Consider the following 136,527-nt stretch of genomic DNA (forward strand, 5'->3'; position numbering starts at 1 on the left):
AAAACCCTTTCCATTGTAAACATTGTGACAAGAGTTTCAGTTACTCAGGTCACCTGAAGACACACCAGCTTACCCACACTGGAGAAAAACCTTTCCACTGTAAACATTGTGACAAGAGTTTCAATCGGTCAGCTGACCTGAAGAGACACCAGCGTATCCACACTGGAGAAAAACCTTTCCACTGTAAACATTGTAACAAGAGTTTCAATCAGTCAGCTTCTCTGAAGAGACACCAGCATGTCCACAGTAGAGAAAAAACTTTCCATTGTAAACAATGTAACAAAAGTTTCAGTTTTTTAAGTCATCTACAGGGACATCATCGTATCCACACGGGAGAAAAACCTTTCCACTGTAAACAAAGTGACAAGAGTTTCAATCAGTCAGCTGCCCTGAAAAAACACCAGCATGTCCACACTGGAGAAAAACCTTTCCACTTTACACAATGTAACAAAAGTTTCAGTGTTTTAAGTCATCTAAAGGGACACCAACGTATCCATACTGGAGAAAAACCTTTTCAGTGTAATCATTGTGAGAAGAGTTTCAATCAGTCAGCTGACCTGAACAGACATCAGCGTATCCACACTGGAGAAAGACCTTTCCACTGTAAACAATGCGACAAGAGTTTCAATCAGTCAGCTTCCCTGAAGAGACACCAGCGTGTCCACAGTAGAGAAAAACCTTTCCATTGTAAACATTGTGACAAGAGTTTCGGTCGTTTCAGTTATCTAAAAGGACACCAACATATCCACACTGGAGAAAAACCTTTCCACTGTAAACAATGTGACAAGAGTTTCAATCAGTCAGCTGACCTGAATAGACACCAGCATATCCACAGTAGAGAAAAACCTTTCCATTGTAAACATTGCGAAAAGAGTTTCAATCAGTCAGCTGCCCTGAAGAAACACCAGCATGTCCACACTGGAGAAAAACCTTTCCACTTTACACAATGTGCTTTAAGTCATATAAAGGGACACCATCGTATCCACACTGGAGAAAAAACGTTCCAGTGTAATCATTGTGACAAGACTTTCAATCAGTCAGCTGACCTGAGCAGACATCAGCGTATCCACACTGGAGAAAAACCTTTCCACTGTAAACATTGCGACAAGAGCTTCAATCAGTCAGCTGTCCTGAAGAGACACCAGCGAATCCACACTGGAACAAAACCTTTCCACTGTAAACATTGTGACAAGAGTTTCAGTCGTTTCAATTATCTAAAGGGACACCAACATATCCACACTGGAGAAAAACCTTTCCACTGTAAACAATGTGACAAGAGTTTCAATCAGTCAGCTGACCTGAATAGACACCAGCGTATTCATACTGGCGAAAAACCTTTCCACTGTAAACATTGTGACAAGAGTTTCAATCAGTCAGCTGCCCTGAAGAGACACCAGCGTATCCATACTGGAGAAAACCCTTTGCACTGTAAACTAGAGCTGGACGATTAATCAGATTTCGATTCCGATATGAGCACTCCACGATCACTGAAATACAAAATCAAAGAATTAGAAGTGTTGTGGACTTTCTTTTAAGGTCAAAATCAACCATAGCTCCTATTTAACTCCCCAACATTAGAGGGGGCACAATAGCAATCCATACTTCCCTCCCTAGTTCCCACTCACACAAACACTTACATGAAACCGGCACTTGCGCATGCAGTCCAGTGGCGTCCCCAGGAATAAAATTTAGGGCAGGCGAGATTTTTTTTTTGCAACCCCCCGACCGCCTGTCCTGCCTCTACAGTGGGTACGCCACTGATGCAGTCTCAATGTTTGTAAACAAATTATTGGTTTAATATTGAAGTGATGAATGGCTTCTCTCTCCTTTTTGGAGGAAATTGTAACCCACCTGATGTATTTTATGTTTACTAAAGAGTAAGGAGAGACAGGGACAACTCTGTTACTGAATAAACACTACTATAGCAATGAATACTTTCAGAATATGCTGTAGAGGTTTAACTGTAACAAAACCTTTTTGTTTAGTAGCACCTTAAAAGGAGACGTACAACACAAAATGTTGACTATCGTCACCTTGCTAAACTTGGCCTAAGACATTTTTTGAGGAAAATGTTATTTTTGCCTAAGTCAGCTCCTCATGGCCACCTCTGGTAAAATCGCCCATCTCCTAATTGAAAAGGATCATGCTGTTCACTCCCCTTTTAGTATAATGGCCTAACTCCCTAGTGTGACTTAGGCCAAAATAGGCATTTTTTTTGCCTAAGTCACATGGTTTTGTGACTTAAGCCAAATTATTTACTGATTTAGGCCATTTAATAAAAAAATTTTTGGCCTAAGTCAGATTTAATCCTATTTAAACCTATTTAAATCTCTTATGTTACATAACTGACATACAGTGTTATTTCTATTTAAATAGTCATAATTTGTTATAAACATTTTGGGTGAAATGATTAAAAAATATCATATAGTTTTGTTTTGGATCAGTTTTTTATTTTTCCTGAAAAACTTAAAAAATGACATAGGCCATTAGTTAATCAAGGCGATGCTATATTATTTTTTAAAGTTTATTCTGTCCAGCTTTGTCGGGGACTTTGACAGAGGACTCGTTGTACCCATCTGGCTGTGTCTCATTTTGTGCCCATATATGGAGATCTCTTTATCTGTCAGTCCTTGTCCTTTTTATGTCCATATATGGAGATCCATGATGTCGTCAGTATATGCTCATATATGGGCATGCCCCCTTTTGTGCCCATATGCAGCTGACTCATGGTTTGTTTATGGTTATGTTGTCATAGTGACGTGGCAGACTGTCCATGGTTTGTTTATGTTGTCATAGTGACGTGGACGTGTTTTTTTATGTTGTCATAGTGATGTGGCCATGGTTTGTTTATGGCTGAGTCAGAATGACGTCAGAGGTCCGTCGGTCCAACTGGCCGGTCCCTTGAGCCAATTATCTCATTCACTGCCAATGACGTGTTTGACGTGTTTTTTTCCAACGCCCACACCGCCAATTATGTGTTTGACGTGTTTTGGTGTTTTCAGTGTTCTTAGACGCTAGATGGCACTCTTCGCTAACCTATGAGTCACCATTTGACTCCCAGTGAAGCAGCAAATCATGTGATCGCAAAAAAACCAGCCACATTCACTTCCATTCTAATGGATTTGGAAGAATGCCCTTTTCTCTGCTTTGAGTGCTTTCTGTTGCTTTTTGGCGAAAACAACCTACAGTACATTCAACTGCCAATAACTATTGAACGGATGATTGCGACATCCCCTATAATAAAGAATAATTTTTGAAATGTTTTTATTTAGTTTTTGATTAAAAAAAAAACGTTTTTGGCAGGCAATAGCGTAATTCTCAAAAACGTTTATAAACGTTTTTGGCAGTGATCGATGGATGGATCTTTGTGAAAATAAATGTCTGTTTTTTCAAAGGTTAGTGAAAACGCGATGTGTTGGAGTTTGGAAGCACTCGTTTTCAATAACGCAACGTCCTGCTGCCTCCTACATTATGTGCACCGTGATTTCCAACGAGCGCTTCCAAACCCCAACACTTAGAAAACGTATCACCTGCACGGAATTTCTTGACAGAAAGTAGCTCATACAGTAGCATGTGTTTGGTGGATTTTTATGAAACAAAAACTTGTTGCAGATAGAAAGTGGATAATTCAAGCTTTCCGTACAGCTGCAATGTTGATGAGTTTAACGTTGTTTAATACAATCAGATAGGACTTTTCTGTTTGGATGTATGGGCTGTCAAGGGTTGGTATTGCAACTCTAGATTCCAGATATTAAAAATAGGATCTGAGAGTTGCTTGCAGCTACCCTCATACCTGACTAACTAATTCTCCAAAGTGAGTGACACCCACAGCCACACTACTAGAGGGAGCGGCAACGATCTGTTACCACCCATCTATAGAACAAACATGGGAAATTTCTCATTCTACTACTCTGCCACCAAATGTGGAATGCCCTGACACCATTCATTAAAAAATGTGAATCACTGGTTTATTTCAAAACTAGCCTGAAACAGGAGACCACAAGGGGAGGTAAATGCAATTTCCCATAGAAAGGAGGTGTCATTCACTGCCGACGTTTGTCCCTTTTCTCCTTTGTACTTATATTGTTTTGTATTTGTTGATGACTTGTATTGTGGTATTGTGTTATTGTTTATGCTATGTTGATTAATTGAATACACAATGGAAACAAGTCACCAGGACTTTTTTGTGTTATCCTTTTAGCCTTAATGTGTGACTGTACCTTGTGCTGTTTACATTTCTGACTATTAAAGTATTGAACCAATCAATCTATACTGTACTGTTACTGTAAACATGGTACGTATATATACAATGGACAGTACCCGAGACCAACAGTGGGGGGCAGCAATACACCAACTGGCGTCTAGAAAAAGTGGTCAGAAGAAGAACATACCCACAATGCATGCAGTGAAAAGTAAAACATGTGTTGTGTGTTGACTGTTGACTGACTGTTATGCCCTATTTTTGAGTGGTGCTAGCCACTCCAAGGAGTGACTTTGTCCTGGTGTGTGTCTGTGTGTCTGTGTGTCCGTCCGTCCGTCCGTATGAGCCTCAACAGCTGCGGCTGATTGCAACACAAAGATGCAACCAGTTACACTAATTATACACACACACGCACACGCACACACACACACACACACACACTTACACACAACACACACTTTTGAGTAAAAATACTTAAAATGAGTAAAAATACTTAAAATGAGTAAAAATACTTAAATATTAGTAAAGACATTTTAAAGTTCCTAAACTGAGTAAAAAATACTTAAAATGAGTAAAAATACTTAAAATGAGTAAAAAATACTTAAAAGATGTTAAAATGAGTAAAAACACGTAAAAATCAGTAAAAACATTTTAAAGTACTTAAAATGAGTAAAAATACTTTGAAGTCATCAAAGTCTGTAAAAAGTAACTAACGAAATGAACTAATGAAAGGCACCACTCTCTTCACATTGGGTGTGATTTTTAACTATGGTTATGCCTTGTCCTTTCAATGCATTTCAATCAAGGATGTTAGTTAGGTGAAAGTAACACAAAAGTAATGCAAATACTTAGCAAATAAATTACAATGTAACTGATTACTTTTCATTATATATGTATGTAATATTACATTTTAAATTAAGTTCCCCAACACTGCCAGGTATTATCATTGTGATACTATTTGAACATACCTCTACTATAGACAAACAAAGTGAGCGTCGTCCACACATTGTGATACATATAAATTGGGACACTTTATTGAAGTAAAAGGGTGTACACGTCTGAAATGAGGAATGAACTACAACAGGCTTGTTTACTGTACTGGGAGAAAAAGAAAATCAACTATTCATCAGATGCCAAGATATTTCTCTCTAGACATTTTATATTGCTGGCTACCATTTTAGATATAGGCTACTACTGTGTGGTAAAGTTAAGAGAAAGTGGTTTAAAAATAAATCAGGCTTTGGAGGTGTGATAATTCAATAAAGTAATTCAACTTAATAATTCAATTAAGTAATCAAGCAGCTTACAGTAGCTTAATACACAAAAAGCACAAGTAAATGGTGTCACTAACACAAGTGATACACACAAGCCTTTTTGACTGACATTTCAGACCAGTACCAATACGAAAATCCGGTACACAATGTTCAATAGTACCAATGGAGGAGGGAATACCGGCCAAACTTAATTTAGATTACAGCCTACTGTAGATTCATTTGAATTTAATATTTTTATTGACAGATAAAAGTTGACAGAAGAGGAAAACAATCATGTGTTTGTGTTAACAATGTGTTAACATTCAATAACCACAGATTACAAACAATGTAAATATTGGGAGATAGGGAACACACCATTAGAGTGAGTATTTGGACCTGGTAGTTTGATTTTGCCCATGTGAGTGTCCATCTAGCCTGTACGACATTAACTGCATCAGAATGAAAAGGGGATGAAATCATTAATAGTGCATTATAACGTGTAGAATGTTTCCTATTCACAACTGGTACAATGATACTGCAAAATGAAAACCAGTAAAGATATATGGAGGTAGAATCAGGAAGAATAGGATGACAAACATAGCTACATACTGTACTGTACTGTACACCTAGCTGCACCTGTTGCTGCAGTAGACTGGGCAATCGAAAAAACAAGGATGAGGCATGAAATTATCAGCAGCAATAAACATAATGCCACTGATTTGCAAACAATAACATAAGAAAAAATAAGCACAAAAAGGAATGGCACTGGTGTGCAAAGGATGACAAAGAAATGCAAGAAAAGGAATGGCACTGATGTTCAAACAATAACAAAGAAATGCAAAAAAAAGGAATGGCACTCATGTGCAAACAGTGACAAATAAATGCAAAAAGGGAATGGCACTGGTGTGCATACAGTAACAGCGTGCCTTAATTAGTGGTTTGTAGAGTGGTTCCAAAAACAAATCAGGGCAATCACTCCACCATAGGCATGTTATTATTGGCTCATGTAGTATTCGCTGCATTTCACGTTGAAACTCATTCAGTTAGCAAAGTGTTCAATAAAACATAGCAGATGTCACTCACGGAATATTTATAGAATGGATGGAGATCAATCTAAAGTACTATTAAAACCAGAATAAGTATAAAAAAATAAATCAAGAGGAAATAGGAGCATCTCACAGTAATAAAACAAAAACAATGGCTTTGTAGATGATCTTTTTTCACTTGACTAGAGTTTTACCATCAATCACGTCTTACAACATTAAGACATCTAAGTTAAGGATGGAATGGGGGATATAACTTGTTTCACATTGGTAAATATTGGAGTGGGGTGCTGAACAAGTGCACTGAGTAATACAGGTAAGTACCAAAATAAAGGAAACGCCCAAATCAAATGTGTAAAACTCTCATGGGACATTACCATAATATTCTTTCTGTATTTGGTATACACTGTACATGGCTTGAAGACATCAATGCCATCGGCAGATGTACAGTGTGCTTCACCATACAGGAAGTTATCCACGTTCTGCTGATGTGCATTGCATCCCTCCTTAACCATTGAGTTTAATTTGTTTTGGTAATCACCTGTAATATCAAAGAAAGCTCAACTCTGCTATGTTCTTCTTTTTTTTTAGGGGAGATATATAGGATGCAATGTGGCATTAGGACGAGGAAGGGGCTCAGGCCTTCAGGACTGAGTCGTACACCTGGTAGACATACTGGGACACCTCAGGGGCCCGGCACTTCAATGACAACTACAGAGAGAGAGAGAGAGAGAGATCAGAAGGTGTGAGAATCCGAAAACTTCTTTTTACATCCAAGGTATTTATATTTGTATTATTATGTTAGAAGAGCCCAACTGTGTGCAATCAAATTTTATCTAGCACGCAATAGTTATTTGGGTAAACAATTTCTATAAAACCCTTGTTTAAATTACATTATAAATATGTTAAAACACTATGATGTAGTTATAAGCACTCACTCATAAATATTCATAATGCTTTATAACAATAATCATAACAATAACAATAATCATATGAAGCATTTTATAAAACTTCAAAATTGCTGGATCATAGTGTAGTATAATTATGAGTTGTAATCATAATAATTTGATAATACATGATAATCACACTATAAGTGGTCAATGGAGTGCTTAAAGTAAACTAATGACTTCAATCAATTTTTGTGTTTTCTTTCACACATTTAATGCTATTTTTTAACTTTACTTAAAGTACACAATGAACACTTAGAGTAACTTATAATCACACTATAATGCATTATAACAGTGATTATAATGCATTACTAAAATGTACCACAACTCTATAATTACTTAAAAACACTATGATTATGGCCAAAAGAAAGAATATAAATTAGCACACTTTCATAATGCTACTAATAGTAATAATTAAATATCTTTCAAAATAAAGAGAAAGTGCAATAAATAAAGCAATAGACACAATCAAAGCATCAAGTAATTGAAAGGTCTAAAAATGGGTTTCGTGAAGTGAGCAACTTTGATGATGGAAAGTGGACACTAAATGATAAACTGACAAACGACCATCACCTAGTGTCCCTTGGCATTGTAAGTTATATATTGTCTGTCCCCTTCCCAGAAATGACAGCTGTTGAGAAGATGTCAGCACCCAAACAAAGGTGGATCCCTTACCGTGTAGTTGGGATTGCCGGGCTGAATTCGGAGCTCAGCCAAGATCCAGATGCCATTGGTGAGTTTGAGGGACTGGTAGAGCATGTCCTGTCCCTCCACGTTCCTCTTGGCAATAGTGTAGATATTGTTGCTCTGCAGCTTCCCCGACACAGTATCTACAAGACCAGAGTCAACGATTCAATACTGGCACTCATTAAGAATCCTTCTGCTCCTGGTTATGTACCTTTATTGACTCACAGAGACTAAAGCCTGATTTATACTTATAAATAGCAGATCTGCAAGCTCACAACGTTGTCGAGGGGTGACGCACTGTGAGCTGGTAGATCTGCTATTTTCGGTGCACAACGCGCAACCAAGTATAAATGAGGCGGACTGTCACCTTGCCTCAATAATGACAACCACACTTTACCTAACCAGCATGCTAGAAAAGAGCAGCTCAGCGGAATGTGAAAAAAAGCTTGTTAAAATAAATGTATTAAGCGTTCAGTTTTTTCTATGGCTGCTGGCTTGCAATGTGATTAAAAAAATTAGAAAAATAAAAAGGAAAGGATCATTGGGGAAACTCCGCAATACATTCGTCAAACACTTTTACATTCACTTTAGTGTATGCACTGGATACAACTTGTCTGCTCCCCCATTTCATTCAATCCATAATCTACTCTGACAAAGTCTTCATTGTTAGAACGTGGTAACATAGGTTTAATTCAAATACATACACTAGCTGGTTAAAGCACACACATCCACACCTAAGTTTCCCAGTACAACCCTACTGGAGCAGTTGGGGTTTAGGTGCCTTGCTTCAAAGGTGGGTACTGATGAAGGGTTGAGTGTTACTCATTCACTCATGTGAAAGTATGGAGATAATGCTTATTACTGTGTATATGCTATGGAGAATATATATACCATAAATTGTACTGTGTTGATTTAAATCGGAAGAGTGTACAACTGGTAACGTTTAAAATTCCATGAGTTAAATTAATACTCAGGTTTTTACAGTGTATGTGAGACTGACACTATTTGGGGACTAGTCTGACTCAAATGACTGGTCTAGTGGGATTACATCACTGTTCTAGTGGGATTTGAGACACAGCACTGGTCTAATGGGATTTCAACCACACATGCTACAACTACCAGAAAACCTGACTGTGGACTGTGGAGCCATTGTTGTTCTGTGGTTATGTGCTATAGCAAGACTTCTAAGAGCTGCAGCCATTGCGTTGCCATCCACTCAGTTGTTAGGATAAACACTAGCAGGATTATGAGAAGCTTCTGAAAGGAGGGGGTTTGAGGGCTCCTTCAGGCAGAGGAGAAGTGAAAGGTCACCAAGACATGCATGTGGATGGAGAGAGAACAGAAGACAAACTAAATCAAGATGGTTTCTGACTACAGGGATCCCTGATTGTCCATCATTGTTAAGCATCTCTGCAACAAAAACAACTGGCAACACTATAAGAACTATTGTTTGTTCAAACAATTGTTAATTAAAATGCTAATAAAACAAGTATGTACTACAAAGTAATTAGGACAGCAAGTAGACATTCTATCTAAATTCTATATACAAGGTTATTGCTTATGCCCCGCACTCATTAGATATTTCCTATACAGACTATCTGAGAGACATACCTGCATTTAGATGACACTCCTTAATCTGGTACTGCAGCTCATTTTCGTTGGGGATGTCCTTCCAGGTGGCTAGGAACACCTGGCGCTCTGTAAAGGAAAGGGACAACAAAATGAGAGCAATGAATGAGGCAGAAGGCAAAACCATTTCCCCTCAGTAATAACAATAGTAACTATGTATTTAGAGTTAGGTTTAATATAGACTTCAGAGTGGTTAAGAAGGGTCCGGATTGAGGATTCTTGGTTGTGTTCTAGCTAATTCCATTAAAATGCCAGTTTTATAAATAAAAATAAAAAAATAAATAAAAGATTAGCAGATTAATAAAATGTTAAAGTGAATTTTTAAACAAACAGGTACACAACAGTGCTTTTAATTCAAAGGGAATATGGACCCTTCGGTTTGGCACAAATGTTATGGTGAGGATGACTTCATTCTTAATGCATGATCAAAATAAATATGTGTCACTGAAAACTTGACGTACCCATTTTTCCATCTTCTACAAAGAATATATTGAGAGGAATAAGCCCACTGAAGTAGAAGACATCTATGTTGTTCTTCACTGCCACCTGTAGATGTGGTAAACAAAACCATTATATGAAATTGACATTTATAACATTAGGCCAACTATGATGGCTTTGTTTTAAATGCACACCAATATTTTGACGTTACTTACATTCATAATGCACATACAGTACACAAACTGCACAATGGCGACAGCTTTTGTTCGATGTGACACAGTGTCATTGCATTGCATTGAATTGTTTGTTCTAAGGTGAGTGCATGCTACTTAGTTTAACAATGTGTTGACATTCATTAAATCTTTTCTGTTTCATAATTTTTTACCTTTCATGTCCTGTTAGCTGCTACACCTCTCTGATTGGCGTGTCAAAGACTCAACTCATTGGAAATTGTATCTTTTGCCCATTATACGAATAACATAAAATATACAATTACCAACCTGACCCTATTTCATAGAAATGATGTTCTGCGTGTGAATTGATAAACTAAGTGTATGTGGCAGGCCAGTGCTGGTGTCATACCTGAAGATTATTGAGAGGGTCCATCTTCATGACAGGACCGATGGTGTTGAGAGGAAGGGAGAGCTCAATGCTCTGACTGGGCATCAGTGGAGTGTGGACGGGCAGAGGGCTAGTAGGTATCATCCCAAAACTAGACACAAAAAGCAACCACAAAATCAATCAGAGATGGGCTTTCAATCTGCAACTATTGTCGGAGTTTGGAGTAGTCAAATTATATTCATGCTTATGCAAGAGGGGTGTTGGTTTTGTGTTATATTCCTGTGTGTGTCAGTAAGAGTAGTGTCACACACCGAAAATAGTTGATCTACAAGCTCACAACCCTTCAGGATGGGGTGTGACTCTTGTGAGCTTGTAGATCAGCTATTTTTGCTATTTGTCGACATATAAATGACTGAAGAGGTTAACTACACTACATGATGATGGAAAATGCCATTTCAGTTAGTCCCCAAAAATTGTTTGTTTTACATCTACTGTATATTACTGATACTTTATGCACACAAACCTATTCTTGTTGAACTGGACAGCGAAGTCGGTCATATGTTGCAGTGCCTTATTGGTAAAGGTCATGTCCATATACATGTGGCCTTGGCGGCGAGAGAAGGTTCCAGAGATTTCTAGCCCCTTGGCTTTCACTGCCGGCAGCCACACCTAGTAAAACAGACCAAAGAAATACTCATGAAAATCTATCTAGTGTCATATGACAACAGGGATTCTGATTGGATCGTGAACTTGCAAACGTACAACCACACTTTGCTTGCTTAACCACATGAACCCTAGTGTCCCTATACTGGGCATGACATAATAGGTGAACATTCGGCAAAAACTGTTGTGAGCTTGTAGATGGGCTATTTTTGGCAAAGAGATTTGATGTAGAGGGGGAAAACAGGAGGAGGCCAAGTAAAGACCCCAGGGGCACACCGGTCAAGGAAGTATCAGTGTTCAGTGATTAAACACTTTTACACGTTAGTTTACATTAAAACCCCTTCATAGTCAGCCATTTTACATTACTAGATGTGAGGGCTGGGTAGTAAAGACTCTTATTGCACCATTTCCATGCAGACAGGACAGTGTAGAGAAAAAAGAAATGAAGGGCAGAGAGACCCTAACCAAAGCAAAATAATTGATGTCCCCAGCCGACATTGCAAAATACATGGCTGACGCGCTATCCAACCAGCTAGCAACACACCCCTGCATTTATGTTGTAAAAAATCATGTGACTGTATCATAGCTGTGTGAACTCACAGATTTGGGTGCAGCGTAGCCTCCAGTGGTGATGGCCATGCCTGTGGAAAGCTCAAACAGATCGTTGAGACCGCTGCTGCTGGCTGCTGCTGCAGGTGCTGGCGTGGGAGAGGGTGCAAATGTGTTGGGGACAGACGAGGGGATAAAGTTCTGTCCCACCTGAATCAACAGACAACACACACCAAATGTCAGCATCACAAAGTTACCTTCAATGTGCTTGACTGGCACACCGGAGATTTCAAGCTACTGAGAGGATCTGAAAGAAATTGGATCATTCAAGTTAAAAGAATCTGCATTGTTGACAAGCGTCTGGTGAGCTACTGTGCATTTAAAATTTGACTACTTTCACTGATCAGCCCAAGCACCAATCCCATACTGACATTAATAACTTCCCTGTCAGGTCCCCACACCCCAATCAAATGCCATGGAAGGCCAAAAGGTGAGGCATGCGTGACTAGAGTGACACTACATTAGGTCATTCAGCTCCCTAGGGTGGCTGTCTTTGGTGGGTTAAGTTCAAGGCTAGAAACTAAAAGCATGCAGCATGCAGATAGGCGAGCAGGCGGCTTAACGAAAGGGCTCAACTTACTGCTGGACTTCCCCCAACACCTCCGCCCAGGTCTCCCCCGAGCTACAGGAGAGAGTGAGAAGAGAGGCGCCCATAGCCAGTGTCCAAAACAAAAAGACAGGACAGATGGATAACAGAGACAGACAGACAGACAGGGAGACGTACTTAGCAACAGCAAACCACCATTAGGAGGGACCCTCACCTCATGGGAAAACATCACCTCCACATATTGTTAAGACATGAGGATAAGAGTACAAATCTGTTCAAGCTGTTCCATCAGTTTGGAGAAACCAAAACCTGAATGTTAAAGGTGGAAATGGAAGATAATCAAAATATATTAGTACTGCGGTGTGAGTGAGCTAGTTGTCAAATGATAGAAGTTTGTGAACTGTCAAGAGTCAATAACTCTTTGTATTAAGATTATTTGTTGTTATTTATTAAAGAAATCCTAATAGAAACCAGATTTAAAATGTTAACCTTCTGCATTGTTATATCTACTGAATATACTGTAGCCCACCTGCGTACCCTAATCTAATCCTCCCCTAGAGAACCTTCCTGTGGTAACGTGTCGTTCATGCATGGGAGCTGTACATTTTTTTGTCTGGCTCCTTCCTTGTTGTGGTGTATAAGCCGTAGGCGGGTATCAATCATGTCTGCAATCACAAACTACCACAATTTTACTGTGCTTTTTGAAAACACCTCTGAGATCAGGTGATGTAAATCACATGGCAAATAGTTTCACACCTATCATTTGGAGTAGATACAGTACATTTGCACTGTGTCACAGCTCAGTGTGCACACCAGAATCGACTTGAGTTCTGATTTACAGGGTATAAATCCCATAGCCTGTGCTATGATTGGTTAGTGTGCAACCTCTTGACAAATCCACAGCTGGTTGCAGATCATCTAGAATTAATGTGCTCGTTATATTCTTGAGTATACAAAATACCAACAAGACTTGATTTTAAAAAATGCAGTAGAGTGATTTATTTTTATTCTTAATGCTCTTATGAAACTTAGCTTATCTTGGATTTATTTTACTGAATTTAAACTGACAAGTGAGTTGCAAAACCTTTTTTTGTTTTGTTGTGTATTTGTTTTGTATCTAATACTGGTTGCATGGTTGATGAAACACTTGTGAACCACCTGATGTATGCAGATGACCTGGTGGTCCTCAGTCCCAGTAGTGCTGGTTTACAGCAGCTCCTTGACATAATTATGTTCTAAGTATGGTGTGCAACATGACAAAAAATACAATGCCAGCGTGTGTTCCCGGGACTCACCAAACTGTCGAGGCCTCCTCCCAGAAGGTCCACGGCACCCATCTGCATGGAGGATACCTGGGGGACGTTGACTGGAGGTCCCAGGTCCAAGTTGAGCAAGTCTCCCAGGAGGTCACCCTGGCTGGGGATGACGCTTGGTTGTTCCATAGTAGGAGCGGATGGCCCTCCACTCACGGGACTCTCGCCTGTGTTGTCGATCCCATCTCTACTTAGGGATGGGTGATATGGAAGTGCGATGATAATATTGTATTGTGACAAATAATTTTCTTTTACATTTTTCACACATTTTCCAAAATAGCCGATCTATAATCTCACAACATGTCACAATTTGCTATCTAAAATCCCAGTCTCATATAATGATATCGATATAATATCAACATATTGCCCTGTCCTATTTCTTCTTCTGCAGATCTCAGTAATGCTGGAGTCAAATTCAAGGCTTTTGGAATACGTCAGGTTTTCTTTTTTCTTTTGGGGGGGGGGGGGGGATTAATGGGAATTTTGGATCCTGTTTGCCACTTACAAAAGAAAAAAAGGAGGAGCACACTTTCTGATCATGGTGGATGAACCCTAACCATTAGAGGGCCCCTACGATGTAGCCTCTAGCACCCCCATTCAGGCATGAACGGGCCTGATTGGTCAAAATGCGACTTCATGCGGACTGGGTTACTTTTCGTCAAAGCTAAGAGGCACTCATGTCATGCACACACACGGAAACACTGACATCCATGTTGGTAGTGCATAGTTTATATATAATCAAGCAGTAAATATTAGTGTTGGACGCTGTTATAGTCAAACCTTTCCTTCCTCTATTGCATTTGGCTGTAACGTGGTTGGACCTAGAATCCCTCAGCTGTGCGACATAATTACAACACACTTTAGTAGTCTATTAGTACAGCAGAAAACACAGAATCCTTGTCAGATTCTAACCCAGTGCATCCCAGATAGATCCATGCCTGGTAACGTTACACACACACACACACACACACACACACACACACACACCCCCGGTTGAGCCAAGGCACCCAAGACCTGAAAGCAACGTGCAAAATACCCTATGGCAACTGGAGGGGCTGTTTGACTCGTAACAGACCCCCCAGGTTATGGGCTCACTTGCGGAGTGCGCACACTGACACACATGCACACAGGCTGCTGGGTTAATACAAAAATCCATATTTTATTTCACTGTGCAACCATGTCATCCTAACTACCGATCTTAATAGCACAACACACAACTCGTAGTTCGCTACTCACCTGGGATTCCTGTTGTAAAACTTTTTTTGCTTTTAAAATGCAAAGAAAAGAAAACTGTAAATACGTCAAGAAAGCGACAGGGTGGATTCTCTGTGCTTCTGTCTGTGTGGAGCAGATTATTTTGCCCCAAATCGCTTATTTTATTAAAATCGTTTTTCTTTTTATAATCTATTAACTCGATTAGTTCGATTAACTACTGCGCCCATAACTGGCATGAAAACATTAAGCTTTTCAAAGTAGACTAGTGACCTGCTGTGCTGGCCCTGGATGGGGAGGTGCTTGCGGTGGATGCCGTGGCTGCCTTCCACAAAGGCGTTGGGGGGCTTGTGGTAGACAGAGGCCAGTGAGCCGATGTGGCAGATGAGCTCGTCCAGCAGCGTGGGCTCGATCAGGTCCGTCTCTTCCGAGATGAGGGGCTTCTCAGACAGCACCACCTCCTTGGCCGTCACCGGGTCGGTAGACAGCAGGCGCCAATAGATGTAGCCCCTGTCGCGCAGGTCAGGGTTGTCGGAGTCCTGCAGAGAAGACAAGCGCAGGCGTGCCAAAGGAGATGTTTATATTTTTATCATTCAGTTTATGACAGTGCAATCTATGAACATTTAATTGTGACAAATATGTGCGCTGGCCATCGAATTTCAATGCACTTATAGTGCCACTAATATAAAAGTGAATTGACAGCCCTGACAGGACTTCCTAGGAATGACTGATGACCTGTCAAAGTGGCTGGCGGAGTAGACAAGCTTACCAGCAATAGTCGGCATTTCCCTACCTGTTTGTAGGTGCATGTGTATTATGAGCGTGTGTGTGAGTGTGAGTGTGTGTGTGTGTCTGTGTCACCTGAGTGGCAAGGCTGAGGACCTGCTGCACCAGTTCCTGGGTTTCAGACGGCTTCTTGAGGAACAGTTTGACGATGGCAGTGAGAAGTGTGAGCTGGACCTGAAAGTCACAAAGACCCATTCGCAACATACAGAAGTTAATTGTCATTCACAGTATAAACAGTAGTCAATTTGACCAAATTCAATAGAGTATGATTCAACTGAACCAGGTTGACATGACTTCTTTGGTTACACGGAGCAGCTCCACATCCATGGGTCTCACCTGGGTGCTCTCATCATGGAAACCCTCCAGGAAGCTCTCCAGCAGCTCGTCGGCATTGTCGATCCTCTCGGCGTACTCGCCCACGATCCATATCATGGCGGCGCGAGCGTCTGGCTCGTCCAGGGAGTCCAGGTTCTCACACAGCGTGGCGATGATGCTCTCGTATCTGAGCAAAGACAAGAGGTGGTCAGAGTCAGACGGCCCTAATGCCCGCTTAGTGTTAACCCATCATTGCCAATTCTACAAATGCCTTCTAAAGTAGTAGTAGACAATCAGTAGTTGTCACACTTTCAAGATTTTTCAAAAATGTTCAAAAATAGCAGATGTACAAGCTCACAGTGCGGCACGAAGTGACGTGCTGTGAGCTTGTATATCTGCTATTTTTGAATAGTCAACGCAAAACTCTGAAATGACACAGATGCTTTCCCGGTTTTAATGGGTTTTAATGTGTTGCATTCTTGCACATCCCACGTTCCTAAGAAATTGTTCAAGTCTATAATATAATCAAATAGGATATCAAGGTGTGTCGGGCAGCTGGTCCACTTACTTGTTGGGGTACTTGCGGAAGATGTCCCTGATGACCACGATAGCCTCCTGGACCACATAGTTGACCTTGGTCTGGATCAGGTCCAGCAGGGTGCTCACACAGCGCTCAGCTGATTGCTGGGTTGGGTGAAAGACAAGTTAGAATGAAAATAAACTATCTTGTGTACCTTCATTTTAAAAAGGTACACATATTAACTGTTACTTTTTAGCACGATTATTAGTAATGTATTAGTTCTATATTTGTCATAATTAAAGCAGCACTATGTAACTTTCCTCTACTATCCCGGATTTGAACCCGGTTTCCTGCGCAAGTGCTGACATTTTTACCATTGAGCTAATAGAGCCGGCCTGCTTGCCCGGAAGATAAATTGAATCTTGACCATCAGCTCAAAATTTGTGTCAGATCCTGTGTCTAGGTGAGACATGACCATTGACACGATCTAAACGTCTCAATAGCAGAGCAGAGAGACAAAATACAACCACCCCAATTGTTATATTGTATTAACATACACTACCATACAGATTGTAACTTTTTCTTAATGAATAAAATGTAATTGTGTGTGTCCAACTGTCCATAGTGAGGCTTTAAGAATGTCATTATTTACACAAGAATAATGACTACCACGTACTAAAACTCAATTAATGGTCTTTATAACTGTGTAGCTAGACACAGAATTATAGGTAATAATACCCCAAATCTACAAAGTCATTTTACTCAAAACATTCTAAACTAATTTATTTACAGCACATTTCATACACAAAGGCAACTCAAAATCCTTTCCATAAGGCATAAAAAGGCATTCACAGAGAAATAAAAGTATAAAAACAATCAAATAAATAAATATAATAGCATACAATTAATCAAAGCATAATTGTACAGTAGTACTCGTTTTACTATTCTTACTCGGACAAGTTGCACACTATGAGCAATAAACTTATCTTATTCAGGAGTATTGTACTGTCTAGGTTCTTTCTCCCACCTAATATTGACGTGCTTTACTAGCATTAACAGTTTCCTATTCCAAAGTTGGAGGCCGTTCAAACTACGTGATCGTAATAAAACACTTATTTACTAAAATAGGGCTGTACAGATCCACTTTAAATGAATGTTCTTTTTTAAATGTGCTAAACCGTTAAATCTGATACAAAATGTTGCTAATCAAGGAATGCTGCACACACTTCATTTGATCTCCTTGTATTACAAATTATTTAAGTAGGTAATTAACGGAAACACAAACGGAATAGCTGATGAACAAAAATGATGTTATTGTGAGGACGGAGGCAAAAAACTGAAAGGAAAAAGCTGCATTTTCTGTGTATGTATATAATGATGTCCAGCTTCCTGTTATATCCTACATTGTCAGACTGTACTAAATGCAAGGTACTTCTTAAGTGATTTATACTCGGTTGTGTCGCACAACTAAATATGACTGATATTTAGGTAACTAAATATTACCTCCACTTTGATGGCACAGCGCCCGATGGCTCTGACTGCCTTGCGCACAAAGTCCACATCAACTTCTGTGGCATACTCCTTCAGTTCAGCAAGCACCTGGAGGATGGAGAGCACAGCAATGAGCATTGAAGCTACAAATTATATGTCCTTTGTCTCCCTCTCCTGATGGAGAGAAGTAATTGCAACGATGACCGATCTACAATATACAAGATATCGTTGCTGTATATTCTATTCTAACTTTTTCTGTTTTGTTGGTAAATTAACACCCTTCTCATCATACTACAGCGTCACACAAAAGTGACTTAACCCTTAAATTAATCCATTAAGACCGGGAACGCATCTGTGTCATTTTAAGAATGTGCTCATAGAGTGACACCGAGTGCCGCGCTATGAGCTTGTAGATCTGCTATTTTTTAATAAGAAATCGAGAAAAGGTGTGCAAATCTTTGAATATATATATACATTTTTAACTCAAATCTTTGCTTCTGGGGGGGTCCCTGGAACAAAACAATTTGAGATGGGGGGGTCCACTCCGCGGACAAATACATATAATTTTGAATAGCCCAAAGTATATAATAATGGCTATAGCTAAAAAACAAAAATGACACAGTATGCTTTCCCGGATTGAATGGGTTAAATAAGCACTAGAAGCACAATGGTACCTGGGCTATGTTGGCCTGTGAGGCCAGGCGGATCATAATATCCAGCTTCTCCAGTTTGACATAGATGGGATCGTTGTACTTGACGAAGAACACCTTGATCTCCTGCTTTAGGATCTCAGGCCTAGGAGAAACAATAGGACAATGATGTTGATAAATAAATAAAATAAAAATAAAACCTTGCTTCTCCATTATTCAATAACAAGTCAGTTATTGGTTCTATATATTGGTTTCGATATACTTTCGCTTAAGTTAATTGCCTAATGTGTTAATTGCCTTACCTTTTCTGGACGATGAGGTTGATGTTCCTCAGGGCCACATACTGGACCTCTGGCTCTCCAGAGAGCAGGGTGACCAGCGGTGGGGACAGCTTCTTCAGCAGGGTGTTGTAGTAGTCAGAGTCTTTGGGCAGCAGCTCCAGGAACTTCATCAGCACCTTGACCGCAGACAGCACCACCGCCGAGTTGGCGTGAGACAACCGAGGGGTCACGCGCTCACAGATGCTTTTTGAGGACGCGGAGGAACAAAGGAAATCATTACAATCCAATGTAAGTATCCCTCTCCATAACAGCATTCTCTATTATTAAATGACAGGTTCTTTGACACAAGAGCTGTGTTTAAGAGTTGCCTTAACCCAGAGGGACTTCGGCGGAGGAAATTCTGAATTCTGCAATATACTCAAACTCTGCATCAGCGAGTACACAAAAATTGATGATTCATGCTCAGACATGAAGTGATATTGGTGCACCCTAAAATGGTGTATCACTGATGTGGCATACCTTGGTAGTTACACATCCTCAATCAATTGATCAATTCAATTGCAATGAGGGGATAACAGTGGATGCTTTGGTACCATCGTTAGAGTTACTCCAGTGGTGGTGATCAACAACAATAAATAAAATACTTCACAGAGGACATCAGTCCCTGCCTTTGTCTTGTAGTGTGACTTCTACATCCCTGGTCATAGTACAGGTATGATGAGGAGAAACTATCATTTGCATGGTCAATTTAATCTAAATATTACCTTTGAGCCTCTCTTTCATCCTTAGGGTTGTAGTTGGACAGGCAGTCCAGGATGAAGATCTGGCCCCACTCCGTGCACTCATTGAGGGCTGTCAACAACTTGTTGATATTCTGGGGATTCAGGTCCAGGAGGTTGCTGTTCGGGTGGGACTCACTGATCTCGGACAGTGCTGCCACAGCATTGGCTACAACCTAGAGGATGGAAGTATGCACCAAGTCAGTCAAATCCTCAGGGTTTATTTAATTGTTTAGGGGATAAAAAGCAAATGCAGTCAAATACAGTAAGTGCCCTCCATTCTGAGTGTGTTCAGTTGGCGTACAGCTTGACTAGAAATCTGGACAGACAAACACACAGACAGATGAACAGACCCACTTATAGACATCCTAGTACCTATGTAAAAGAAGTAGTGTGCCTATCCAAGCCTAAATCAGGTACAGGTGCAGGACCAAAACAAACTACAAATAGCCAAGAAAAAAAAAAAAACTGGAACGACTAAATTAAGCTTCCATAAATGCGCTGTTATGGCCAGAACAGTCTACACAAGTGAGCCTGACGAATATCGTTCTGGTCCTTACATTGCATCATCCTTGTACATACGTACCATGGGGTTGGAGTCAGCAATGAGGTCTCTTAAAGAGTCCAGGAAGCCCTGGTCTTCCACCATCTGGGCATTGATGTCATGGAGTTTGGCCACGCACACAGCTGCTGTCTTCCTCACATACGGGTCCTCGTCCTTCAGACATTTCCTCAGAGGTTCACAGAGGTACTCTGTGATCTTATCCACCCGGATGCAACCCATGGTGCGCACGGCCAGAGCACGGATCAGGGGGTTGGGGTCCTCGCAGTCCTGCGTATTGGCAGAGAGGACAATGGTTAGACAAATTAATTCACTTTCTGGGTGGCTATGGGAGCCACTCAGGGGTAGAATGGCCGGTAGTGATGTGCGGGTCGGGTTTTTTCATGACCCGCCCCGCCCCAACCCGCCACGGAACCCAACCCGCCTCAACCCGCCCAGCGAACCCATATATAAATCTATGGCTCAACCCGCCCCGCGACCCGCGGAGGGAATATATATATATATATTATATAGCGCTCTTTTAAGTACCCAAAGTCGCTTTAAATGTCTACAGTAGCACAACATTGTCATGGGCTAAATAAACAAGCATGTTGTTCAAAATATGTTTTTTGATTTTTTTTTTGCGTGTGAGAGCGGCTGACCCGCTCACCCGCAGCCCGCATAATTGCCTCTGAAATCCTGACTCGACCACCCGCGCCGCGGGTTGACCCACGGGTTACGGGTCGGCCCGCTCATCACTAGTGGCCGGGTAAAGTGAACCAGTTCGATCCCGGGCTCCCCCAGAGTTAGTGTCGAAGTGTCCTTGAGCAAGACACTGAACCCATAATTTCTCCCGATGAGCAGTGAATGTGTGTGAATGGGTGGATGTAATGCACAATCTATGTAAAGCGCTTTGGATAAAAGCGCTATATAAATGCACCATTTACCATTTACCATAGTGTTATTCTAATTACCATCTTGCATATAGACACATTTCACAAGTTAAAACTCAAACAATTGCAAGGCTCAACAAACAGTCAGACAGTGTGGGGTCTTGCCTTGACAAAGCTGTTGACTGCCATGATGGCCATATCAGGCTGGCTCTTGGCGTAGTTCATTAAGTAAAGATAGACCAGCTTCTTCAACTCCAGGTTGTCAGTCTGCATGCAGTTCACCACATCTGGAAACAAGGAGCTGAGGGCAGAGGATGACGTCTCTGTCAAAAATCACCTTCAAGACATTTCATTAAAAAATTATGTCACACTAAAATATCCTCACTAGGAAGACACTGAGAAATAGAAAATGGGTGAATGTGTGAGCCTGAAGTGTTTCGTACAGTACCTGACATCCTTGCCCACGGTCATGGCAGCAATGACCTTCTTCACTGCCTCCTTCCTTTTCTCCTTCTTCTCATTGTTCAGTTCTGCCTTCAGCTCAAAGATCTCCCCTGGAGGAGGAACCCCATGTAAGTACAGTATAAATAGTACCAGTAGTATATAGGCTACTAAGCAATATAAAGTAAAATCGTGTTTATCTGACCCAATCAGGAAAGGGGCATGCAAATAAAACCTCTTGTGAAATCAAGTAGGAGTGCAACAATTAATAACATTATTAAAATTATATTTTTTATAAAATACATTTTGGTGGAAACCTTGTTTACCCCCCAAAAGTTCAAAAGTTGCAAATCTACAAGCTCACACGATCGGCAAGTCGGAAGCTTGTAAATCAGCTATGACACTATGTACAACAAAGTATACAATAGGGCTTAAGGTGTTGATCTGACTCATCAATTTAGTCAATTATAAAGAAAAAATCTATTAGAATGTTTTTGCGTCGATTCATTCATATTAAAAAAAAAATCGTTGTGCTTCAAGTTTATTTGATTAATCAAAAAAGTAATCAACAGAATAATAGCTAATAAAATAATCTATTCAAATTGTCTATTTCTGCAAAGATTACAGGAATAAAACTGGACTATAAATATCACGGACAATAAGTCTAAAGTCCAAAGTTCTATAGTAGCAAAATGAAAAAGTTCATCTATCAAACAGATAACAATCTGATAAAGAAATGAAGATCCAATACTGTAGAAGTATTGTCTCTATCCCTACAAATAAAATATAGCAAATAAATTTACTTTAACAAGCATTCATCCTTTTCAGTTCCCATGTAAACCACAGTGTGTATGTAAAATAAAACACAAATGGCCATAAAGTTTCCAATGTGAATTTGCTTCACATTTGTCAACTTCTTTGGCTTGTGCAGGTGGAAGATGTAATCAATCATTGACAATGTGTTGAACCACTGAGAATGTGACTTTTATTCTTTGTTTTAATATCCTTCACGATCACCTGATCCCTGCACAGGAGACATGTTACACAGCTCCTCCTCCGTTTACTTTAAAACCAAAATATCTCAGAAATCAGGCCATGGGATGCCTTGTACCATCTAAGGAAAATGTGTAAAATTACATGCTCTGCAGCACAGTACAACACCGTACTATAAATGCCTGTTGTGCACCTGAAGTGCACACACAGATTCACACAGTGAGTCACAATAATATTAGGCTACAGGCTTTTTTCAAGCTATTCCCCTGCAACTAAGTGAGAAATGGTTTCTGCCCCATCTTTTAAATACAAAATATGGTTGCTTAGGGTGGAAAACGTGTATGCCCAAAACAGTTAACTTTTATGAGAAAAAATTATTGCCAGAAGCTTAACCCATTGATACCTGGAACGCATCTGTGTAACTTTAGATGTTTTTGGCTATTCAAAAATAGCAGATATACAAGCTCATAGCGCGGCACCGAGTGCCGCGCTATGAGCTTGTATATCTGCTATTTTTGAAAAATCGTGATATTTTTTTTTTGATTTTTTTTTCAAAAAACTGTTAGGATTTTGATTTTTTTAAAGAATCGCCTCAGGTCTTAATGGGTTAATGCATTTTATTGGTTAACCACTTTCAACATAACATCCCGCTTTGGCGTGAAATTATGTAATTCAAGCCATAAGTGGTTCTCTCATTATCACTTGAGAGAACCACTTAGGTGTGTTCTGACTAGCCATGGCACTGACTAACAAGTTGCGTGCCAAAAATGGCAGCTCTACAAGCTCACGACGCTGTGACATGTTGTGAGCTGTAATTTGGATATTTTCGGTGTGTGACACTGGTGCACAACCAAGTATAATTCACCCATAATATTTTACTGGGTTAGCATGCCACCATTCTGTCCATCTGTCCTCAGTGCTCACCTTTTTTGTTTGTCGTGAAGTATTTGGAGTCAGTCATGACTGTGGACCTTCAAATCTGTTAAATAGAAATGTACATAATTAATACAGTATGAAAGACAAACCCTGTGCATTTAATAGAAGAACTGAAATTAAACAATGTAATGGACCATGTATATAAAACTGATGATCTTCAACAGACTCAGTGTGGACTAACATGCACAGCATCCAAAACAAAGCAAATCCCAATATAGGGCTCCCTGAAGTCTAATATAGCATGAAACCTATCCATTTGGTCATTCAATATCATGCAGTAAATTTGGTGCATATACAAAATAGAAGCTGGAAGTCGCCCTGTTGAGATCACTGTTAGCTTATGTTACAATACTAAAAATGTATGATTTGACAGGCCATGCTCAGGCAAACACCACCACACCAATCACAATTAAATACAAGTTGACCAATTTTCACTAATATTTAAACTCTGGACCATTCACACGAAATGCCATGGTGGAAGATTTACCAGATTAACAAACAAGTTACAAATGTCGACCAAGGGTGTTATGTGGCGTTACTGGATTAATAACTTGTAATGCTATAACTATGCAATCATTATGACATTGTAATTGGTCCAAAGGACAATATATAACAGAGGTGGGCAACCATGTGTTTTTGATTTACTGGTACTGTAGATCAAGAGACAAATTTAAAGAATCCAGACAAAGACATCCATTCATTTCTTTGATAACACTTTTCTCTGCAGAGTGCAGTCAGTCAAACGTTATCGTTAATGTTAAATGATTGACTTATTCTATGTTTTATATTCTAATATTTTGAGTATAGCTAGCAGCAGCCTATACAAACTTAAAAGTGGAGGTTATATTTTCACTGTCGACTTGGCTGGTACAGAAGATCCCTGCAGCTTTGGAATAGATCATATGCATATAGGTTAGCCCTAGAATGTCTGTGATCTTACATACATTTCATGTATTCCAAATACACAGTCATAGATCACCCTCGCCGATGCGCTGTGTAGTGACGATCTGCGCGGCCGTAAAAGTGCTCTAAACTCCATCTGTACTCACCCAATAATTAATTCCTAAGACTTGGAGTCATATATTGTCCTCTAGTTTCATATCCATTTGAAAGTTCTGCCAGAAAAAGTGTGTTTAGTCAAATATCTCCACTTTTCCACGAGCTGCACACTGACGACTTTCTGTACGGGCGAGGGGCACGACTTGAGTGAAGGACCGAATTTACCCAAACATCCTCTTGTCATCACAAACGTCATAACAAATTGACACAGGGAAACACAAACGAATGGGGCACACAATTGACAGGTGCTTATGATTGGTGCGGGGTAATGAATCACTCCATCTGCCAATTGTGTGTCCCACACATTTGTGCGCCCTAAAGGAAGTTTACATATATTCAGTCCTGCACTCATTCCAGGCCCCTCGCCCGTACAGAAAGTCGTCCGTGTGCAGCTCGTGGAAAAGTGGAGATATTTGACTAAACACACGTTTTCTGGCAGAACTTTCAAATGGATATGAAACTAGAGGACAATATATGACTCCAAGTCTTAGGAATTAATTATTGGGTGAGTACAGACGGAGTTTAGAGCACTTTTACGGCCGCGCAGATCGCGACTACACAGCGCGTCGGCGAGGGTGATCTATGACTGTGTATTTGGAATACATGAAATGTATGTAAGATCACAGACATTCTAGGGCTAGCATATAGGTATGCAGCTAAGAGTGCCAAGGCTTTAGGACCTAATGCCAATAAGCATGGGACTGATTGTCTGTGGGGAATTTATTACATTTAGATTAGATTGTTGTTGTTATTTGAGGCAGTTTATTATGATTATTACAATAATTGTTATTCAGAGATAAGCCACGGCTAATATTATACACACATACCAGACATGCCAACCACAGAAAGCGTATACACCCAAGGAATCAATTCAGAGTTCCATACTGTGTTACCAATCCTTTAAACACCCCCAAAACAGATCCATTATAGCCAACAAACCAAAGCCCATTTTCCATGCCTGCTGACAGAGACTCCATTTCTACATGCACATTGCTTCTCTTGACATAAAGCAAAAGGGTAGCCTACATTTCATTCAAATTATTCAAATTCTAATATGATTAAATCAAACCTGCACTATCAGGTACAGCTTTCTGTTTACTTCCATTACTGTTTTTCTATTATGAAAGGTTTGACATTGTGCCCGGGATGAATAACCGACAAGTGAAGCGTACATGGTCTAATAAATTACTGGAAACCTTAACATAATGCTGTGTTATTATTCTCCCCAAAGGAATGTGTCCATCAACTACCACATTATACCCCAAATCACTGCTGTGTAAAGACTATATTGTAACCCACTTCTGACACCAATATAACGTTTCGCGCACCGAGCTGGGATCAAACCCCAATCTCCAGCTCGGCAGACCCGGCAGGTAACAGGCAACGCCAAGAGAGCTAGCTCCCATGAAGGAGCAAGTTACGGCCGGGTCTTTAGCGGGGTCGCTCGCTACACTATGATCTTAGCCTTAAGGATCAAGAGACTATCATAGTTGTGTTTTATCGAGTCTGACTTTTACTTTCGCATCATGCACATGTCAGAATCGATCAAATACAACTATGATAATCTTGATCCAAGGCTAATCTGATCTAACATAGCCTTAATGGTGGTACTTAGACAATAATTGTACAATGAAGTAGGATAGTAACTGATTTCAACAATTCCCCTGCCCTGATGCAGTCATTTATCCAAGCACTCCATCGCTTGGCAAGCGACGCGGATGTTAGCTGACGCTAGCCTGCGGTAAAAGGCGCCGGGTGGCGGTGCATTGACTGAACGGGAGAAGTTACTAACATGTTAAATAAAGACGACACACTGACTCAGTCATTGTGGCAACGACACCAATGTTATCCAGCGTTTATCAGCGGATCGTGCTCAGTGTCCTTGCCTTGCGGGATAAATGTCACCGTATCGTATGATGCTTGGCTGTCTGTCAAGCAGCGGCCTCCTCCTGCCTTCAGATGCTGCTTGTTGGTTAACATTAGCCTGTCAGCTAGCACAGCAGAACGGCCATTCATGTTAACTGTGAATGGGCGGTGGTACATACTCACATTGTTTATAGTCTCAACGACGCTAAACTGCCGCAGAAGGTGCCGGGAGTGTGCCTTGTTGGTCGACTGGTTTTCTGGGGGGAAATGTTGGTTATTTCTTGGACTTGGTTTTTGCCGCAAAAGGAGAACTGTAGAAAGATGGAGAACGGGAGAATTCCAAGGTCTACGATGATGGTGCGTTCGTGTAATCCTCGTAAATTCTGAATTACTTCCTAGTTTCGACACCGTGTGTGTGTGTGTGTGTGTATTATTTTACGTACTTGTATGCTATATTTGGTGTCATTTGGTGTATAGAAATTGCCAATTTCAACTAGTTGAGGTGCTCTTAAAGGAGTTTGATTGATTGATGTACTTTTATTTAGTAAGACATGAGAATCACAGTACATGGAAGTACAAATTCACAATGCAAGGTCTACTAAACTGGAAGACTCATTATGCACGCAGCTTGTTTAAGATGAGAACCCCATGCATGAGTAGTTCACACAAATTCATGGAGATTCTTTTGTTTCTTTGTGCATTCCTGAGCCAATACTTTGATGACCGGCCCGGGTCATCGGTCAATGGGAGACTCAGTAGCGGAGACTGTGCCAGTCATCAAATTATTGATTTAGGAATGCGACTACAACAAAAAAATCTTCATGAATTCAAGGCTTCATGTGGGGTGTTTTTTCGGGATGAACTACTCCTTTAAACACACAGGCAGTAGGTTAATGTTATCTAGCTAGCTACATACCCAACAGTTGTGATAATGGACTTTAAGTTATGAACTTGCATTTTACTGCACAATTCCTAACGTGATTAAGTCACAGGAGTTGGGTTGAATAATGATCACTTACTGACATCTGTTCTGGAATGTCGAACTCCTTGCAGTTTCTGATTTACCAGGGGACCTAAACGCACCATGCATTGAGAGAGGCAAGGGCCTGCCCTGCTAACTTGTTTTGATTGGGTGAGTCTGTGTGGTGACTTTTGCTGCTGCCATGGATGTGGGCATGGATGTGGTTACCCACCTCTGCCATGGATGTAATATATTTACATATACCTCCTCTACTGGGCCCTCTCATGAAGTCCTGTTAAAATAGTTGTCGTTATTATTTTAAAGAACAAGAGTTGGAGAGTGCAGAGTCATCACTTATGGGTTCCTATAGGCTACAAAAGGCTTGGGGAGGGGCTCGCCTGGAAAGAGCTTTACCATATAAATTATAAGGCTATAGTCCCAGGTTCAAATCTGACCCCAGGCTCTTTGCTACATGTCACACCCTCTCCATCTTTACTTTATACTACTAATAACAATAACAATAACAACAACAATAATAATAATAATAATGTTTTGGTCATATCCCAGACTGACTTTGAACAGAAGTATTTAATACCTTTTCATATATGTGTAACTAAACTATAGACCCTAAGGCATTGACTGCATTGTTTGGAGTACCCCCGCAGGAAACACCAATATCGATTAACCAAGCTGAAGCTATAGCATTCTCTACTTTACTTGCCAGACGCCTGATACTATTTAGTTGGAAAAAAGCAACGCCACCATCTCACAAACGCTGGGTGGAGGATGTTATGTCACATTTTAAACTTAAACAGCTTAAGGGTCTATAGAACAATTTTGGTTTGAGTGTCAAGAAACCAGATTGAAATGTGTTTTTTATTTTGTCCATTTCCCAAAATGGCAACAATCTAGTCTACTTGTAGGTCAGATTTCCAAAAATCTTAACCCTGAAGGCAAATAGTGTCCTGGCTGTATGTCCAGCTCAAAAATGGTGTGCCTCAAAATGGACCATTTAAAGATGGCGGCCACCACTGTGCTGAAATAAATTAAAAACATATCCTTTTGACTAAAGTTAGAAACTTGATAGAATTTTGATTCTTTAGGTTAGGTTACAACAACAGCTTTCCCTGTTGTTGCTGTTTTCCACCCATGCCTATAGACACCCAGTAGACATTGTCGGTTCTTACAGTTCTGCACTGATCTCTGAAATGTATCCTGAACTTCTCCAAATTTTTGAGCAATCTAACTCCCTGTTAAAATGCACCAGAATACAGGAAATTACATCTACTGTGTTCAAATGTTTCTGGGGGAGGACCCCCAAATCCCCTGCTAAACTTGTCCCACCCACATTCATTTTTCCGTACAACTTTATGTCTGTGTATCTGAACCTTGTCTTTACTAATTTAAATCCCCTTTTTACACTTATATAGTTTTTTTCTCAGAAGAAATTTGGTTTCTAAAGCGACTTTGAGTATCTAGAAAAGCTCTTTAGAAATTACATGTAGTATTATCATTATTTCTGTTATCTGTGATAAAAGGGTTGTGTATGTGGGGTCACACACCTTGAGTAGAAACGCACCCAGCAACGGACGGTGCGGCTTCAGCAAAGACACCTCCATGCTGATCCAGTAGCCTACCATCTCAGCCTCCTGCTCTAGGCCTCACATGTCCTATAACTGTGGCAGGATATGTGGTTCCAGAATCTGGCTTCATACAGTTCATAGTCATCTACAGTGGCATCGTCGCCAGCAAAGATACAAAGATAACCACTGTCATCTTCGACAACGATGGACTACCAAGGAGAGGAGAGTGTGTGTTTGTGTGTGTGTGTGTGTGTGTGTGTGTGTGTGTGTGTGTGTGTGTGTGTGTGTGTGTGTGTGTGTGTGTGTGTGTGTGTGTGTGTGTGTGTGTGTGTGAGAGAGAGAGTGAGAGTGTGTGGGGTATGCTGGCAGGTGCACCCCCCTGTGGGTACCCTCATTATGATTTACATTTGTGTAAAATGTCAAAGTACACCTGAAACCACGAGTCACATGCTAGTTGACACTCATAATTGCTGAACATGACATTGTCCACATTCTCTAGCTGGTTGTGGCCTGTTCAAGGCAGGGCAACTCCTACTCTACTGCAACACATTGCCACTATTACTAGAAGACTGTGATGCAGTACTACTGGACAGCTCCTACAGGTAGGAGTGATTTTGTGTATTTAATTGTATCGATCAGTATTTAGGCCTAGTAGCCTAATGTGTAACTCAAAGTGCTTCACAACAACTTGTTATTGTTGCATTATGCACAAGGCTTGCCCCTCCCCCACATCCCGGTATCTGTACATAAGTCTTACTACATGCTCACACATATATTGTTTAGATGTATCATATTGTTTGTGTGTGCTTACATTTTTTTAGGGGTTTGTCTGATGAGAAAATAAATAAATAAAGATTGATTGATATATTTTAGAGAAGTGGTTGATCATTGGTTGATGTAGGCTAATGTTTCACATCGTCACCTTCATTAGTGAAAGTCAATATTCACCTGAGAGCAATGAATCAATTCAAGAAATTGATGAATCAATAAAGTCTAATATAAATGTATAGAAAATATGCTTGGTTCAACCATTTTGCATGTCATGACTTGCATACAAATAACTAACACCCAGATGTTTTTGGGATAAGACTAGGCCTATTCAACAGTGAAGTAACAGTTACATTTTGATCAACAACATGACATCAATTATTAGCAAATGATCATGTAGGCTAGATTAACAGCAGATAATTGTCCATAATCAGTTGCATGAACGTACCAAAGAATTTGCAATTTGTTCAAAATAATGGGAAATTGCTTATGATGCACATGTGACTAGACAATACATTGACACTGAGGGAGAGTTGGTATCCCTGTAGCCTATCCTGAATGGACAATGTTTTGGGCTTCTCTTTCCATGTATTGTAATTAACTCTAACAGCGACATTCTTCATAAAGAATGTGGGTAGATTGACTGTATTTCTTTCAGGGAGCCAAATAGTACAGCGGATAAAAGCAATATTTTGGGAGAATCGTTCACTTGGTGATACAAGCGTGAAACTTGGTACAGATCATCTTTAGAGGTCATTTATCGATTTTTTTAATCGAGCCACTTGAAAATCAAAGATGGCGGCCATTTTTCAAGATGGCCGACATCTTAGTGGGCAGTTAAGTGATATGATGGTTTATTTGGTGATACAAGCATGAAAATTGGCATGAGCAGTCTCTGTGGGTCACTTGACAATAGGCCACCCACAGCTACTTGAAATTTCAAGATGGCGGCCATTTTTCAAGATGGCCAACACTTTAGTGGAGCAATTAAGTTATATAATGGTTTATTTGGTGATACAAGCATGAACATTGGCATGAGCAGTCTCTGTGGGTCACTTGACAATAGGCCACCCACAGCTACTTGAAATGTCAAGATGGCGGCCATTTTTCAAGATGGCCAACACTTTAGTGGAGCAATTAAGTTATATAATGGTTTATTTGGTGATACAAGCATGAGCAGTCTCTAAGGGTTGCTTGACAAGAAAACACTCCCAGCCACTTTACATTTCTATTTTCAAGATGGCCGCCCCCTGGATCCTCAAAAGATACATTTTCTCATAGAAATTTATGTTTTCTTTTCTTTAAGGACGATTATACGATTATTATTATTATGCTAAAGAACAACTTTTAACACATCACAATATATTGTGTTGATTTGTTGATCATAGATAGATTAGATAAGAGTGAATATCTGCACTACCAGGGCACACTGGTGATATATCACTGCTGTTAAACTCAGAGTGGGGTTCAATGTCAGCTAATTGAAAGTTGGTATCCCAAATGCTGTCTAATTTACCCCAAAACAGTTAGATAGCCGCACCTGAATTGACAGGTTGTGCCAGCACGGGAGAGCCGAGCCAAGGTTAATGGGGTTTTAGTTAACCGGATGGTGTACAGATCGCTCAGGATTTAAATGGCATTGGATGAACGATCGAACTAAGTGTAGGGTTAAGGCACGAACTTAGTTGTATCCCATACATCAAAGTGCTTGGTAAAAGGTGGTAAAAGGATAAACCCTCGGCCTCTGCCTATGCTGCAGACATGGCAGAAGCCATCATAACAGTTGTGAAAACTAACTGGGACAGATGTTTAATTTGTCAGCAGGTCACCAAGGAAAAACTCATTCAGCCGAGTTTATTCAACAGAGAGCACGATCGTACTGGTTATGATACCATTGCAAGAAATGTTGAGCTGGAAAGGGCCCAAAAGAGAGCATCTACATCTGCTGAAGACACTGAAGATACCAAAGATATCCATGTCAAGAGGCCAAGAAGATCTAATGTATGACCGGTCCAGCGATGTCACAACTGTGAACGAGGCCAGGCTTGATCTCTTTGCCAGAAAGCAAAGACAATATGACTTGATCCCACCAACTCAAGCAGCACTCAAAGAGCATGCCAAACATGCTTCTTATGAGGCTGGATACGTGTGGGGACAGGCATTGAAGCGACATCCACAAATGCCGAGCCCATCTGACTGGGGATGGGTGGAACAGGACGAGAAGTGGAAAGTCTTCTGGACTCCACTTCCACCTATTGCGGAGAGTTGTTGGGAGTTGACCAAATGTGGGTGCTCCAAGGCATGTACTGGAAGGTGTAACTGCTTCAGATATGGACTCAGTTTCACATGCCTATGTAGTTGCCCCTGCTAGAACCTATTTGCATGTTTCTTTTGCCAGAGTTATTCCCTGTTGTCCTCTGTGTTTTCAAGTGGAGGCCTATGGCTCGGCTTCCCCTCGTCACATCGACGCATCATGTTTTACTTTTTATCTAGTCTATTACTGTGTAATTTTCAGTTGTTACTTTGTAACATTGCTTCCACTGCCTTCCACTGCCATATCTAACAGTGAAGCACATTTTCAGTTTAGTTCCTTAGTATCGTTTGTCATGGTTCCGTGGCTATTGCCATTCAGTATTAGCCATTACTCATAATTTTGGAGCACTGTCCGTTCAGCACCACAACTGTGCTTATCAGCACCACAACTGTGCTAATTTATTCATCTTATTTTTTGTTTCCCCACCCCTTAGTATTTATTTGACACATGTAATGGCTGTTATATATATATATATATATATATATATATATATATATATATATATATATATATATATATCCTCCCTTGTGACTGTTACCTTGTCGTGGTAAGGGAGCTTGTTTAGGCCTACCTCAGTGAACCCTGAGAGCTATGCCGGTGGGAGGCAACTCCTGACAGGTCTTACCAAACTGGACAGGTCGTGGGCGAGGAGTCAGACAAAACACAGTCAAACAACCTCTCTTGACAGAGCTTTTTGAGGAACCCAATACATTTCTATGAGAAAAGGTATCATTTAAAGATTGACATCTTGAAATTTCAAGTGGCTGTGGGCGGTTTCTTGTCAAATGACCTTTTGAGACGGCTCATGGCAATTTTCATGCTTGTATCACCAACTAAATGATTTCTTAAGCTTAACTAGTCCACTAAGGTGGTGGCCATCTTGAAAAATGGCCGCCATCTTGACATTTCAAGTAGCTGTGGGTGGCTTATTGTCAAGTGACCCACAGAGACTGCTCATGCCAATTTTCATGCTTGTATCACCAAATGAACCATTATATAACTTAAATGCTCCACTAAAGTGTTGGCCATCTTGAAAAATGGCCGCCATCTTGAAATTTCAAGTAGCTGTGGGTGGCCTATTGTCAAGTGACCCACAGAGACTGCTCATGCCAATTTTCATGCTTGTATCACCAAATAAACCATCATATCACTTAACTGCCCACTAAGGTATCGGCCATCTTGAAAAATGGCCGCCATCTTGGATTTTTGAGTGGCTCGATTAAAAAAGTCAAAGAGTTGACCTAAAGGAATGTTCATGCCAATTTTCACGCTTGTATCACAAAGTGAACGATTGTTCCTACTATCCGCTCTACTAAAACAGAAGAACTAGTAGTGAACTAGTGAGAGTATACAATCCAGCAGATGGTGCTAATGCAACACGTATGGATGGCAACCATATAAAGCTTAACTTATGCTCCGTCGCACGACGGTGTCGCGAGCCGATAACAGCAAACCTACAAGCTCACAGCGCATCGTATCCACCACGCGCTGTGAGCTTGTAGCTTCGCACCCAGCTCGACACGACCCCGTTGTGCGACGAAGTATACATCGATCGCAGCCCACCCGCCATAGAAAAACTCAACCGAAGAATAAAAACTAGAAGAATAAGCAGTGTTGCCATGTCCGCTTATTATAAGCGACTTTGGGCTTATTTTTCTATTAAGTTGTTTGTAAATATTGGTAGTTGCGCTGGTTGCGGTTTTTTGGGCCTGTTTCTAAAGTGCAGTTGCTTATTTGGGCTTGTTTCATTATTATTAATTAACCACTAGCATTTAAACACCTTACGACATCCAACAAAAGGTAAAAATAAGTTAATATTAATAAAACCAGTGGTTCTCAAATGTTCATGTCAAGGACCCCCAAATATGTATTTGTCCCCTAACCCCATCTGAAAATGTTGTGCCAGCTGGGGAGCCCCCCGTACCAGATTTGTGCTGCTAGAATGTTTCAAAACCCAAATATTCCACTTCCACATTTTATTTCAAGTGTTTTTTCCTGAAAATAGCTGATCTATCCAGGGCTTTTCCTCCGAGGTGGAAAGACTGGTGACGCGAGGTTAATCCAGGGCTTGTTTTCCTAGACCTGTTTGCTTATTTCTCTCACACAATCTGGCAACAGTGCGCATAAGGCGGAAGTTGACGAACACAAACATTGCAGTCGTGTTCTTGCGTGGCTTTGGCTTCTCCCGGTCTGTGCCTTTAATTCAATCATTTTATTTGTATGCAAACCAACGGGTGTTTTTCAGCAGTCAAGGTAAGAATAATATGTAGCATGTGAATAATAGACTTACTAACATCGTGACACTCAAACCTCAGACGAATCAATTCCATCACAGTGTTAATTAGTTTATTAAGTGAGAGCAGCTGGACGTCTTATTTATGTCACTTGTTTGAGTGCGAATGACGCTATACTTACCGGTGATGATTTTGGGGACAAATTACGTTACAGAAATTGCTTTTATGCTAATGGTAGCCTTATAACTCAACCGGCTCTCGATAAATGAATTCATGTATTGACGCGGTAATAATGACGAGCTGTCGGGGAAACGCCAGCGAGTAGGTATCGGTGTTGCGCCGAATTTGGTGACCCTATTTCATTCCTGTGACGCCAGAGGGCGCCGCTGCTGGTAATGAATATTGGCTCATTCGATGTTGCAGAAATGTTTCAGCGGTGGAAAAAGTATCCAACTGTTTTACTTAAGCAAAAGTATCAATATTGTGATATAGAAATACTGTTTTATAAGTAAAAGTCCGAAAGAAAACATACCTCAAAATGTACTTAAGTTAATACTTAGTAAGTGAGTACTTAGTTACTTAACGCCACTGTGTAGAATGTATTTTGCGGGATGTGAGGCCTGGAGAAAATACCGCATATATGGTTGCGCAAATCTCCAACACACCCCACTCATTGTCAGGGGGTGATTTTTCCTTTGTGGCCCTTTTTGAATACGTTAATTTGATTAAATTGCAAAACTGTGAACTCTGGAGTCACAGAATTCGATAGGGTCCACAAACCGGTGTAACAACTGTATTTCGTCGTGCTGCGGGACTTACCAAAAACTACTCTCATTTATTTCTGTTAGTAAGATGACTCTTCTACCGACTAGAAGCCTGTTAGTCCTAATGACTTGGTGGCGAGCTAAATTTATACCGACCAGCGTTAGCAGTAATGCAGACCGGCAGTTTTCACTTCCATATGTATTCCTGTCTAGTAGTCTCTCTATTAGGCTAATGCAGTCTATGATGGCATGAGCAATTGGCTGAGCTCTGGCTTCTATGTTGGTTTTAATAGTCACACGATATGTAGCCTGATTGATGCTTTGACATAGCCCCTACGGAACCTCTCCCTCCGCTAAGTAGCTCCGAGATGAGGTCCCTCTTTAATTCCTGCCGGCTGCGGTTGACATTTTCGCACATTTTCCAGTTTTACATGTTTCTTACCCCCTTTCTGCACATCGTATCCAAAAAGCAAAGCAATTGCGCCACTCTCTCAGATGTTTTAAGTTCTAGCGGAACATAACAGCTTCCAACGTGTTGAAGAAAGTATTTAATTTGCCTCGGTTTTCATCCGGTTACATGTTTTTAAGACATTGCGCAAGAGTTGCGCCCGTTGAGATAACATTACTGATTACCCTACTGGTCAAATGTTGAATTGCATCTTCTAATGCAAAATATTATGGAACCGGATGAAAACCGAGGCAAATTAAATACTTTCTTCAACACGTTGGAAGCTGTTATGTTCCGCTAGAACTTAAAACATCTGAGAGAGTGGCGCAATTGCTTTGCTTTTTGGATACGATGTGCAGAAAGGGGTAAGAAACATGTAAAACTGGAAAATGTCAACCGCAGCCGGCAGGAATTAAAGAGGGACCTCATCTCGGAGCTACTTAGCGGAGGGAGAGGTTCCGTAGGGGCTAGCTTTGACACTGCTGCTGTCCCACGAACCTGGAACTATGTCAGAAATGTCAATCAGATTTTATCATTGTATTTTATTATGGGATACGATTATATTTTAAATTTATAAAATGTAAAGTAAAGTAAATTTAACAATAATGAACACTGCGATAAAAGCTTTGTTATACAGTAACATCGGTGGGGTGACATTTTTTAAGAATCTTTGAAAATAAGCAGCAGATCTGCAAGCTCTCTACAAACTTGTATATGAGGTTAAAGTGGTTAAATTATTGTTATGCTATATTGACTCATTTTGTTGGGGATCCCCTGGAACTCCCTCAAGGACCCACTTTGAGAACCACTGACTTGTGGTACAAAACAGTTACTGAATCTCCTCTCATCCCTACCCAATCATGCCCACTAGTCCATGTCCAGTGAGCTAAACCTGCCCATGGGCTCACCGCCTCCCGGAGGCTCAGAGAGGATGCAGGACGGAGGCGGGATGGACTACCGGGATTGGGTCCGTCGTAGCTACTTGGAGCTGGTCAGCTCCAACCACCACTCTGTCCAGGCCCTGTCCTGGAGGAAGCTCTACCTGAGCAGAGCCAAGCTGAAGGCCTCCAGCAGGACGTCGGCTCTCCTTTCTGGATTTGCAATGGTGGGTCGCACATTATGTCACTGTGTGGGTGGCCTTCAACGTTAGACCTAGGAAGATTTGGGGCATCGTGACTGCAGAAATCAAATGTTCAAAGTTCAACGTGGTCTTTATTGTTACATCTTGTGTACAGGTACATAAGACTCTTAAGAGTAAAACATTTTTGTTTGTCTTCTTCAGACATTCAGCATAATTGATGAGAGTAATTAAAGAAAACAATAAGGCAGTAGGCAAATAATAATAAGGGATTAAAATATATTAACATGTATACAACATGCTGAGGTGGGCAGAGGGAGCAACATGTAAATTACTGTATAAACAGTGACAGCAATGGCTGAGACAGCTAAGCTACACACGTTTTCACTCAAGAATGAAATGAAGTATGCTCTAAAGCCCTATAGGATGGGATTCATCCTGAGTAGGTTGTGTAATTGGAATTACCTTTACTCAAGTTATTGTAATCACACTAGAATCTGCCATGCCAGTAATCTTTCTTTGACTGGAAAGTAAAAATTCCAGACTGAATTACCTATTGATCTTTGGAAACTCACTGTTTTTACACAATGTATATGCTACACTGTTTTTGTTCTGCTTCATTGTCTATTTTACTCTGTTAATCATTGGCTACTCCGCTCAATATGTAATATTCAGGTGTGTGCACACAGTCAGACCATCCCTTTTTTGTTTAGTGCTTTTTATTTCTTGTGTGGTATGCTTTTTCTGTGTATTATGTTTGTTAATATGTTGTATTATTGTGTTGGCACCTTGTTCCATAATATCCCCTTCTTAAAATAGTGGCCTATGTAATTTTAAGTTTTTCAGAAAACTGAACCAAAACAAACTATGATATTTCTTAATCATTTCACCCAAAACGTTTATAACAATATATGACTATTGACATACAAATAACACAGTCTGTCAGTTATGTGACCTAAGAGGATTAAATTACTTAAGCCAATTTGTGTTTTTATTTAGGCAATTGTAAACCTGACTTAGGCAATTATTTTTGGCCTAAGTCACAAGACAATGTGAGTGTCATGAAGAGCTGGTTTAGGCAAAAACACAAATTTCCTAAAACAAATTATGAAAGCCATTATTTTAAGTAGGTGACGATAAGAAACATCAGACGTATAAGCCATTCACAGCCATGTAAAAAGTATCCAGCAGCATGCCATGCCGTTTGTTTGAAGTCAAGATCTGCCCTCAACCCACGTCATGTTACGAGGATAGGTTTATTAGGTCATAACGTTTTAGTCATGGCAAAGTCAGGAAATGTGACATTGGATCATGGGATACACTCTGGCGTGTAGATATTTGGAGGTAATGTTGTGGCCATTATTGTGCCCACGAGTTGGCCTTTCAGCATCTTAAGACAAGACACTTGAGTGCTGTGTAAACTCGAGTAAACACATGAGTAATGCTCTGTTTACTCTCATGCTGTGTTCATGCTGTCTCGTAAACACAGCGCTCACCAGCAGGACCAGTGCTCTGCACCTGGCAAGGCTTGAAATTAAATGTTTTTCTTGGTAGCACTGATATTCCCAACTCAAAAAGTTAAAGAGAATTGTTAGCACTGATGCTCCCAACTCTGAAAGTTAGGAGCACCAGCAAAACTTAAGAATCACCCACCAAAATGTAAGGAGCACCAACAATATGATTTTGAAAAATATATATTATTATTGATTGATAAAAGATGATGAAAGTAGGGCTGGATAGTGTGTGAAATGACAGAGGGCTTGTAATTTGAAATGACTGATGAAGGCTGTGGCCACACACTTGGCCGAGGCTGTAACTGTTCATGCACTGTAAATGACTTCTAAAGTCATAAGTGACGACCCTTGCTGACTTACTGTTGTGCACAGATTCATTTTAAAAGACAATGATGGCCAATGGGGAAACTCCAGCACCGACCAATGGTTTAACTTCATCAGTGAGTCAGTCAGACTGACAGTCATGTCAGTTGGCAACATTTTCATTTATAGGACTGGGCCCACTGTTGTGGTCCAGCCAAAATTAAATTACAGGATCTCATTGGAATAGGGTTTGTTAGATTAAATGCATCTGAAATTTAGAGAAACATAACAGCAGTGAGTAATGTTTATTATTCCTGGGAATAATGCAATTGCTTGTTGAACTTGAAACCATGTTTTGCTTGGAGGACATTAGTGAGAAACGAACTGGACCCTAGCAGGAAAATCCGTTCCCTCACTCCCAGAATGATATAAATAGCATAATAGTCCTTGGCAGGAAATAAATGTTGACATAAATGCTCTAACAGTATGCCTCCCACGACTCTTTACTGTGGTTGTCTAGTTTCGTGTGGCAGAGGCAGACACCGGCTGAAACAATATTGTGTGCATAGTAGAACTCCTGACCGTAAACTAAATTCCAGATATAGGGGATGTTTTTACACTCTTGAGTTAAATGAACACTCGTGCTGTTCAAAGGGGTGTCGGAAAAAATCGATACGAATCGCGATTCTACTGTTGGACGATTCAGAATCGATTCTCATTTTAAAAAAATCGATTTTCAAAAAAAGAAAACAATTTTGATGTCTTGGATTTACCTTTGTGTGTTTACATTATTATCAGTTGATAAAACCTTTACAATTATAAAAGCTACATACATGTACTCTGTTCTCATGCCAGCAGATTGGAGTAGATCCTGAAATCCTGTTTTGAATCAAGAATCGTTTTGAATCGAGAATCGTTTTGAATTGAAAATCGTTTGAATCGAAACAAATCGCTTTTGAATCGAGAATTGTTTGTTTTGAAAAAATCGATAAAAATCGGAATCGTGACCCCAAGAATCGGAATCGAATCGATTCGTGAGATAGCAGACGATTCACAGCCCTGTCAGCAGCCACAGTGCTGATGTTGGTTGGTCTGATGTCTTGTTCCAGGTGGCCATGGTGGAGGTCCAGCTGGAGATGGACTACAACTATCCACGTTATCTCCTCATCGCCTTCAGCGTGTGCACCACTGTGCTGGTGGCCGTGCACCTCTTTGCCCTGCTGATCAGCACCTGCATCCTGCCCAACGTGGAGGCCGTCAGCAACATCCACAACCTCAACTCGGTCAGCGAGTCCCCCCACGAGCGCATGCACCACTACATCGAGCTGGCCTGGGGCTTCTCCACTTGCCTGGGAATCCTGCTGTTCCTGGCCGAGGTGGTGCTCCTCTGCTGGATCAAGTTCCTTCCTGTGGACTCGGGCAAGCTGCCAAGGCCGACCAGCATACCGCAGCACACCGGCTGGCAGGCGGCACTGGCCTCCACCATCATCATGGTGCCGGTAGGTGTGATCTTTGTGGTGTTCACCATCCACTTCTACCGCTCGCTGGTACGCCACAAGACAGATCGCCATCACCAGGAGATTGAGGAGCTGCACAAGATCAAAGTGCAGCTGGATGGTCAGGAGAGAGGCCTGCAGGTCGTCTGAGGCCACTGACCAACTGGTTTTGTATCCCATGTTTATCAAGCCATCTCTCCTTTTTTTTTAGATCAGTTCCTGTCATTGTTAATGCCTTCCTTGGACTCTCAAGCAGAGCGCTCCGGGGCTCGTCATGTTACAGTCAAGAGGCTCAATAAGCTGGAATTGACTAATTTATTGAGGTCAGAATGTATGATTCTTTGGACTGTATTTTATGTCATTTAGGCTTAGTATTAATGTTGGTTAATTGATGTTATCCTAGATGGATAGTTTAAAAAGGATAATGGCAGGTTTTTCCAGGTGTGCATTTTGCATTGAGGAAGTGGTGAAGGCCTGAGCGAGACTGTTAAAACCACACTGTCTGGGCTTGGCCCACCTCATGTCTTCATGACGAGCCAAAATGTGCTTATGGTTTGTGAGCTTGCCAGACTCTTTAAGTTTACGCAATCAGTGAGGAGCACTTTATCCTTGTTTTTTGTTTTGAGAGAGGGGGCGCGAGAGTTGAAGAGCGAGAGAAGAAAAAAAAATCTGTAGCATTTTTATACTCATCCCACAGGAGCCTTAAACTATTTTTATTTATAATGTTTGCCTTCTTGAAACAGTTTGTATCAAATACTGTGCTTGTGTCTCTGTTGGGGGACTCGAGTATATTTTCAAAGGCCGTGCTCTTACTGTGTACACAGTATATTCAAGTTTGTGCCAGTGGTTTAACAAGTCATTACAGGTCCAGATCATATGCAGCTGCCATACAAGGTGTCTTTCAGTTTGTTAGGGTTTTAGTTTTTTGTCATTTTCACAGCATGAGGTTGATTGTCCATTCTTTATGATACATATAGAAGATGGCCTATTCGGGGATTCATTGTGCCCTTGTTGCTGCACTAGTGACTCCTACTGGGTCGCCTGTTCAGCAGGTAGGGGAGATGGCACAACAAACGTCTGAGCAGGTGAAGAGAAGCAGCTTGTGTCTCCATAGGTATCTTCAGCCACCCAGGACAACACAGGCACTGGCAGACAGCGACATGAGGGAGGGGGGGGGGGGGGGGTGTAAGTGCAATGGCTAAATTAGGAAGAAAATGGTAAATCTGTGATAAACTGTTACCTTTGCACTTTGAACATTTTGGACAGCTGCATGGTCACAACTTAAAATAAAAGAGAACATTTACTCCATATTTATCCTTAGTGTGCAGAGCAAAAATATCTGTCTTCTGTGTCTTGTTCAAATACAGTACATAGGAACTCAAAAGCTCACCAACTAGAGAGGACCTTCCTCTTTTTATCTCACAGAAACTACAGGTAATGGATAAATATTCAGATTTTTTTTTTTACAGTGAAATTTGGTAGCAAAAACAATTGAATGGACATTATGCATGAATATCTTGCAATGTTTTGACCTCATCCAATTGGAAACAATAAAATAGGTCAGGTGACCCAATCAAGGCCATCAAAGGAAAGCATTGTACAGCCAGTATAGCTGAAAAGTGGTGCTATTGAGATACCTTTATTGATCCTACGAGGGAAATTCAGTTGTTATGGCAGTACAACAGTATGAAACACAGGACATATACAGAAAAAATAGATAAAAACAGGTAGTAAAGAACATGGATTAGGAATAAAGTACCAAAAAACTAAGGAGATTTAGCATCCTTGCTTCGCACTCCACACTTGGACCTGGGATTTGCATTTCGTATGAGCTACTAACAGATATAAATGTATGTAAGTGTACATAAACAATCTATTCCCGTAGTGTGGTTATATGAACAGTCAATCCACAGTATGCTATGAGACCATACATAGCATTGTATAGGCCTATGTGTATATATAATAATCAGTTTATATTTCAGCAGATAACTTTGAAAAGTGATTATTCCCTCATCAGCAGAAAGGAAAAAAACAATTGTAATTGCAGGAATATATCTTAGTTTTCACTCTAAAACCACTGCCAAAATGTCTCATTTAAAATGTCCCCTTTAGCCATTAACCAGGATATATGCCCGTTTGCCATTACCAGTGAGACTTTATTCCAAAACAACTCAACTTTTTTTGCAAGCTTCCAGTTTTCTCTGTTTTCTCAGTTTTCTTCATGCCGGAACCATATTGGCCAATGTTTATGCTCTGTAGTCACTGAAAAGTGATTTCAATATTCCGATAGCATGTTGACTTAAAGCCTTATTCTAAATGTTTACTGTGACATTGTTTGTTACATAAAGATACTGTAGCTGGCCAGCTGCTTGGTCAAAAAACTATCGGAGTGAAAAGAACTAGGGTTTGAATATGCAGTCACTTATGGCACAGTTGAATTGGAACTTCTTACAGTACAATAACCCCCTGCTACTCTAGGTTTTGGTTAGCAACATAACATTTTCAGTTGCAATTGTGTGTGAAGCTTTTTTCTAGTTGCTAGCCACCATGTTATAAAAGCAATAATGCATGAGGCCATGGTATATTATGACTTGGGATGTTAATATTAACTGACAATAATAATGTTGACCGGTTACTATCAGTTGAATAGTATTATGGATCAGGACGTTGACAAATGTAAATTTGGACTAAGGCAAATGTGTCAGCACGATGACACTCAACATGGCAGATCTTGTACATTGTGATGGCAAACCTCTCCAGCATTGTTAGGAAATTCATTTTTCCTACTGGTCAGAATGGTGATGGTTTCCAAAATTCAACTACATTTAGCAACATTTCACTATACTGGGTTCTTGTAGCAGTTTCATGACCACAAAGGCAGTTCTGGTGGGTGTTTGAGTGAGTCAGATATTTGTTCATTCTAAATAGTACATTCTAACCACTTTAAATCCTATATACTTTGTTGTACGTCAAATAGCGAAAATAGGCAATCTACAAGCTCGCAACATGATGCGTTGTGAGATTGTAGTTTTTTCTCGCAGAATCTTCACCTATTTTCACCAAATAGTCGTCTATTATGACATGCCCAGAATAGGGACGCTAGGGTTCATGTGGTATTCTTATTGGTTAATGTTTAATGACCCTTGACAAAGGTTCTATTATCGGTCATATTTGTTATTTTGTTTTCAATATTAGCATCTCTATTGTGTTACTGTACCATGGTTACTGATGTTTAACACCTAGACACGATATACCACAGCTTTTCATGTATTATTGGTGTTGTAATGGAATAAGCGTTCCAAAATGCGAAATCCAACTTCATCAGTCCACTGTTCACCTTTGAAATCTCCCAAGTTTTGTGTCCTTAAGAGTAGGCCTAAATATTCAACTGACCTGAACTGAAAGAAATATAAGAACATGTCATAACATTCCAAACACGATTAATGACCAAAGTGTTGTCCAGTTCCTTCCTCTTGGATTTCAGAAAAGACAAAAGTGCACTTGTTTAGTTCTGCTATAAGTGTTGGATTTGTTACCATAAAATATCTTGTATAATGTGTAATACATAGGTCAAAACTATATTAACATGAAAACCACATCCTGTAAACAACTGTATTCTGCCACATCCTGTAAGCAACTGTATTCTGCCAAAGGAAATGAAACCAATTATAAAAATTAAAGTTTACTGAACCTTGAAACTGCTGTTCATTGGATAGCCTGTACATCAATGGTCTGTATGCCACTCACAGATTGACCTACAACTTTTTTAAATATCCCACCTTGTGATCATTTTGTGCTCAACATTAATCAAAGCTGATGCATGCTTTTACAACTTAATTATATTAAATCCATTTCCTCTTCTGTCCTTTTTACCGTCTTTTCACTCCACCTTGTCTTATTTTGAGGATTTTAACTTTGAAGGATGACTTCACCCATTTCCAACCCATCCTCATATAATTGGTCCTCACTAATCTCATTATAAAATGACACCATTTCTGTGTACTCGTTCTGTGTCGCAGAGGAGGGCTGTGGACAGTTCAGTAACCCGCCTACCAGTGACATGATAGATGGGGAATCCAAAGCCATTAGAAACTGCAGGCTTTCTATTCCTGCCATTGTTCTCATGTTAATAAAAAAACATTTTAAAAATGTAATCTTATTTGAAACAACCTGCCTAACGACGTCACTGGTAGGCAGGTTTCTGAACTGTCCTCAGCCCTCTGAGACAGACATAGTCGGAAAAAAATGGTACCATACAGTGTTAGCATGAGCATTAGTGAGGACCATTATATTAAGTTGAAAACGGGTGAAGTCGTCAACTTTTGCAATGGTGGCCCTATTGCCACCAACTCTCCCAACTGGTGGCACAAGTGTAGCATTCTTTCAGGCACATATATATAATATATATGAGTCATGACTGATACAGAAAAGTAGGCATGATAGAGTAAGAATAGACAGAAAACATGCTGTTCTAACAAGCACATGACATGAGTATGTACTTCAGTGACATCCTGTATTGGGCCTTATGTTGATAAAGGATACACATGGTGTCAGAAACATGCTTTCATAGCTTACCCACTTATTTTATACTTTGTTGTACGATGGTGTCCTGCGGTGATAATAGCAACTTATCTACAAGCTCACAACGCATTATGCGTTGCTAATTTTGAAAATGTGATTGTTAATGCCTATAACGACATGCCTAAAACGGGGACGCCAGTTTGAAAGTGATCTAAGAGTGATTAAGTACTGTATTAGTTATGTTTACGTTCAGATACTGGGCTGTGGGTCAAGCCTTGTGCATGTTCCAACAACCACTTTACCAGTGTCCCTTTGGTCTCCTTGACTGTGAAATCCATTTTGTGGGAACAACCAGGCAGGCTTCTTCCCAACTGCAACCTTTTGTAGGAGAAGAGCACATCTGTGCAGTCAAGTGGTTACTCTTTTGTCATCCTTCACCACACCAGAGCCCTTACAGAAGATTCAACACTGGGACAAAAGCACCAGAATTCAAAAGGCTTTTCTGTATCTGTATCCTGCGTGGGTGTATGTATGAGTTCTTGTAGAGGGTGGGGCGAGGGGTCATAATGCTATGGATGGATGGGGTTTATGATGTTATTTTATTTTATTTGTGGGCAGGAGCATATAAAAAAAGATTGTAATTTGTATGTTTGTATATATTTAATTTTGTGTTTGTTTGTTTTCCTTTAACGTGAAGCACACACACTTAATGTGTGTGAAATGTGATATTTACTGTAATTGATTTTACTTAAAAATCCAAGTTCAGACTGGTCCATTGGCGTGCCTTGATACAGAGATTCTTGTTCTCAGCCACACTTTGAACATGGGTGTGGTTCGCCTTCCCTTGCATGGAATCCTCCTCTCATCAACACTGCTCCTCAGGAATCACCTGCAGCCATTCGTCTCATTTTGTATGTGTGAATGACTATCCACTGCCTATGCCTGCTATTTAGTTTTATCCAGAAATGTTATGGATTCCCTGTGGGAAAGCGGCTATAATGAAGCCATGGTGTCACTTTCCACAGTTTGTCTGGATTCTTCTCCTCAGGCCTTGTCAGATTGTTTACAAAGTGTTATGTGACCAATGGAGCTTAGAACCGGCTGTGTGACCTGCTGTCGATTGTGTGTCAGCAGACACATTTTAATCTGCCTAAAATGCTCTTTCTCCTAAGGATAGCCTAAAGAGCATCCTGTGTACAGAATACATAATTCCGCTCTTTGTATTTGACATTCTGAAATGCAAGAGAAGTGTAAGTTAAACTGGGAATTATTGGCTTATGACATTGTACAAACTCCCCCTCCTTTGAGGGCACGTTCATGATTAAAAGACTGTTAAGAGGTGCATCCATCAGAATGCCCATGAGCTAGATGCAAATACACTCAAATGTCATTGCACTCACTGGCATTTCCCTCCTTTTATCAGTGAGTGATCGTGTTAAACAAGACTAGACAAGCCTAGTTCAGCACGACCGTGCAACAATGTCTGTCGAAAATGGAAACCATCCCTCTTTTTATGTGATCTAATCTCTGTTCTGTTCTGTTCTGTTCTGTCCTGTTCTATTGGCAGGACTGGTGAACTGGAAATGTAGTCATTCTTTTGAAAATGAATCAAAACATCTAGATGTGAATAAGATTATCTTGCCATGAAGAACCTAATTAACCTGGCTTCTCCGTTGGCGCAATTACCTAGACATCATCTTGCAGTAAAATGTTATCTATATATGAATATCTTATCTGGATAGTTTACTTGCACTTGCAGTTTTCCTGATACGGATCACATAAATGCAAGGTGTAAATGGGGTCATAGATGTATGTAGGCAACAGTAAGAAAAGGCAACTAACTAAAACATTTCCTGAAACCATTGGAAAAACTAATCACAAAATAGGACCAAGTGAGCACATTCCATAGCCCTGTCTCTATTTTGTCTGTTGTAAGTGCGGGATACTTTCTGTGCTATTACTTGATATGAAATGCCAAAACATTACACAGGCTGTGGTATAATGAAGATGCATACCTATTCATGTTGTTTGTCTGGGAAGCATAACAAGGAAATGAGAAACCAGCACATCGCAGGTTGCTTGCACTCTGCATGAGCACACAATATGTTGTTGTTCCTACGTGTGTTTCAACAATGGGGAGTCAGTCAGACAATTATAAACATCTTCTAGGCCGGCTCCAGGGTCAGGCAGAAATTAGCTCTGTAGGAGGGTTATTAAAGGGGGTTGCTCAAGGCAAGGCAAGGGTACCATTTAATCACTGAGAGAATGGAGAGCATCACTCCTTTTAATTTGTTATTTATTCATTATTCAAAGTTTATTTTTGGGCGGTGTAGCCGCCCCTATAAGTGGGGTTGGAACACCTCATTAGTACACATTTGCTATACTGTGATTGGCTCATTAGTACACCCCTAGCTGTACTGTGATTGGCTGACTCTATTGGCTGACTATTCAGCACTGTGATTGGCTAGCGAGACACATGATGACATTAATAACCGATAAATAGGACTATGCACTTCAAAAAAACATTTTTTTTTAAGTGAGCTTCCATCACTGTGATGACCACTGTGATGACCACACCGCCCACTTCACACTGGGTGTGATTTTTGGGCGGTGAAACCGCCCCTATAAGTGAGGTTTGGAAATTTGTACAATTATCCTGCGCTGTGATTGGCCAATCACAATCTATTCAGGACTGTGATTGGCCAGTGTCACATGACACATGTGCATAGCCCTATATAAGAAACCATAACTTAAAAAACCCCCATTAAATTGGTTTTTTTAAAGTTATGGTTTCGTCCATCATAAAGATTGTTTCAATAAATGTATTTATCTTTTGTACATGATTGGTTGACTCCATTCAGTATTGTGATTAGCTAGCAAGACACCGCCCACTTCACACAGGGTGTGATTTTTTACTTTTATTAGACTTTATTTGACAGGTACAATGGAGAGAGACAGACAGAGTAGGGGAGTGATGTGAACCAAGGGACTATGTTACTATACTGTATCTGTTATTTTATTTCTATTGTTCTTTAAATTATGCACCTTATGTAGGCCATACCAGGTATATCATGAACTATGTCTGCTGCTATTTTAACTGCCTCACTTCCAATGCCATTGTTTTCCTTTTAACCATATGTATTTATTACTATTTATTCTACTCATATTAGGAATATTTGAGACTTAAATTCTGACCTGTTTTCTGTTTGCTGTTCATGTCTATTTCCCCCCTTTCCTGAAACTGCAAATGATGGGAGCTTGTACAATTAAGAATTTCACCCACTTTTCTTTTTCTTATTTTTTTTACACCTGTGATATATGACAATATAAGTTATATAAGTTCAAGTTGAGTTGAGTGAAATAACATGGTTTGATTTACTAGGAAGCCATTGGATTCCTCTAATTTCAGTGTGACTGGAAAATTTGTGGGAAAGAATGGGTAAGGGAGGCCAAGGTCTCTCAACAGATCTTGGGAGCAGCTGTGGGAGGGGAGCCCAAAGTTCAATTTTCACGTTGGGCAACAAGTGTCAAACAATAGCGTGGGGGGAGGCAATAAAACAACAACCCCGGCCAAGCAGGACCACTGCCTCTTGATGAACTGTAGGAATTTGGTCTCTCGTACAGGAGAGACCTGGTTTCGAAATTAGGGTAGGACACATTTCAGATTTAATGTATAGCACAGAATTATACCGGACCTGCTCAAATTTGCCTTTTATATTGCAATTTCTAGTAATTGAGTATTCAAAGGAAGGCATTTCAGTCATAAGTTGAACATATTCAGTGAGTTGTGGTGTGTTGGTGTGCTTCCATGCACAATACAAGTCTTGCTTTGTATTGCTTCAATAATGAAAACTGTGCTTTGGTGACACCCTGTGGTAAAAGTGTTTTATCAGACATAAGTGAGGAGAGTGCGTGTGCGTGTGCGTGTGCGTGTGTGAATTTTTTTAAGACTAAAACCATTTTTTTTTTACACGCATGAAGTATTAACTAGGCCAGTGGTTCCAAAACTGGACCCCCAGGGGGGTCCCCAAATTATTTTGGGGGGTCCCCAGATTATTAGCTTAATGTGCAACATTGTTTTCTCACTCAACAGTAAAGAAACCAACATACAGTATAAGTTTACAGGGTATCTACATTTCTAAAGTTACAATTTAATGACTTTTAAGACCTTTCTAATACTAAATTGTCAATATTAGGTAAGAAAGAGGCAAACATTGTGAAAATAGTGCTTGTCAGGGCAGGGGATCCCCAGTTCAAATATGATTATTTTGGGGGGGTCACGACCTGAAAAGTTTGGGAACCCTTGAACTTGGCTACAAGTTACATTTCAGTGTGTATACTGTGGACTTGTAGCAGAGGATAGGTGATATTATCCCATACACCGGACAGACAACTTGGGCAATGGACTTTCATCATAGTAGATTTAGTATCGGGTTATCATAGTTAAAAGAAATAACGTTCTTCCGCCTCTGTGTTCCACTCATTGCCTCGCACACATATCCCATAACTTGGAAGGAGAGATTGGCAATTAGCAAAAATAGCATAGTTTAAGTTGACCGATATTCAGGAATTGAGTTCCACACGCACACACACACAAGTGAAAACATCATCTCTGCCCTGCCAGAAATAATTACTGTTCCGAGGTCCAAATGCATTTGTGTTTGTATGCCAGCAGAGGGCAGTGCACACCCAGCGCTCCATGAGTTGAGTCTATTATGGTTGTCATGATACAAATGTCTCACAACAAAACCTTATAAGAAAAACACACACACATTGATAATCATTATACACAGTAAACATAAATGAAGTTGCAGCTAAGACGTCAGTCCCCAGCTTTCTGCGGCCTTTATTTACAGTTCATATGATACACCATAGCCATTATATACTCACAGGAAAGATTCCATAGCTTCAAATGGTGCACCCCCCCTTGAATTCTATACAGCTTTATGAAATTATTACAAGCCTTAAACTTTTAAAGTCAGTGGCCATCATGTTACAACTTTGACTCTAGTCTAACGAGAAACTGAAAATTAGTAACACACACAACCTCTTAAAAGCAAAGATGAAAAACTGAAACATAAGCAGTATGTCATTCGTGCCATACCAAATTTCATGGCACTCCTTGAAAAAAAGTTAATGAGGTCCAGAAAGAGGCATTTAGACAAAAGTACATGAAGATCTTTTGGTTGGGGAATGTACAACAAAATGGAGAGGAGTGTTGATGGTGAAACAGCATAATTATTAGTTTCTAGACATTTCCCAGAGCTTTCAAATGTCTTTTTTTTCATATTTAAACACCTGGACTTGGTGTAATCCATACTGTCCAGACCGGCATAGGAACCCTGTTTTTGAACCCCTCCCGGAATGTGATCTGGTACACAAACACCCACCAGATGAGGGCAAACAATCAAAATTAGCAATTCATTTGAAATGTGAAATACTCAGCGAAAAAGATATACAACACTTCTGGTACACTCAGAGAACTGTCAATCATATTAAATCAAGGATTGATGCAAAGGCTGAGCACATTCAATAAAAATCTAGTCATTGTGCAAACAAACCTACACTTAACTGACAGATGTGTTTATGTGAACAGAATCAGACAACAAAATACAATAGATTGAGTGGCTGTGAAACTGCATTTGGTTAAAGGACCGGCACCACACAGTAAGGCAACTGAACATCCCACTTCTCTGCCTGAGAACTTGATGAAAACACTCCTGAACAAAGACTTTCATCATCTCCTTTGTTCTCAAAAAGTCAGTGAAAAAGAAGTCTATTAATGAGCAAATGGTGTTTTGGCAGTTTCCTCCAAAGTAACCATCCACAAGGTCATTAGAAAGATGGTCTTCTAGATTACAGGGTGGATATGATACTGAAACCAGACAGTGTCACAATGCCAAGTACGATCATAATACCACTGTAGTGTAGTGAAAACTACACTGTGGGCAAATGGCACAAAAGTGGCAATATAACTAGCTCTTAGATTTGGATTTGTGTTTTGTATATTAATGCCACAAACCAATACTGTTGGTCCATATGGACCTTATATTTTGAAAAAGAAAGAAATATTTGATAAGTTTCAAAAGGATTTGGAGCAACACTACAGCATTAGTAACAGATCATGCAGCTCTAGTGCGGCTTTGTCGTAAACTGACATTCAGACAGTTAAAGGAGTGTTTACACAGAGTCCCTCTCTGTCCAGTGTCCAGCTGAAGTGTTCTCCTTGAAGACAGTCTCCACTATTAACAGCCTATTCAACACTTTCAAGCTGGCGTCCCTATTTTTGGGCGTAAATCTTGACGAATTTTCACAAAAACTGCGAAAATAGCATATCTAGAAGCTCACACATTATGACACATTGTGATCTTCTAGATTGGCTTTTTCACGCAACAATGTCGTACAACAACGTATAAATAGGTCTTAAGTGGTTAAAAGGTGAACCAAATTTAAGGCCAATGTTCTTTTACACCTAATTTATACTAGGTTGCGCGCTACTGTCTCACACCGGAAATATTCAATCCACAAGCTCACTCATTTGCAATGCGAGACACGATGCAAAACTAAGTATATATCAGGTTTTACACTTTCAACTTCAGTAACAATGTAGATATTCAACACAGTGCACTCTTACATGACAGCCTAAAAGCTTCAAAAAAAGTTATCAAAACCCTTACAGTGACAAGGGGACATGCGAGGCGCTAAAAGACACAAATGAAAATGACAGGAGACATCAACTTCACAGCCAACTCGGCTTATAAAGACTCAAAGGCAAAAAGGAGAGGAAAGGTTATGGGTTGAATCTGTGAGCCTCTTTACAACATGTAGACTCTCACTTCATGGACCGTTTCATTTGTAGTCCAGGAGAGGTTTGAACGTGGCTTCCCGGTGGGAAATTTCGATGCACCCCGGCCGGCAGTAACGTGAGCCCTTTGAGCCGTGTTGCAGGGAGCCTTCAAACCCGGAAGCTTTCTCCCTTCCCGTCGATGTGGCGCAAACGCAGGTACACGTCAGTACCGATGCCCTGCATGGACTGAATGGACAAGGAGCCACCCAAGTACTCAGCGTACGCCCTGGAGGTCGGCAGCCCGAAGCCAAACCTACAGAATCCCAAAGACAAAAACATACAGGGAGCGAGAGGATTTAGAGTTCATTTCAAGTTCAAACACTTGACCCCAACGGTTCCATTTCAACAGAAGACACATCATGATAATGACATTTTCAAACTTTTAAATGTTTTATGAAGTGGATTAAGATTTTAGACATCCAACATTTAATGTATAGTGGACAACATGAATATCAAGGTGTATCATCGGAACATACTGTACAGAATAGCGAAGAAATAATATATTACATCAGAGTTACATGACCAAGTTGGAGCGTAGATTTAATGTACTATAGATCAGTGGTTCCCAAACTATGTGCCGTGAGACAATTTCAGGTTTGCCTTGGGGTTTTGTGACAGCCACACATTATTTATTGACAGTCGCTCAGACCAATGAGAACCGAAAAGCCAGGGATGTCTGAATCTGTCTGTTTGGTTGCCTGTGGACGCACCAAATCACTGTTTTTGGGGGGTTAGGCACCTGCTTCCCTGAATGGCCAACCCGAACTGTCAGCTTCACAGAATAGCGGAGCTTTGCGTAACGTTTGTGCCGCTGTGCCAAGTAGAAGCGTGTACGATATAACTCCATTTGCTTATGCCCTTGTACTTCAGCTACATGACGTCAGAGAACCCTGCATATCCATATTTAGTTGATTTTAGTATGTCTGAGAACAGGTATAATGGATACTCTGACAACAAGCACAGGGTATTGCATAAATGGGTGGGGCATGCACTCCCAACAACTTGCATGGTCCCCGACTTGCATATGGTTCCTGACTTGCATCGATCCCGAGTAGGCCTTTTCCCATAACTGTAATTCACATTATCTTCAGCAGATCTGTCTGGCCCCAAGCGCTGGGTGGGCGTTTTACAGAAACCAAAAAGTGGAAGAGCCAATCAGCGTCTGTCAACCACAGGCCCCTGAGCGCAGACGCTGGGTCTTCCACTTTTTGGTTTCTGCAAAACGCCCACCCAGCACTTGGGGCCAGACCGGTCTGCAGAAGACGCATGATAATGTGAATTAAGGATACAGAACTGTGGTAATGGGTACCTTACTGGGTACTCTAACAACGGGTACAGAGAGTACTCTGACAACAGGTACACTGGGTATTGCATAAAGGGTGGGGCATGCATTCCCAACTTGCATCTTTCCCGATTTGCATGGTCCCTGAGTAGTACTAGTACATACAATTATACAAAAGGTGATGAATGAAAGATGTATTAAAAAGGTATGAATGAAAGCACTTTATGAGCACTCTCATTTCCCATTACAGAGCCTACAGAACTTTTTATTTGGCATTAAAAATAAAAATAAATATTTTGCACGGATGTGAATACAGGCGTGCCTTCAGATTTTGACATGCCCTTTGAAAACCACTGCAGATAACATTCAGCCACTAGATGTCACACTACACCTCCTGCCTCCACATCACAACACCTCAAGTGGTTAATACAGTTCATTGTGCATCCTGCATGGTCGAGTGGAGTGAGACCTGTCAGACAGGGAGTTAGACTCAAAGTTTAGTCAAGTAATGAATCTTTCATGTTAGAGCAATGAATTCATTTAGAATTTTGATTTAGGTTATGGTACGTTATGTTATTGGCTCACAAGCCATGGGAACCAAATGTCAGACATCTTAAAATAGATAAAAAGAAGATTCATTTTGGACCCGTCAACATCTGAACAATTATTAATTCAATTTTTTGGGGGGAAAGCAATACTTGTATTCTGCCTCATTCTAAAAGCTCTGTGGAAGTTTTGTTGTAGTTTTTTGTCTACCTATTTTTTTTTTATCAACATCACCTTAAAGAATAAGATCCAGCATGGAGTCTTGAGGTCAGGGATGCAAACAAATGTAGGGTGATAAAAGAGAGAGCTACCCAAAGATCTGAACAGCGATTTCCACATTAGTTTAGCTATCCTCATCCATGTTGGGATCAAAATAACTGTATTCCAAGTAAGCATGCGGATGTCGACCAATACAACGTGTTTGGGGTCAGGACAGCCAATAACATTCTTCACGTTATGTCTGTTCTTGTTAGCAGTGTTACAGTCAACAAATGACAGTGGCTGCAACAAGAATTAATAAGGCCCCATGTGACATGTCGTAGCTAGAATCAGAATGCTGTATTTGCCTTAGGTAGGTAGTCTAATATTTTTCTGCAAAGAAAATTAAATCACGTGGATCTTGGGATCCACAAGATTTGAGGTGGCAGTGTGCATACAACATTTGGTGCCGATCGGCCCAGCGGTTTGCGAGATTAGCTCTGGACACACAGACCCTCTTCATAGACGGCTAGCCCTTTGCAGAGCCATGGCATATAGTATACAAGGTTTCAGGCCACTGGGGCCTTCGTCAGGTCAATAACATAGTACCACATGAGAAAATGTGTGAATTCTCAACTTCGGAGTGTCATTCTCTTACCCATGCATAGGACCAGACTGGGGCCCACTGTTGGTGATGTTGTCGAAGAGGTTGCTCATGCGGGGGTCCTGGTTGCTCTCCTCCGCTGTGCTGAAGTGGTAATTCATCACCTTGTCGACTATATTGTGAGGGATGCCGCCACCACGGTCTGAAATCCTGACAGACAATGAGATTGAAGAGCGATGACAACATTATCTCAGGGGTTTTAACCTGGCCTGTATAGAGGGCACCTGCTGACTTAGTGAATTAGTTATGTGTGCACTAGATAGGTCTTCACGGGTCCGAACGAAAAATATTCGACAATAATACCCGATACCCACCCGGTCTGTGTTTTATTATGGACAATTGGGTCTGGATCGGTTCAGATTCTATTACCTCTCGGTCCCGGGTCTGTTTATCATTATGTATAACACATGAGTGGATCCGGGAAGACCCTTGCTCAGCACTTATCAAGAGAGAAAAGCATTAAGTGCTGCATGACGATTAGGCTGACCTAGGATCAGATTACTACAGCGCAAAATAAGTGGGGAAAAAGCTGTGTGCCAGGCTGTCAGCTGAGTTCATCGAGTGGGGAGAGCGGACCAATCTATACATTAGAAGTCCATTTGGTTCCGTAATTTTTTATTTAATATTTGTTTCTATAATTATCACCTGACAGGGGGGAGTTTCCCCGGTTGTTACGTGGAAGGAACACGTTATTCCAACCAGTTCCTTTCCCCTCCATCAGGCGCCCTGGCTGACCAGGGGGAGGCAGTACAGAGACCAGGATTACTGCATGTTTTTTGAGAGGGTACCTACCCTAAGGGACACGGGGAGAACATGCAAACTCCACACAGAAAGGCCCTTTCGCCAACCCCACCTAAGGTATGGGCACTGAGGACACGCCTCCAGCGCCCCCAGCATCCGCGGTGGGAATCAAACCCATCAGGACCTTCTAGCTGTGAGGCGACAACGCTACCGACTGCGCCACCGTGCCCCCTTTGGTTCCGTCATTTATAGAAAATGTCTAAACCAATGAGATCTCGGAACGAATTTCACAGGTTCATAAGGGTTCGGGTCCATCATTTTGGATCTGTGAAGAGCTCTACTGTAGGATGACTACAGTGACTTAACCACTGACTGACTTAACCACTTAAGCTCTATGCTTCATCGTACAATAAAAAAGCGGAAATAGCCAAAAACAACGTGTGGGCTTGCAGGTCTGCCATTTTAGAAAGAAAAATATGAAATAAAATAATTCAAAAGATTTAAAACGTTTTAATCTGCCATGAGTCTATGTCATTAAATACCTTAGAAGTGCTAGGACTCTCTTCATTAGTAATTCTCTAATGGCTGCAGAGATGGGGTTGTAAGACTATGACCAATGACCAGAAACAACAGTCTGCTCAAAAGCTTTCAACCGTTTCTAACTTCTGAGCTCAACTTATCCAAACAGAAGAGATCAGATAGCTAATCACTGCCCCTTTCCCTGCAAGTCAAACAATTTCAGCACCCATGTTCTGATAAGGCTTTCGACTGGGAAATGCTGTGTCAGGTTTCTTATTCAAGCTGCTGAATCCAGGATTCCAAGCGAATTAAATAGCCTCCTAACTGGTTGTGCTGGATCGACATTCAGCCACTCACCTAATGACAAAATCTGTGTCATTATTGGCGATGGTGACAACCACATCAGGCACGTTGTACGGAGTGTCCAGGTGGCTCTCCATGGTGGCCCTGCAGGGACAAAAGAGTAGATTGAAAGAAGAAATGGTGAACTCAGTGTCAAAGTGTTATGCAATGTAACAATAGCCTGCACTCAAACTTAACCTTTTGGATTATTTATTAGTGCACAGCGGTATTACACAACAACAACATTTCAGCCTTAAGACCTCATTGCTGTTAAAATGGCAGATAACAACCCAGGGAAGATGCTTGCATTTTCAATGCCACTAAATGCAAGAAGACACCACATGTGTGAAATGAAATCCAACGAATCCAACTAAATCAAAATACTAATGTCAATGTCATTTCAGGGCTGTTGGGAGTAAATTTTCAGATCCTCCCCTCCACGGTAAAAATTTTAAAGACTTTACCTTCAAGGACTGAAGTCAAAAAACAGAATATATAGATTTTATCAACAATACTGTGAATGTTGCATCATCCCCCAGTCAAAGCTATGGATCTCCAGTCAAAGAAAGGGGACTTTCAATCATGCATTGTACAAGTACATTGTACAGTATGATGTGTGCATTGTTGATGTCGACAAAAAACACAAAAATGCTTGAGAGCTTATTTCCATTTCATTGTGGTCCTTTGAAAGCTGATACTGTATGTTACGATGACATAATGTAATAGCCTGGCTCCAGCCCCTGAATCGATAGCCTCGCATTCAGGGTCTGGTGACGCTGTCAAAGGCAGGGTTTTCTCAGGTGAAAATCTACCCGGCCCAATCGGGATCGGGATAATCCAGTATGAACCAATCGCCAAAGAGTCCCCCTTTGGCCACACCCCCATCTCAGAAAACGGCTGCACTGAGAGGGTTTTCAGACTGAATAATGGAGTGAAACGAAATGAAAATTCAGGCTGAGTGTCAAGCTAATAATGTAATATAATATGACCAGATTCTACATGTTCTTCATGTTATGTCTGTTCTTGTTAGCAGCGTTACTGTCAGTGGCTGCAACAAATATTAATATGACAAGTCATAGCCAATCAGAATGCTGTATGCCCTAGGTAGTCTGTTATTCTTCTAAATTGTGCTAATGACCCTTTCGTCTTTTAACACCACTAGGCTTTCCAGTAGGCTGAAACAGGGTGGGATCCTTATTTGGACAATAAAAAGTCTATACCAAGGGTTCCGAAACATTTCCATACCAAGGACCGCCAAATAGCCATAGCCTCTGGCTGTGGCTCAATAAAATATCCAAACTGTAAGCTTGTAGATTGGCTAGTTTAGCTATTTTTGCACATTTTTGACAATAATGGCATGGTTCAACTGGCATTGTAAATTGGTATGAACTGAATTTGAATTTAAATCATTTGTATCTAGATATTATTATTTTTCTTATGAATTTGTTTTTATTTCTTCATTTTTCTATCCTTTCCAACCTATGGACTCCCACTTTGAAAACCTATGGACAACACATCTTATGCTGCCAACAGGGACGTAATTATCAACTGCACAGTCATTACATAAGGTTACATTCAAAGATATCAAGTGATACTTGCATAAGAGATATACAAAGGCAAAATGTAAACTTTAGATGCCTCTAAATACGGACACTCAAGCATAAAGCGTATTCAGAGGATTTCCTGGTACGTTTAACCACTTAAACCCTGTATACTTTATTGACTGGGGTCCCCAAGGTGTCTATAGATACTTACTGTAGTCCCCTCCTTTTTCCCCCTACAGTCTACGCCACCTTTGTCAAAAATAGTGATCCAAAAGCTCAAATTGTAGGTTTTCGCCGAATGTTTGCCTATTATGACATGCCCAGAATAGGGATGCTAGAGTTCATGTGGTAAATCGAGTGCTATTTGATGCATAGGGGAATGTATAGTTAGTATTCTGTCAATGTGGAAAACATGAAATTTGAAGCTGCTGTGGTTGTATCTTGTGTGGCTGAATGTTTTGTGGAGACATAATAAATGCTGTATCATGTGAACGTGTGGATGGATGGGGTTTCTAAATGCTTTATGTTATGTGTGGGTGGGGTTACTGTACTTAGTTTGTATCCATATTATTTGTTGTCCTTAAATCAAGTAAATTTATTTTGTATTAAATATGCTTTCCATCTGACTGAATGTTTTCAGTTGTTGACATTGAAGCTTATTTGCAGAAAAAAATGACTCAAATCTTTATTATTTGTACCTGTTTTACCTGTGTTTGAATGAATATGACGTCTTACTGCAGCTTCCAATAAATACTGCTATTATACTGCTTCGAACAGTTGAGGAATAGAGTTCTAAAGCTTGTTTTGTTTCCTTCCTTGTTGTCTCCTAGCATTTCAGAGAAGGCTTGTGACCAATTTAGCATCTAGGTAATGAAAATCAAATCAACGCCAACTTCAACTTCAGAGACATCCAGCTGAAAAGAAGGTCACATGGTCTCTGAGAGGTTTTCAAACTCATTTTGCCTTTTTATTAGCAATATCTGCTTCAGCAATCAGATTTTTTTTTTTAATTAGCAAGCAGATCGCAGAAAGGAGAGCAAAATTCTCCTATCTCAAGGTATAGTCCTATACAATCTACATATATATATATAGTACATGGCCATAAACTCAGCCACGTTTGTGACTTGTATATACTGTACAGTGTATATTATATATAATAGGACTACCCATTTAGATTACTATGTTGCAGTCAAATATGATATTTGCACTTTTTGTTTTGCCACCCTGCTTTTGTTCCGACTTTTCTTTAATGTTATTGTATTTTCTCACACTGTTGAGGAGGCTCAAAGCACAATAATTTTACTGCCTGCAAGTTTAAAACAGCTGTAGTGCTGTAGACATAGCCTGGGACCAGACGAATCTGCGAGTGCAAAAAAAAATTGCCCTCTGCGATTTGGGTCTGGCACCGCTCCATAGAGAATCCATTTCCTGCTCCAGAAGACGTGTGTGACCAATCATATTCCAATATGGGAGACTGTAATTGGTAGTAGGTTGTAGGTCTAACCAATTGCGTCGAGGGCCATTGTTTTGATCCCGCCCCTTGGGGAAAAAAACGTCCTCATGGAAGCACCAGACTCATATCCACGCAGTGATATAGTCTGTCTACGCCAGGCTACTGTAGACATGACAACAAAAACCTTGGATAGAATGCAATCCAAAGAGATTGAATCCCTCTCTATTTTGCCCACCATAATGTGTAAGTAGACAATACATCAGAGCAACCAGTTTTCAAAACAGTGTCTATGCCTCTCTCCGTCAACCTCCTGCTCTCTGGTTTCTTTCAGCACAATGAATGGAGGGAATGTAGCTGAACTGAAGCCAGGAACTAGAGCCAAGAACAGTGTGTTCCAAGGCGGAATAATGAGGCACACAAGCCTCCACAGTCAGAAACAACATCCTAACTGCCCACCTCTTATCTTCCAAGTCAAAATAAGGAGCTTTCAAACAAGACCATGCCTGGTTGTCTTTCTACCGCCATTAAGTATCACAGCCTCATTGTCTCCGCCAGGCCGAAAGGCATGGCGAGAGTATGTTTTGCCCCCTGTCCGTCCGTCCGTCCCTGTATCATTCTGTCTGTATACAGCTAATCTCCGGCACCGTTGGCTTGATCGCAGCGAAACTGTGCACACACACTCCCTGGATGCCAGAGCAGAACCTCTGCCCCACATTTTTGCCAGACCCAGGGGGTCGGCCTACATGAGGCTTTGTCGGTCGGTCGGTCGGTCTGTCCCTCTTTTCCTCTGCACACACGTCATGCGAAGTCCGGCCATTCAGATTTCAACCACTAGGGGTCTGGCAGTACCAGGTCTCCTGGTTCCCTTGTTCACATGGGCCTTTTATAGCACCACCAGGAGGCCGATTTGTGCAAAACACGTTTTTAGACAGTACTCCAGATTTTGTCCAAAAATCCCACAAATCGGTACACACTATCTCTATAGCCATTAAACGAAACGTGTCTTTCAGATTTTTCATATTCCATCCTGATTGGCTAATATTGGCTTCGAAGGTTTGCAGGAGTACTCAAATCATGAAACAGCGTGTGATTACCGTGAAATTTTGCACGCACATTCCCACTAGCCCGAGGAAGAAATGCCACCTGACATTTTTTCAAATCAGCCTCATGGTGGCGCTATAACAGGCCGATTCGTGTTTTTACCTATAACAGCACTGCGCACTCTCTAGAGGCCCTGCATTTTTCACATCTGACTTTTATAGCGCCACCAGGAGGCCGACTTACGTAAAACCAATTTTTTGATATTAAGCCTTCAGATTTTATCCAAATTTCACACAAATCGGTACACATGGTCTCTAAAGTCATGTGATCAAGACGGATGAGCCTGGATGAGCCTCAAATCTGCTGCCGATTCTCTTAATTATGTAACACAAGCTTTTGTCAACCAGTAAATTTCTGTTCCTCATTTCACAACAGGCTTGTTGCAAGGGTATAAACACAATGACGCACAGGCAGGAAAAACACCAGAATTAGAGAGCACAAGATTTTTCCCCAAACCCATAACAACCTGTAGTCTATAGTGTTTGTGTAAAAACTGTGTCACTGACTGAATGCATTCTCATCCTGATTGAAATAGATACGTCTTCTACCCGGTAACAGCCGCTGTAAAGATGGCTAGCTGCCAGTTACTATAACGTTCCACTGACCCATTTTCCTGTGACTAGGGCATGTTCTGAAACGTCGTGGCAGTATCGTATGAATAAAACCAGATCAGTCATGCATAGAACATACAGTGTGCAGGGCTACCAAGAGGGCGTTTGGGGCCTGTTACACAATACAACTGTTGACCTACTTCTGCTGCATCGGTCATGGTAGCTTCATGTAAGCATCAATAGAAATGACAGCATTTCACAGCCTCGGTTCCCCTCCACAATTTTTGTTTAGTTTATATTAGCAACAAGCAATGACTAAATAATGGTTTTAGTCATGGCTGCACAGTACAACAATCTTGTCATATTTGCTATTACAAAATGTACTGTGCGAGTGTCAACATAAAACATTATTCAAAATCACACCTGTGTGAAAGGTTGGCTTGTTTGCTATTAGAAATTTGACAATGTCTCTTCTTAGACAAACAACTGCCTTCATTATGGGAGATACATATGAAGGTGTGACTAGCATTTCACTGCAAACTCCATGGATCGTGAATCGAGTCACAATACCAATTCCTAACTTACACTGTGAAAAATAGCACAAATTGCACTTTCTAGTTACTTTCTAGTTGTCAAAAAAACTGACTAAGGCCCTTCCTGGATTTGTTACACTTCAGCAATTACATTGCAGAGAACTCATTTGCACGAGTTTGCACATCCACAGGATTGGTTAACATCGATAGATGCGATGCGAGAGTGCGGTATAGCCAACACCAACTCGGGACTCCTGAATCGCTGCCCACCACACTCTCCTATCTAGCATGAGGGTCTTGAGCTCTACAGTGTTGTTAGCTGTCGCGCCGCAGTGCATCGACGTAGTTGGTGTGCCTCTTGCCTTTCCTGGCTTAGTTCCCATAGTGTCAGTCTGCTTGCCACTAGTTCCGGGTGCCTGACGCAGTGCCTTGCCAGCCTCATCCTTCTCTCTCTGACTTTACTACCATGTGGCATTCCCGTAAGTATAATTAGTGTGGTTGCCCTAACAGGGCAACCAGACTATAGTAATCTTCACACTTTATTATTTTCCTAGATAAACAATACTTTGAACCGCATCTCCTCCCACAGTTTTTATCCCCCAATGTCGTGCCATATGTCAAAATGACCGTCTTGAGCGGGAATCGTGTGCTTGTATTTTGCTAAGAGATTGGTTAAATAGTTTAATTGATATTGATTTATAAGTGCATTAAATTTCCCCATCCGCTTTAATGGAAAAGTGAAAAAACTCAAATTCAAGTATTTTTTTCTCAGAAACCGTAAAAGCTAGAGTTACCAGATTTGGAGGGGAGGTTCATAATTTAGTCCAAAATTATTGAAAAAATAATTACACTAATCGGCCACATGGTGGCGCTATAACAGCCCCCTTTACGTTTTGGCCTTTAACTCTTGAACCGTAGGTCGTAAAATCAAAATTTATTTTTCCCTAGATTCCTTGGGTCATGACGCAACTCCCCATATAGGCCACGCCCATTTGCGTCAGGATAGATTTTCCGCCATTTTGAATTTTCTTCAAAACACACTTTTAGCTCCTCCTCCCACATATTTTCTCCAAATTTCACAAAAATCAGTACACATGATCTCTGGACCCATGCGATAATCTGGACCGAAACAGAATTTTGATAGTCCATACCGTTCGTCCGTAAATGGCTTCCAAAGTTAGCGGAAGGGGCTCGTTTTACAAAAAAGGCCACAAATCACGAACGAAATGTCCAGTCAATCCCAAATTTGAATCACTTTGATCCATAGGGGGCGCCACAAATGCTCAAAATGTAACCTTTTGATGCAAAAACCATATGTTGGGGGGACCAATCCTCTCAAAATGAAACGCAAGTGATCTCAGGAGTTGCGTGACAATGTAATTGGCGCAGCCTCCGACGGTATTCCTCCCAGCGTATTCCTCGAGTCCCGGCGGCAGCGACCCGCGACTCGCGTCGGTGCAACCACACTCTGCAATTGCCCTGAATTGCGACGCGTCTAGTTGTTCTCCTTATCATCACCCCAGGCTCCCCATTAGCTACTCTGCAGGTCTGTGCACATAGACATCTAAGTGTATGGAGACCACATTAGAGCTGTTATGGAGAGAGGTTTCACAATTTTGCTCTATTTAACCACTTTAACCCTGGTGTCTCAAGTTTTGAGAATATAATTTTTTTTCTAAAACCTTTGATTTCTAAAAAAAATAGCCGATCTGCAAGCTATTTTTGAAATAATTTAGAAATGATAATAAATAAATAATTTATAAAAATGTAGAATATTTTTGTCGTTACGTGGTTAAATGTATAAATGAGATTCCCTGATGTCCCCGTCTAAACGGGCAGCTAGGGAGCAAACAGCTCTAGTAATGGAGCGCCACATGCAGCTGTGTTTCACTGTAAACAGGAAAAAAGGAGTTCCCCAATACCCAGCTGGCAAAGCTTTTGGAGGGACGCCATGAAGCCATTTTATTCTGTGAATCTGCAGAGTGGTCACAGCTCTGACAACCAAGAAGTGGTTAAGGTCTGAAGACGGCGGTTCTTGCATTGGTGCCGCTTGGACCAAAGGCCCACTGGGTATCACCAGTGGCGCTGGATTGGGAAGGGTGCCTGGCCCTCAACACATCTCTCTCAGGATAGGAAGGAATGTGTCTATATCAAGTGGTGGGAGTGGTGTTAAGTAACTGTAAGTACATTTACTCAAGTACTGTACTTAAGTTTTGAGGTATTTTTACTTGGAGTATTTCCTTTTTCTTGGCAGTCCAGTGTACCTGGAAGTGCGCTTGAGGTCTCCAAAACCAAAAGCTGTGCTGCTGGTTAACTATTGTCTTGCTTTTACTTCTACTCCACTACATCTCAGGGGCAAATACTATACTTTTACTCCACTACAATTATTTGAAAACTTAACTCTTTAACTACCAGAGTATATACTACTAAATAAGGCCCAGCCTGCCAGCAATTTTGCGATTTTCTTACCTTTTCAAGTAGTCACAGAATATTTATCTCCAGTATGATCGATCCCCTGATGGTTGCTAATCACGGAGGGTTTCACTGTGCTTCCACAAAAACATTAGCTTAGCACGCTAGCTTAGCATTAGCTTGTTATGCGGCATTAAAAATGGCATGTTTCGGAAAAGAAATATCACCAAAAAAATCACCGAGATACAGGATTTTTAAGTAAAAAGTTAACCAGGGAGTGAATGGAGCAGTAAATCTTCGGATCGCTTTATCTCTGGTTCTGTGTGGAAAAAAAACTCGTCCAAACTCCGTTGACAGGCTGAGCCATAGCAGAATTTGACGAGTTAACTCGTCCATGGCAGGCAATGAGTTAAGTTACTAGTTACTTTGTAGATTTGGATTATTATTACAAAACATACATTACCCACTTCAGCCCTATATACATTTCGGCCATTTGAAAATAGCCGAACTACAAGCTCACAATGCATTGCGATGCATTGTGAGCTTGTAGATCTGCAATTTTCAAAGGAGTTTTATACATTTGAAAACTTGTGAAATGGGACATTCTGCATAATGAGTACTCTCTACTTTAGGTACTTTAAGTACATTTACCATCCCTACCATGGTGCTGATCATTTGAAACACTTTGCTCTGTTGGTGTGGTATCAGAATCAGCAGCATAGACTGCATTTGGTTACTTTTAACCAACAGTGAAAGCCCTTGGAGAGCTAATACTAAAATGGGAATCAGTACTCTTATTGGTATATTTAGCCTTGAATTCATTTTTCATCCACTACCCGAGTTGTGTAGCTTCACAACCATGCATCTCTTTTAAGCAGATTTTTCCCATAGTGGATGACGCTGGAGGGTAATTTTACATGCATCACTTCATAATCTTATATCCCAGAGACACCGGAAGTTATGCACGACCACAATACTATAGTTGATAATCAAAATGACAAATTTTACAAACATGTTTTGGTTGATTCCACTGATGTTGTATTTATTTTATTTTATGTAATCATTATCAAGGGTACCAATATTTGTGGAGGTGGCTGTATATGAAAACATAAATCTATATACAGCATGTGGAATGTTTATTTTTAAAATAATGTTTTCAGTTTTTTGTCATTTCACACGTTTGTAAAGTTGGTTGCCTGCTGTACCTGTGTGTAACGGTCCGGGAACTACAGATCTGTCCCACACAGATGTGCTGTGTGGGACAGTTAATGAACCGTCCACTGTCCCTGCTACATAAACAAAGTAAGGAAGCAAAGAAAACGTAAGTGGTAGTGTTACCTCATGGCATTCTTGAGTAGCTCAGGCAGAATGTAATCCAGAGGCAAGGTAATGAAGGGGAAGCGAGCGGCTACATGGCCGTTGATCCTCACCCTGGGAGAGTTACCATACTGGTGCTCACACAGACGTCTGGTGAAGAGAAGGAAAACACTTTTAGAGTTACCATTCTGATTGAAAGCTTGTGAGCAGGGCATATCGTTTGCTGTCGGGTGGAAACCTTGCATGTTCAAAATTGTTCTTTTTTTTATTAACCCATTAACTGCCAGAGGTATTTTCATATTTTTTTAGCCAGTGCCAGAGTTTTTCATTGAAAAAAAAAAGTACTCAGGAGCCGAGATACAGAATTTTTAAGTTAACAAGGAAGTGGATAGGAGTCTAGATCTTCAAAAAATCATATCTCCTTGGTCTTTGGGTCAAATTGGGAAAAAATATATATATAATAATATATTTTTAGTTGACGTAGATCTACGCGATTGGCACGTGGCGGATTTAAATAGGTTTGCGTAGATCTACGTGATTGGCAGTGAATCAGTTAATATTTTAAAATAGTGAAAATAGCCGCAATGCGACGCATTTCACTCCTTTTGTGTGACACTGAAGTAGGGCATTAATGTGCCAAAAACATAAAAAGTTTAAATATGGAGATGAGGGGTTTCTGACCGACAGCAACAACATGCATTTACTTGTAGAAAATTAGAAACTCCAAGTCCTGCAGGAATTAACATTGGTTAGGACTCCAGGGGGAATTGAACTGCAACACAATCCTGCCATCACTGAGCATGAGGCTTAAGGTCCTTACACACCGGGGCGATTTTTTCGTGCGAATAATACGCTTTTTTTAAAAACCTTATAAAGTCAATGCAAGCGTACATGGCGCGAAAAAGCGGAAAAGCGAAGCGAAAAAGCGTCTTTTAATTATTCGGAACGAGTCCGAATTTTGCGTATATTCGCACATTCGCCGGTGTGTAACCGCCTTTAGTCTAGAGAAAAGAGACAATCCTACTGATGGGCCTTGCTGGCACCTAAACAAACATTAATGACTTTGTTCAAATCTAGCTAGGCCTGTCAACAACAGAGGGCCAGACGAAGGTTTTTGTATTTGTGCACTTGTATCTCTACCTTTATAAAGACCAAATATTCACAAAGGTAGGAAAATGAGGGAACCCCTCCAATGTGAGAACCCCACCCTATATGTAGTAGGCACATTAAAATGATGTGCAACTTTGGGTTATTTAGCTACCTGGGAATAATTTAAGTCCAAATATTGTCCATAATCTTTGTCTGTTGTTTCTGTACTCCGTAGTGATTCCATTCAATCTCATTCATTGGTGAAAATTGTCTCAAAAAGACTTTTAGCATATAGACCAGGGTTCACCAATAGGCGGCCCGCGGCCCATTTGCGGCCCGCGAGAGGCAACTGTCCGGCCCGCGACGACTCCTGTCATAAAAAAATATATATTTGAAAAAAACATATATATATTTTTAAATAATATCTGTATTACTGTTCAAGCAGACTAACAAAGTTTGCATGTTCTCCCCGTGTTCCCTAGGGTAGGTACCCTCACAAAAACATGCAGTAATCCTGGTCACTATACTGCCTCCCCCTGGCCAGCCGGGGCGCCTGAGGGAGGGGAAAGGAACTGGTTGGAATAACGTGTTCCTTCCACGCGTTACGTCCAACCAGGGAAACTCTCCCCTGTCAGGTGACAAGAAGGTCAGTTGGCTCTCATGCATTGAAGGAGGCATGAGCTCGGCCCTGGCCTCCCTAGGTTGGCAGAGGGAAGGTAGTGCCCAGGATTACATAGACAATTGGCACTGGGTGTAAAAAATAGGGGTTACAAAATCGTGGGATAAAAAAAAAAAAAAAAAAAAGCAGACTAACAAACACATCTGTAAGTAAATTGTTGATTCTAGACTTATTTTGATTTTCAGTATGTACAACTGGCTGCTGTTAATCTGTATTACTTTTCAAGCAGACTGTAACAACCAAATATTTTAAGTAAATGGTTGATTCTCAACTTATTTTGTTTCCAGAGTGCATTTTTTCCTTGTGTGACCCTCAACACTTGATTCGATTAGAGAAAAAAGAAAAAGAAAAAAAGAATTAATAAAATGTGCACGATTTCGGCGCCCGCTGGCGGGCACAATGCCCCTGGCCCTCGGCTTGGTACACCACACATAATTTGGCCCTTGGGGAAAAGTAATTGGGGAACCCTGATATAGACAGAGGCAAACAAAGCTGATTCTGACAATATACAGTACATTATAAGAAAAGAAAAACTAGTCCTGGTATGTATTATGGGGAAATGGCTGTATTAAAATGATATAGCCTTAAAGGAAGTTGGATGTTCTAGTGCAACTTTTTTCTGGTAAACATCCTCAATGAGATTCAGTTGTCTCAATACAAATGTTATTGTGAAATATACAGTGCGATATATATATGGTATATACTGTATATGTACAGTACCGTATAGATTCCTCAAAGCTGTGTAAAAAAGTATAACAGCTTGAGCAACCAGGATGCCACCCACCTGAACTTTCTCTTGGAAGCAAAGGTACATTTTGACTCCATAAGGACATTTGATAAGATGGAACTGAAAATGTAATGGGAACAATACCCGGCACCTAGCTACTGAAATACGACAATGTCTCAAATCTTATCAGCTTATCTGAAACTAAGCAGATGCCAATGAGAGCAGTGAGTGAAGAGAGCAGTCATAGTAGCGGTAAGGTAATCTAAAGATAACCAATCTCAGTAAACAAACACAAAACTCACCTAGCAAAGTCGACCCATTTCTCTATGACCTTTTTCGGAGAGAGACGCCTGCAGATGATCCCCACGAAATCCGGCTAAAATTAATAAATGAGTGAATGAATGAAAACACTGTCACCAAAAAGGAAGTTGGAAAAAGAATACATTATTCAAGCGTCAGTAAGTTTGTTCCTATCCATGCTTCAGTCACTGCTAGGTTACTTTAGTGATCTACAATTTCATTTGCTGCCAAAGTATAAAATAGGGCTTAAGTGGTTAAAACCAGGGAAAGACAACACTTACGCCATATAAATTTATGAGACACAATCTAGTCTAATAAAATAATATTGATATAATATTGATAAATTGCCCAGTCCTAATGTGAGTATGTGAACTTCTAAACAAAATGAGGAAGATGGCCTAGGTGCAAGACAAGCAGCAGTATCACAAAAGGAAGTAGAGACTGCACACTGGAAATACTGAAAAAAGCTCTGCTGTATTTTATTGCGTCAACGTTTCGACCAATCAGGACATATACATGTATATGTCCCGATGAAAATCTGATTGATCGAAACGTTAAACTTCTAAACAAAACCATTAAGTTCAACCCAAAACTTAAACACTAAACAGACATACATTGTCCTCGTGGAGGGCAAGGTGGTGTGTGGCCAACATGCGGATACCCAGACGAGAGCAGAGGGTGGTGTCCAGGAAGTTGCGGATCATCATCTCGTCCTGGAATGTCAGGAGAACAAAAAGCTGGGATCTGCTTGCGCTTTGATCTGGTTGGTTTATCTAGCTAACATGTTTCCACAAGTGCTAAATATTCAAAAGAACAGACCCACAAGTGCAATTAATTACTATATTCCTAAATCAATTAATCTGTAATTTTTTTATATAATTTGATTAATCTTGACCATAAAATTATAAATAATTTAGACCATTGTATGCAAATACTCATGAAAAGTTATCTGAATTCTGAACACAGATATCTTGAAATTGCTTGTTTATCCAGCAGTAACAAATATAACCTTTCATGTTATAATATGTAACAAAGACAAGCATTTACATTTTGGTTGGAAAGTTGCAAGCACTTTGATATTAGAACATTTTCACCCCTAACATTATGGAATCATCTTGTTGCCGAGTGTGACCCCACGATTTTGAACCGGTTTTACACAGGCATTGTGCACCAACTTGGTGGAACTGTCAAAGTAAGTATCCCCCATGATTAAAGTTATAAAATAACATAAGCCAAAACAATATTTGTTCATGAACAGAGCATAAAACATTATAGACTGCTCTTTGCAATATCATGCCGTCTCTACCTGGATGTGTTTGCGAGACTCCCTGAAGCCTTCAGCCAGCAGTGTCACCACATCTTTATGGTCATCTAGTAGTTGCTGAACCAGTTTACAGAAACGAGTCTCCACATCTTGGTCCAGGATCTGTTAAATGTGAGGTCCCAAAGCAAATTATTTCAATTCAAGCTAATGTATGCTCTTGTCCTTTAACCTCAATTATTTTAAACTCCAATTTCAGCCTGTTTCACTACCAATGCATCAATGTCTTCTAAATCACTCATTCTGAAAGTAAACTACTTTTGTTTACAGTCGATTCACAATCTGGCATGGATAACAATTACTATAGATATCGCACCAGGCAAAGTTGTATGCTATAGTGAACGTGTAGCTGCCCTGGGATTGGGATCCATCTCATTATGAAAAGAGAACTTTCTTACTGCTACTGCCATACTTTGTTTCACTTCTCTCAATAAAGGTTTGCTGACTTTCACAGTTCAATTTTCAAGCTGAACATTGTTGCTGTCGGGCAGAAACCCTGTATCTCCATATTTCAATTCATGTTTTATAACGCGTTGCAATGTCACACGCAGTGAGCTTGTAGATCTGCTATTTTCACAATTTAAAAATAAATAAAGTGAAAGTGTCTGACTTTCACTTTGACAGTCTGTGGGTTGACAGTATGTGGGTTTTTATAAATATTGAACAAGAGCTTGTGACTAAACATACAAGGTTTCTACCCAACAGCGACGACATCATGGTAAGTACATGCTCCTGATTGGATAAGAAACTGCCACTCTGCACATTATGATTACATGATTGGATAAAGCACACCCATGACAGAAACACATGGACTGGATATTGTCATGGGTACAATCAGCTTCAAATGCTGAGATTTTGAAACGAATGCTGTATCTGTGCCTCATACCCCTGCCATCTCAAGTAGGGCTGGTATGGAATCAAATTTATATTGCAATTTATTTTGAAGCAGCTACGGTGTGTGTGTGTGTGTGTGTGTGTGTGTGTGTGTGTGTGTGTGTGTGTGTGTGTGTGTGTGTGTGTGTGTGTGTGTGTGTGTGTGTGTCAGTGTGTGTGTGTGTGTGTGTGTGTGTGAGAGAGAGAGAGAGAGAGTGTGAGTGAGTAAGTGAGTGAGAGAGAGAGAGAATATTCCTTTTCCTTAATATTCCAATCAATGCAATTACTTCAAGGGTAAAGCACTGGTGGTAAAGCATCATCAAAGCACCGGTATTGCAACTACATGACAGCTATTACAATACTCTTTAGTCCTCGTAAGTGGCAGCGGCTCAGGAGGAAGAGCAGCTGATTGGGAATTGGTTCCCGGTTCGATCCCCGGTTCACAACAACAAAAATAAAAATAAAAAGCAAGCTCTATTGGTCAGCAAGGTATGACACTATGGTCAAAATCCGTACCGTAGGGCAGTGGTTCTCAAAGTGGGGTCTGGGGACCCCCAGGGGTCCTTGAGTGGGTTCCAGGGGGTCCCCAGCAAAATCATTGATAGTTAACCAATTGGACCCTTGTGGGTCTGTAACTCTGAGAGTGTACAAATGGAACCAAACTCTGAGAGTTAAAGTAACATTGAGAATTTTACAGTATAGATGGGGGGTTCCAGAGATTTAAAATGGTACCAAAAGGGGGTCCGTGGTCTAATGCATATAAAAGTGGGGATCCTTGAAATTAAAAAGGTTGAGAATCACTTCTATAGAGCCACACCGTACAAATCTTCTCTTATCTCTTGTCCCTGGCATATCTTTTCAAATGGGGGTCTGCGGGCTAATATGTATCAATTTGGGGGTCCTTGGTGTGAAAAGGTTCGAGAACCAGTGCTGTCAACCCCTAATCTCAAGTTCAATTTCTACTCATAGTGACCTATGGCTTACTTTGCATGTCCCAGCTCATCAGAGTTCCGTGAAAGCATGCAGTAACACTTTAGTCCTGACCAAGGCAGTCACATACAGGGCAGTCTATCAACTCCTAAAGTTACATACAGGACAGGGCTGTGGACGGTTATAAATAAGCCAGTCGACAGAGGGATAAATACACTTGAACTTGGGAAAACGTTTCCACTTCTTTGTGTGCAACATGTGCTGAACGTGTGTTACAGTCACTCACCGAAGGGAAGTCGCTCAACTTATGGTATGCTCGGATGTACAGCTCATGCTAAAAGGGGGAAAGAAATAAGAAAAAACATGGAGAGTTTAAGTTAGAATTCCCAGAATTCCCATACGTAGGCTTTCTCCCTACAGTATGGGAGTGCACCCCCACCACATTCCTAAAAAGGGCCCCCATAGCGAGGCCCCTTGAACAACTGTGTCTTCCAGGAAAACTAAGCATGCTTCATGTAATGTTTTTGTCTGATATAGAAAAACAGAGGACATCCTGATTTGGAAGCTTTATAAATGAAAAACAAGGTTTGTTAGTATGTCAAACATGGAACATCATTCTTGAGGTTGAGGATGTTGAGAATGAATATGCTGATAAAAGAATCAGTGTGAAGTAGTATGTTATTCTTGACGTAACAAAATATATGTCATTACATTGGTGATAATGTTAGAACTGGTGCCACGAGGAGGAAACCTGGCATCAAGCCAAGAATCAAGCCAAGAATTTACAGACGTGCAGGATTATCGTGAGGTTAGAAATCTAGGTGAAAGTTCATCAAGTACACAAAACCTTTGCATGCGAGTTAAATGGGTTACAAATGTGACCTGAGAGCTGTCGGGCAGAAGGAAACAGAGACTGAATATTAGCAATCAACATTGTACACAGTGTTGACACACGGATTAACTGAAATAAATATTATAAGCCCCTTAAAGTTTCTTGTCAAAAATAAAATCAGAATTCTCTGACACAAACTATTAGTCAACTGTTGATTTATAAATCGTCGGAACTTGATGCAAGCGTGCGATGGATATCCAGGTGCTACGCCCAATTTCTGGTGGTCAGAGAGAATGAAATGAGCAGCTAGCTGCAGCCACTGTTCTGTAAGTTGATGTCCAATACATCAACAGCACCCCTCCATCTATAGCATCAGCTTCAATTTTTTTTTTAAAGAGAGCCACTATATATTTCCAGTTTATTGGACTCACCACTTGTAGAATGGTGGGATTACAACCAATGATGAAGGGCAGATTTCGGAAGCCCTTGATGCGGTGAGCAATACGTACAGGTAGCTCCTTATGAAGGTACTTGGCACTGCTCTGAAATTAAACACACACATGCAGGGAGAAGAGTGAGGAAAGGCCTGCTACGCAGTAAAATCCCAGTGCTAAATTAACACTAAGGAGTTTACTGTGTAGATACTACTTGGCATAGGCTAAATAATATATGGTGACATATATCGTTTATATATGACATTATCTATTTATTTTTGCATTATTTTATCTAAATAATGCTTTATATACAGTATACCTTTTTAATTCATTCATACATCATTCAGTCATTATCATCGCAGGATAAATAATACAGCAGGATAAATACTAGCCTGGTAAACCCCTCCCTCCGGAAATCTCATTTGTATTTGATTTTAGGAGTGAGTCTGTCATGGGGGCCTGCTTGGCTTTTTGTCTCTGGGCTGAGCTGAGCGGGAGTAATACCGCTGACTGACAACCCCTTCAGCCAATCAGCAGTTCGTTTCCCAGACCACCAGACAACGTGATGCAGGGGGACTTTTGAAAGGGCCATGCTGAAAATAGGTTGCTTTGCCCCTGCCGGTTCTCTGAATTTTTATTTTTAAATAGGCTGTCATGATTAATTGACCACATATATGAAGTTAAACAACTAAATTTTATCAGAACGATATCTTAAAAGTAAATTCCGTGCCACAAAAAATAAGTTTGAGAGCGTTTTGAAGTTTTAAAACAAAAACAAAAACGGTAAGAGAATGTGTCGAGACGTGCCACAGGCTAAATTCAAACCCAGCGGGTCATAATTCATATCCTGGTAAACCACCCCCTTCCGGAAATCTCCTTTGCATTTGATTTCAGGAACTGGGTTTGGTCTGAGGGCTTATCTGGGCGTTTCTTGCTCGTCCACAAAATGGACTCGCCTATCAGCGTCCTCGCTCATTGTTCTGTGATTGACAGCGGAGGTTGGCCAATCAGGTGGAACCCGATCTCAAACTTATTTTTGGAGGCACGGAATTAACTTTTAAGATATCGTTCGGATAGAATTTAGTTGTTTAACGTCATATATGTGGTCAATTAATCATGACAGAGCCTATTTAATAAAACAAATTCAGAGAACCGGCAGGGGCCGGCAGTGACACGCATGTATCCGAATAAAGCAACCAATTTTCACCTTTCAAAAGTCCCCCTGCGTCACGTTGTCTGGTAGTCGGGGAAACGAACTGCTGATTGGCTGAAGGGGAACGAACTCCTGATTGGCTGAAGGGGTTGTCAGTCAACAGTATTACTCCCGCCCAGCTCCAGCCCACAGACAAAAAGCCAGGCCCCCATGCCAGACTCACTCCTGATATCAAATGGAAATGAGATATCCGGAGGGAGGGGTTTACCAGGCTACATGATTCAGGTCTGTACACTATTGCAGAATGAGCTGTGATTCTGTTGCATCACAGAATCCGAACTCCTCGGTTTCTACTTTTCAGGGACTTGTTTAGAAAATGTATACTAACATGTCAAATCTATTTTAAGTTTTGCTAATCATATAAAAATCAGGCAACACAGACAAAAAAAGCTCTTAAATGCTATTAGATCAAATTGATCTGGTGCAGTAGACCTGCACTTTTGCCTAGCACGAGAATGGATAGAGGAATTTGGTATGAGCATTTACCAGGACATGGTGTCCATCTGGAGACTTCCCAGCATACAGTAGGGTGGCTGGGGTCAACCGCACTGAAGCCTGAAAATAGAGAAACAAAGAAAATATAGACGCTTAAATGTGCAATCCTTCAGCTTTATGTCTGCTGTGTCCCTCTCCCAACAGAGAGGTTAATTGCAGTGATATCCTAACTACATAAAAGATGGCAGCACATCTAGTATTTAATTAGGTGCACCGTCTCCTTCAAATGACTTTAATGACATTGTCGACCAGCAGGTGCCCTCCCGGGCACCAGGGTAGGAATGTCTCAATGGAAGAATAATGAGACCACCTCCAACCACTGCAGACATGCTAGTTATACTGAATTAACCACTTAAACCCTGTGTACTTTGTTTACCAGGGTCACCCAAGGATCTGAATGTACCAACTCTCCTTTTTTCCCTCTACACCAAATCTCACTGAAAATAGCCGATCTACAAGCTCTTGTAGATCTGCTATCTTTGCAGAATGTTTGCCTATTTCTGCCAATGTTCTTGACATGCTGATTTTATGACATGCCCCGAATAGGGACACTAGGGTTCATGTGGTTAACTTACTCTATCATACTGATTGGTCAAAATAAAATTGCCTGCATTAAAATGAGTCTCAAATTGTAGATTTAAGAGGAAATGTATCTACAAGATCAAAACACTTGTTTTAAAGCCAAGCATTAGCTCATAATTACACACAATATGATCTATAAATAGATCTATGCAATGCGGATCTACTGTTCTAAACCGCTAAATTGTGTAAATCACAAGCAACAACAAAAAGTCTACTGCTAATATTACGAGGATGCATGCACTACTCAAGTTACTTCAAGTCATTTCTTACAGTTGAACAGTCTATCAAAGTTATTTTACTGAGGTATTACCAGCCCTCATGGAAATGTCCTTCAGGCATATTTAGCTGGCAAGGGCAACTTCAGAGCAACATACAAAGCCTCCTTCAGCGTACCACATGCCAACTAAATAAAAGTGCCCGAAGGACATTTCTGAGAGCTGGCCTGGTGATCCCTCTCACTGATAGTGTAAACCATTTAAACCCTATATACTTACTCGACCGTGGTCACCCAGGGGTCTGCAATTGGCCCACCACTTTTTTCCCTCTACCCCAAATCGCTTTGCCGAAAACAGCCATCTACAAGCTCACAACACGTCGCAATGAGACCCGTCGTGAGCTTGTAGATTTGCAATTTTTGACTACAATGACATGCCAAGAATATGGATGCTAAGGCTCATGCTGGTCCGCTCCTCTTTCCCATATCACATCTCCGAAAACAGCTGATCTACAAGCTCCCTTGTAGAGCTGCTATTTTCACAGAATCTTCGCCCTAGAATATGGATGCTAGGGTTTATGTGGTTAACAGTATCAACCCAATAAAAGTGATCTAATCTCAAAGGCAACCGTGTTATTACTGGGTGGGCATGATAATGTAAAGCAGTTTCTGGCTTAGGATAAATATTAACGTCTAATAATACAAGTACATAAACAGTGCACAGTTATTCATTCTCCAAACATTTCCCTTTATAGCAGCCAGATTCAGTCACATATCGCACTTTCTAATCAAAGACTGATAATATACTGTAATAAATTACTATAAAATCAAATTCAAAGTGCATGTCAAGTTGGTCTCCATCATAATGAAAAACACATGTGGCCTTTCACCTATACATTTTAAGTAAACACTTCTGCCTTAAACACTATAATACTTGACCTTGAGTCAAAACCTCATTGTGCAACAGCACAACACAAGCATGTCATGCATCCGACATGATGGATGTTCTGCACTGGGGTGAACGTTCTCCACAAGTACCCCCGAGGACAGATCCACTTGATTTGGTGCTTATACATAGCCTTGGATCAAGACTACTACAGTAGATGTATTTGATTGATTTTTAAATTTGCATAGATACGAAAGTGAAAGTCAGACTCGATAAAATACATATATGACAGTAAATCCGCTGTGTCCATTCTTAATCTTAATTTCTCCATTTGTAAGTAACTGAGAATGTGAAAATGTACAAATGACATACCTAATTTGAGTTGTGGTGTGTGTAGCCTACATTTGTAATTAACAATTTTACTTTAATTTGACTGTGTACACAAGAAGCCGAATGCGTTGACAGATGGGTAGTTTAGCCTACATCTCCACCGCTGTGGGCCACAGTCAAGTGTCCTCAAATTGTCATTATTAAAAGTCAGCTTGTCACAGGAAGTGCTTAACATCGGCTCAGGATTATACAGTTATAGTTCCCATTGACATCCACCCACCCACTGATCCTTGCAACTTCATGTGAAGCGGACAGTGTTTACTTTCAATACTGTGGCAGAACCCTGTTGAAATGTCCAGTCCTACTAATAATCAACAACCACTGTCTGACATTAAAGTACAATCTTCCTGATGTTATGTTAGCAGAGTTAACAGTTAACAACAACACAGTAAGCAGTGGTGGAAAAAGTACTCAAATTTTTTTTTTACTTAAGTAAAAGTATCAATACTCAGGCATGCAAACAGCCCCGAAGTGAAAAAGGTGACAACATGTTGTTTTCTTTCGGGTCAGGTGTCACACAATTGCCCTATTTGGGTTCAAAAAGTAAAGGTGACTGTAGCTGAAAAGTGACACTTTTGCATATCTGAATACTGCAATGTAGTTACAAATAAAAGTCCGGAATTCAAAATGTACTTGAGTAAAAGTAGAAAAGGTACTATTGGTATCAAAATGTACTTAGTACCAAAAATAGAAAGTACTCATTATGCAGTAAGTAAAATGTATCAATCTTTTGAAAATAGCAGATCTACAAGCTCACAAATAGCCGAAATGTATATAGGGCTGAAGTGGTTAATGTATGTTTTGTAATAACAATCAAAATCTACAAAGTAACTAGTAACACAAGTTTCAAAATTCAAATACTTGTAGTGAGGTAAAAGTACAATATTTGCCTCTGAGATGTAGTGGAATAGAAGTAAAAGTATTGAAAATCGGAAACACTCCAGTGAAGTGAAACAAAATTCCTCAAAATTCTCAAACTCAAGTACAGTACTTTGAGTAAATGTACTCAGTTACTTTACACCACTGACAGTAAGTTACACGGTATTGTGGTGTAATAAAGGCTGTAGGCCTGTCCGCATCTGACGTTAGCTGTAAGTAACGGTTTAAGAACCAAGACCTGGCTGCCTGGCACCCCAAGGCAAATGATGATCTGGTCAGATGATACAGTTCCACATTCAATATGACACCACCACGCCCGACCGTTTAGCTTAGCACATCGCCATGCTAGCGACAGCCAGGAGGGCCACTGTGCCAGGCAGTTGCCCAGCTGACCCCCAGCAGGGGGCCGTGGGGGGAGATGGGGAAGGTAATAAATACATCATAAATCCCCTCATAGGTTTTTGTTTTGTTTTGTTTTCTTGAGAGTCTTGTATTTTAGGTCTAAACTAGGCCTTTTTTTACTGTTGTTTTTTCTCTTCCGTTTGTAACCTTTCAGTAATGTTTATATGTGCTCTTTTTTTGTAATGTTGCTTGTTTTCTGTATGGGGACTACGGATGGAAATTAGCATTCTTGCTAAATCCGGTGTATATACACGGCATTGTATGTGTGATGTTCATTAACATGCGCCATCCCTTCCAAATAAACGTATAAATAATGTATTAATTTGTAACCAATGCACCAAACGTACCACCGGGAACAATAAGGGTTCGTTTAATAGTTCCATTTCGCTGCCACTCTCGAGAGTTAAAACAAATCATCATTCCTTTTTTTTAACATGGCTATTGGCTAACCTTCTCCGCGGAGAGGTCGATGGCAGACTGGTTGTAGAAGGACGCCACCGTCTTGGAGCGTTCCCTCAGCTGCTCCGAGTAGCCCGTGGACGTGGACCTGAAGCGCCTCTGGCAGGCGGCGGCAGCAGCAGCTCCTGGTCTCGTCGAGCTCTGCTGCTGAGCCTGTGACACCAGCACCGAGGGAGTGAGGGGGGCCAGCAACAGCCTGCTGGTCCCGGGTCTAGCGCTGCTGCTGCTGCTGCTGGCCCTCCTGGCGGTGGAAGAAGGACCACCGCCGCAGCCACCCAGCATCTCCAGCGCCGCACTTGTCACACCGATGCGACGCATTTTGGCGATATTTTGTGTTTATTTTCCCAGTGAACGCCAGTGTCTAAGAGTTTTTTCCTTCGGCTTGGTCAGAACAACGACGAGGAGGAGGAGGCCATTACCCGGGGCAGCACCGTCGTCGTGCACAAAGGCACGTCGTATGTGATGTGTATACAGTACATTACAGGGTAGTGGGTACACAAAGTGCTTGATACGAGCACGGAGCGAACTGGCGCAGGACCGGCGGGCGCCTCGGCCAATCGGCGGCGCGACGGGCGGCGGTTCGGCCAATCGGAGGCTCGGAGAGGGGGCGGTGAGGGGTTGACGTCGGGAAGGTCCCGCCCCCCTCTCCGTCTAGAAGTTACTGTAGTAGTGTAATGTAATGTTGTTGTAGAGCGCTGTTTCCCAAACAGTGGGTCGGGACCCGTGTTTGGGTCGCAGACCAATTTTTTTTTTTTTTTTTTTTTCATATAAATGTTTCACAAAGTATACATACAACCCCCCCACATCCCTCCCCCTCGCTCCCCGCATACAAACCCACATACATAAAGGACAGCACAGATAACAAATTATCAAAACATAATCAAAAATAAAGGAACAAAAAAGAAAGAAAAGGAACATCAAGAAGAGACAAATCTGTTGTAAAAACATTAAGTAGCTTCGAGAAATAATAAATCTAGACCGAGATAGCTGTAGATAACAACCTATACCATCTCTGATACAGGTTGAGGTAGGGACAACGTTTCCATATAGTCCAAATAAGGTTGCCAAATCTTCAAAAAAGTGTCAAACCCATTTCTTAGTAATCTTCTCAAGAGGGACACAACTGTTCATTTCTGAGAACCATCTCGCAATGCCGATGGGGGAGTCAGACTTCCATGTTATTGCAATACACTTCCTAGCCGCTCCAAGTGCCACCTCTATACATTTTATTGAGTGTTTTCTTAGTTTTGCACTGATAGCAGTGAAGTTGCCTAAGAGGCAAACTTCAGGGTCTAACGGGAAGGGAAGTCGCAGACCAATTTTTATGGGTCGCGAGTAAATGTCCCATTTTTTTTGTTTCTTCTACTTCAACTTTTTTTTTAAAGATAAATAAAAAAAGAGTTAAATATACAAAATAAAATAAATAAATACAACGTTTAAGAAGTAGTGAAAATAGGAGGTCTACAAGCTCACACACGATGATGTGAGTATAAATCAAGTGAGCGACATTACGCAACGCCTTTTTCTTTGGGGATTTTTCCAAGAATTCAAATGATGGTTGTGGTTGTTGTTGCTCACATTCTTCTTCATCGTCACTGAATCACTAGAATTATAACGCTGTGCTTATAAAACTGAGGATTCACATTCCCCAGTTTCTGAGAAATAGCCTACAGTAATAAAAAAAAATCCAATCAAAAGTAACCTACTGAACTAAATCTTTTACCAGTGTTGCCCCTGACAACTTAAGTCTAATAATAGTCCCAATTGGACTAACTGAAATACTGAGGAGAATGTTTTTATTTATCACAATGAAACTATTTAATGTTATATTTAATTTCAAATAAGTTCCCTATATATGGCAATAATACAATATAGTATAAACAATACATAATCTAAATCGTCTTCTGTCTCTGTGACCTTGTCCTTGGGACAGTGTCCTGTCCTGTGGGAGGTCCCTGCTAATTTATTTATTTGTTTATACTATTTAAAGACCCATTCCTTGCTTAAACTGTGCTTCAGTTGAGCTGAGACATTGATCACCTTGGTTCATGTTCTATTATACAGACTTTTCTCTTTCAGACAGTCCCCCTATTATCCTTCATAGTGAGCTTCAGTTTAGTTTAGTTCCTTTACCACAAATACAAACCCTTGGCTCTTGAGATAATGACCTTTTTGACCCTTGAAGTTAATCATGTCTTCTGAACAGCCTGAGCCTACTGATCATTCCCACCAAGTTTCATGAAAGTCCACTCATTCATTCTCAAATTGTTTTGCTAACAGACATGCAGACAGACAGGACTGACACTGTAACAATAATACCCTGCGGATCTGGTGTGCCAACAGAAAACTGGTGCCAATTATAACATGTCACTTTCAAAATCCTGAATGCCCTCTGTGTCTGTGTGGCAACAAAGTTTAGTCTATGCTATTACATACACCATTTGGTTCTAAAACATTTTCATTTCAAAGACCCCCAAATTGCAATGCAAGGCGTTGTGACCTTGCAGATTTAGATCTTTTTTAACACAATGTTCTGGGGGTCCCTGGCATAAAATCTTTTCAAATGGGTCTCTGCAAACTAATATGAATTTGGGGTCCTGGAACCACTGGTATATTAGACCCTCTAGGATTTAAAAGTGTGGGAAGAGTTGGCTTAGAACACAGAAGTTGCTGCTGGCATCTCAGCTTTGCATGCTGTGATTGACAGTTCTTGTTTTTGCAACTATGCCTAAACCTAACCTTAACCCTAACCCTAACCTTAGTAAAACCATGCCTAAACCTAACTCTAACCCTCAGTAAAACTATGCCTGCCAGCGAGTCAATCAGACACAGGTATCTATCTATTCTATAATGTTGGTGGGATTCATAATCACGCCACCTTTGCTGGTCTGCAGCCATTCTATGAACTGTCAAAGGTCGCTGTTTTCTGCTGTGTGTTTTAGCTCCTTTGCCCCTGCATAAACTCCAGTGCCTGCTGCAGCCATCAAACTTCAGGACTCTCTGAAACTGGTGCGATTGGTCTCAATAGAGACATTCAGGGTGCTTCTTGAGGACACACTACATAGTGACTGTACCTGTTTCATGTAACACTGTTTATTTGCATCTGATTTTTAAATCTCTGTGTTGTTATCCATGTCCTCACTGTATTGTCTGATTCACCGCCTTTTGCGATTATTTTAATGTTGTTTTATGCTTCTGCTTTCTCTACATCTACAAGCTCACAACACATTGCGATGTGTTGATCTTGAAGATCTGCTATTTTTGCCTGTTATGACATGCCCATGTTCTTCACCTCACCTGTATTCTTGACTTCGGTGAAGGTTGTAGAAAACAGTGTTATACTACTCTATCCTCATCCCACTCTTTAAAAAAACATTCAAATTTTATCAGGTCACTGTCTACAATGCAAACTACTTCCTGCTTTTATGATTATTCACCAGAATTTATATTTATCACAACCTCCTTTCTCAAGAACTAGCCATAGCTTCTTTACTGCTTTAGGTCAGCAAAATACTGGCACATCCAGCCAAAATAACTGATCACACACACCCTAAAGGATGAATGTCGACAATAACAGCATTATTTCTACTCAGTCAGTACCCACCAACAGTATTGTACTTATGTCCCCTATATTGTTTACTTGCACTTACACTTTATATGAAATGTAATTTGGAATCCAACTTGGATGATGGCAGTCTAGCCTAGTCAGAACAGACTTCACAAAAGATGCCAAAGTTATGCACATTTATTTATTAACTCAATTTAAAAACATGTGCACCTGCAAAAGTTAAAACAACTATTAACATAACGTATACAACATGAAACAAAGTTATACCCTAAGATGGTAAAAAAAGAAAAAGAAAAAGACCCATTGTTTTGAGGATGTTCAAAACATCCTGTCTTACATAATCCATGTATTCACTATACAGGAAATAAAATGCTGGCTCATCTGTGACTGGAAATGTTCCAACCTGCACTGCTACCAGGTTCCCTGCTGGAGCACTGGTACAACATACAGTATAACAGATCAAGTGGAACCACACAGGCCACAGTAGAAGGGTTAAATAAAGACATCCCTGAATGTTCACACATTGTAAATATTGCACTTTGAACAGCAGAGACGATGTGCCAACTGAGAATTGAGTAATCAGTAAAGTATGCCTAAAATAACAGTAGTGCTCCAATTACACATGTTTTGGGTAGCACTGGCCCTAACTGCTCTATTGACAGCTTCACCGTAAAAAAATCGCACACAATGTATGAACAGGGTCCCCACACATTTTTAGCAATGAATTTCCAAAACTTTTCCAAAACTTTTCCAGAATATTTAGCCCAATTTCCAGGCCTATAAAACAATCATTCAGCGCAATAATGTGTCTCTTACTCTTATGTACAATGCCCAAAGATAGGCAGTGTAGCAAAAATAAAGCATAGAATATAAAATAGTACAATTTCATTCAACATTTCGTGCAAAATTAGGGCATAGTGACCCTGCGAGCGAAAATAGGAGGGGTGGACGACGTCGTTGCACGGTTCGTTGTCGCTCGTGGTAGGTCAGGACGGTCTCATTCAAAAACATGTATTTTAATGAGATTTCATCGCCCGCTCGCTTCGCGTCACGTGACGTCGCATCGCTGGCAGTGCGGATGGGGTGTTAGTCCGTTCGGCGAAAAACTACTTATGTTACAAATTTTGTATAATGTTATACATGTTTATGAAAATGTTTTGTATTAAAAAAAATCAATAGCCAAAAACAATGCATAGACAAATATTTTTCCAGGACCCTTGATAAATTCCAGGACCTTTGATCAATTCCAAACCTTTTCCAGTACTGGATTTTTTTTAAATTTATTTCAAAATATTTCCAGGAATTTCATGACCGTGGGGACCCTGTATGAAACAGCTGAAATGATACTGCTCCTTTAGCCATCCATGGAGTATCAATGGAGAATACTCAAAACCGATATCGGTTTCCGATATCCGACTTCAAATCAGAGAGGGGCTCTCAAAACAAATTTCAATACATAATGATATTCAACATACTTTTGTTGAATGGAAAACTTGTTTTGTAACACAGAATCTATAATCTGTTTGATTTCCTCGCTACAAATTCCCATGAACAAGAAAGAAAAATACAAAATACACATACAAATAAACATTTTGGGGCTTTTGTTGCCTGTAAGTCAATGGGTAGGCTGTCATGCGCTTTAACCAGCCCTACACAGGGAACAGGACAACCTCCACTCTGAGGTATGGGGCCAGAGCTGCTAAAAGATGCATTATCTCCTCAGGGATCAGCTCTCTTCCAAACAACCACCATGTTCTTGTCAGTCAGGGCCACCAGGTAGCGCAGCTCAGGATCCATGGCTACGCTGTTGATAGTGGGGCCCTCCACTGGACCCCTGTCTGTTATCACTGGGGACGGCCACTGCAACACCTGGGAACAAAAGTAGCTAATTAGTAGCCAATCAAATAGCATGGAAAGAAGATTCAGTGATGGGTGATTTGGGAACCTACAGGAGAGGTTGGCAAACCCCTCCCCCAGAGAGCCGCTGGAATCCAAACCGCACCCGCAGGTTCCCAGATCACACTTCAGTGACATTCATCCAGTGGCCTAGATTTGTTAGGTAATTTCAATAAAAAAAACTTGCCTTTTATCAGTACTTTTGTCCATTTTAATAACTTGACAAAAGCAATGCTAACCTGAAACCACAAAGGGCAGACAGACAAACTTGCTTTTTCCCCAGAAACCTGTCTATTAATTTCATGAGATTATATACATAGGGAGTGAGGGAGAACGTTGGCATGAGAGTAAACAATGAAGTTCTAACAATCACTGCTTTACAATAAGAAATGACTGCTCCCAGGACTCAAACTTGGGTCAATTAAAGAGATAAAAATAAAAACAGTCTGCACACTGCTATTAGTTCACATTATTTATTACAGATCAATGTTTCGATTCTTCAGGATGAAATAGGAAGTGACAGTACATTAAGCCAAGTGGCTCACTGCCTGTGAGACATTCCAAATTAAGTACATGAGCCCAAAATCTGTCTCACAAGGGTTGTCTTACACAGTATAAATTAAGCTTTAGCCTGTAACTGGCTCAGTCGAACGTGGTCAGACCCATATTATCATTTCTTGTGACTCAGTCGGCAGTATGTCCAGGTTTTGCCAGAGAAAAACTCAGGTAAGGTTTTTGCTGTGGCTGCCTGGCTGCTCATGTGTAAGAAGCACCATCTGGTGGACATTCGGCATAAGCACCAGTTTCATCGTCTATTGAATAAATCTAATGTGACTAATGTGTGTTTAGTGTCGGCACTACTAGTGTTAATTACCATTTTACAACAAATTATCTTGGAAATTAAATGTGTATTTGATAGCGTACATTTGACAGTACTTTGACGTAATAATGCATTGATTTTACATTTACAGTTTCTCACTCCCACAAACACACAACATTTATTTATTTTTTAAATGAAGCAGCTTGATCAATGGTGTGGTAGAGCAAGACGGTACCTCAGTGGCAGTAATGGGACTCCCGCTCTGGATTTTGGCTTTGAGGAGGTTTGTGACATGATAGGTCCACAGTTGTCCTTTGTCATCACCACAAACTACAACGGACTCTCCTATGGCACAAAGGAGTACACGCACACACGTTATTTTCTTTCTCAGTAATAACTTATATTTTGTTCAATTAAAAACCAAGTACATTTTCATAGGCATGCTAACTAGGCATACATAAATCTTAACATTATTTATCTGACTGAACACACACACACACACACACTAGGGCATTCACAACTAATTAAAAATTACAATATTTTTTTTTTTTTAGGGGGGGGGGGCATTGTTTTAATGCCATCCTACTACTATATTACTATTATTATTATCCTCCTGCCCTTATTTTTATGGCGTTTTAAGGGAAGCGCTTCTGGCACAGCAGCACAGCACCGTCTCCAAGGATCCCCATTGCCCAATAATAGGCTTTTATTGGGCATACTTTTGACCCCCTTTTGATAAAAAAATAAAGTCAGGAGGATAATAATAATAGTAAGATGGGCCATTACTATGGCATTAAAACAAATTACAAAAAAATCTTCAACTATTCGACTAGTACCAACAGAGTCGACTAGTGGTTATACTAGTCAACTAGTTGGTGAAAGCCCACACACACACACACACACACACACACACACACACACACACACACACACACACACACACACACACACACACACACACACACACACACACACACACACACACACACACACACACACACACACACACACACACACACACACACACACACACACACACACACACACACACACACACACACACACACACACACACACACACACACACACACACACACACGTGTCTCTGTCTGTGCTAATGATGTGGGCCAGAGCCCAAACTAAATCAAATGCAACTGTTTTTTCAGAATCCTTATGTACCTCTTATGTACTGCATGATTTTGCCACCATTACATCTATTAACTACTAATTAGTTCATTTGATTTGAGTCTATGTCTACTGGAAGGATGCAATTGGAGGTCACAGGAGAATAGTGTCTTTCTCTGGTTGGATAGTTATAATGTAAAAGGTCTATGCTGTTACAATGTAAAACAAATAGAAAGCGTGTACAGTCAGTCTTCTGGCCTGCCCTATTGTCCTTTGTTAGCAGAAATTTGATGGAATTAAAGTTCTGGAGGCGGACTCACTAGGACAGGTGTTCAGAGCCAGGTAGGGTATCTCGGTGTTGGCCCACTGCAGCTCAGCCAGCACCACAGCACACACCTCTGTGGTCCTCTTGTTATGCCGCTGGGCCTGGGTCTTGCTCCAACTCCACAAGTAGATGGAACTCTGCATGTGGGACTTGGAAGCTAGACATGGGGAGAGAGGGTTCAGCACTTATTATAAGTGTACTTATTTTACTTTTTATGTCTATTCACTATGTTAATAGGGTCGAGCTGAACCTGGCTGGATTAATTCATTGTATTTATTGTGAACGTAAACAACATTCATTTTCAAATAAGGCATAGCATTAGGTTGGCAACTTACCCACAATGTCATCAGTGACAAATCTCAGACTATCAATGGTGTGGTAGTGGTGGTCCTTGTCCTCTTTCTTATAGATAGGGAAGGTAATCTCCATCTCTGCAGATCTGAGGGGGAAATGGACTGTTATGGCCTGCTGAAGAACACATTTTAGAACCATCACCTGGCTTAGAGAAGAACAGCTCCATCTATAATCATGTTTATCACAGAGCTGAAAAAGTACTACTATTTATTATAGTATTCATTACCTTACAGGAAATAAATTGCCAGCCTTAAAAGAGGTTTAGAAATTTAGAAGGATCAAAGTAGAAAAGTATCCCTTTTTGTCAGTTTTTACATAAAATAGCTGGGTAGGTGGGTCATACCAAACTGTTTTCCCAAGGATAGCTACGGGAGGGGAGCACTTGTTTTTGTTAACTCAACAAGACATGCATGCCGACAATGATAATGATAATTTATTTTAAATGGTAAAAAAGGTGGGCAAAATAAGCTTAGGCTTCAGCCCATACCTTTTCGGCCAAATAGTCACCTTGATGACTAAGTTGTACTGTATGTTCAACTGTTTTGTTTAAAAAAAATTATGACCGAAAAAAAAAAAAACTAACTAACAATTAGGCCTTGAGGCTCGTTAGGTGTGCCTGAGCGAGCTGTAAGGTGAGACAGTGTCTGTGCTGAACAGTGTCTGTGCTGAACAGCCTATGGCCACGTGTCGTCGACAAGCACGGCGTCTGAGTTTAGCATGTGAAGAAAAAAGTGAGTGCCTACTCCCCCGCCCCCCATCTGAACCAATCATAGGTTGCCTCAGTTGAAGTCTTCCTCAGCCATCCTGGGATTTATAACCTACTGAGTACGTCAATGTTCGCTAACAGTGGTCCTTGTCATGGCAGGTCAGCTTTATTTATTTGGATATTTAGGGGTGAAAAGTGATTGCAGGTCAAACTTAGTCCTGCATTTTCATCATATGGACTCTGCACAATGTCAATCCTTGTTTATTTTGTTTGTTTGTTTTTGCTATCTTAGTAAAGCTTCCCGGTACACTATCCTGATGTACTGTTATTTATCGTATAAAACATTTAGTTAACCACTATGCTGATTCAGCATACAATGAAACTAGCCGATCTACAAGCATCACGATTTTCCGATTTGCCTATAATGACACACCTACCACCAGTTCAGAAAATCGGCCAAAATACACAAGTGCCCATATGCCCCACAACCCTCACCTCTTCATGATGTTCTTGTCGAGCTGGATGTTGTAGCAGAGCAGGCCGTCCTCACAGGCAGACAGGAGATGTGTAGTGGGTGAGTTGGGGGGTAGGCAGATATGCAAAGGGGTGGCGGTGGTCTGCAACACCAGAAGCTGACTGGGGGGAGGATACGGCAAGGTTCAAAATGTCTTACTAAAAAGAAGGATTTTCCACCAATGGAATTGGACGCTTCCGTCCAATTATCATGTGAATTGTACAAGCAAACTTTCAAATATGAAATGAAAAGGAGGTAAAATCCTTAGTTAAGTGACTCACATGACTTTGTAGTTGTATTGGCTGTCCACTCCCCCGATGTCCCAGAGCACTATTTTATTATCATATGATCCCGCTACAGGACAGGGCAGAAAGGTCAAAATGAGGCAGGGAATTTTTTTTTAACTAAAGAGAAGAATCAAGTACATCAGTACACATACCTATGGAGTTCAGTATAATACAGATCATTTTTGTATTGTATATACAAATAAATATATATATATTAATGTATCTAATGTTAAAATAAAAACAAAACAAGAAGAAAAAGAGATACTAAAATATAAAAAACATATATGGTAAAATGATTAGGCCAAAAGGGTTACAAAATATATATATATATTATTTATGGCTTTACCTACAACATGTTCTTATATATTCGGCTTTGTGTATTTTCTTAATCTGATACTGTAGGTCCTACAGTATCAGATTAAGAAAATACACAAAGCCGAATATATAAGAACATGTTTTAAGAGGACATAAAAGATACCGTTCAGGCTAGCCTATAAATAAATTATATAATTATTATTATTATCATTATTATTATTATTATGATGTTTATAAGAGGAAGCAGAGTTACTAACTGAAGAGGAAGTTGCCCTGTCGGGGGCTGAAGTGAAGGACAGACAGGGCCTTGCGGCTGGCTCGGAACTCTCCGTAGGCCACGTTGGCCCTGGGATGGATCAGTTTGACCAGGCCTCTCTTCCCAGCCACCGCTAGGATACTGCAGGGACGCACCACTCCACCACCCTCCCTGGACATCAGCACCGTGGACCAGGCCAAAGAGAACAACTCCTGGGACATCAATTACAACCAATTACCCTTCCAACTATTTTGAGCCTCAAAATACAAATGTTCCAGTTAAAACGGTCAATATAAATCTACGATTGGCTTATTGTTAACCAACCTCCACTTGGAATAAACTCTAGTTAGACTGGCGTTACCATGGTAATGTAATGTAATGTAAGAGCTAAATAATAATTTATGAAGTGTAGCTGTGGTTTGCCGGCTGTAAGTGGAGCAGCAGAGAATACCTGTGTTTAACCGGGCTGATTAGATGGCCTTCAGTCAAACCCTATCTGTGCTCTGGTCTCATGGAAGACCAGGGCCAGACCACATTGCTAAAAGGAACAATACCCTACAAATATGCTGCTTTCTGTGCTTAACCGGCCTTAGGTTAATGTAGCATCCTCTGTTGTTTAGATTCCTCCACTCATGCTGTAGTGACCCCCCTACTGTTGTCTGTAATAGTCAGCCTGGTCTAGTTCAATACTTGGGAATGGTCAGACACCAGTGTGCAACTAAGTATAAATCAGGTGTTAGGCTTTATAATTGGCACGCACCTCGCCGGGGACTTTATACTTCTTCATCACCAGGCCTGTTTCACAGTCAATCAGGCAAACAGTGTCTCCTCCACAGGTGGCCACCAGGCGGCTTCCTCCAGCATCATCTGATACAACACAGGAGAGAGTTGCTCATTAGAACATGTACAAACAAATTTAACTCACAAGAAAGGCTTTATACTATATTTAACAATATATTTAAAAATATATATATATTCACACACATGCACACCACAACCATAAAACCAAATACAACAGCTTCAGTGCAAAGGAAGCCCACTTTAATTACTTTGTGAGAGCAGATTGTGCTGCCTAGGAATGCTACACTGCCCCCTTGTGGTTGACCTTGTATGTTGTCAAAGTTTCTAGTTTAACCACATGAACCCATGCATCCCTATTCTGGGCCAAACATTTTGCAAAAAAGCAGATCTACAAACTCGCTGTGTGTTGCATTTGCCACGCATTGTGAGCTTGTAGATTGGCTATTTTCGGCGACGCTATTTAGCATAGAGGGTAGACAGGAGGGTGTCAAGTGTAGACCCCTGGGGGACTCCGGTCAATAGGGTTTGAGTGATTAAAAGCAACAACACAATGACGACATTTGCATAGGAATGGATGTCTGAGCTGAAACACTGATCTGACTCATTCAAATGCTGCATAGGTGTGAGTGCTCAGTGCTGCTCACCAGCGGCAGTAGAGGAATCCTGACCCAGCGTGGGCTGGAAAGCACAGGCCCACAGCTGGGTGGTGAAGTCCTCACGGCTGTCCTGTTTACTGTGGCACTGCAGGACGTGGGTGGGCTTCAGACGCAGCCGCTCCTAGGTGGAGATATGCATGTTGGGGGAGGGGGCGGAATTGTACAATGGACAAGTGAGACAAGAAACACCAAAGGGACATACAAGTATGGCCCAGAGATAATGTACAGTAATGGTTAAAAGTTTTAATGTTTAGGAACCAAAGATGAAATCCTGCCTGTATCTCCCAACACATTTACATCCTTGGTAGTTGGTACACTGTATACACTTAAACTAGATAAAATTAAATACAAATGAATTGACCACTCTCCTTAGAAACAATGACAAATGTATACATTATTTGGAACTCCCCATTAGAATGGATTGAAGTGAACCCACGTGAACATGCAAACTCCACACAAGCTAGACTGAGAGATACTAGCCAAGGATCTTGTTGCTGTGAGTATACTATAGCTTAAATAAATACATATAACACATGAGGACAATTAATTGTAACAATTAGTACCTCAATTTTGTGGCAACTCCGTTTTCTGGGTGATGCAACATCTGTCTGCAGCACAATGGCTTGAACGTCTTTGTCGACATCCATTTTGCTGTCTTTAGCCTGCTGTCGGCGCTCTTCGGGTTGCTGCTGATTTTTCAAACTTCCCCTGGGGGTGAGAGGGGCTTGCACTGCTTTGCGGCGCCCCCCGCTCCCCCTGGTTGTGGGGGTTTCGGTACTTTGGCTCTCTTTCAGAGGGGTGAGCTGCAAACGGCTGGACTTGCGGGGGCTGGCCTCAGCCAGCAGGGATTGGGGATCTGTTCTGGTTATCTTTCTGGGCGTCAAACTCACATTGTTGTCAGCTGCCACAGTTGGCGCCTTTCTCTTAACCGGAGTAGCTACGTTCTGTTGGGACACAATAAATGCTAGTCAAGAGGTGCACGCAAATCCCCAACATTTCGACGGGTGCTGGATCAGAATAGATAATACTGTTAAGAAAGAGAAGGTCCGTTCACCGTCTTAATGCTCCCAACAAAACACAATAAATGCTGCCAATTTATGCCTAGAAAAACGTTTCCAAATAAATTCCTCCACACAGTTCAGAAATAAGCAACAAAAGCCATGAAGTTTTGAGACCGATTCTAAACATTATGATGACATGGTAAAATAAGGTGTCTACTGGAATCTTACACAGTGCTTTTTTGTGTCAGTAGCTTCCCCAGTGTCTTCGTCTTGTTCTTTTGTCTCCGTCAAAGAGCGGAGGTACTCCTTAGCTATCCTCTCCACCTGGAAACCACAACAAGTTAACAACTGCTACAGAGACCACAATTAATCCTGTACAACTACTATACATAGTGGTTTTAAGGCCCATAGTTGATAATGGTGTCTGTGATAGTATGATGGTTCAATACCCTCCATCTGGTATAGTCGCTGATGGAGCTGGGGCCAAATTTAACCTTCAGACGCGCTGTCTTGATGAAGTCTCTCTCCAAGGCAGCCATTTTCTCTTTGGTGGGAGGATTTGGGAGGGAGAAGTCTGTCAACCATACTGCAATTACCTGTCGACCAAAAACAAAGATTGCATATACAGAGAAAATTTGTATAAAAAAACATTACAAGCCCTCTCTTTATTGTAGAATGATTATTCACCGTTAAACACTGCCAAACCCAGGGTTTACTAACAGTAATGCACTGCTAGTTAATTCAAGTATCCTCTGTTTTAGACTGTCTGCCGTCTTCTTTTCAAAATAAGCAATAAAGACATGAAGTTAATGTTATTTGATTTATATTTGATTATTCTTCACTGGTTTCGGTTATTAACATTTTATTGTGCTGCACTGATATCATTTTCAGCTTTATTATGCATATAACTTCTACCATGCAACACAAGTGTGTAAGCAAGATGTGAACCAACGTGACCTTTTCATATCTCAAAACACTGTGCCCAAAAAAAAAATGCAATCCATACCCTGGTCCGGAGGTTCTCACTGTAAACGTAGCGCATGTGGTTGGCCGTGGTGCTGATGTCTTTCCCGTTGAAAACTCTCAGATTGGGCAGCAGCACCATCATCTTATAATTGTCGTTCACCTGAGGAAGATATACTGACTTAGCAAGACACTCACAGTAATTATACAACACAGCCACTTAGCCTGCATTAGTTATAAGCCAAAGGCTATGGAGAAAGGTGCATCAGAAAGCTTCCTGGATGTGCTTACTTTATAAAAGTTACAAAATTGTTGGAATAATCTGCAAAAGGGCTTGAAACCTGACCTTTTTATATCAGCTGATGATTTAAACACTAAGTATTGAAGGACAGTTTGGCAAGATGGTCTTTTAAACACCTTTTATAAACCAATTGGAAGTCTGCAAGAACTCTAATCCCAGCGTGATTTCTATGGTTAAATAGAGGATTAAAATATATATTTTTAAATTCATAAACGAGGTACAATATTAATTGTATGTCAAATTGCGGTGCATCCGTTTATAGACAGAAAAAGAAAAGACAATTAAAGCCATTAAGGGGGTCCCTGATTTAGTCCTTACAGTGATATACAGGTTATCCTCCATTTTGAGCTCCTCCACGCTGGCGAGTGATTCCAGCGTGGTGACATCCTCCATTTCATTGTTGCTCAGGTCCAGAGAGCTCAGTGCAGGCAGAACCAGGCCCCGGGGCAGCTCCTCCAGGCAGTTCCCCGACAGGTCCAATCGCTCCAGGGAGCTAAGCTGACACAGCAAGGGGACGGGCAAGTCCTGGCACTTCAGACCAAGCCTAGAGAGACTAGATAAAAAGGAGTGTGGGGTGTAAACAACAGTCCTCCTTTTAAATATGGTAGGTGGAAAGCAGTCCTGATTTTAACCACATTGCAACGAGCGTGCGTCCCTATTTGGGGCATGTCGTTATTTTATTAAGGTTTTGGTTTTTTTTTTACACTTAGCAAAACATATGTGTAAGATTTCTTTTTTTTATAGCAGTGGTTAAATAAAACAACATTTTGTTTTTCTTTACAAAATAGCAGTAATCAGTGGTCGGACACAAAAATCACACATCAACTCAAAGAAACTATAAGTATACTTACTTCAATGTTTTGATTTGTTCCAGTTTGTTGGTTTTTGGAGAGGCTTTCTCCAGCAACAGTTTCTCAGTTATTTTTTCCATGCCGTAACTCTGGAAAGGATGAAGAAATCAATGTCAGTTCTAACTCCCTTCTCAAGCAATGACTCTTAACTCTCTGTGGCTGAATGAACTGACTGCCTATTTAACACACACCCTGGTGTGTAGTTGATACTGATACCAGCCAACAAGTAACAACCCCCACACAACCATCTGCATTAATGCTAATGAAATTGACTGGGTTGATTTGTTTAATCTATTCAAAAGGAAATTATCCCCTCCCTTCCCCAATCCCCAACACCTCCATGTGAAAACACCACATGAATAGTGTGTGTAGGACTGTGTGTAATGTGTATCTAGATCTACCCCCCATTTTCCATTATCATCTGCTCATTCTGCTGCTCCATTTTAGACAGGCCTTTTTTTTTGTCATTGTGAGGTGTAGTTCAACCCCATAAAAATGTCTTCTTCTGCTGACCCCATTTGATCAACCACATTGCTTTCCCTCAAATCTGATGCATATAATCCATATAAATAAAGTATTGTGTAAATAGGAAATTCTCCTCGGACAACTAAACCGATTGGTTCTCAAAGGGATTCCTTGGAAGTTACAGGTCTGCAACTCTGACAGGAGTTATGGGGGTCCTTGAAATAAAAAAAGTTTTAGAACCAAGTGGGGAAGTTTTTGTCACAAAAGAGCTACACAGATTGATCACAATATGTTATATTATCGTTTTTTTTTATCGTGATGTATTGATTGATTGAATACTTTATTAACACTTTGCAAATAGTAGGCCTACAGAGGTACGATTTAGCAATTTACAATTGTTAAAAGGATAACACAAAAAGCCATAGGGGCTTGTTTCCATTGTGCTCCTGTGTGTTCAGTTCATCAATTACAATGCAAATGTTCATGACCTTTTTTGGGGTTTTTGTTTTACAGTAGCATGAAATGTTTTGCTTTAAGTAAACTACTCTACCACTAAAACAAGTTTCCTGTCACTGCTCAGTGCAGTGCACATATACATGCAGTGATGGAAGAAGTACTCCCATCATGTTTTACTTATAAGTAAAAGTAGCTGTAGTATACAACCCTCGTAGACGTATTTATGATTCTGACGTTTTCAATCTACGAGAGTTGTAGGGTTCACGCCCCATGGAGACCTGGACTTTCTGCACTATGCCCCGCAAAGTACTCCAAACGTGTACAAATTGAAAATAAAGGTGCTTACCTCAAAGCACCAAATGTTAACTACTTCTACGGGGTAGTAGTTTAATGTAATAATCCATATATTTCAATAAAGAAGTGTTTTAATGCCGTCTGTGGCCGATTCTGTCGGAAGTTCCCAATGGGCGGTGAGGGGGCGCATCCGGTGAAACCCGGAATTACACTAAATGTAAACAGGAAGTAAACGAGGGTGAAAAAATGGCGTTCGGCCACAGACGGCATTAAAACACTTCTTTGTTGAAAGATATGGATTATTACATTAAACTACTACCCCGTAGAAGTAGTTAACATTTGGGGCTTTGAGGTAAGCACCTTTATTTTCAATTTGTACACGTTTGGAGTACTTTGCGGGGCATAGTGCAGAAAGTCCAGGTCTCCATGGGGCGTGAACCCTACAACTCTCGTAGATTGAAAACGTCAGAATCATAAATACGTCTACGAGGGTTGTATACTACAGTAGCCCTGAAACATGACTGTCATACCATGACAGTCATGGTGCCGAGTCCCCCTGGTCTAAAGTTGTGTTCGATTTTTTCACATTGTCATCTCTCACATAAACATAAACGTTCAGATTTCAAATATAAAGTGCTTACCACCGAGCCACGGATGTTACAAGGCGATGCGGACCGCGATGAGTACTCGTATCTCCCGTATTGTTCAATAAAAAGCATTTTAATCCCATCGCCGGCCATTTTATTTTTTTGTTTTTTTTTGTTTTGTAATGTATCAGAGTGCAATACACCTCCCAACCATTAGTGTCGCATGGTTGAAAGTATCGGAGACAATTTGGAGAAAATGGCCGGCGATGGGATTAAAATGCTTTTTATTGAACAATACGGGAGATACGGGTACTCATCGCGGTCCGCATCGCCTTGTAACATCCGTGGCTCGGTGGTAAGCACTTTATATTTGAAATCTGAACGTTTATGTTTATGTGAGAGATGGCAATGTGAAAAAATCGAACACAACTTTAGACCAGGGGGGACTCGGCACATGTGAACCATGGCTAATACTACAGCTAAAGTAAAAGTATCAATACTGCAATGTAGATTTACTCTGTTACAAGTAGACGTCCCGTATTCAAAATGTACTTAAGTAAAAGTACAAAAGTATCGGCATCAAACATATACTTAAAGTACCAAATCTACTCACCAAGCCTGCAGGTATCAAGTAGCAACAACACAACAACAACGCTACACACTTTGCTTTCTCCCGGTAAAACCTCACAGTGTTGCCACATTTAGTGAGAGAAATAAGCAACCCAGTCTGGGAAAACAAGCCCAAAAGAAGCAACTAGGCCACATAAGAAAGGTTTTGAAAATAGCCGATCTACAAGCTCACAACAACGCGTCACGATGCACAAAAACTCTTGCAATAAGTATGTCATGAACATTTTTGAGAACCACTGGTTTAAATATATATATATATATTTTTTAAACACTACACTTTAGAAACAAGACCAAAAAACCGCAACCACCAATATTTACAAGCGACTTTACAGAAAAACAAGCCCAAAGTCGCTTATAATAAGTGGACATGGCAACACTGAAACCTCGCCACCGTTCGCACATGCGTCCAATGTGTTTCCGTCGATGTTGGGCCTTCCGGTAAGCGGATTCCAAAATAAAAGCCGCCTAAAGATGTGCAGTTTGGTGCAGTCCAGATCCTGAACAAAATTCGATCATAAATAAATATATGATTGATTACCCACAAAGTGGCCAGTCAATAATAATTATAAACTTTTATAGCCAAATGGGACAATGCAAAAAGCAATATAAAAGATGAGTAAGTGATTTTGTTTCATTTTTTTTGTGTTAAAATAAGTGTTGTGATAGTAGGCTAATCATTGGTACAGACTCATTAACACTGGTCACCCTGTCTCTCCAGCTCTTTAGTAAACAGAAAATGCATTTTCAGGATGGGATGTCAACTTGATCTAATCAGGATACAGCAGGTTTAGAGAAATGAAATTGGAAGTGATGACACAAAGAAATGAGCAGAATTGAAACTGGAACACTATAAAATTTAAACTGATAAATGGGCAGGCCTACTGTCTCCTGATTGGCTGAAATTGGCAACCACCTAAAATGTTTATCTGTTTATTAAAGAGCTGGATAGACGGGGAGACCCCTGTTACTGAACAAACACTCGATGTAGTCATAGAGTGTTACATTGTTTAAGCTGTTTCTGGTCGGACTGAATTAAATACATATCCATATCCTTTTGGAAAATGTAGACTTTCTGATCTGTTTGATATTTATGTTTTTATTTTGTCTGCCCCCGACTCCCAAATGACATAGACACCAGAAATGTTTATATTTATGTAATTTAATGTTAATTAATACAGTTTCTGACAACTTATTGTTGCGTTCCAAAATATGCTGTAATGACAATGGAGCTATGAGAGGTTTCGCCAAAAAAATACGAATAAAATGAATGCTACACAGTATGACTTTAATCCTAGCATCTCTATTTTGGGCAAATGTTAAAAATTTTGCCTCTCAGGTTGAAGAGCAAATTGCTGCATGTCTCGCTGACACCTCACAGTGGATGTCTTCCCACCACCTCAAGTTCAATGCAGATAAGACTAAGACTGAGCTTCTCTTCTTCCCAGGTAAGTCCTGCCCCATGCAGGATCCCACTATTTCCATCAGCAACTCCCTGGTGGCTTCTGTTCCAATTGCCAAGAGCCTGGGTGTTGTCCTGGACAATCAGCTGTCCTTCAAGTCACACATTGCAGCGGTCACTCGTGTTCTATAGTTTTTGAGATATTCAACGTTTAAAAATGTTACACTGAAAGTCAACAGAACAGAGAGACACACAACTCCATATTTGGACTTTGAGATGATGTCGGAGTGATATGACCTCACAGTGAGCACACACTGTTTCATCAGGAAGTGCAGCCAGTCAGTGCTGCCAGAATATAACCTGCGTCGTTCAGGATTTAAATTTGTGAACTCAAGCGGTACAGAATAATAGTTTTTCATTTCTGTAACAACAAATCATCATCAGCATGTCTGGTACCAGCCCGACATTTCAGGGGAAAGATAAAATACGGCACCTCAATGACCGCCTTGCTAACTACATCCAGCGTGTCATCGATTTGGAGAGCGAGAGATTGTCCATAAATCTTCTCCTTGATGAGAAAGAGGATATAAGGACCAAGGAGGTGGACCATGTCCGGCAGCTCTATGAGGAGGAGTTGGCAGAGGTCCGGAAATCATTGGACGAACTATCTAACGAGAGGGCCTCTTTTCAGGCTGACTACGATAATCTCCATGAAGACCACATGAAACTTAAAGCCAGGAACCAGAAGAAAGAGGATGACCTTGGTGATGCAGTGCATCATTGGAGGAACATGGAGGCAGCACTCAACAAAAAGGAAGCTGACTACACCAACCAGCTGGTGAAGAATAGGAGATTGAATAGTGATGCTATTGACCTCCGCACCCAGCTGGGAGATTTTAATGCGTTGCTGACAGACATCAAGACCCAGCTAAACTCTGAAACAATGAAGAGAGTGGACACGGAGAACCAGCTGGAGACATTCAAACAGCAACTTCATTTTCAGAGGAACATCAGTGAGCAGGAGATACTCGATCTCCGGAACCAGCATGATAACAGTCTGGTGGACTTGGATTCAGGAAGGCGGAGAGAGTTTGAGAGTAAACTGGCTAGGGCCATGCACGAGCTCCGCCAGGAGCACGATGTACAGATCCAGCTGTACAAAGAAGAACTGGAGCGCAACTTCAATGCCCAGCAGGCTGCACTGAGGAGGAAGAGTGAGGTTGTCTCTGTCGCCAAAAGAGATGAGTTGATTGCGGCCAAAGACCGTGCAGATGACCTCAGCTCAGAGGTACAGCAGTACCAGAAAGAGACAGGAACACTGGCAAACCGGGTTCGAGAACTAGAGAGGACCTTGGACAGAGAACATGAGATGTCGCTCCAGAGACTACATCAGAAGGAACAGGATATGCTGACCATGCAGAGCCAGATGCACAGCCACCTAGAGGAATTTGAGAAACTGCTGGAATCCAAGCTGGAATTGGACATGGATATCAGTGCCTACAGAAAGCTGATCTTGTTATTGGAAAGGGAAGAGCAGAGACGGGAAGAGCACAGATGGGAAGAGCACAGACAGCAACAATCGCCGAGCCCCTCTCACGGAAGTAGGATGAGGGGGAGCAAATGGAAAGGGTGAAGTGGTGCTAAAGGTCCAAACAGTGGGTGAATAAGCCTGTCTATGAATTCATATGACTGTATGATTGAGAACAAAAGTAGAAATAGGTGCAAGAAGAAGAAGTACAAACCACAGTAATGAGTTATTTAGCAATAAAACCATTTGAAAACCATTTAAATATTAAACAGTATGGGGGGGTACAAACTGTGATGTAACACATTTAATAGAAAATTATAGAACTTTAGGTAAGTTTGTACACAGTGTAGCAGTGCGAACGATTTGAGAAATATTTATCCTTTTCAGGGGACATACTGGTTCTGAAGGGGTTACAGGTAAAGAGAACTATTTCTGGTATAGCCTGAGTCTGTTTAGCCCGAAGAAAACACGTATTCAGTTGAATGACATCTCCGTAAATGCACCTTTCATTTCTCACTTTCCAAACTGACTAATACACATTGCTTTTTTGTTCTTTATCCTTATTTTTCTTGAATGTCCTTTACCATTTCAGTCACGCCTTATCTTAAGGTCCTTGTAAGCATTTATTAAATAGGTAATAAGGCCCTTATAAGATTATTATTATTGAGTTAATAAGACTACATAAGTGTTAATAATAGCATCATAACCACGTTAATTGTTAGATTATAAGACATTTATAAGCAATGAAGAAACATAAACACATTTATTCAGTTTGACTAACCTACCTATTGCTATACATTGCTTAACATTTACTTATGCTAGTTTTTTGTTGCTTTATTGACATTAATATACATGATACTTTATGCATTCATTAGCAGTTAGCACGTATTAACAGTTTATGCTTTTTGCATTTACATAGTCTAAAGTCAGAACCTTTTTCTTAATATTTTTTATAGATAGATTTTTTAATTGGATCATCTTCATGAAAAATCCAGCCTCAAACAGAACTACTAGAGCTTCTATAAAACAGCCTTAAACAGGCCTTTGAAAGGAATTTACGGTATCAACATAAATATGGTAAAATACATTCTGAAAATGTTATTATAGAACATCGCTAACTACAATAGAAAGGGGCGCTCCGCAGAACACACATCTCCACCTGGCTGGGTTGCCTAGCCAGGGCTGTGTAAGTCAAGGTTTGTAGCCGCCAGGACCCGAGGAAGCTGCAAGGGGAAGTATCATTTACAAACTGTATGGTGCAACGTTTTGATTTGTTGTCTCCCCTATGGGCAGAAGTGAAAGTGTATTTGGAGGTTTGCTCCCTAGAGGCCTTTCAACATACGATTCCAGTTAGAAATTGCTCTTGGCTCTGGGTTGTTTAGAGGCCCCTCAATGTGTGATTAATATTTGGGACTGATTTGGGGTTCATTTCTGGCATTCTTTTGTTAAATAGACCCCTCCCACAAACTTTGGAAGGCAATTATAGCGAATGGAATATGACATATCTTAACATCTGACAACATCTGTAGTAGTTGCAAAACGTTTTCATTGTACGACCTATACGGTTCAATAGTTATAGGCCAAAACATAAAGCAGACTGGTATAGCACCACCATCAGGGCAATTTGAAACATTTGGAGTGGAGTGTCTTCCTTGGCCTACTGGCAGTGTGCACGAAACGTTTGACACGTTTGGTAAAAATTTGTTTCAAAGGTTCAAAGGTTGTGTCAAACAAACGTCTCAATAGAAGAGCAGAGAGACAAAGTTATATTGTCTTAACATACTCTATTGTTAAGGATGTCTGAATACCTAGAGTTAGTTATATGTATTTCATTTATAGAACTCTTACTTTATGTGTGCATGTATCTAGTTTAACCTTGTAGTTAAGGCCTCTAACTTAGACAGCTGAAGTTCGCTACCATGTGTTGTTGTCAATAACAGATGGGTGTGTTAGCCTTTATGACCATGTGAGGAAGCTTTGATGTCAAGAAGTTCATAGCTTATATAAATTGTAGTCAGACATGGCATGCGTTGGGTCCTGTCTGACCGTTCCATTACATTGTATTCTGCATGTAAGTCTGGCTCCATACTCGAGTACTAAAAATCTCTCATACTTTGAAATCTGAATTCTTGTCTTTTCCTTATCGTGTTCTTATGTTTTCTGAGTACCCCAATACAGAATCTCTTTGACACTACCATACAGATTGTAAAATAATATCATTTTATTCACACAAAAATACATATTAAATATGAAATATTACAGCTTTAAGTAAATGTTTTTAGTATCTGTACTTTACTTGAGTATTTGTGTTTTTGGATACTTATGACTTTCACTCCACTCAAAGACAAATATTGTACTTTCAACTCCACTACATTTCTAGGAAGGCAATAGTACATTAACCACTTCAGACGTATTTCAAATATATAGTGAAAATAGCCGATCTACAAGCTTACAACGTGTTGTGAGCTTGCTTGTAGTTTGGCTATTTTCACTATTATTGATATTTGTTGAAAATTCTGGAAAATCTTAAAAATGTCATGTAGTGGAGTAATATTTGACTAGGAGTATCTGACACAAGTACTAGGGCTATACTTTGTCCACTACTGCATGGTGTCATATTTACCAACCCGCGGTAGTACAATATAGAAATACCACAGTGTAAGTAACATTTAGTTACTTACTGAATTACATTAAATATTCATATAAAATAGAAGTATAAGTGAGGGAGTGTGCCGTGGGAATAAATAAATCAGTCCAACATGTTTTGGGTTATCCTCAAAACTTGCCGTTCAAATACTGTCCATTCAAAACATCCCACACAATTCTTCCTCTCTCACTCTTCTGTCTCTAATCAATGCCCCCTACGCTGTCGCCGCATGACTTTCAAGTCATCAAATAGTTGTAAGATCACTGTGCAGTTCACACTACACAACTCTCTTTCTTTAAATCGGGTGTCTTAAGTTGTTTGGCTTCCAGACTGCATGATTGATCGGCGACAGGGGATCACACACTACAAGATTTCACCAGGATGCGATATAGAGATGCAATATAGGCTTGAAATAGTATTCTTATTGCTTATTGTCTTTCATGTTTGTTTCCCCCTGTATGAGAGCAACTGTGGTACACAATTTCCCATCTCACTGCTTCTATTCTAGATAGATAGATGGATAGCTGGATAGCTGGATGGATGGATGGATGGATGGATGGATGGATGGATGGATGGATGGATGGATGGATGGATGGATGGATGGATGGATGGATGGATGATGGATAGATAGATAGATAGATAGATAGATAGATAGATAGATAGATAGATAGATAGATACTGTAGATAGATAGACACTGTAGATAGATACTGTAGATAGATAGATACTGTAGATAGATAGATAGATAGATAGATAGATAGATAGATAGATAGATAGATACTGTAGATAGATATAGATTCCATCCAGTGTAATGACTATATTAACGTCAGACGAGCTAAATTACCCCCCCCATAGTAGAGTGATTTCACGTTAAAAGTGTGAGAGCTACAGTATACTTTGTAATAAGGATTTCATATCTGAAAAATCTGTTAATATCCTAAAGTGATCTTGAATTATTAATACTTCTTACCACTAAACAATGGTTCAGCTGCATATAACATTATATTTCTCAATGATAAATGGTAGGAATGCAAATTATTGATTAAATCATTAATCGATAGTTGACCATATCGATCGATTATCGATTAATTGATAAGCGCTGATTTTCCTGAGAACCTGAATTTACTGTTACTATGCAAACTGCATAGTAGCATCTGATATAGACAATGCATAAAACATTTGTCCTGATAATACTGTTTAAATTATCCGAACAACTGTAAACTAATGTTACATCAACAATTGTCAACTTTAAGATATTAATCTCTAATGTACATTCCATGACAACACAAAGTAGCGATTGAAGCATTTGTGGACATTTTCAGCTGTTCAAAGTTTTATAGGAAACCTATGACCATATTTTCAAACAAATAAACTGCACTTTCATATAAGTTCATAGATGCAATTAGGCCTATAGTACACCTTTCAACACAATGGATTGATTGTACGACAATGATGCTAAAGGATAACCCAAAGAGCCCTAAGGGCTTGTTTCCATTGTGGTCCTATGTATTCAATTCATCAAGTAATGTTGGTTACAATGAGTGGAGTGTTGATCACAGTGTGGGGGCGAGACAAAAAGTATTCCAATCATGGCAAACATTGTGTAGGCTACTACCAGAGTTAGCAATTTAAGGAATGATCGCCTGACAGAACCTGCAAACCATATTGGCAAATGCTGCAACACGAGTTCTGCACAGGGCAGGTTCAGACATTTCCAGATACGCACACATATTTATGACAACAGAATTTCCCCACACCACAGGGATCAATAAAGGCCGATCTATATCTACATCTATCTATTAGACAGACAGCCGGACAGCCAGACAGCCGGACAGACAACCAGCCAGCCAGCCAGCCAGGAAAATTTGGGGTGGAGGTTCCTTGGCCTACTGGGAGTATCGTTGTTAAATGGCACTTTGCAAAGCAACACATTGAAAAATGACACGTTGCAAACCGACATGTTATCAGTGCAATAACCCGGCACACCGTGGTTGTGTTTTATATATATTTAAATATGTAACTTTTATTTTATAATGGAAGTCAATGGCGGCCGAAACGGGCTGAAACCTTGTCCAAATTTAGAGTAATAATACTTCATAGACTGGCCACATGAAGCCTGAGATCCACATGAAGCCACACTGTTAATTATTTTATCTCAAAACGTGGGCTCCCAGCTATGTCATACTTTCACCGTAGAAGCCTCATTCAATCTTTAAAACCTACAGCTTCTTTGGGAAACGTGGGTGATGGGTCTAAACAACTATCTGTTTTATGAATGATCTTGGCATCATGTTGTAGCGTGCCATCTTGGCATAACTTCAACTTGTCATATCAAGTTTGCTATTAAGTTCGACGTTGTACGTAACTAATCCTAGTATCAGTTCTCCCCTTTCCTCTAGAGGCTGAGCCTGCATGTGTTTTGAGCTGTACAGAGCGCAGGCCCTCCGAGGTCACTGATTATCTCTTGAATAATACAATCACAGCTCATTGGATTTAACTTGACCATCTATGACAAAGCAACAACACCTCCTTAAGCGACGAATTGACTTGAAGAGCCATGGTCAATGTTCTGTTGTCCAAGACATTTGGACGCTGTTTGTCCAAGATAAACTGTCACATCATCACTTTGCCATCTTCCCTCTCAACCTATGAGCTGGCTCCACATGAAAAGCTGTCATCATCAGAGCTGATGTGAGATAACAACTTCCTTTGTGTATAACTATTGTGATCATTGACTGTTTAGTCAGAGAGATATTTTGCTGTACGGTGCCTCGTGTATGGATTCTCCATCTTAATACAATGTCAACTTTTTAACTCAAGGCCTGTTTTATTCCGTCTCATCTTTTTGCCAGACCCAAGGGGTCGGCCTACATGAGGCTTTGTCGGTCGGTCGGTCTGTCCCTCTTTTCCTGTCCTGTCCCTCTTTTCCTCTGAACACACGTCATGCGAAGTCCGGCCATTCAGATTTCAACCACTAGGGGTCTGGCAGTACCAGGTCTCCTGGTTCCCTTGTTTACTCTGGGTTTTCCGCTGTTTAACTAGAAATAGTTTTTATCAACATAGAGCAGGGTTTTCATTCCTTTATCATCTCTATCAGTGGGGTTGGGAGTCAAAAGGGAGGCAAATAATTCCATATTTGGACGTTGATATGATGTCACAGATATATGACATGTTTAAGTATTTCAGTTCGTGAACTCATTGTACAGGATATTACTGATTAGGCTCACAATGTTTCCTCAGGTACAGTATCAGTGTTTTTAAAGTATTTCAGTTTGTAAACTAGACAGCATAGGATAATACTGATTAATTTCAGCTCTTGTCCACATAAACATTCTTTAGTCTGATTTTGACCTTGATTTGCTTATGCAATGAATATTGATTAAGTTGTTGTATTGCACCTATCTGTTTAATTTGACCTTGTATTTTGCTCTTTTTTAAACACAACAAGAATCTTTGAACATCTTTCTGCAGTGGACTCTAACTGTTGGTTTGGGTTGAGAAAAATACGAGCAAGGCCCTTTAGTTTGTGTAAAAAGCTTCAGGTGTAACAACACATCATCAGCATGACTTTGTTTCCCACCAGCCCGACATGTGTCTCCCGGGTCCAGGAGGAAGAAGATCTACGGCACCTTAATGACCGCCTTGCTAACTACATCCAGCGAGTCATCAAGCTTGAGAATGAGAGATCATCCATGCACCGTCTCCTTGGCGAGAAAGAGGAGTCAAAGACCCGGGAGATGGAAAACATCCGGCGGCTTTATGAGGAGGAGTTGGCAGATGCCCGTAAATCATTAGACGAACTAGGTAACGAGACAGCCCGTTTGCAGATCGATTATGGAAATCTCTCAGAGGAGCATAAGAAACTTACATCCAGGAACCATAAGAAAGAGAGTGACCTCGCCCAAGCAGCGACTCACTGGAGGAACCTGGAGGCAGGCCTCAACTCAAAGGAATCTGAATTCAACAGTCAGCTGACGAAGAACAGGAGATTGACCGGTGATGTTACCGACCTCCGCGCTCAGCTGGAACATTTGGAAGCTATACTGGTGGACACCAAGACCCAGCTGAACTCTGAGATACTGAGGAAAGTGAATATGGAGAACCAGACGCAAACACTCAGACAGCAACTTGACTTTCAGAGGAACATCAGTGAGCAGGAGATTTACAAGATCCGGAGCAAGCATGAAAGTCTGGTGGAGATGGATTCAACGAGGCGGAGAGAGTTTGAGAATAAACTGTCTGAGGCCATGCAAGAGCTCCACCAGGAGCATGGTGTACAGATCCATCAGTACAAAGAAGAACTGGGGCGCAACTTCAAAGCCAAGCTAGAGAATGCCCAGCAGACTGCATCAAGGATGACTCTTTCTGTCAATGCTACCAATGATGAGTTAAATGCGACCAAAGTTCGTGTGGAGAACCTAAACTCACAGCTACAGCTGTACCAGAAAGAGAAAGGGACACTGGAGTGCCAGATTCAGGAACTAGAGAGGACCTTGGACAGGAAGCGGGACATGTGGCAACAGAGACTGGGTCAGAAGGAGCAGGAGATGGATAAATTGCAGAGCCTAATGTTCAACCACCAGGAGGACTACGACAACCTGCTGGACATCAAGATGGCCTTGGACACCGAGATCAATGAATACAGAAATATATTGGAAGGAGAAGAGGAGAGAATACGGCATTCACCCAGCCCCACTCAGCACACGACTGTGTCACAGACACAGAAAGGACGACGTAGAAAGAAACGGAAACGGGGCTAAAGGTCCAAAGAGTGGGTGAATAAGCCTATCTATGAAGTCATGAATTATTTTTGCAATAATGCCATTCCAAATTCAATATTAAACAGTATGGGGATACAGAATTCTAAACTGTGATGTGAGTACCTTCACACATTTAATAGATAATAATAGAACTTGAAGGTCAGCATTGTACAAGAGAGTACGCAATGTGCAGCAGTGTGCACTATTTGAGAAATATCTTGTCTTCCTTTTCAGGGGACATACACATCATACTTTTCTGAACGGGTACAGGCGAATAGCATCATTTCTGGTACAGCCTTAGACAAAAATTCAGTTGCATGACATCTTTAGAAAAGCACCTTTCATTTCTTACCAGCCAAACAGCATTTCATTTTCAAGACAATCAGTTATGAACCAACTGCAGTATTGAAAAGATTGAAAAGACCTTCAAGTACCTCAAGATGTGCTATGACTATTGCATGTACTTAGCTTTTCCCCCCTTTATTATCCATATTTTTCTCCAATATCCTTATTTCTTTTTACTTATGCTTCTACAATGCTGAGGAACCAAAACCAACTAATTTTACTCATGTGTACTCATATAAGATGTAACAATAAAAAAAATAAAGAATCTTGAGTCTTTGTCCTTTTAGAAAATAGCTGTTGAAGATGTTAAAATATGGACACATGCTGAATCAGTAACTGATACGGAGTAAACAGGTAATGGATGTAGCAAGTCAGAGAGAAAAGTTTTATAAAGAATTATTCACAGTATTCAGTCTCAAGGCACTTTTATAAGCACGAAGCATGTAAACAATTCTTATTTTTGTTGGGTTCCACACCACTAGACGCTTTGCCCGGCTTTCTATGACGCATCTCTGTAGGAAGTGAGCTGTTTAGAAGAGGGTCTCCCATGCAGCTGAAGTGCTTGTATTTCAGCATGTATTTCAGAAACACTATGGGATACTTCCAAGACTCTTGAACAATAAAGCAGAGGACACATTTGTATCAATGCAAAGACATCTGCATTTGCGGGAAAAAAGGAAAGGAATATCACCCCCAAAATCAATCTTTACGGCATGGCCTCGAGGCGAATGGTCTACAAATGAGTCTGTCTGTGTGTCTGTGTGTTTGTCCTAGTCTCGCAAACCACTACACAGAACAGCACCAAATATTTGCCTTATCGTGGTTCCAAAGGGCTGAGCCATCTACAAAAGGCTAATCTTTTTTATTTCTTCATATGTTTTGTTTCAGATGAGATTAGATTAGATTGGATTAGTGGATCCAAGGGGCTGAGCCATCTAAAAAGGGTCTGCGAGTCTGTGTCCGGGGCTAATATTTTTTTATTCTTTTCAACAAGTTTTGTTTTAGATTGGATTAGATTAGATTAGATTAGATGACCTTTATTGTCCACAAGGGAAATTCATTTTGCTCTGGTCAGTATACAGACAAAAGGCGATAAATACATATTAGGAACCTGGTCTGGGCGCCATTCTTTTCCAGGTCTTGCCAGCCTTTAGCTATATTTAAGTATAGCCCAGCTCTCCAGTACTTGCAGTGCTTTCTAGACTGTTATTGTGAACCTTCATGCAGTTACAACAGCAGCCTTTTCCCTTGTTTTTTGTTAGTTCTTTCTCTTCCTCCCTGTATTAATTTGTGGCAGTCCCTTTTTTGTGGCTCCTCTATTTTGTTCAGTTAAACCGACCCTCTGGGATTCAACCATCCTTCCTACGTCCCCCTAGAAGCTTCATTCAAACCTTACATTGTTCGGCTTTGGGAATTGCGGTGACTTTGAAACTTTTTGATATGCTGATACTTAATTTTATTATACGTCACTTTAATTTACTGACAGTCAATTGAGAGGCAAATAACTACATATTTGGACATCGACATGACGACACAGCGATATGACGTTTTTCAAGTATTTCAGTTCGCAAACTCTTTGCACAGGATAATATTGAATCATTTCTGCTACGTGTGTGCATAAACAAATCTTTGCTTATGCAATGAATATCGATTTACTTGTATTGTATCCTGTTTAAGTTTACCGTGTGTTTCCTATACAGGAATCTGTGAACGTTTTGCTGCAGTGGGCTGGAACAGTCCTTTTGGGTTGAGAAACCGAGCACAGCCCTTTAGTTTGGTTGTGCTAAAGACACATCATCATCAGCATGGCTGCCAGCCCCACACGAGTCCAGGAGAAAGATGAGCTACGGCATCTCAATGATCGCCTCGCTAATTACATCCAGCGAGTCATGAAGCTGGAGAACGAGAGATCGTCCCTGCACCTTCTCCTTGGTGAGAAAGAGGAGTCAACGACCCTGGAGATGGACAACATCCGGGGGCTCTACGAGGAGGAGTTGGCCGATGCCCGGAAATCATTGGACGAACTATCTAGCGAGAGGGCCCGTTTGCAATTTGACTATGGAAATCTCTCAGAGGAGCACGCAAAACTTACAGCCAGGAACCAGAAGAAAGAGAGTGACCTTGCTTATGCAGTGTCTCAGTGGAGGAACCTGGAGGCAGCCCTCAACTCAAAGGAAGCTGATTACAGCAACCAGTTGGCAAAGAACAGGAAATTGACTACTGATGTTACTGAACTCCACACTCAGATAGAACAGACTGAGGCTGTGCTGGCAGACACCAAGAACCAGCTGAACTCTGAGATGCTGAGTAAAGTGGAAATAGATAACCAGATGCAGACACTTAAGCAGCAGCTTGACTTCCAGAGGAAAATGAGTGAGCAGGAGGTACAGGAGTTCCGGAGCAAGCATGAAAGTCTGATGGAGATGGATTCAGGAAGGCGGAGAGAGTTTGAGAGTAAACTGGCTGAGGCCATGCATGAGCTCCGGCAGGAGCATGATTTACGGATTCTGCAGTACAAAGAAGAACTGGAGCGCAACTTCAGTGCCAAGCTAGAGAATACCCAGCAGACTGCATTGAGACAGAGCGATGCTGACTCTGCCACCAAAGATGAGTTAAATGCAACCAAAGTCCGTATGGACACCCTCACCTCACAGCTGCAGCATTACCAGAAAGAGAAAGGAACACTGGAGAGCCGGGTTCGAGAACTAGATAGGACCATGGACATGGAGCGAGAAAGGTTCCAGCAGAGACTGAGTCAGAAGGAGCAAGAGATGCTGAACATACAAGGCCAGCTGCGCATCCACCTGGATGAATATCAAAGCCTGCTGGACATCAAGCTGAGCTTGGACATGGAGATCAAATCCTATAGAAAGATGTTGGAAGGAGAAGAGCAGAGATTGCAGATGTCACCAAGCATCTCTCAGCATGCGCCTGTGTCACAGCTACATTCCCAAGGTGTACGTAGGATGAAGCGGAAGAAAATGAAGAACGAGGATGATCCTTGGAGCACACCAGCCTACATGAGGCCCTCCACGCATTTGACAGCTCACGGTCCCGTGAGCATAGCAGAAATTGATGTAGAGGGCAACTATGTCATACTGAAGAACAACTCTGAGGAAGAGCAGAATCTTGGGGGCTGGGTGGTTAAAAGGACTCACCCTGACTTAGCAGATGTTTCCTTCCACATCCCTCCTTCCTGTTTCCTGCAAGCGGGACAGACGCTCACTATCTGGGCAGCGGGTGCAGAAATGGAGGCCGACCCTGAGAACTTAGTCATGCAGGGCATCGAGAGCTGGGGCCCAGTTACAGACGTGAGGGTTGTCCTCCTCAGTCCTAACCATGAGGAGACAGCAGAACGTAGGGTGACATTCAAGGAGGAATCTGATGACGAGGAGTGGAAGGAAAGTAATAAGTGCGCTGTTATGTAACTCAACCCCCTTACACCTCCCACTGAACACATATCTGAACAACCAGGCACTGCCTTTAACCGTGGCACTGAGTGGTATGGTATTTTGCAACTCTCTGGATTACATTACTGTCTCATCATACACTTACTACATTTGTCTCGCTGACAAACTGACTCAATGTATGTTATTTAATATTTTTGTTAATGCATTACCACAGACCTACCATCCCCCCAGAGTACAATATAAAGTACTTTGTTCATATGGAAGTGCTTCTATCGACTAAACATACAGGTCCGTGTATGCAGGTGGTGACGTTATTAATTCAATCTTTAGTTTAGTGTTACAAGCTCCGTGCTCTTTTTTTTCGATAGCAGGTTTACCATTTCTCACAGACACACACACAGCGACCAACACAATGCACACATGGCAAGTGGAGTTGATGCATATTGCGACATACCGCAACACAAATAGACAGAGAGACAGCAGCACATGTGACAGACTCACCTTCAGCTGAAAGAGAGAGACAACCAGTCGGTGTCCTTGTTGGCTTTTTAACTTATTTATATTGCTACACTAGCTATGCCCTAGACAATAAAGGCTTTTTAAAGATATATCCATAGCTCGTTAGTAAGTAAGTGGCTTCCATTTGTTCTGGAATCTGGTTTTTGACTTTGTGATCACCTCACTGGACAGGAATTGTTACCTCAACCTTAACTTTAGAGCACCCAGTATTTCTGTTCTTAGAACCTGCTGCGCTTTCACAAACACTGTAAAGACTATTCCTGCACTATCTGCACTGTACTGATCTCGGGACATAGACCTATTGTACATTTTTCAAGTTTTATATGAAGTTATCCTTAGGTAGGGAGGTATTTTTTAACAGTGAGAGCACAATTCTTCAGTTTGTAGCTAGTTGCCTACATTTATTAATTCTAGTAGGCCTACGATATATATTTTAATTGCACATACATTTCTTCACTTTGATGTTTTTATTTCACACTTGCTTTGGCAATGTAAATGTATGTTTTCCCTGAAATTGCCCCTGTAACCTTGACATTAGACATAAACTGGTGGGACTGTATGTGAGAATGCAACTGTCCAACTCAGTAGGACCTGACATGCAATGGACTTAGAGTTACATCTGTGTAATGTCTGATTGAAGATGTTTCTATTGTTGAGGAGAGAATAGCCACCCGACGTTCTTGAAACGAGTTCTATCGATGGCTCATAAGCGAAACAGTGCTAAAACACAAACTGTGCCTAATTTCTACTGGAGTAATGTAGATAACGAGATTAATTAAAATCCTTACACTGTACAGAGACCGATGTTATTTGTCCAGCTTGGAGGACTGCTCGTTTTGATGACAATTAGGTTGTAGCCCGTTGTCAATATTAGCCTACTAAGGTAGGAAAAAGGTGTTTGTTTCTTTGTCTTTTAACAATGTTTTGCATGTAGTTGCATGTTTCAGATGAACACAATTCATGTCTTTATTTTTATGAATAAAACATAGCCCTAACTCCCTGTTATGTGTGGCTGGGTAAAGCCCTGAATATGCCCTTGTGCACATCCATTGAGGGTGTGCTCTTTCTCTTTCCCTCTCTCCTTTTACCTGGTCTAGGAATGGAACCCCTGGCCAATTAGCCATCAGGTTAAAAGGAGAGCGAAGAACTACAAGGGTACACACTCTTTCTTTGTATTAACCACCTTTACTTTTCCTCAACATACTTTCATTATATTTTGTTAATTTAATTCCGAGTGGCAGTTCTCGGTTGTCTAGTTTTCTGTTTGTTTTGTTTGGCTAGGGGGAAGAGCTGGGTCCGACGGCCCAATGTGTGGTTGGCCCAGTAGTTTCCCCATCTTTTGTTTCTTTTGGCCGAGATCTCCATCAACTTTTGGTTTGAGTTGTTTACTTCACACATTGAGTATGTTGGTCCTTTTCTTTAAATAAACTCAGTTTGGTTGCATCTCCAGTTGTGACGTCCATTTTTATGTGCTGTGTTCACCTTTGAGCCTTGTTAGATTTGAGAGGCAGTAGCATATGGGGGGCTTATGTCAAACTGGCCAACACGTCACATTCATTTGTTGTTGTTTTTTTCTTTGAGTGAATGACCCCGTTGTGCTCCCGTTATTAACCAAGGAGAGGGGGAGCACTGCAGGGGGGATGGGACACACAAGCCAACAAACAGCAGCTTCCTGTTTTTTTTCTTTTCTTTCTATTTTAACCACCTTTTTGTTGAGTTTTGTTATTTTAGTTCTGGGTGGGTGATCTCCGTAGTCTAGTTATTTTAGGTAGGTTAGAGTTCTAGTTTTGGGTAGGTTAAGGGAAGAGCTGAGTCCGATGTCCCATTCAACGACTGTCTGACCCAGCTCTTAACCACTTTAACCCCAGCATGCCTATTCTGGGGGGAACAAAAATAACAGATATTCAGTTAATTTTGGCAAAGACATTTTGCGTGTACAGGTAAAAAAGGGGTCAGAGTACAGTGCTAACTCAAGTCTGTTTCACTAAGACAAGAGGATTTAAGTTGTTGATAGCTACTCCATCTTTTTCTTTTGGCTGGGATCTCCTACCCCTTTTGTTTTTTAGGTTTTTTTTTCTCACACTTGTAGATTCTTTTGTCACCCCCAAAATTACTTTTTTTCTATCAATTACTGACCCTGTGAAGCCTTGAATTAATGGAGGATTTTTGTTTGTTGCATTCACAGTGAACGAAGAATCCAAAAACTGAGAATAGTTGATGATGAATTGAAGAAAATAGGGACATTCTGGGGGGCAGGGGCTCAAGCAAAAAGGGGCACTCTCCCCACCGGCTATTCCCACACAGCCGCCATCCATAATCACACACTGTTCATGACATGGGACCTCACAATAAGGAATGTTGAGATTCTAGATCAGCAGCACTTCCTAATATCCTGTTTACATGTTGTGTTTAATGGAGAACAGTAACTGAATTACATTTTGATACATACACACAATTTGTCTTCTTATTATTTTGATTAATCACTTCCAATTTTTCATGTTTTTATCCTGTAGCCTGTACAAGTTCTCTCCCCCGATTGGATGACGTTGGTATCCTGGTACTAGTAGGCCTACTAATGTATACTGTTTACTAAAGAGCTGAAGCGACGGGAAGACCCCTGTCACTGAACACTCTATAGCAACGATTGTTTTAGAATAACTTGAATATAGAGTTATTTAGCCAACTTCTGCGCTAATCATGGATTGGGCCATAACAAACATCATGTTAGAGCATAAGGATATACCAGAGCACCCTAGACTTGGACACTTGGGTGAAGAGAGAAGTGAGAGAAGTGTCTACTGATCACCACTAGGTGGTGATCAGTAGACACTTCTGCCCCTCTCTGGTGAGGTCAGGTGGCAGGGGAAGCCTCGGGACAGGCCTGGTAACCCAAATGTGTGGTGCGGGTGGATTGGTTCACAGACAAGTGTGAAGCGGCTGGGATGAGGATAAGCATCTCTAAATCTGAGGCCATGGTTCTCAGCAGGAAACTGGTGGATTGTCCACTCCAGGATTGAGTCCTTACCTCAAGTGAATGGAGTTCATGTATATAGTGAATAATGAACTTTATATTATTTGATTTGTAGTGAGACATTACTGTGTCATAAATTAATTCAGGACATTCTGCTTAACATTGTAAATTATAAACTTGACACCCTACATTTATAACTTATACAATATATTACAAATCGATGATGTCACATGATGATATCAGTCTCCATATTTGGGTTAGGTTTCAGCCTGATCCGAGGCCATTGACTTCCATCATGAAATGTAAGTTAAAATATCTATAAAAAGTATAAAACATGATTATGTGTTAAAGAATTTGTGGAGGTACTAAGTTAGCCTACTGGTAGTGTGCAGAGAGATTTGAGATTTGGCATTGATTGGACCTTAAAACCTTTTAAAATCAGTACCAGTCTACCAGTAGTGGTATATAGTGTAGCTAAACTATCGTTCACTTTGTGATAGAAGCACCAAATTTGGTAGATGTGTTGATGGAGATATTGGGAACAAAACTGGATATCGGAGCATCTAATCTTCCTAACCCACACTCTGGCTACAGTTTTTGTCCTAGGAGGCTGAAATATTGCAGGAAGGTAAAGTGTGTGAGTGTGAAGGTGTGTGTGTGTGTGTGTGTGCGTGTGCGTGTGCGTGTGCGTGTGCGTGTGCGTGTGCGTGTGTGTATGTGTGTGTGTGTGTGTTAACGATTAACGATTGGTCTGATATCTTGAGCTATGAGCAAAAAATATTTGAATATTTTTGTGGGATCGAAAATTCTTGGGGAGATTATCTTCATTAGTTATTATGGGATCGCTTTAGCGATCACACTAATGTTATCTTCATTATGGGATCGCTTTAGCGATCACACTAATGTTATCTTCACTAGTTATTATTCCGCCCGTTTTTGGATTGGTCAAGCTTCACGTGACATCACAATATGTAATATAAATAGGTAAGACAGAATTAATCAGGAACAGTACTTTCTAGTGTGATACTATCAACATTCCTAGCGATCCCACACTGTTTCTTCAGGAACAGTACTTTCTAGTTAATTATATTATATACTATATTGAATAAATAGACCTACCCTTTCTTTGCGGTTTTCAATTCTTTTAGGAAACGGAGTCAAATGTTTTATGTTCATGATTCACCAGGAGCCTGGGTGGCTTGGTTCCAGGCTTAAAATAATGTATATCAATATTTTCGGAAATCTCTATGGGAAAAATGTATGGGTTTTCTATTTGTTTCAGTGGCACCACAAAATGTCCGCCACTGCTTTGCCCGTCATATTGTCATATTGCCGCCCCGGCTCCAGTCTGGCCTCCAAGTACGCCTCTAGACTGACAATATAGCCTGAAGGACGCTGGATCTGGGATTATAAATTCACAAAAATAAAAGTTGTCGCTGTTGGATTTGAAGAAAACGAAAGTACCGGTTATATGACATCAGTCATCTCCATATGTGGGCATATTTGGGACTGCGGCCTGGCGGAGATAACAAAGATTAGAACTGTTGCTATGGACTACAACAAAACTGACGTTGAGCTCATAGTGACATAATCATTCAACGAAATAGCCTATAAATAACCAGTGTCGATGGTGCTAACAGAGTTGTTAAAAGGTGTGTAGTGCGTACATGGTGAGATAGAGAGGAGACAAGAAGACTAGAGAAAACAAGTAACAATGGGACAAGGTCAGAGTGGAAGTCACTCTCCAGGAGGCGGAAAGAAGGATGACAAAGACAAGAAAAAGAAGTATGAACCTCCAATCCCCACCAGAGTCGGCAAGAAGAAGAAGAGGACCAAGGGTCCGGACGCTGCAAGGAAGCTTCCATTAGTAACCCCTCACACACAGTGCCGTCTGAAGCTCCTGAAGCAGGAGCGCACCAAGGACTACCTGTTAATGGAGGAAGAGTTCATCAGGAACCAGGAGCAAATGAAACCCCTGGAGGAGAAACAGGAGGAGGAGAGGTCCAAGGTTGATGACCTGCGGGGAACCCCCATGTCAGTGGGGACTCTGGAGGAAATCATTGATGACAACCACGCTATCGTCTCTACCTCGGTGGGGTCGCAGCACTACGTCAGCATCTTGTCCTTCGTGGATAAGGACCTGTTGGAGCCCGGCTGCTCTGTCCTGCTCAACCACAAGGTACATGCTGTGATCGGGGTGCTAATGGATGACACAGACCCCCTGGTGACAGTGATGAAAGTGGAGAAGGCCCCGCAAGAAACCTATGCCGACATCGGAGGACTGGATAATCAGATCCAGGAGATCAAAGAGTCGGTTGAGCTGCCCCTCACACATCCGGAGTATTATGAGGAGATGGGCATTAAGCCACCAAAAGGAGTCATCCTATATGGTCCACCTGGCACAGGTAAGACCCTGATAGCCAAGGCGGTAGCGAACCAGACATCAGCAACCTTTTTGCGGGTGGTGGGCTCAGAACTGATCCAGAAATACCTCGGAGACGGGCCCAAGTTGGTGCGAGAGCTCTTCAGGGTGGCGGAGGAACACGCCCCTTCCATCGTTTTCATTGACGAGATCGATGCCATCGGGACTAAAAGGTATGACTCCAACTCTGGTGGTGAGAGGGAGATCCAGAGGACCATGCTGGAGCTGCTCAACCAGCTGGACGGCTTTGACTCGCGGGGGGACGTCAAGGTCATCATGGCCACCAACCGGATAGAGACCCTGGACCCAGCCCTCATCAGACCAGGAAGAATTGACCGTAAGATTGAGTTCCCCCTGCCGGATGAGAAGACCAAAAGGAGGATTTTCCAGATCCACACCAGCCGCATGACGGTGGCTGATGACGTTATCCTCGATGACCTCATCCTGGCCAAGGACGACCTATCAGGAGCTGATATTAAGGCCATCTGCACAGAGGCAGGTCTGATGGCATTGCGAGAACGCCGGATGAAGGTCACCAACGAGGATTTCAAGAAATCAAAAGAGAATGTCCTGTACAAGAAACAGGAGGGCACACCAGAGGGACTGTACCTCTAACCTTGCAGTTCACACCTCATTACCCTCCTTAGGGCACCCACAATTGCATTGTGGAAGAGTGTAAAAGAGGGGGCAGCAGTTGCATAGGATATCTCATGATATTTCGTTTTTTTGTGCATGTTGTTTGGCTTACACGGGGGAGATCATGAAGAAACAACCCAGGTCCCTGAGTGCGGCAGGGAAGAGGCACTGGTGTCTGCTTTATCAGTGGGATCATCAGAGGCATTTTCACCAAACCCATACAAAAGGTGCTGGAAGGAGGGTGAGGAGGGTTAAGTCTATTAGCTCTATTGTTAACTTCTCCACAAAGAGCTGGCTGAATAACAGCTGGACCTTACTTATAATTATCAATCACTTGAGTTGTAACAGCATCCATGTTGCTTTTTTCCATTATAGTTATAGGAAATTGTATAAATGTATAATTGATTTTATTTTGGCACTCTGTTTACACACATTTGTGACAATGGGAAAAAAAATTTGTCCGTGATGTTCAATATCCATTGTATATCAGTGTACCCGTCAAAATGAATAAATACATTATTATTTAACAAAACATGTACAAATATATGTTAATGTATATTTTTGTCAATATACTTTTAAATCAATGAGAAATCATTCGTTGATAATGATGATGTAGCTTCCTTGTGCTGTGATGAGTGGATTTGTCAGTGTCTATTGTTGCTGGTGACGATGCCACTGTACATTACTGAAGCCTGATTGTAGAACCAACCACATATCTTACCACGGTTGAGATGGTACTGGAGTAGCATGATTGTGTCTTCGCTGGTGCCAGCCGCACCATCCATTGTTGGGTGCATTTCTCCTCAAAGTGTGCGACCACATTGTGGCATAAGGAGCACCACAGTGGCCGGCTGACTGCAGGTTACATTGGGGTTGATGTTGCACCTCTTTAATGTCCCTTTCAGCTGGTCTTTATACCGAAGCTTTGGACCGCCAGGCTTTCTGCTGGCTGACCACGAAGCACCTGACGGGGCAAATAGCAGCCTAGCAGCCATGTAGTTGGTCGTGACATGGCCGACCAACCGGGGTTTCCACCCAAGTGATGCTATGGATGCATTGGAGTTCTCTGTTGTTAGGTTGCATGCACGCATGTACGCACACACACACACACACAAATAACACAAATGCGCGCATATTGTTCAAGATGTCTGGTCAGTTTATGCCAACATATGGTCACATCGACGTCACAGTACACTTTAGTCCTTTAGGCCTATATATGGACATGTCTGACATCATCAATACAATTTCTGGAATCTGTGTGTCTGTGTCCCTTCATGCTCATATGGAGATGCCTGGCGTCATAGTCATAGTGTTGACGCCATCACTGGCCTACAAGTACTCTGTCAAAGGGTACTGACGTCACTAGGACGGAAGAGACGAGTGGGTTAACAACTCAGAGAAGTAGCAGGCCCACAGAACAACAGGAAGGACATACACACAAGATTTATAAGTCATATGTCAGAAGGAGAGGGCAAGTCACCTCCAGGTGCGGAGGCGAACACCGCAGAGGTGACTGCAGGCCCTGTAACTGGTAATGGCATTAACACCCAGCAGGGGACAGCGGGGGGTGCATCTGTGTCTTCGCCCTTGTCCACCTCGCCTCCCTCTCCTCCTCCTGATGGCGCGGCGACAGAGGATGATGAGGATGAGAGTGATGATGAGTCGGATATTCTGGAGGAGAGTCCCTGTGGCCGCTGGCAGAAACGTAGAGAGGAGGTGACTCAGCGTAACGTCCCAGGTATAGATGCAGCCTATCTGGCCATGGACACAGAGGAAGGGGTGGAGGTGGTCTGGAATGAAGTCATGTTCTCTGAGAGAAAGAATTTCAAACTACAGGAGGATAAGGTGAGGGCAGTGTTTGACAACCTGATCCAGCTGGACCATCTGAACATTGTCAAGTTCCACAAGTACTGGGCCGACGTCAAGGATACCCGAGCTCGGGTGATTTTCATCACTGAGTACATGTCATCAGGAAGTTTGAAGCAGTTTCTGAAGAAGACAAAAATGAATCACAAGAGAATGAATGAAAAGTCATGGAAGAGATGGTGTAACCAGATCCTCTCTGCTCTCAGCTACCTCCACTCCTGTGACCCTCCCATCATCCACGGTAACCTGACCTGTGACACAATTTTCATCCAACACAACGGACTCATTAAGATCGGCTCAGTTGCTCCTGACACCATTAACAACCATGTGAAAACATGTAGAGAAGAACAGAAGAACCTGCACTTCTTTGCTCCAGAATATAAAGAGGTTGCTGATGTGACTACAGCTGTGGACATCTACTCCTTTGGCATGTGTGCCTTAGAGATGGCGCTCCTAGAGATCCAGGGTAATGGAGAGTCCTCCTTTGTTTCCCAGGATGCCATCAACAATGCCATTCAGTCACTAGAGGACCCCCTGCAGAGGGACTTCATCCAGGAATGTTTGAAGAGTGATCCTATCAGGAGGCCTACAGCCAGAGAACTGCTGTTCAACCAGTCTCTGTTTGAAGTTCCTCAGCTGAAACTACTGGCTGCACACTGTACTGTTAGCCAGCAACACATGATACCTGAGAACGCCTTGGAGGAAATCACAAAGAACATGGATCCCGACCTCGTCATCGCTGAGATCAAAGGGAAGGCGCAGCTCAGACTCTCTCAGTTCCCTGCCTCGGAACTGATTAAATTCCTGGAGGATGTGAGGAATGGTATCTATCCTCTGACAGCGTTTGGTCTGGCCCGCCCTCGGCAGCCTCAACAGGAAACGGTCAAGTCTCCTATTGCCACCCCCTCTATCAAATCACCCACACCTGAAACCGTAGAACAGGAGACCCGCAAAGTGGTTAATATGCAGTGTAACATTGAGCCTGTGGAGGAAGGAGCCAAATATCATCTGACCTTACTGTTGCAACTGGAAGACAAGCTGAACAGACATCTAAGCTGTGATCTGTTACCAAATGAGAATGTTCATGATATGGCTGCTGAGCTGGTACAAATGGGCTTCATCAGTGAGGCGGACCAGAGCAGAGTAGCCTCTGTGCTAGAGGACGCTTTCACCAACAGGAACAGTTCCCCCAGTCCTGTTACTGTGTCTTCATAGGAGTTGGTGCTGTTACCGAGTCTTCTTACAAGTAATCGCTGTCACTCTGTCTTCATCCGAGTCAGTGATATTAACATCCTCACAAGGACATCTTGTCATAATGTCTCAGGCAACACTGTTACTATTTCTACTGCATTTTCATGTTTTAATTTTTTTTCTGGGCTAAGAGGAATCTGCCAGCAGATTAGGTTTAGCTTTGACTTGGACATAACAAGCCTTGGAGGTGAAAACATGGAGGTGTCACAAGAAACATTGAAGCTCATTCACAAGCCATACACCAGTGTTTGTGAATTCATAATCAGCGCATTCCTTGTGCATGCTGCCAGCAGGCCAAGGATCCCAATTCCCGAAGTCTTTTAAAATCTGTTAATTTCAACTTTTTTTTTGGTGTGAATTCATACTCAGATCTCACATCAATGTCACACGGTCTAGTACATCCATTACATTACATTAAATTTCAATAGGTGTCTGTCATCACTCTGCATGTTCAGCATACATAAATAGAGGGTTGAACATGCCTACAAGCATGTGTAGCACTCTGGACATGATATTTAAAGCGCTCCACTGCTCAAAAAGGTTTATGTGGACACGGCCCCCTTATAGGGTAACAGGTCCAGGAGAAGTGGACATGCTCAGATAGGGAGCGAGGACAGGATAGCCTACTTGGTCAAATTAAAAATGCAGATTTTCATAACTAAACTTTAACTTTAAATTACATAGACACAGTAATAGTAATAATCATAAAACAACCAGAAAAGTGTGCTCCTCAGAGGCCCGGCTGCCTACCCAGGACTATGTCGGTCGTAGAGTGCAGCCATCAGGACACAAGCTGCGGGTGAAAGACGGTGCAACTGTTTGTAGCGCCATATGGGCAGAAGTGAAAGCAGTTTTGGAGGTGCAGGTATATATAGCATTTTCTGTAAGAAATAGCCTCTGCCCACACATTTGTGAAGGAAATTGCAGGCAGTGTATCATGGACTAACCCTATTTGACAGTCATTGTCACAAAAAAATTAAAGTATAGTAAAAAGAAAGCACAGCTCCCTCATGCATTAGAAGGACATGTTCAGTCACCAGAACCAGGGACGTGTGTTTTCAATGAGTCTAACATGGTTAAGATTTGAAGTTCAATGGGTTTATATAGGAGGGGCGTGTCTGATCTACTGAATATCAAATACCTAAATATTGAATCAAGCAACTTAAACTATCTGAAGTGCACACAAAAGCATGCAGGGTTAAAATGACCCCAGAAATGTTTTAAAGTGATATAATACGTACTGTATATAATATACAGTACATAATACACCAGGCAGAAATGTAAATGATAGCAGCCCCCATATCTGTCCAAGTATTGGATAGATATGGGGACTGCTATCGTTTAAATCCCTGATGTTTGTTCCCACTGCACCTGTGAAACATAATCGAAACAAGCAATTAACTTCATAAATCAGCATCCTTTAACTTAAGAGTAAAGGATGCCCTTTCACCCCCATTACCCTGTGCCTTCATACTTGAGCACAAACCCAAAACATTGAGCGTACCTTTCTAGTTACATTTAGTCCAAATTTTAATCGCATGTGAGACAAAACACATTAAAAATGTATAGATAAAATGATGTCCTTGTGCATTCCCTTATAGGATATGAAATTACTATACAATAATGTGTACTGTATGATATGGACTGGGAGAGGAAGCTTTCCCTAATGAGCCTCATTCATTGCAAGCTAGTTAAACTACTAATGACCAACACAAGTGCATGTGTGTGTGTGTGACAGCTGAAGGCCTCTGGTTGGTCAAAGATGAACTTATGAAAGATTCAACAAGGCATGGCAAAATGTGCCAGGGAGACTAGGAAACCAGTGTTTTTTTGCCTTTGTTAGCAGTGTAATTCTCTAGCATTTGGGCTAGCTTTAGACTCTGCAGTACATCAGTGGCTATATGGCTTATATGTTCTGGTTTGGGTAAGACATCGTTTTTAGGAAATTTGTAATTGGCTTCCATTTAGTGCTGCTCTTGTCTGAATGAACTATGCTCTGGCCTCCCACAGCTTGCCCTTTCTTCTTTCTGTGTGGTCAACTAGTATAAGGTCTGCTGACCTTCCTGATGGTAAGAATAATTTCTCTAATACAGAGAGTTAAAACAAATACATCATTTGTATCTGTATGCTGTGCCCCTTACTACTATGCATGTCCATATAGGAGTGCTTGACATGGCGTGTCACGACCGATACTTTTCGATGGCTGTTGACCTTTCCTTTACTGGAAATGAGCTTCGTTTTGAGGCTGTCGGTAGGTTTTATACATCTTCTGTTCCTATGATAACAAGTCATGTTTTGGAGGCTGTTCCTGTCTGTGAGCCCTGTTGCGCTGTTTGTGTAACCAGTGTGAAATGATGGATGTTCTTCCTAGACAGTAAGGGTGTGTACCCCATCACTGTGCGGTATGAAGCGTCGTGTGGCTACAGTATCAACATTCTCCCAGTACTGGGTCAAGCTGAATTGCGAGCCTCTTACTTCTCGTGTCATGCTGAAAAAGTACGCTGAAAATAACACGCACACACACACACACACACACAGGTACTCCTGCAAATACAAATGGGTATTTATCTTACTGTTTTTGTTTTTTTAAGGATGATGACACGTTTGTGTTCAACTTTAATCTGATTGCCCCGCATGAAGGAAAGGAGGTCACTTACACTTTGAACAAGACCTGTTCTCCCTTGCCTCCCTGGTCTCCCAGAGAGGTTAGCTGTGAGCTCAACTACATGGAAGTAAGATCTCATAAGTTTGTGTCACTTTTTTGCAAAGTGTGTCCCTGTACTATCGCAGCGGCCGTGTGTGTCCGAAGCTAATCTCACAAACCGCTGGTCCGATCAGTGTCACATTTCTTACGCATGCTGCCAGTAGCCTACTATAGGCCACAGAAGTATACCACTAATGTATTATTTCAGCTGAATCTCATACATGTTGCATCACTCACTGTTAATCACCTCATCACACTGTACTGATGAATATTAGCATGGTTGCTAAATCTGGTGTAGTTTACAGATTAGATCATTGGTTCTCAAAGTGGGGTCCGGGGACCGGGAACCACTTTAACCAGATGTTAAACTTTGGCTATTCAAAAATAGCAGATATACATGCTCATAGCCGCGCTATGAGCTTGTAGATCTGATATTTTTCGTGAAAATATGTACAAATCTTTGAATATATGTTTAACTCAAATCTTTGTTTCTGGGGGTCACCGTCACAAAGACGAGATGGGGGTCCGCAGCCAGATATGTATCATTTTGGGTGTCCTTCACATGAAAAAGTTTGAGAACCACTGCATTAGATCATGCTATGTATTCATTAATATGTGCTCTCCTGTCTAAATAAACTAATACAAAAATTGTAAAAGAAAATCAAGTAAAACATCCAGGCTGTACAATATCATCAACACAACAGTATGGTCAATCTAACACATTAACTGTATTGGCTGCAGATATATTGCTTGTACCTCAAAGTGTACAAAGTTCAGCCTGCCATTTTTAACCATTCTGTAGGTTAGGTTGCCGTTTCTCAACCTTTTTTTAATTAATAAATAAAGGACCCTCAGTTTGATTCAATTTGTATCTCCGGGACCCCAATCTACACTGTAAAATCCGGTGTTAATTTAACTCTGAGCATCTGTACACTCTTACAGACCCACAAGGGTCCGTTTGCTTCCTAACTAACAATCATTTAGTTGGAGACCCCAGGGGGTCCCCAGACCCCACGTTGAGGACCAGCTGTTTATAAGCCATCGATTTTAGTAAAGCCAAGAGTTTTAGTTCCTCTTTTTATTTACTGTAACTCTACTGGTTGCTGGCTGCAGTGGAGGTGTTGACTTGTTGTGTTTACTCTTTTAGATCTCTGTGAGGAACGATATGACCTGTCCATCAAAATCCAAGAAAGGTGGCTGGAATGCTGTCCTAACTGCGGTGCGTTTGGAAGGGTTTATGTTTGTCTATCAATAGACCCTTTTTCCACAGCAGCCATTTTGACGTGAAATGGGGTAACACAGGTTATTGACACTGAGTTGACTGTTCTTTCCTAGGCCTATGTTTCAGCAGCTTCAGATTGGCAGGTGATATTTCAGAAGCAGGGCAAGCAGATTCCCATGACCATGGCTGAAGCTCGTGAGCAGGGCTACATGTTTGAAGCGACAGATGGAAGGCTTGTATTTCGTGCACCTTATGGACAACCTCACTCATTTACCACTGTGGTAAGACGTTTCTGCTGCAAGGGCACACAGATTTGAACACAGCATTTTCTTAACCCCTTAAGACCTACGGTGTATATACTTAGTGAAAATAGTCCCATCAACAAGCTCACAACGTGTCGCAAGTGTTGTGAGCTTGTGGATTAGGTTTGTTTTTTTCTGGTCCAGGGATGCCAGGGTTATATCAATTATCAAACGTATCAGACAGTCTACCTTTTATACTTTATTGCAGGTTCTTACTATTACATGTGATCCATTTCATCCATATTTTAACAAGTTTTCTTTACTTGTTTTTTTCATACTATTTTTGTAGATTTTATTTTTTAAATGGGACTCATAAATACAAAGTGTTAAAGTAAATGTAGGAGTACTACAGGAAAGCTATCCCTCCCCCTCTATTATTATTAATTTCTGTTTCTATATGTATTTAAAAATATACATTATTCATAATTTAATCTAGTCTGACGGATAAAACATGACGAGAAGAGAGGGGATATCAAAGCCCATATCCCCTCCAACAAATCCAACCCTGCTCTCAATTCCCAAACAACCATTCTCCTGAGCAACTGCCACCCCATAATGTAATGTTTATACCTGTATGTGCATACCTTGTAATGTAGGCGTCCCTCCATTTGGTCTCTCTCAGGTGGAGGGTGTATCAGTGGAGGTGGTCCATGCAACGCTGTTCTCCAGACACAGCTGGGTTGTCCTCATGGTGGACCTAGTGGTTGCTTGCTCCATGTGTCAGTACTATTTCTCTGGTCTCTTTACACTTTTCCATTTAACCTCTTAAACCCTACATACTGACCCTGTACCAGGGTCCCCAGGGGTCTATACTTGGTCCCCTCCTTTTTCCCCCTCTACACCAAAATCTCTGCACCGAACGTGGACGAGCTACAAGCTCACAATGTGTTGCGTGCTTGTAGATTTGCTATTTTGGCCTATTATGTCATGCCGACTATTATGACATGCCCAGAATATGGACACGAGGGTTCATATATGATTAACTGTTCTACAGGCGCGTCACGATACGTTGTGAGTTTGTAGATAACTTTTTTGCCAAATGTTCGCTTATTATCACATTCCCAGATGCAAGTGTTCATGTGTTTAACAGTTTAGGCTGTAATGCTGCCTTTAACCCATTAAAACCGGGAAAGCATCTGTCATTTTAGATTTTAGCGTTGGCTATTAAAAAATAGCAGATATACAAGCTTGCAACGTGTCCCTTCGAGCCGCGCTGCGAGCTTGTACATCTGCTATTTTTGAACATTTTTGAAAAATCTTGAAAGTGTGAGAACTACTGATTTTAGAAAACAGAATCGATCTTAATGGGTTTAATGTTGCTGCCCATATACAGATGAAGGGTCCTACATTGACGGCAATGTGGTGTGGCATACACCTCTGCTGTTGTCACCTCTTGGATCTGGAATCTCTGGACTGAACGGCCAACAGTTCAGCATGTGGCTTAATGGCCAGCTCCTCGAGCCAACGATTGTGAAGGAGAGAGGCTACGTCGTGGAGGAAACCAACACTACGGTCCAGATTAGCATCCCATATAATGCTGAAGGGGGACGCAGGAAGGTCAGAGGGTACACTTTACAGGGGTTCCCAATCCTTTCCATGCCAAGGACCCCCCCCCCCCAAATGGCCCCATATTGTGCATGTTGTGTCATGTTGTGAGCTCGTAGATCAGCAATTCTTTGCCATTTTTTAAAATGGTTGACAATAATGACATGCCCAAAATCAGGTTGAACATTTTTTTAATTGGCACAATCTTAGGAATTGAATTTGAATTAAAAATGCTGTTAATCTTTCGTAATGGTGCCCTTACAACCCCCACTTTGAAAACTATTCACAATAATCACCACATGAATCTTCTGGATACTGAAACTTCTGGATACTTTAATGTGACTTTTAAATTCTGCTTACCTTTTTAAACTTATGTGGATGTATCTTATTTACTAGAGCCTTGTGTTGGACAACCAGTACCATGAGTACTACGTCTTCTACCTCTACTTTGAGCATCTCTTTGAAGATCAGGATTATGTAGAAACTAGACTCCGTCTACTGAGACCCCTGGCTACGCCACTTCTCTCTCGGCCTGCCTTCAGTGTTGATCGTAAGAAAGGGTCCATTCAGTATATCTGTCCTACTGTATGTAACTTCAGTGGTGTAAAGTAAGTACATTTACTTAAGTACAATTTTGAGGTACTTCTACTTTACTAGAGCATCCCCAATTTTCAATACTTTACTCCCACTGCATCTCTGAGGAAAATATTGTACTTGTACTCCACTACAATTATTTGATAACTTTAGTTACTTTGCAGATACATTATTATATTAAAAAACATACATTAACGACTTCAGTCCTATTTTATACATGAGCTATTTGAAAATAGCCGATCTACAAGCTCACAACGCGTCACGACGCGTTGTGAGCTTGTAGATCTGCCATTTTCAAACATTTTAGTACTTTTACTTTTGGTACTTTAAGTATATTGATGCCAATACTTTTGTACTTTTACTCGAGTAACATTTTGAACCCAGGCCTTTTACTTGTAACAAAGTATTTTTACTTTAGGTAGGACTTTAGGTATTGCTACTATTACTTAAGTAAAATATCTGAGTACTTCCACCGCTGTAACTTGAAAAAGCAATCCGAGTGGTCTTCATTTCAGGGACAGTTCTTGAAGAAGGCATATTCACAGTGTACCTGGGTGCTTTCCCTGAGGATGTGGAGTTGGTCTCTGTGACGCTGAATGAACATCACTTCACTATGCCATTGCACTTTATCCCCAAAGTCGTTTACCCCAACAACACCCATGGATATACTCTCAGGGTGCCATTTGAGGACTCTGTTGTGTCAAGGCAGGTAGGATAAAAAGGTAAAATGGAGTCTTTCCATGAGCAATCTGTCTCGTTTTAGGGTTGTGGGTCTCATTGCCAGCCTGTTGTGACTCTTTTGTTGTAGCTTTCTAAAACGGGAGTCCTGCAGTACAAAATGGACATCAACTGCTCCCTGATTATTGTTCCTGAGAAGTTGTCTTACTATCATCAGGCATCAGTTGCGGCATTGATGACTGGCGTTTGTAAGTGAATTGACAAAGGTCTATTTGTGCATTTTTGATAGCAATGTTCAGAATTGCCAGCAATGTTCAGAATTGCCAGCAATGTTCAGAATTGCCAGCAATGTTCAGAATTGCCAACACTACCATGCTTGTCTACAGTTCCCCCAGCATTTGAAGGTTTCTGCTCTGAGGTGGGCATCAGTTTCAAGCTAGAGCATCAGCCATTTCACTCCCTGTGGCAGGCTTATATTGGCCGAGATCCCCTCACCCCAGAGCTGGCTGTTCAGATGGGCTACATCATGCACAACGACAGCCAGGCTCTGCGCCTGCATGTGCCCCTCTTTCGCAATGGCTACGCCTTTAAGGTGGGATGAGAAATCTGAAAACTGCGAACATCAATTTGTTGACATGAAGAGTTAAACTTTGTTAACAATTGTAACTCTTGTTGTCTAGAGCGTTTCTTTGAAGGAATTCTCAGGGTCTTTTGAGATAATCATCAGGGATACCAAGACATTGGCAGTCCAGGGGTCCTCTGTGAAGACCTGTCCCTTCCCAACTACGGAACTTGTTGGTATATAATTCAATCAATGAGGGCTTGCTCATTGCGTATAGTAAAGATGCTGACTGTGCTGACTGTGTCAATGCTTTCTCCATCTACAGTGTGTTCCGCTGAAGGGCAGATGACTGTAGTGGCTGATTTGTCTATGGCCACCCCGACTGGAGGGAACCCTTCCAGAAGCACTCTTCTGGACAGCAAATGTGGACCCACAGACGCAGATGGAAACAGAGTTCTGTTCTCTTTTTCTTTGAGTTCTTGTGGAACCAGCTTTAAGGTAGTACCAGCACTACCATAACCACTTAACCCTACATATATACTGTACTTTGTCATACCCAGAATAGAGACACTAAGGTTCATGTGGTTAAGATAGCCAGTTCTAAAGACATATCTGAAGATTTTAAGCGAAACTGAACACTAGAAACTACTTGGTTAGATGATGCATAATTGAGATAAACCTTATTTTGCCCCTCCTAGCTTGACGGGGGACTTGCCATCTATGAAAACGAGATTGTCTTCAACCAAAGGTACCTCACTGTGAGACCGCCTGTTGCCAGGGATGGCACTGACAAGTGAGTACAGCGCTTCGATTATTTATAATTATATCTTAAATACTGCATAATTTAACCGTTGATCTTTTTGCCTCTGCAGGGTGACAGTGCAGTGTGTCTATCCACTATCTGGCCTATATCGGCTCTTCTTATTGCACATATTTGAGTCCGACTTCCCTGGTATGGGAAGAGTGGTGCATAGTACCAAGACCGGCACACGCCCAACTGATGTCGTCCACAACATGGGTCCTCGTGCATTTTCTCCACAGCACCCCGTTGGGCATCCGGTCATTCCATCGTCACTGACTCTTAAAACCGCCACTCCTGGAGGACCCATGAACAAACCCATGAAACTTCCTGCTAGTGCTCGTTATGTTAAACGGGGACGGACTGTGGGAACAAAATAGTCCCAGACCGCCTCAAGAGTCTTTAGTTTCTTAAAGCACTTCACCGAAATAATTGCTAAGCCTTCAAAATAAAATGTAAGGGGACCCTTTTTATGTTCAAAATTTGATTAAATTGCTTCCAATATTGTAAGACCAATTTTCATTTCATTTTCATCTTTACAGGAACCCAAGATTGAAGTGACTGATCTTAATGTATGTTTGGTAATGTAATGTCTCTTAATAAATACATTTTATTTTGTAAGACTGCTTGTTGTCTTGTAGTACTCAAAGTGTAGGCTGCTTGAATTAAGAATCGGTGGCATAATTTGACCTGGTTTTAGCTCATATTTACAGTAGATTTGACGACAAATCTCTCTGGTCCAGTGGTTGTGATATTTAAAAAGAGACCTGTACAAATACATTGGCCCTGATCCTTACTTGTAAAGACTTTGGTAGACAACGGGACTACTTGAATCCCGGGCCAGTAGCTTGAATGCTTGAATGTTTAAAGCCCTTTCACAACACACTACTGAATTTAGACACTCATTGAAAGTGCAGATTAAATCTAATAACCCAACTTGGCTGTAATAGGATCGCAAAATGAAAGCAACTAGAAAGGTGTGCTCCGTAGAGCGCAAAAAGGAGGCAAGCCCCCCTATCTCTGTTAATATCGTGATGCCAACTGTGTGTGTGTGTAAAAGGTATGGGGCAATTAGGGGAAGGGATATATGTAATATGGACTGTATGGAGACAAGTATCATGTTGCTCTCACTAGGACAATGTTATATCCTGAAGGCCAATACCATAGTCCAGACGTAGCTAGAATTCACGGATCGGCAGGGGTGGAGTGGAAAAAAGCCTGGGAATTTAGATTACAGCAGCCAACTCAGGATTACCAAAGCACATCAATCAACTTATAAATCATCTGTTTTGCAAGCTATACGGCTTGTGTTACACCAACATCTGTGATCTCCATTGAAATCTGTGATATTAGGGGTCCAGTATTGTTCCTATAAGTAAAGCGTACAACTTTAACTACTGTTAAACATCTCCGCCAGGAGATCATTGCCTTTGACCCACAGCCGATCAGTGTCATATTTCAAAGCAATAATGCATTTGAGAAGAGTGATGTGTCCATGATTAAACTACAAAAGGAGTATAGATTTAAATGTTTTCTGTTGTCAGCAGTATAATACCTTGTAGACTATCATCATGCACTACAGCTAGATACTGCGGCCCATCACTCATCCAGTGCATGGTAAGGAACATGCATGTATACATTAAAATATTAATGTTGCAGAATGTTAGAGATTCAATATTCTTTATTGTTACATCCCATTAAACAAGTGTAAAAGTAAAATTATTGGGTTTCATCTTTTCGACATTGCAGCAACAAGAAATAATATACAGATTAGCTAACCAAAGTCATGGAATCACGTCTCTACGAATTCAAAAATCCTAGTACGTTGTGAACTATTTTGTGAATATAGAAATTAACAATTACATACAGTACACCCTATTTTAGTAGGCTAAAACATTTTACATCCTACAAAATGGAAACCATTCACTCCTGCCCATGTCAACCACAATGCAAGCAATATCTATGAAATAACTACTGTCAGTGGATAGTGGTAGAATTCCTTCAGGTAATGATTACTTCAGCCAATTGACAGTCATCTGACATTTAGCTTTTATTGTGTTTTCAAAAAGCACCTGTTACACATCACAGACAATTGAAGCATACAGCTGCAGTTTCTAGGTGTGTTCACTTGATTTAGGCTTTAACAGTAGGCTACAGCGTGCCAAAGCAGTGACATCATGGTTATTATCATGCAGATACCAAACTTGAGCAATTTTGAAGCAGTATATACAGCAGCATGTATTTAAATTCACCAATTATTATGATCATAGGCCATACAGCCCTCACACTCAAATAACACAAATTACTGTTTCGTTATCATAAAGAAATCATTAGTGCACTGCTGACCACAGTATAGCTAAACAAAATGGCAAATGCTAGCAAATGATGAACCCAGTACTGACATTCAGTTAAGTAAACAGCTGCATAATACAGACAAAAAGCATTGACATTCACTTAAATGTAACAGAGATATTACAGTAAACACAATTGCAACACATTCAACAGTGCAAGCATGGCATGGAAATTACATCATACAGTTCCAGGCTTGTGACAGACAGCTTGCCAAAGCTGTTAATCTGCAACCAGTGGATGATATAATCTAATTAATAGGCTATCGGAAGAAAAAGCGAATAAATAAATATATAATAAAAATAAATAAATAAATGCACACCCAGGAATAACTTTCTTACGTTACAGAAAGCCAGCATCACTACTACACATAATAATGGAGGCAGGTTTGGGCTAAGTTTCATTTATACTCCATGAGACATTATGAAAACTATGATTTACCTGATTAATACTTGGTTGCGCATGCTGTTGCGCACCGAAAATAGCTGATCTACAAACTTAAAACCCTTTGCAGAACAACGTGTTGTGAGCTTGTAGGTCGGCTATTTTCAGTATGAGACGCAAAGTATGAATCAGATGTAACGGTGTGATTCTATGTTGAGACAATGGCCAGATTGCTCTTCCACTGTCAGACACGGAATGGGAATGGGAACTATGACCTTCCATCTTTCCCAATTTAGTCTTTGTAGAGCAGCTTTGGATTTTATATACCAATGAACACATACTGTAGAAATTCAAGTTCTCTTGTTGCTGCCTTCAGGAGAGAACTGCATGATATATGACAGAATAACATAGACATAGTGTTAAATGGAATGAGTTTCCACAAGTCACTTTGAATCAGAAGCTAACAGATCCAAATTGATACAGTACATATAGGCACGCATGGTGCAAATAAAAACATTCTATGAAATGTGCATTTAAATGTAGTTAACATTATTGCTTTGGCTACTACTAAAACAGCTCATAACAGTGTAACATTCAATTAAAAGTGATTTGAACATCAAACAATCGTGACTAAGATCAAACATTCAGAAATGAAACGGTGGACTTACAGAAACTATTCCGTACACCTGAAAGAAATGACAATGTTTAGCGACATTGTGTATCACACTTTGTGAATGAAGAAAGAAAGAAATAATAGACAGAAATGTTCAGGGTTTTTTTTCTTCCCCCAAACATTTGTATAGGTTTCCAAAAGGTTTTGGCTGGGATTTGATGCAAATTAGCCAACAAAGATGATGGACTTCACCTATTATTTTAGCAGCCAACCAGGGAGAAATGTGGTCAGGGCCATTTTGTTTTACAAATGCCCCAAGTAATACTATAAATTGGAATTTCAAAATAAAAAAGTATACATAATAAAATCTAAACAGTATTTGAGAACAGAAAGAAATTATAGGTTCACAACAAATGTCTTTACTGTAAGCCCACAAGTGATAAACATTTGTGATTGTGATTTCTCCACATTCAATATTTTGGCAAGGAGAATTATTCTGTGTTCTTATCATGCATTTACAAGAAATTACCTAAAAGTATAGTACAATCTATATGAATGAGCTAAAAGTGATTAATTACATAAATATGTCTACCCGAATGACACAAGTTGATTCTGCAAATCATTTTCAGCTATATTTTTTATGCTTCAGGTCAGTTTCATATACAACGCTCTGTATTAGCTCTTGCTCGTTTTTAAACCTAAACTTACATTTTAAAAACTTTTGGCGCTTTTTCAGCTCCTATTTTACTCACCCTGTCCAAAGAGCCCAACCTATGATTCCCTGTGGCCACAAAGTTGAGTTCTAATAGAACATTAGCTGAAAGAACAAATCACTTGCTTGCATACATAGTGGGCAACTACATACTGTACTGTACTACCATACAATAATATGAACCATTAAAGCAACTGATGACAATGAGTTACTAATTAAATGTGGCACAGACTCCTCCTGCACCCCTACAATCGCTATGGTCACATTGGATGCTGGTGCTCTGACATTGCAGTGAGCGGGTAGAGGCAGTGTGTGTATCTGCGCATGTGTGTGTGTGTGGTTACGTGCTGGCTAAGTGAGCTGTTGGCAGTGACATGACATGACGTGACGCTAGCTAAGAGAACTTGGGTTCAACAGGGAAGATAGAGGTGACCCCCAGACATTGTAACTGAGGTGAATTATTTTTATTTGAACTAAACAAAGGCTGTCGTGATAATTACTCTACCTCCTGGATATCTGGGGGAAACCTCTACCAGGTTGTACGATTGTATATTTTACTGAGTTGGGTAGGATTGGCCAGAGGGGAAGTGAGGTTAACCACTTAAACCCTAATACTCTGTTGACCGGTGTCCCCCAGGGGTCTATATTTGGCCGCCTCCTTTTTTCCATCCACCAAATCTCTTCGTCGAAAATAGCCGATATACAAGCTGACGTCGTGTTGCATTGCGTCACGTTGTGAGCTTCTAGATTGGCTATTTTCGCGGAACATTCGCCTGTCATGACATGCCCAGAAAAGGGACACTAGGGTTCCTGTGGTTAATCGGTCAGGGGTTTACAGGTTGACTAGGTGGAGGTCCGAGGCAGAGAAGTGGGGACACAGTGCCATGTCGGGGTTCTTCAGCTGGCGCAGGATCCTTCTGTGGAACTTGGAGCGAACCCGATTGAACTCCATGATGTCACTGGGATCTTCCTCGACCCAAAAGCGGTGGAACTCCTGCATCAGGTAACCTGAGGGCAGTGAACAAAGTGACCAGCGTCATTTATGATGGCATAATAATGCTTCGCTAGGTGTTTGTCAGTTAGAGAGTAAAGTCCAAAACGTTTTTTTTTCTTTTCGTTTTTTTTGTATTACTAATACAAAAGAACCGCTTAACAATTCTGTTTAATTTCTTATCGAGCCAGAACCACAAAAATCATAATCTAATTAACCCAATCATTGTGCTTCATTGCACAGCAAAAGAAAAAGAAGAGTTCTTATTTTAATGAATAGAACAGGATTTGTTTTTATTATAACACAATATAACTAGCACATAGTTTTAAAAAAAGTGCTCAGGAGCCGAGATACAGACTTTTTCATTAATAAGTTAAACAAGAAGTGAATGGAGTAGCAAATCTTCAAATGATGATATCTTGGGTTCTGAACGTTTTTTTCCAAATACACGTCAAACGCGTCATTGGCACGTTGCGCCATTGCGGTAAAACACGTGAAACACGTGAATGGCACTCAATGAGTTAAACTTTGGCTATTTGAAAATAGCCAATCTACAAGCTCACAACGCGTCGTGATGCGACATGTTGTGAGCTTGTAGATCTGCTATTTTCAAAAGATTTGTATACATTTTAGACATAATATGATAACTAGCCTAAACTTTTGTACTTTTACTCAAGTAAACTTCGATTAACTGACTTTTACTTGTAACAGAGTGGTTCTACATTGCAGTTTTGATACTTTTACAAAAAGAAATTTTACTTTTTCCACCACTGCCTGCTGTCCACACATAATTAACACATGAATCCCAACTCACAGAAGGTTTGCTGGAAGTGCATCAGACTGGGCATCTCTGGTGCCACGTTATACAGATGGGTCTTCAGAGCCCCGCTCACCATCAGAGAGTACGTCAGGTCTGTGATGTTGATTCCCACAATGGCAAATGAATAGCTAAATGGGACAGAACAGAAATAAAGGACAATTAATTACTAATTTCTGCTTTATAGATGAGTGCTTCAGCCCTGCTTTATGATAACACAAACATTTAGCTGTATATTTTAATGTGCTGAGACACTGAATAGTGTGTGTGGAGTTATTAGAACTAATGCAGATGAAAGCAAGTATACACTCGCACGCACGCACGCGTGCGCCCGCCCGCCCGCCCGCCCCGCCCGCCCCGCCCGCCCGCCCACACACACACACACACACACACACACACACACACACACACACACACACACACACACACACACACACACACACACACACACACACACACACACACACACACACACACACACACACACACACACACACACAGCCTGGATACCGACGTCACAGGTCTCCACCACTGTTGAAGCTGCTCTCTATTGGGATCATGGCAGCGGGCAGCTTCAACAGCTGTAGCCCATCTGTATCCTCTAATAAGCCGATGCTATGCTAAGGGCTCACATACCTTTGATGGTATATGACCTATACTGCACATGCTTGTTTCAGTGTGTTCAGACACTCACCCGATAGCTTTGTCTATAGACTTCTGTTCCCATTCTGATTTGCTCATCTCACTGTGAAGGATAAACAGATTCAATCCATCTCTGTTCTGTCGAAGGACAGTGTAGTAGCATTCAACTCTGACCCTTAGGGGTAATTTCTTTACAATCAACACGTTTGCTGTGCATCATATTCATAACGCATGTCAGTGGCTGAAACATTGCTCTTTTCTCATTCTGCAAATAATGCTATTGGCTATCACATTCATCAGGTTAAAGCTCTGGCTAGGGGAAGCAAAAGGAGTATCATACAGTAGCATGGATGTGGGACGGCGCAGATAAGACTAGGAAACATTTTTTCACACTGAATCCATGAATGAAACAGCAAAGAGGGGTGAAAGGCTATGAATTCAGCACAAAACTGTGAATGAGAGTGAAACGAGTACCTTGCCTCCCTGTCTGTGCTCCTACAGTGCATGTGAGGAAGAGAGGGGAGCAGTATAGAGGTGGGTAAATGGGACACAATGGAGGCGGAGGAGAGAAAAAAAGGCAGAAGAACGGTGTTCCTTTGAGATGAGACAGCTCGTTGAGTTTCTGATCGAAGCAAGAAGCCAAGACAACACAGCACAAATGGATGATGATCGTCAGTAAAACGTTGCATTTGAGAGAAGGACGCTAAAGACAAGAAGAACAAGCGTGACTATCCAGGAGAGGCGAGAAGTAGAGAGTTATGGCTAATGTGTTGTATCATGCGTGTGCAGGCGGGGTGTCTGTTGTAAAGAACGGGATCAACGTACTTGTGTTTTGGTTGTAGTGAGTCATGCAGCACCTGGAGAGCGTTGGCCTTGTCGTGCTCTGCAAAATATCTATGGAGGTAGAGAAAAAGTCTTCAAGTCAATTAAAACGACATGAAATAATTTCAAGATTCTGAAAGAACTATGGCTTATTGGCTCTGTGCATTGGCAGAGGATACATTTGGAGAGATGCTACATTCATATACTGTATATCACCGTGACCGCATATGCCTGTGCATAAGTGCGTTATCTGAGACTCATGATAAGGACAGTGTATGTCTCTAAATTAAAACATTTATTACGACATCAATGCTGTTATTTACAGTACAGTACAGTACAGTTGATTGATTAGTTTACAGTACTATTAGCCACTATTTGTAATAAGAGCATGCACCACACGAGTCATATTACACAAGCGTATACACACAATACACAAGCAGGTATTGTGCAAGCTCTCTATAAACAGAGACAGACAAGCCTTCTGACAAAATTTTACTCATCCCTCTATTCTCTCTATTCATCTCTCTCTCTCTCTCTCTCTCTCTCTCTCTCTCTCTCTTACAGTAAGTTGTGGAGGCCCAGCAGGCCCATGCCTCTGAAGTCAGTCTTTGGATCACTGCCTTGGAAGCCAATCTCACACCACTGTTTGGAGATGCGACCAGTGAGAGGTGCGTCAGGACGCAACTCCTTCCAAAGCTGTAATGCAAACGCACGCACGGACGCGCGCGCTGCGCACACACACACACACACACACACACACACACACACACGCACACGCACACGCACACGCACACGCACACGCACACGCACACGCACACGCACACACACACACACACACGCAATACCACAAGTTACTCTCTGTATGCTGCATTGCTGCAAGTAACTGAATTGTCAATACAACACAATGCAATGCAATTCAATACTACAATACAATACAATACAACAAAATCACACCCAGTGTTGTGAAGTGGGCGGTGTGGTCATCACAGTGGTCATCACAGTGATGGAAGCTCACTTTTTTTTAAAATGATTTTTTGAAGTGCATAGTCCTATTTATAGGTTATTAACTCATTCACTGCCACTGACGTAAAAAACGTAATTTTTCCCGTTTACCAATCCTGCCACTGACGTAAAAAACGTTTTTTTTTTTTATAAATTTTTTTTCAAATTTGACCCAAAGACCAAGGAGATATGATTTTTCGAAGATCTAGACTCCCATCCACTTCCTTGTTAACTTAAAACTTAAAAAGTCTGTATCTCGGCTCCTGAGTAATTTTTTTTTCTATGAAAAATCTCTGGCAGTGGGCAAACACGGCCAGCAATAATTGTGGCAGTGAATGAGTTAATGTCATCATGTGTCTTGCTAGCCAATCACAGTGCTGAATAGAGTCAGCCAATCACAGCTAGGGGTGTACTAATGAGCCAATCACAGTACAGAGAATGAGGTGTCCCAACCCCACTTATAGGGTCGGCTACACCGCCCAAAAATACATTACAAAACAATACTGGTAATAACACATGCTATATGTACTGTATATAGAGCGTACCTTCATCAGCATGTCCTCATGCTGAGGGTTCTCACAGTCATATGTTTCCCTGCGTAGTTTCTCCACCTCAGCCACTAGGTTCCTGTAGCCCGCGATCTGGAATAGACTGGCCTGGAGAGAGATGCCCAGCCTAGAAACAGAAGGAGGGCAATGGAGCAGGTTAGCTTGGATAGAGGGACGCGAGAAGCCTGGAGGTCACTGATCTCTTATTAGGAAGTACCCGTATCTTCCCAAATTATTTCTGGCCACGATCAGTTTACTGAAAATGTAAAGCCTGATTTATACTTGGTGATTTATACATGTGGGTGTGCCACACTAAAAATAGCTGATCTACAAGCTCACAACGTGTTGTGCTGCCATGTGTTGTGGTCTTATAGACAGGTAGACTACTTTCTGTGGGCGACACCAACACCCAACTAAGTGTAAACTGAGGCTTTAGGTGCCACCTGTCCAAGATTGTAAATCCTCCACTATTTTGTTGCTATCGGGCAGAAACCTTGTATCTCTATAGATGGGTTTCCGAGCGACGTCATCACAGAGCAGAGTGAGCAATCTGCGCATGCGGGTGGTAGAACGACCCGGAAGTGCCATTCACTCTCTTGTTATTTTCGGGATTTAGATAGGCATAATGCTGCTATTATAGGCATAATAGGTATAATGCTGCTATTATATACAAACAGATCCAACTTCCGACAAATCATTTTCATTGAGTAAAGAAGATATTACAAACTGCATCATTTAATCTACTTTCATTAAACCCGGTGAAGACCATTCATTTTATGAATGTACAATGGCCAGAGCTGCTGCGGGTAATAGCGCCCTCTACAGGCTCATCCCTCCACTGCGCGCGCATCATCCTCTCATGTTTACAAACAAGAAACCCATCTATATGTCTTTTCATTAATGAATGCCCTACTTCGTCATACGA

General features: G+C 41.0%; 9 protein-coding genes across 11 annotated transcripts in view; 5 read left to right on the forward strand and 4 right to left on the reverse strand.

Annotated features, from left to right (window-relative positions):
• Positions 1–5,213: 5,213 nt before the first annotated feature.
• On the reverse strand, positions 5,214–27,033 carry ap2b1 (adaptor related protein complex 2 subunit beta 1). Of its 2 annotated transcripts, XM_080436430.1 has the most exons (22): positions 26,838–27,033; positions 23,718–23,772; positions 21,808–21,913; positions 21,525–21,660; positions 20,512–20,757; positions 19,911–20,101; positions 19,168–19,389; positions 18,890–19,010; positions 18,228–18,323; positions 16,773–16,888; positions 16,226–16,391; positions 15,965–16,063; positions 15,377–15,642; positions 13,874–14,078; positions 12,612–12,653; positions 12,023–12,181; positions 11,283–11,428; positions 10,781–10,910; positions 10,222–10,306; positions 9,743–9,829; positions 8,120–8,274; positions 5,214–7,208 (listed from the first exon to the last, which is right to left on the reverse strand). In XM_080436430.1, exons 2-22 carry the CDS (start codon positions 23,752–23,754, stop codon positions 7,134–7,136), a joined length of 2,886 nt encoding a protein of 961 aa, XP_080292556.1. In that variant the 5' UTR covers positions 23,755–23,772; positions 26,838–27,033; the 3' UTR covers positions 5,214–7,133. The 2 variants fall into 2 exon arrangements, with proteins under 2 accessions (XP_080292556.1, XP_080292557.1); XM_080436431.1 differs by lacking the exon at positions 12,612–12,653.
• Positions 27,034–34,403: 7,370 nt separating this feature from the next.
• orai2 (ORAI calcium release-activated calcium modulator 2) lies at positions 34,404–43,815 on the forward strand. Its single transcript, XM_080435183.1, has 3 exons — positions 34,404–34,533; positions 36,598–36,831; positions 39,731–43,815. The coding sequence occupies exons 1-3, from the start codon at positions 34,501–34,503 to the stop codon at positions 40,265–40,267; spliced, it is 804 nt and encodes a 267-aa protein (XP_080291309.1). The 5' UTR covers positions 34,404–34,500; the 3' UTR covers positions 40,268–43,815.
• A 5,626-nt stretch (positions 43,816–49,441) lies between these two features.
• bckdk (branched chain ketoacid dehydrogenase kinase) lies at positions 49,442–77,891 on the reverse strand. Its single transcript, XM_080436392.1, has 11 exons — positions 77,385–77,891; positions 73,573–73,641; positions 71,871–71,981; positions 70,894–70,941; positions 68,790–68,909; positions 68,098–68,196; positions 67,486–67,559; positions 64,710–64,838; positions 55,793–55,882; positions 54,170–54,325; positions 49,442–51,738 (listed from the first exon to the last, which is right to left on the reverse strand). The coding sequence occupies exons 1-11, from the start codon at positions 77,709–77,711 to the stop codon at positions 51,594–51,596; spliced, it is 1,368 nt and encodes a 455-aa protein (XP_080292518.1). The 5' UTR covers positions 77,712–77,891; the 3' UTR covers positions 49,442–51,593.
• Positions 77,892–82,680: 4,789 nt separating this feature from the next.
• Positions 82,681–94,670, reverse strand: lrwd1 (leucine-rich repeats and WD repeat domain containing 1; the record flags this gene model as incomplete). Of its 2 annotated transcripts, XM_080435765.1 has the most annotated exons (16): positions 94,548–94,669; positions 92,133–92,221; positions 91,600–91,834; positions 91,024–91,143; positions 90,467–90,613; positions 90,246–90,341; positions 89,580–89,960; positions 89,005–89,137; positions 88,320–88,426; positions 87,561–87,771; positions 86,983–87,055; positions 86,683–86,823; positions 85,463–85,566; positions 85,123–85,284; positions 83,913–84,022; positions 82,681–82,830 (listed from the first exon to the last, which is right to left on the reverse strand). In XM_080435765.1, the coding sequence occupies exons 2-16, from the start codon at positions 92,210–92,212 to the stop codon at positions 82,681–82,683; spliced, it is 2,250 nt and encodes a 749-aa protein (XP_080291891.1). In that variant the 5' UTR covers positions 92,213–92,221; positions 94,548–94,669. The 2 variants fall into 2 exon arrangements, with proteins under 2 accessions (XP_080291891.1, XP_080291892.1); XM_080435766.1 differs by lacking the exon at positions 82,681–82,830 and having other exon boundaries at positions 83,911–84,022; positions 85,467–85,566; positions 94,548–94,670.
• Positions 94,671–96,408: 1,738 nt separating this feature from the next.
• On the forward strand, positions 96,409–104,896 carry LOC308090696 (uncharacterized protein; the record flags this gene model as incomplete). Its single annotated transcript, XM_080435961.1, has 2 exons — positions 96,409–97,592; positions 103,720–104,896. 2 exons carry the CDS (start codon positions 96,409–96,411, stop codon positions 104,894–104,896), a joined length of 2,361 nt encoding a protein of 786 aa, XP_080292087.1.
• A 2,150-nt stretch (positions 104,897–107,046) lies between these two features.
• LOC308090697 (lamin-B3-like) lies at positions 107,047–108,669 on the forward strand (the record flags this gene model as incomplete). The annotated part of the gene is made up of 1 exon (XM_080435962.1): positions 107,047–108,669. One exon carries the CDS (start codon positions 107,047–107,049, stop codon positions 108,667–108,669), a length of 1,623 nt encoding a protein of 540 aa, XP_080292088.1.
• A 5,213-nt stretch (positions 108,670–113,882) lies between these two features.
• Positions 113,883–115,178, forward strand: LOC308090340 (26S proteasome regulatory subunit 4-like; the record flags this gene model as incomplete). The annotated part of the gene is made up of 1 exon (XM_080435467.1): positions 113,883–115,178. The coding sequence occupies exon 1, from the start codon at positions 114,075–114,077 to the stop codon at positions 115,176–115,178; it is 1,104 nt and encodes a 367-aa protein (XP_080291593.1). The 5' UTR covers positions 113,883–114,074.
• Positions 115,179–116,654: 1,476 nt separating this feature from the next.
• On the forward strand, positions 116,655–118,280 carry LOC308090698 (nuclear receptor-binding protein-like; the record flags this gene model as incomplete). The annotated part of the gene is made up of 1 exon (XM_080435963.1): positions 116,655–118,280. The coding sequence occupies one exon, from the start codon at positions 116,655–116,657 to the stop codon at positions 118,278–118,280; it is 1,626 nt and encodes a 541-aa protein (XP_080292089.1).
• A 13,332-nt stretch (positions 118,281–131,612) lies between these two features.
• The window catches only part of elmod1 (ELMO/CED-12 domain containing 1), a gene marked incomplete at its 3' end in the record, with an annotated part of 9,369 nt that continues 4,454 nt past the window's right edge, over positions 131,613–136,527 (reverse strand). Inside the window, exons 4-9 of the mRNA XM_080435964.1 lie at positions 135,600–135,729; positions 134,615–134,748; positions 134,056–134,124; positions 133,283–133,333; positions 132,586–132,719; positions 131,613–131,788 (exon numbers count right to left, since the gene is read on the reverse strand). Of these exons, the coding sequence (XP_080292090.1) occupies positions 131,613–131,788; positions 132,586–132,719; positions 133,283–133,333; positions 134,056–134,124; positions 134,615–134,748; positions 135,600–135,729 (694 nt within the window). The remainder of the gene's footprint in view (positions 131,789–132,585; positions 132,720–133,282; positions 133,334–134,055; positions 134,125–134,614; positions 134,749–135,599; positions 135,730–136,527) is intronic.

This window comes from Gymnoscopelus braueri (genome assembly GCF_963280865.1).
Source record: "Gymnoscopelus braueri genome assembly, chromosome: 8".
Classification (NCBI taxonomy): domain Eukaryota; kingdom Metazoa; phylum Chordata; class Actinopteri; order Myctophiformes; family Myctophidae; genus Gymnoscopelus; species Gymnoscopelus braueri.

What these genes read in the sequence shown, in the direction of transcription:
- ap2b1 (XM_080436430.1), bottom strand. Translation starts at nt 23,754, where the DNA reads ATGACTGACTCCAAATACTTCACGACAAACAAAAAAG. An exon ending in CACAGGCCAACATAGCCCAG is followed by an intron (nt 18,324 to 18,889) that starts GTACCATTGTGC and finishes TCCATCCTCCAG; the next exon opens with GTGCTTGCTGAACTGAAGGA. An exon ending in GCTACGCTGCACCCAAATCT is followed by an intron (nt 11,429 to 12,022) that starts GTGAGTTCACAC and finishes CTGTTTTACTAG; the next exon opens with GTGTGGCTGCCGGCAGTGAA.
- orai2 (XM_080435183.1), top strand. Translation starts at nt 34,501, where the DNA reads ATGCAAACCAACGGGTGTTTTTCAGCAGTCAAG. An exon ending in GGTGTTTTTCAGCAGTCAAG is followed by an intron (nt 34,534 to 36,597) that starts GTAAGAATAATA and finishes CATGCCCACTAG; the next exon opens with TCCATGTCCAGTGAGCTAAA. An exon ending in TCCTTTCTGGATTTGCAATG is followed by an intron (nt 36,832 to 39,730) that starts GTGGGTCGCACA and finishes GTCTTGTTCCAG; the next exon opens with GTGGCCATGGTGGAGGTCCA.
- bckdk (XM_080436392.1), bottom strand. Translation starts at nt 77,711, where the DNA reads ATGCGTCGCATCGGTGTGACAAGTGCGGCGCTGGAGATGCTGGGTGGC. An exon ending in AGTCTCGCAAACACATCCAG is followed by an intron (nt 68,197 to 68,789) that starts GTAGAGACGGCA and finishes CTGACATTCCAG; the next exon opens with GACGAGATGATGATCCGCAA. An exon ending in TTGCCCTCCACGAGGACAAT is followed by an intron (nt 67,560 to 68,097) that starts GTATGTCTGTTT and finishes TATTAATTTTAG; the next exon opens with CCGGATTTCGTGGGGATCAT.